Here is a 140840-nt window from a genome sequence, read left to right as displayed (position 1 = left end):
CCGACATGGCTCAACGGAGCCCGACAGGGCCCGAGCAAACCTGACAGAGGTCGACGGAGCCTGACAGGGCCTGAGCAAACCCGACAGTGCCCGAGCAAACCCGACAGGGCCCAACGGAGCCCGACAGAGCCCGAGCAAACCCGACAGGGCCCGACAAGGCCCGACAGGGCCAGAACAAACCTGACAGGACCTGACAAAGCCTGACAGGGCCCGACGGAGCCCGACAGGGCCCGAGCAAACCCAAAAAGGCCCGACGGAGCCTGACAGGGCTCCATGGAACCCGACAGGGCCCGAGGAAACCCGACATGGCCCGACGGAGCCCGACAGGGCCCGAGGAAACCCGACAGGGCTAGACGGAGCCCGACAGGGCCCGAGCAAACCCGACAGGGTCCGACGGAGCCCGACAGGGCCCCAGCAAACCCGACAGGGCCCGAGCAAACCCGACAGGGCCTGACGGAGCCTGACAGGGCCTGAGCAAACCCGACAGGGCTCGACGGAGCCTGACAGGGCCTGAGCAAACCCGACAGGGCCCGAGCAAACCTGATAGGGCCCGACGGAGCCCGACAGGGCCCGAGCAAACCTGACAGGGGTCGACGGAGCCTGACAGGGCCTGAGCAAACCCGAAAGGGCCCGAGCATACCTGATAGGGGTCGACGGAGCCTGACAGGGCCTGAGCAAACCCGACAGGGCCCGAGCATACCTGACAGGGGTCGACGGAGCCTGACAGGGCCTGAGCAAACCCGACAGGACCCGACAAAGCCTGACAGGGTTCGATGGAGCCCGACAGGGCCCGAGCAAACCCGACATGGCTCAACGGAGCCCGACAGGGCCCGAGCAAACCTGACAGAGGTCGACGGAGCCTGACAGGGCCTGAGCAAACCCGACAGTGCCCGAGCAAACCCGACAGGGCCCAACGGAGCCCGACAGAGCCCGAGCAAACCCGACAGGGCCCGACAAGGCCCGACAGGGCCAGAACAAACGTGACAGGACCTGACAAAGCCTGACAGGGCCCGACGGAGCCCGACAGGGCCCGAGCAAACCCAAAAAGGCCCGACGGAGCCTGACAGGGCTCGATGGAACCCGACAGGGCCCGAGGAAACCCGACATGGCCCGACGGAGCCCGACAGGGCCCGAGCAAACCCGAAAGGGCCCGACGGAGCCTGACAGGGCTCGATGGAGCCCGACAGGGCCCGAGGAAACCCGACAGGGCCCGATGGAGCCCGACAGGGCCCAAGCAAACCCGACAGGGCCTGAGCAAACCCGACAGTGCCTGAGCAAACCCGACAGGTCCTGACGGAGACCGACAGGGCCCGAGCAAAGCCTGATAGGGTCCGACGGAGCCTGACAGGGCTCGATGGAGCCCGACAGGGCCCGAGGAAGCCCGACAGGACCCGAGCAAACCCAACAGGGCCCAAGCAAACCCGACAGGGCCCGAGCAAACCCGACAGGGCCCGACGGAGCCTGACAGGGCTCGATGGAGACCGACAGAGCCCGAGGAAACCCGACAGGGCCCGACGGAGCTCGATAGGGCCCGAGCAAACCCGACAGGGCCTGACGGAGCCTGACAGGGCTCGATGGCGACCGACAGAGCCCGAGGAAACCCGACAGGGCCCGACGGAGCCCGATAGGGCCCGAGAAAACCCGACAGGGCCTGACGGAGCCCGACAGGGCCCGAGCAAACCCGAAAGGGCCCGACGAAGCCTGACAGGGCTCGATGGAGCCTGACAGGGCCCGAGGAAACCCGACAGGGCCCGACGGAGCCCGATAGGGCCCGAGCAAACCCGACAGGGCCCGATGGAGCCCGACAGGGCTCGAGCAAACCCGACAGGGCCTGAGCAAATCCGACAGGGCCTGACGGAGCCCGACAGGGCCCGAGCAAACCCGAAAGGGCCCGACGGAGCCTGACAGGGCTCGATGGAGCCCGACAGGGCCCGAGCAAACCCGACAGGGCCCCACGAAGCCCGATAGGGCTTGAGCAAACCCGACAGGGCCTGACGGAGCCTGACAGGGCCCGGGCAAACCCGACAGGGCATGCTAGAGCCCGACAGAGTTCGAGCAAACCCGACAGGGCCCGACAAGGCCCGACAGGGCCCGAGCAATCCCGCCAGGGCTCGACGGAGCCTGACAGGGCCCGAGCAAACCCGACATGGTCCGAGCAAACCTGACAGGGCTCGAAGGAGCCCGACAGGGCCCGAGGAAACCAGACAGGGCCCGACAGAGCCTGACAGGGCCCGAGCAAACCCGACATGGCCCGAGCAAACCTGACAGGGTTCGACAAAGCCTGACAGGGCTCGATGGAGCCTGACAGGGCCCAAGGAAACCCGACAGGGCCCGACGGAGCCTGACAGGGCCCGAGCAAACCCGACAGGGCTCGACGGAGCCTGACAGGGCCCGAGCAAACCCGACAGGGCCCGAGCAAACCTGACAGGGCACGAAGGAGCCCGACAGGGCCCGAGCAAACCCGACAGGGCCCAACGGATCCCGACAGGGCGCAAGCAAACCTGACAGGGCCCGACGGAGCCCAACAGGGCACGAGAAAACCCGACAGGGCCTGACGGAGCCTGACAGGGCCCGAGCAAACCCGACAGGGCCCGAGCGAATCTGACAGGGCCCGACGGAGCCCGACAGGACAGGGCAAACCCGACAGGGCCCGAGCAAACCCGACAGGGCCTGACAAGGCCCGACAGGGCCTGAGCAAACCCGACAGGACCTGACAAAGCCTGACAGGGCCCGACGGAGCCCGACAGGGCACGAGCAAACCCGACAGGGCCCGAGCGAATCTGACAGGGCTCGACGGAGCCCGACAAGACGCGGGCAAACCCGACAGGGCCCGAGCAAACCCGACAGGGCCTGACAAGGCCCGACAGGGCCTGAGCAAACCCGACAGGACCCGACAAAGCCTGACAGGGTCCGATGGAGCCCGACAGGGCCCGAGCAAACCCGACAGGGCTCGATGGAGCCCGACAGGGCCCGAGGAAACCCGACAGGGCGCGACGGAGCCTGACAGGGCCCGAGCAAACCCGACAGGGCTCGACAATGCCCGACAGGGCCCGAGCAAACCCGACAGGGTCCGTCGAAGCCTGACAGGGCTTCAGCAAACCCGACACGGCCTGAGCAAACCCGACAGGGCCCGACGGATCCCGACAGGGCCTGAGGAAACCAGACAGGGCCCGACGGAGCCCGACAGGGCCCTAGCAAACCCGACAGGGCCCGAGCAAACCCGACAGGGCTTGACGGAGCCTGACAGGGCCCGAGCAAACCCGACAGGGCCCGAGCAAACCCGACAGAGCCCGAGCAAACCCGACAGGGCCCAACAGAGCCCGACAGAGCCCGAGCAAACCCGACAGGGCCCGACAAGGCCCGACAGGGCCCGAACAAACCTGACAGGACCTGACAAAGCCTGACAGGGCTCGACAGAGCCCGACAGGGCCCGAGCAAACCCGAAAAGGCCTGACGGAGCCTGACAGGGCTCGATAGAGCCCGACAGGGCCCGAGGAAACCCGACAGGGCCCGACGGAGCCCGACGGGGCCCGAGCAAACCCGACAGGGCCCGACGGAACCCGACAGGGCCCGAGCAAACCCGACAGGGCCCGAGGAAATCCGACAGGGCCCGACGGAGCCTGACAGGGCCCGAGCAAACCCGAGAGGGCTCGACGGAGCCCGACAGGGTATGAGCACACTCGACAGGGTCCGACGAAGCCTGACAGGGCTTCAGCAAACCTGACAGGGCCCGAGCAAACTCGACAGGGCCAGACGGAGCCCGACAGGGTTCGACAAAGCCTGACAGGGCTCGATGGAGCCCGACAGGGCCCGAGGAAACCCGACAGGGCCCGACGGAGCCTGACAGGGCCCGAGCAAACCCGACAGGGCTCGACGGAGCCTGACAGGGTCCGAGCAAACCCGACACGGCCCGAGCAAACCTGACAGGGCTCGAAGGAGCCCGACAGGGCCCGAGGAAACCAGACAGGGCCCGACAGAACCCGACAGGGCCCGAGCAAACCCGACATGGCCCGAGCAAACCCGACAGGGTTCGACAAAGCCTGACAGGGCTCGATGGAGCCCGACAGGGCCCAAGGAAACCCGAGAGGGCCCGACGGAGCCTGACGGGGACCGAGCAAACCCGACAGGACTCGACGGAGCCTGACAGGGCTCGATGGAGCCCGACAGGGTCCGGGCAAACCCGACAGGGCACGCTGGAGCCCGACAGAGCCCGAGGAAACCCGACAGGGCCCGACAAGGCCCGACAGGGCCCGAGCAAACCTGACAGGACCTGACAAAGCCTGACAGGGCCCGACGGAGCCCGACAGGGCCTGAGCAAACCCGAAAGAGCCCGACGGAGCCTGACAGGACTCGATAGAGTCCGACAGGGCCCGAGGAAACCCGACAGGGCCCGACGGAACCCGAGAGGGCCCAAGGAAACCCGACAGGGCCCGACGGAGCCTGACGGGGACCGAGCAAACCCGACAGGACTCGACGGAGCCTGACAGGGCCCGAGCAAACCCGACAGGGCCCGAGCAAACCTGACAGGGCACGAAGGAGCCCTACAGGGCCCGAGCAAACCCAACAGGGTTCAACGGATCCCGACAGGGCCCAAGCAAACCCAAAAGGGCCCGACGGAGCCTGACAGGGCTCGATGGAGCCCGACAGGGCCCGAGCAAACCCGACAGGGCTCCACGGAGCCCGATAGGGCCCGAGCAAACCCGACAGGGCCTGACAGAGCCTGACAGGGCCCGAGCAAACCCGACAGGGCCCGAGCGAATCTGACAGGGCCTGACGGAGTTCGACAGGACGCGGGCAAACCCGACAGGGCCCGAGCAAACCCGACAGGGCCTGACAAGACCCGACAGGGCCTGAGCAAACCCGACAGGACCCGACAAAGCCTGACAGGGCACGAAGGAGCCCGACAGGGCCCGAGCAAACCCGACAGGGCTCGATGGAGCCCGACAGGGCCCGAGGAAACCCGACAGGGCGCGCCGGAGCCTGACAGGGCCCGAGCAAACCCGACAGGACTCGACGGAGCCCGAAAGGGCCCGAGCAAACCCGACAGGGTCCGTCGAAGCCTGACAGGGCTTCAGCAAACCCGACAGGGCCCGAGCAAACCCGACAGGGCCCGACGGAGCCCGACAGGGCCTGAGGAAACCAGACAGGGCCCGACAGAGCCCGACAGGGCCCTAGCAAACCCGGCAGGGCCCGAGCAAACCCGACAGGGCCTGACAAACCCTGACAGGGCCCGAGCAAACCAGACAGGGCCCGAGCAAACCCGACAGGGCCCAACGGAGCCCGACAGAGCCCGAGCAAACCCGACAGGGCCCGACAAGGCCCGACAGGGCCCGAACAAACCTGACAGGACCTGACAAAGCCTGACATGGCCCGATGGAGCCCGACAGGGCCCGAGCAAACCCGAAAAGGCCCGACGGAGCCTGACAGGGCTCGATGGAGCCCGACAGGGCCCGAGGAAACCCGACAGGGCCCCACGGAGCCGGATAGGGCCCGAGCAAACCCGAGAGGGCCTGACGGAGCCTGACAGGGCCCGGGCAAACCCGACAGGGCATGCTGGAGCCCGACAGAACCCGAGCAAACCCGACAGGGCCCGACAAGGCCCGACAGGGCCCGAGCAAACCTGACAGGACCTGACAAAGCCTGACAGGGCCCGACGGAGCCTGACAGGCCCTGAGCAAACCCGAAAGAGCCCGACGGAGTCTGACAGGGCTCGATAGATTCCGACAGGGCCCGAGGAAACCCGACAGGGCCTGACGGAACCCGACAGGGCCCGAGCAAATCCGACAGGGCCCGAGGAAATCCGACAGGGCCCGACGGAGCCTGACAGGGCCCGAGCAAACACGAAAGGGCTCGACGGAGCCCGACAGGGCCCGAGCAAACCCGACAGGGTGCGTTGAAGCCTGACAGGGCTTCAGCAAACCCGACAGGGCCTGAGCAAACCCAACAGAGCCCGACGGAGCCCGACAGAGCCTGAGGAAACTAGACAGGGCCCGACGGAGCCCGACAGGGCCCTAGCAAACCCGACAGGGCTTGACGGAGCCTGACAGGGCCCGAGCAAACCCGACAGGGCCCGAGCAAACCCGACAGAGCCCAATGGAGCTGACAGAGCCCGAGCAAACCCGACAGGCTCCGTCGCGCCCTGTCGGATTTGCTCAGGCCCTGTCGGGTTTGTTCGAGCCCTTTCGGGCTCCATCGGGCCCTGTCGGGTTTGCTCGGGCCCTATCGGGCTCAGTCGGGCCCTGTCGGGTTTCCTCGGGCCCTGTCGGGCTCCATCGAGCCCTGTCAGGCTCCGTCGGACCCTGTCGGGTTTGCTCGGGCCTTGTCGGGTTTGCTCAGGCCCTGTCGGGTTCCGTCGAGCCCTGTCGGGTTGCCTCGGGCCCTGTCGGACTCCACTGAGCCCTGTCAGGCTCCGTCGGGCTCTTTCGGGTTTGCTCGGGCCCTGGCGGGCTCCGTCGGGCCCTGTCGGGTTTGCTCGGGCCCTATCGGGCTCAATCAGGCCCTGTCGGGTTTCCTCGGGCCCTGTCGGGCTCCATCGAGCCCTGTCAGGCTCCGTCGGGCCCTTTTGGGTTTGCTCGGGCCCTGTCGGGCTCCGTCGGGCCCTGTCAGGTTTGCTCGAGCCCTGTCGGGCTCCGTCGGGCCCTGTCTGGTTTCCTCGGGCTCTGTCGGGCTCCGTCGGCCCTGTCGGGTTTGCCCGGGCCCTGTCAGGCTCCGTCAGGCCCTGTCGGGTTTGCTCGGGCCCTATCGGGCTCAATCAGGCCCTGTCGGGTTTCCTCGGGCCCTGTCGGGCTCCATCGAGCCCTGTCAGGCTCCGTCGGGCCCTTTTGGGTTTGCTCAGGCCCTGTCGGGCTCCGTCGGGCCCTGTCGGGTTTGCTCGGGCTCTGTCGGGCTCCAGCGTGCCCTGTCGGGTTTGCTGAAGCCCTGTCAGGCTCCGTCAGGGCCTGTCGGGTTTGCTCGGGCCCTATCGGGCTCAATCAGGCCCTGTCGGGTTTCCTCGGGCCCTGTCGGGCTCCATCGAGCCCTGTCAGGCTCCGTCGGGCCCTTTTGGGTTTGCTCGGGCCCTGTCGGGCTCCGTCGGGCCCTGTCAGGTTTGCTCGAGCCCTGTCGGGCTCCGTCGGGCCCTGTCTGGTTTCCTCGGGCTCTGTCGGGCTCCGTCGGCCCTGTCGGGTTTGCTCGGGCCATGTCGGGTTTGCTGAAGCCCTGTCAGGCTTCGTCGGACCCTGTCGGGTTTGCTCGAGCCCTGTCGGGCTCCATCGAGCCCTGTCAGGCTCCGTCGGGCCCTTTCGGGTTTGCTCGGGCCCTGTCGGGCTCCGTCAGGCCCTGTCGGGTTTGCTCGAGCCCTGTCGGGCTCCATCGGGCCCTGTCTGGTTTCCTCGGGCTCTGTCGGGCTCCGTCGGGCCCTGTCGGGTTTGCTCGGGCCATGTCGGGTTTGCTGAAGCCCTGTCAGGCTTCGTCAGACCCTGTCGGGTTTGCTCGAGCCCTGTCGGCCTCCATCGGGCCCTGTCAGGTTTGCTCGGGCCCTATCGGGCTCTGTCGAGCCCTGTCGGGTTTCCTCGGGCCCTGTCGGGCTCCATCGAGCCCTGTCAGGCTTCGTCGGGCACTTTCGGGTTTGCTCGGGCCCTGTCGGGCTCCGTCAGGCCCTGTCGGATTTGCTCAGGCCCTATCGGGCTGCGTCGAGCCCTGTCGGGTTTGCTCGGGCTCTGTCAGGCTCCGTCAGGCCCTGTCGGGTTTGCTCGGGCCCTGTCAGGCTCCATCAAGCCCTGTCAGGCTTTGTCGAACCCTTTCGGGTTTGCTCGGGCCCTGTCGGGTTTGCTCGGGCCCTGTCGGTCTCTGTCGGGCCCTGTCTGGTTTCCTCGGGCCCTGTCGGGCTCCGTCGGACCCTGTCGGATTTCCTCGGGTCCTGTCGGGTTTGCTCGGGTCCTGTTGGGTTTGCCCGGGCCCTGTCAGGCTTCATCGGACCCTGTCGGGTTTGCTCGGGCCCTGTCGGGCTCCGTCGAACCCTGTCGGGTTTGCTCGGGCCCTGTCAGGCTCCGTCGCGCCCTGTCGAGTTTCCTCGGGCCCTGTCGGGCTCCATCGAGCCCTGTCAGGTTTGCTCGGGCCCTCTCGGGTTTGCTCGGGCCCTGTCGGGCTCCATCGGACCCTATCAGGCTTTGGCGGGTCCTGTCGGGTTTGCTCAGGCCCTGTCGGGCCTTGTCAGCCCCTGTCGGGTTTGCTCGCGCCCTGTCGGGCTCCGTCGGGCCCTGTCAGGTTCTCTCGGGCCCTGTCCGGTTTGCTCGGGCCCTGTCAGGCTCCGTCAGGCCCTGTCAGGTTTGCTCGGGCCCTGTCGGGCCTTGTCAGGCCCTGTCGGGTTTGCTCGGGACCTGTCGGGTTTGCCCGCGTCCTGTCGGGCTCCGTCGCGCCCTGTCAGATTCGCTCGGGCCCTGTCGGGTTTGCTCGGGCCCTGTCAGGCTCCGTCAGGCCCTGTCGGGATCCGTTGGGCCTTGTCGGGTTTGCTCGGGCCCTGTCGGGCTCCTTCGTGCCCTGTCAGGTTTGCTCGAGCCCTGTCGGGTTTGCTCGGGCCCTGTCAGGCTCCGTCGGGCCCTGTCGGGTTTCCCCGGGCCCTGTCGGGCTCCATCGAGCCCGGTCAGGCTTTGTCGAACCCTGTCGGGTTTGCTCGGGCCCTGTCGGGTTTGCTCGGGTCCTGTCGGGCTCTGTCGGGCCCTGTCGGGTTTGCTCGGGCCCTGTCAGGCTCCGTCGGGCCCTGTCGGATTTCCTCGGGCCCTCTCGGGTTCCGTCCGGCCCTCTCGGGTTCCGTCGGGCCCTGTCGGGTTTCTTCGGGCCCTGTCGGACTCTATCGAGCCCTGTCAGGCTCCGTCAGGCTCTTTCGGGTTTGCTCAGGCCCTGTTGGGCTCCGTCGGGCCCTGTCAGGCTTTGTCAGGTCCTGTCAGGTTTGCTCGGGCCCTGTCACGCTCCTTCGTGCCCTGTCAGGTTTGCTCGAGCCCTGTCTGGTTTGCTCGGGCCCTGTCAGGCTCCGTCGGGCCCTGTCGGGTTTCCCCGGGCCCTGTCGGGCTCCATCGAGCCCTGTCAGGCTTTGTCGAACCCTGTCGGGTTTGCTCGGGCCCTGTCGGGTTTGCTCGGGTCCTGTCGGGCTCTGTCGGGCCCTGTCGGGTTTGCCCGGGCCCTGTCAGGCTCCATCAGGCCCTGTCGGGTTTGCTCGGGCCCTATTGGGCTCCGTGGGGCCCTGTCGGGTTTCCTCGGGCCCTGTCAGGCTTTGGCGGGTCCTGTCGGGTTTGCTCAGGCCCTGTCAGGCCTTGTCAGCCCCTGTCGGGTTTGCTCGCGCCCTGTCGGGCTCCGTCGGGCCCTGTCAGGTTCTCTTGGGCCCTGTCAGGTTTGCTCGGGCCCTGTCGGGTTTGCTCGGGCCCTGTCGGGCTCCATCGGACCCTATCAGGCTTTGGCGGGTCCTGTCGGGTTTGCTCAGGCCCTGTCAGGCCTTGTCAGCCCCTGTCGGGTTTGCTCGCGCCCTGTCGGGCTCCGTCGGGCCCTGTCAGGTTCTCTTGGGCCCTGTCAGGTTTGCTCGGGCCCTGTCAGGCTCCGTCAGGACCTATCGGGTTTGCTCGAGCCCTGTCGGGCTCCGTCAGGCCCTGTCAGGTTTGCTCGGGCCCTGTCGGGCCTTGTCAGGCCCTGTCGGGTTTGCTCGGGACCTGTCGGGTTTGCCCGCGTCCTGTCGGGCTCCGTCAGGCCCTGTCAGATTCGCTCGGGCCCTGTCGGGTTTGCTCGGGCCCTGTCAGGCTCCGTCAGGCCCTGTCGGGTTTGCTCGTGCCCTGTCGGGCTCCGTCGGGCCCTGTCAGGTTTGCTCAGGCCCTGTCGGGTTTCGTTGGGCCTTGTCGGGTTTGCTCGGGCCCTGTCGGGCTCCTTCGTGCCCTGTCAGGTTTGCTCGGGCCCTGTCGGGTTTGCTCGGGCCCTGTAAGGCTCCGTCGAGCCCTGTCGGGTTTGCTCGGGCCCTGTCAGGCTCCGTCGGGCCCTGTCGGGTTTGCTCGGGCCCTATCGGGCTCCGTCGAGCCCTGTCGGGTTTGCTCGGGCTCTGTCAGGCTCCGTCGGGCCCTGTCGGGCTTCCTCGGGCCCTGTCGGGCTCCATCAAGCCCTGTCAGGCTTTGTCGAACCCTGTCGGGTTTGCTCGGGCCCTGTCGGGGTTGCTCGGGCCGTATCGGGCTCAATCAGGCCCTGTCGGGTTTCCTCGGGCCCTGTCGGGCTCCATCGAGCCCTGTCAGGCTCCGTCGAGCCCTTTCGGGTTTGCTCGGGCCCTGTCGGGCTCCGTCGGGCCCTGTCGGATTTCCTCGGGCCCTCTCGGGTTCCGTCGGGCCCTCTCGGGTTCCGTCGGGCCCTGTCAGGTTTCTTCGGGCCCTGTCGGACTCTATCGAGCCCTGTCAGGCTCCGTCAGGCTCTTTCGGGTTTGCTCAGGCCCTGTTGGGCTCCGTCAGGCCCTGTCAGGCTTTGTCAGGTCCTGTCAGGTTTGCTCGGGCCCTGTCGGGCCTTGTCGGGCCCTGTTGGGTTTGCTCGGGCTCTGTCGGGCTCCAGCGTGCCCTGTCGGGTTTGCCCGGGCCCTGTCAGGCTCCATCAGGCCCTGTCGGGTTTGCTCGGGCCCTATCGGGCTCCGTGGGGCCCTGTCGGGTTTCCTCGGGCCCTGTCGGGCTCCATCGAGCCCTGTCAGGTTTGCTCGAGCCCTGTCGGGTTTGCTCGGGCCCTGTCGGGCTCCATCGGACCCTATCAGGCTTTGGCGGGTCCTGTCGGGTTTGCTCAAGCCCTGTCGGGCCTTGTCAGCCCCTGTCGGGTTTGCTCGCGCCCTGTCGGGCTCCGTCGGGCCCTGTCAGGTTCTCTCGGGCCCTTTCAGGTTTACTCGGGCCCTGTCAGGCTCCGTCAGGCCCTATCGGGTTTGCTGGAGCCCTGTCGGGCTCCGTCAGGCCCTGTCAGGTTTGCTCGGGCCCTGTCGGGCCTTGTCAGGCCCTGTCGGGTTTGCTCGGGACCTGTCGGGTTTGCCCGCGTCCTGTCGGGCTCCGTCGGGCCCTGTCAGATTCGCTCGGGCCCTGTCGGGTTTGCTCGGGCCCTGTCAGGCTCCGTCAGGCCCTGTCGGGTTTGCTCGTGCCCTGTCGGGCTCCGTCGGGCCCTGTCAGGTTTGCTCAGGCCCTGTCGGGTTTCGTTGGGCCTTGTCGGGTTTGCTCGGGCCCTGTCGGGCTCCTTCGGGCCCTGTCAGGTTTGCTCGGGCCCTGTCGGGTTTGCTCGGGCCCTGTAAGGCTCCGTCGAGCCCTGTCGGGTTTGCTCGGGCCCTGTCAGGCTCCGTCGGGCCCTGTCGGGTTTCCTCGGGCCCTGTCGGGCTCCATCGAGCCCTGTCAGGCTTTGTCGAACCCTGTCGGGTTTGCTCGGGCCCTGTCGGGTTTGCTCAGGCCGTGTCGGGCTCTGTCGGGCCCTGTCCGGTTTCCTCGGGCCCTGTCGGGCTCCCTCGGACGCTGTCGGGTTTGCTCGGGTCCTGTCGGGTTTCCTCGGGCCCTGTCGGGTTTGCTGAAGCCCTGTCAGGCTTCGTCGGACCCTGTCGGGTTTGCTCGGGCCCTGTCGGGCTCCGTCGAACCCTGTCGGGTTTGCTCGGGCCCTGTCAGGCTCTGTCGCGCCCTGTTGGGTTTCCTCGGGCCCTGTCGGGCTCCATCGAGCCCTGTCAGGTTTGCTCGGGCCCTGTCGGGTTTGCTCGGGCCCTGTCGGGCTCCATCGGACCCTATCAGGCTTTGGCGGGTCCTGTCGGGTTTGCTCAGGCCCTGTCAGGCCTTGTCAGCCCCTGTCGGGTTTGCTCGCGCCCTGTCGGGCTCCATCGGGCCCTGTCAGGTTCTCTTGGGCCCTGTCAGGTTTGCTCGGGCCCTGTCAGGCTCCGTCAGGCCCTATCGGGTTTGCTCGAGCCCTGTCGGGCTCCGTCAGGCCCTGTCAGGTTTGCTCGGGCCCTGTCGGGCCTTGTCAGGCCCTGTCGGGTTTGCTCGGGACCTGTCGGGTTTGCCCGCGTCCTGTCGGGCTCCGTCAGGCCCTGTCAGATTCGCTCGGGCCCTGTCGGGTTTGCTCGGGCCCTGTCAGGCTCCGTCAGGCCCTGTCGGGTTTGCTCGTGACCTGTCGGGCTCCGTCGGGCCCTGTCAGGTTTGCTCAGGCCCTGTCGGGTTTCGTTGGGCCTTGTCGGGTTTGCTCGGGCCCTGTCGGGTTTGCTGAAGCCCTGTCAGGCTTCGTCGGACCCTGTCGGGTTTGCTCGGGCCCTGTCGGGCTCCGTCGAACCCTGTCGGGTTTGCTCGGGCCCTGTCAGGCTCTGTCGCGCCCTGTTGGGTTTCCTCGGGCCCTGTCGGGCTCCATCGAGCCCTGTCAGGTTTGCTCGGGCCCTGTCGGGTTTGCTCGGGCCCTGTCGGGCTCCATCGGACCCTATCAGGCTTTGGCGGGTCCTGTCGGGTTTGCTCAGGCCCTGTCAGGCCTTGTCAGCCCCTGTCGGGTTTGCTCGCGCCCTGTCGGGCTCCATCGGGCCCTGTCAGGTTCTCTTGGGCCCTGTCAGGTTTGCTCGGGCCCTATCGGGCTCCGTCGAGCCCTGTCGGGTTTGCTCGGGCTCTGTCAGGCTCCGTCGGGCCCTGTCGGGCTTCCTCGGGCCCTGTCGGGCTCCATCAAGCCCTGTCAGGCTTTGTCGAACCCTGTCGGGTTTGCTCGGGCCCTGTCGGGGTTGCTCGGGCCGTATCGGGCTCAATCAGGCCCTGTCGGGTTTCCTCGGGCCCTGTCGGGCTCCATCGAGCCCTGTCAGGCTCCGTCGAGCCCTTTCGGGTTTGCTCGGGCCCTGTCGGGCTCCGTCGGGCCCTGTCGGATTTCCTCGGGCCCTCTCGGGTTCCGTCGGGCCCTCTCGGGTTCCGTCGGGCCCTGTCGGGTTTCTTCGGGCCCTGTCGGACTCTATCGAGCCCTGTCAGGCTCCGTCAGGCTCTTTCGGGTTTGCTCAGGCCCTGTTGGGCTCCGTCAGGCCCTGTCAGGCTTTGTCAGGTCCTGTCAGGTTTGCTCGGGCCCTGTCGGGCCTTGTCGGGCCCTGTTGGGTTTGCTCGGGCTCTGTCGGGCTCCAGCGTGCCCTGTCGGGTTTGCCCGGGCCCTGTCAGGCTCCATCAGGCCCTGTCGGGTTTGCTCGGGCCCTATCGGGCTCCGTGGGGCCCTGTCGGGTTTCCTCGGGCCCTGTCGGGCTCCATCGAGCCCTGTCAGGTTTGCTCGAGCCCTGTCGGGTTTGCTCGGGCCCTGTCGGGCTCCATCGGACCCTATCAGGCTTTGGCGGGTCCTGTCGGGTTTGCTCAAGCCCTGTCGGGCCTTGTCAGCCCCTGTCGGGTTTGCTCGCGCCCTGTCGGGCTCCGTCGGGCCCTGTCAGGTTCTCTCGGGCCCTTTCAGGTTTACTCGGGCCCTGTCAGGCTCCGTCAGGCCCTATCGGGTTTGCTGGAGCCCTGTCGGGCTCCGTCAGGCCCTGTCAGGTTTGCTCGGGCCCTGTCGGGCCTTGTCAGGCCCTGTCGGGTTTGCTCGGGACCTGTCGGGTTTGCCCGCGTCCTGTCGGGCTCCGTCGGGCCCTGTCAGATTCGCTCGGGCCCTGTCGGGTTTGCTCGGGCCCTGTCAGGCTCCGTCAGGCCCTGTCGGGTTTGCTCGTGCCCTGTCGGGCTCCGTCGGGCCCTGTCAGGTTTGCTCAGGCCCTGTCGGGTTTCGTTGGGCCTTGTCGGGTTTGCTCGGGCCCTGTCGGGCTCCTTCGGGCCCTGTCAGGTTTGCTCGGGCCCTGTCGGGTTTGCTCGGGCCCTGTAAGGCTCCGTCGAGCCCTGTCGGGTTTGCTCGGGCCCTGTCAGGCTCCGTCGGGCCCTGTCGGGTTTCCTCGGGCCCTGTCGGGCTCCATCGAGCCCTGTCAGGCTTTGTCGAACCCTGTCGGGTTTGCTCGGGCCCTGTCGGGTTTGCTCGGGCCGTGTCGGGCTCTGTCGGGCCCTGTCCGGTTTCCTCGGGCCCTGTCGGGCTCCCTCGGACCCTGTCGGGTTTGCTCGGGTCCTGTCGGGTTTCCTCGGGCCCTGTCGGGTTTGCTGAAGCCCTGTCAGGCTTCGTCGGACCCTGTCGGGTTTGCTCGGGCCCTGTCGGGCTCCGTCGAACCCTGTCGGGTTTGCTCGGGCCCTGTCAGGCTCCGTCGCGCCCTGTCGGGTTTCCTCGGGCCCTGTCGGGCTCCATCGAGCCCTGTCAGGTTTGCTCGGGCCCTGTCGGGTTTGCTCGGGCCCTGTCGGGCTCCATCGGACCCTATCAGGCTTTGGCGGGTCCTGTCGGGTTTGCTCAGGCCCTGTCAGGCCTTGTCAGCCCCTGTCGGGTTTGCTCGCGCCCTGTCGGGCTCCATCGGGCCCTGTCAGGTTCTCTTGGGCCCTGTCAGGTTTGCTCGGGCCCTGTCAGGCTCCGTCAGGCCCTATCGGGTTTGCTCGAGCCCTGTCGGGCTCCGTCAGGCCCTGTCAGGTTTGCTCGGGCCCTGTCGGGCCTTGTCAGGCCCTGTCGGGTTTGCTCGGGACCTGTCGGGTTTGCCCGCGTCCTGTCGGGCTCCGTCAGGCCCTGTCAGATTCGCTCGGGCCCTGTCGGATTTGCTCGGGCCCTGTCAGGCTCCGTCAGGCCCTGTCGGGTTTGCTCGTGACCTGTCGGGCTCCGTCGGGCCCTGTCAGGTTTGCTCAGGCCCTGTCGGGTTTCGTTGGGCCTTGTCGGGTTTGCTCGGGCCCTGTCGGGTTTGCTGAAGCCCTGTCAGGCTTCGTCGGACCCTGTCGGGTTTGCTCGGGCCCTGTCGGGCTCCGTCGAACCCTGTCGGGTTTGCTCGGGCCCTGTCAGGCTCTGTCGCGCCCTGTTGGGTTTCCTCGGGCCCTGTCGGGCTCCATCGAGCCCTGTCAGGTTTGCTCGGGCCCTGTCGGGTTTGCTCGGGCCCTGTCGGGCTCCATCGGACCCTATCAGGCTTTGGCGGGTCCTGTCGGGTTTGCTCAGGCCCTGTCAGGCCTTGTCAGCCCCTGTCGGGTTTGCTCGCGCCCTGTCGGGCTCCATCGGGCCCTGTCAGGTTCTCTTGGACCCTGTCAGGTTTGCTCGGGCCCTGTCAGGCTCCGTCAGGCCCTATCGGGTTTGCTCGAGCCCTGTCGGGCTCCGTCAGGCCCTGTCAGGTTTGCTCGGGCCCTGTCGGGCCTTGTCAGGCCCTGTCGGGTTTGCTCGGGACCTGTCGGGTTTGCCCGCGTCCTGTCGGGCTCCGTCAGGCCCTGTCAGATTCGCTCGGGCCCTGTCGGGTTTGCTCGGGCCCTGTCAGGCTCCGTCAGGCCCTGTCGGGTTTGCTCGTGCCCTGTCGGGCTCCGTCGGGCCCTGTCAGGTTTGCTCAGGCCCTGTCGGGTTTCGTTGGGCCTTGTCGGGTTTGCTCGGGCCCTGTCGGGCTCCTTCGTGCCCTGTCAGGTTTGCTCGGGCCCTGTAAGGCTCCGTCGAGCCCTGTCGGGTTTGCTCGGGCCCTGTCAGGCTCCGTCGGGCCCTGTCGGGTTTCCTCGGGCCCTGTCGGGCTCCATCGAGCCCTGTCAGGCTTTGTCGAACCCTGTCGGGTTTGCTCGGGCCCTGTCGGGTTTGCTCGGGTCCTGTCAGGCTCTGTCAAGCCCTGTCGGATTTCCTCGGGCCCTCTCGGGTTCTGTCGGGCCCTCTCGGGTTCCGTCAGGCCCTGTCGGGTTTCCTCGGGCCCTGTCGGACTCTATCGAGACCTGTCAGGCTCCGTCGGGCTCTTTCGGGTTTGCTCAGGCCCTGTTGGGCTCCGTCGGGCCCTGTCAGGCTTTGTCAGGTCCTGTCAGGTTTGCTCGGGCCCTGTCGGGCCTTGTCGGGCCCTGTTGGGTTTGCTCGGGCTCTGTCGGGCTCCAGCGTGCCCTGTCGGGTTTGCCCGGGCCCTGTCAGGCTCCATCAGGCCCTGTCGGGTTTGCTCGGGCCGTATCGGGCTCCGTGGGGCCCTGTCGGGTTTCCTCGGGCCCTGTCGGGCTCCATCGAGCCCTGTCAGGCTCCGTCGGGCTCTTTCGGGTTTGCTCAAGCCCTGTTGGGCTCCGTCGGGCCCTGTCAGGCTTTGTCAGGTCGTGTCAGGTTTGCTCGGGCCCTGTCAAGCCTTGTCGGGCCCTGTCGGGTTTGCTCGGGCTCTGTCGGGCTCCAGCGTGCCCTGTCGGGTTTGCTCGGGCCCTGTCGGGCTCCGTCAGGCCCTGTCGGGTTTGCTCGGGCCCTATCGGGCTCCGTGGGGCCCTGTCGGGTTTTCTCGGGCCCTGTCGGGCTCCATCGAGCCGTGTCAGTCTCCGTCGGGCCCTTTCGGGTTTGCTTGGGCCCTGTCGGGCTCCGTCGGGCCCTGTCGAATTTGCTCAGGCCCTGTCGGGTTTGTTCGAGCCCTGTCGGGCTCCATCGGGCCCTGTCGGGTTTGCTCGGGCCCTATCGGGCTCCGTCGAGCCCCGTCGGGTTTGCTCGGGCTCTGTCAGGCTCCGTCGGGCCCTGTCGGGCTTCCTCGGGCCCTGTCGGGCTCCATCAAGCCCTGTCAGGCTTTGTCGAACCCTGTCGGGTTTGCTCGGGCCCTGTCGGGTTTGCTCGGGCCCTGTCGGGCTCTGTCGGGCCCTGTCTGGTTTCCTCGGGCCCTGTCGGGCTCCCTCGGACCCTGTCGGGTTTGCTCGGGTCCTGTCGGTTTTGCTCGGGCCCTGTCGGGTTTGCTGAAGCCCTGTCAGGCTTCGTCGGACCCTGTCGGGTTTGCTCGGGCCCTGTCGGGCTCCGTCGAACCCTGTCGGGTTTGCTCGGGCCCTGTCAGGCTCCGTCGCGCCCTGTCGGGTTTCCTCGGGCCCTGTCGGGCTCCATCGAGCCCTGTCAGGTTTGCTCGGGCCCTGTCGGGTTTGCTCGGGCCCTGTCGGGCTCCATCGGACCCTATCAGGCTTTGGCGGGTCCTGTCGGTTTTGCTCAGGCCCTGTCGGGCCTTGTCAGCCCCTGTCGGGTTTGCTCGAGCCCTGTCGGGCTCCGTCGGGCCCTGTCAGGTTCTCTTGGGCCCTGTCAGGTTTGCTCGGGCCCTGTCAGGCTCCTTCAGGCCCTATCGGGTTTGCTCGAGCCCTGTCGGGCTCCGTCAGGCCCTGTCAGGTTTGCTTGGGCCCTGTCGGGCCTTGTCAGGCCCTGTCGGGTTTGCTCGGGACCTGTCGGGTTTGCCCGCGTCCTGTCGGTCTGAGTCGGGCCCTGTCAGATTCGCTCGGGCCCTCTCGGGTTTGCTCGGGCCCTGTTAGGCTCCGTCAGGCCCTGTCGGGTTTGCTCGTGCCCTGTCGGGCTCCGTCGGGCCCTGTCAGGTTTGCTCAGGCCCTGTCGGGTTTCGTTGGGCCTTGTCGGGTTTGCTCGGGCCCTGTCGGGCTCCTTCGTGCCCTGTCGGGTTTGCTCGGGACCTGTCGGGTTTGCCTGCGTCCTGTCGGGCTCCGTCAGGCCCTGTCAGATTCGCTCGGGCCCTGTCGGGTTTGCTCGGGCCCTGTCAGGCTCCGTCAGGCCCTGTCGGGTTTGCTCGTGACCTGTCGGGCTCCGTCGGGCCCTGTCAGGTTTGCTCAGGCCCTGTCGGGTTTCGTTGGGCCTTGTCGGGTTTGCTCGGGCCCTGTCGGGTTTGCTGAAGCCCTGTCAGGCTTCGTCGGACCCTGTCGGGTTTGCTCGGGCCCTGTCGGGCTCCGTCGAACCCTGTCGGGTTTGCTCGGGCCCTGTCAGGCTCTGTCGCGCCCTGTTGGGTTTCCTCGGGCCCTGTCGGGCTCCATCGAGCCCTGTCAGGTTTGCTCGGGCCCTGTCGGGTTTGCTCGGGCCCTGTCGGGCTCCATCGGACCCTATCAGGCTTTGGCGGGTCCTGTCGGGTTTGCTCAGGCCCTGTCAGGCCTTGTCAGCCCCTGTCGGGTTTGCTCGCGCCCTGTCGGGCTCCATCAGGCCCTGTCAGGTTCTCTTGGGCCCTGTCAGGTTTGCTCGGGCCCTGTCAGGCTCCGTCAGGCCCTATCGGGTTTGCTCGAGCCCTGTCGGGCTCCGTCAGGCCCTGTCAGGTTTGCTCGGGCCCTGTCGGGCCTTGTCAGGCCCTGTCGGGTTTGCTCGGGACCTGTCGGGTTTGCCCGCGTCCTGTCGGGCTCCGTCAGGCCCTGTCAGATTCGCTCGGGCCCTGTCGGGTTTGCTCGGGCCCTGTCAGGCTCCGTCAGGCCCTGTCGGGTTTGCTCGTGCCCTGTCGGGCTCCGTCGGGCCCTGTCAGGTTTGCTCAGGCCCTGTCGGGTTTCGTTGGGCCTTGTCGGGTTTGCTCGGGCCCTGTCGGGCTCCTTCGTGCCCTGTCAGGTTTGCTCGGGCCCTGTAAGGCTCCGTCGAGCCCTGTCGGGTTTGCTCGGGCCCTGTCAGATTCGCTCGGGCCCTGTCGGGTTTCCTCGGGCCCTGTCGGGCTCCATCGAGCCCTGTCAGGCTTTGTCGAACCCTGTCGGGTTTGCTCGGGCCCTGTCGGGTTTGCTCGGGTCCTGTCAGGCTCTGTCAAGCCCTGTCGGATTTCCTCGGGCCCTCTCGGGTTCTGTCGGGCCCTCTCGGGTTCCGTCAGGCCCTGTCGGGTTTCCTCGGGCCCTGTCGGACTCTATCGAGACCTGTCAGGCTCCGTCGGGCTCTTTCGGGTTTGCTCAGGCCCTGTTGGGCTCCGTCGGGCCCTGTCAGGCTTTGTCAGGTCCTGTCAGGTTTGCTCGGGCCCTGTCGGGCCTTGTCGGGCCCTGTTGGGTTTGCTCGGGCTCTGTCGGGCTCCAGCGTGCCCTGTCGGGTTTGCCCGGGCCCTGTCAGGCTCCATCAGGCCCTGTCGGGTTTGCTCGGGCCGTATCGGGCTCCGTGGGGCCCTGTCGGGTTTCCTCGGGCCCTGTCGGGCTCCATCGAGCCCTGTCAGGCTCCGTCGGGCTCTTTCGGGTTTGCTCAAGCCCTGTTGGGCTCCGTCGGGCCCTGTCAGGCTTTGTCAGGTCGTGTCAGGTTTGCTCGGGCCCTGTCAAGCCTTGTCGGGCCCTGTCGGGTTTGCTCGGGCTCTGTCGGGCTCCAGCGTGCCCTGTCGGGTTTGCTCGGGCCCTGTCGGGCTCCGTCAGGCCCTGTCGGGTTTGCTCGGGCCCTATCGGGCTCCGTGGGGCCCTGTCGGGTTTTCTCGGGCCCTGTCGGGCTCCATCGAGCCGTGTCAGTCTCCGTCGGGCCCTTTCGGGTTTGCTTGGGCCCTGTCGGGCTCCGTCGGGCCCTGTCGAATTTGCTCAGGCCCTGTCGGGTTTGTTCGAGCCCTGTCGGGCTCCATCGGGCCCTGTCGGGTTTGCTCGGGCCCTATCGGGCTCCGTCGAGCCCCGTCGGGTTTGCTCGGGCTCTGTCAGGCTCCGTCGGGCCCTGTCGGGCTTCCTCGGGCCCTGTCGGGCTCCATCAAGCCCTGTCAGGCTTTGTCGAACCCTGTCGGGTTTGCTCGGGCCCTGTCGGGTTTGCTCGGGCCCTGTCGGGCTCTGTCGGGCCCTGTCTGGTTTCCTCGGGCCCTGTCGGGCTCCCTCGGACCCTGTCGGGTTTGCTCGGGTCCTGTCGGTTTTGCTCGGGCCCTGTCGGGTTTGCTGAAGCCCTGTCAGGCTTCGTCGGACCCTGTCGGGTTTGCTCGGGCCCTGTCGGGCTCCGTCGAACCCTGTCGGGTTTGCTCGGGCCCTGTCAGGCTCCGTCGCGCCCTGTCGGGTTTCCTCGGGCCCTGTCGGGCTCCATCGAGCCCTGTCAGGTTTGCTCGGGCCCTGTCGGGTTTGCTCGGGCCCTGTCGGGCTCCATCGGACCCTATCAGGCTTTGGCGGGTCCTGTCGGTTTTGCTCAGGCCCTGTCGGGCCTTGTCAGCCCCTGTCGGGTTTGCTCGCGCCCTGTCGGGCTCCGTCGGGCCCTGTCAGGTTCTCTTGGGCCCTGTCAGGTTTGCTCGGGCCCTGTCAGGCTCCTTCAGGCCCTATCGGGTTTGCTCGAGCCCTGTCGGGCTCCGTCAGGCCCTGTCAGGTTTGCTTGGGCCCTGTCGGGCCTTGTCAGGCCCTGTCGGGTTTGCTCGGGACCTGTCGGGTTTGCCCGCGTCCTGTCGGTCTGAGTCGGGCCCTGTCAGATTCGCTCGGGCCCTGTCGGGTTTGCTCGGGCCCTGTTAGGCTCCGTCAGGCCCTGTCGGGTTTGCTCGTGCCCTGTCGGGCTCCGTCGGGCCCTGTCAGGTTTGCTCAGGCCCTGTCGGGTTTCGTTGGGCCTTGTCGGGTTTGCTCGGGCCCTGTCGGGCTCCTTCGTGCCCTGTCAGGTTTGCTCGGGCCCTGTCGGGTTTGCTCGGGCCCTGTAAGGCTCCGTCGAGCCCTGTCGGGTTTGCTCGGGCCCTGTCAGGCTCCGTCAGGCCCTGTCGGATTTGCTAGTGCCCTGTCGGGCTCTGTTGGGCCCTGTCAGGTTTGCTCAGGCCCTGTCGGGCTCCTTCGTGCCCTGTCAGGTTTGCTCGGGCCCTGTCGGGCTCCTTCGTGCCCTGTCAGGCTCGGTCGAGCCCTGTCGGGTTTGCTCGGGCCCTGTCAGGCTCCGTCGGGCCCTGTCGGGTTTCCTCGGGCCTTGTCGGGCTCCATCGAGCCCTGTCAGGCTTTGTCGAACCCTGTCGGGTTTGCTCGGGCCCTGTCGGGTTTGCTCGGGTCCTGTCGGGCTCTGTCGGGCCCTGTCGGGTTTGCTCGGGCCCTGTCAGGCTCCGTCAGGCCCTGTCGGATTCCCTCGGGCCCTCTCGGGTTCCGTCGAGCCCTCTCGGGTTCCGTCGAGCCCTGTCGGGTTTGCTCGGGCCCTGTCAGGCTCCGTCGGGCCCTGTCGGGTTTCCTCGGGCCCTGTCGGGCTCCATCGAGCCCTGTCAGGCTTTGTCGAACCCTGTCGGGTTTGCTCGGGCCCTGTCGGGTTTGCTCGGGTCCTGTCGGGCTCTGTCAAGCCCTGTCGGATTTCCTCGGGCCCTCTCGGGTTCTGTCGGGCCCTCTCGGGTTCCGTCAGGCCCTGTCGGATTTCCTCGTGCCCTCTCGGGTTCCGTCGAGCCCTCTCGGGTTCCGTCGAGCCCTGTCGGGTTTGCTCGGGCCCTGTCAGGCTCCGTCGGGCCCTGTCAGGTTTGCTCGGGCCCTGTAAGGCTCCGTCGAGCCCTGTCGGGTTTGCTCGGGCCCTGTCAGGCTCCGTCGGGCCCTGTCGGGTTTCCTCGGGCCCTGTCGGGCTCCATCGAGCCCTGTCAGGCTTTGTCGAACCCTGTCGGGTTTGCTCGGGCCCTGTCGGGTTTGCTCGGGTCCTGTCGGGCTCTGTCAAGCCCTGTCGGATTTCCTCGGGCCCTCTCGGGTTCTGTCGGGCCCTCTCGGGTTCCGTCAGGCCCTGTCGGGTTTCCTCGGGCCCTGTCGGACTCTATCGAGACCTGTCAGGCTCCGTCGGGCTCTTTCGGGTTTGCTCAGGCCCTGTTGGGCTCCGTCGGGCCCTGTCAGGCTTTGTCAGGTCCTGTCAGGTTTGCTCGGGCCCTGTCGGGCCTTGTCGGGCCCTGTTGGGTTTGCTCGGGCTCTGTCGGGCTCCAGCGTGCCCTGTCGGGTTTGCCCGGGCCCTGTCAGGCTCCATCAGGCCCTGTCGGGTTTGCTCGGGCCGTATCGGGCTCCGTGGGGCCCTGTCGGGTTTCCTCGGGCCCTGTCGGGCTCCATCGAGCCCTGTCAGGCTCCGTCGGGCTCTTTCGGGTTTGCTCAAGCCCTGTTGGGCTCCGTCGGGCCCTGTCAGGCTTTGTCAGGTCGTGTCAGGTTTGCTCGGGCCCTGTCAAGCCTTGTCGGGCCCTGTCAGGTTTGCTCGGGCTCTGTCGGGCTCCAGCGTGCCCTGTCGGGTTTGCTCGGGCCCTGTCGGGCTCCGTCAGGCCCTGTCGGGTTTGCTCGGGCCCTATCGGGCTCCGTGGGGCCCTGTCGGGTTTTCTCGGGCCCTGTCGGGCTCCATCGAGCCGTGTCAGTCTCCGTCGGGCCCTTTCGGGTTTGCTTGGGCCCTGTCGGGCTCCGTCGGGCCCTGTCGAATTTGCTCAGGCCCTGTCGGGTTTGTTCGAGCCCTGTCGGGCTCCATCGGGCCCTGTCGGGTTTGCTCGGGCCCTATCGGGCTCCGTCGAGCCCCGTCGGGTTTGCTCGGGCTCTGTCAGGCTCCGTCGGGCCCTGTCGGGCTTCCTCGGGCCCTGTCGGGCTCCATCAAGCCCTGTCAGGCTTTGTCGAACCCTGTCGGGTTTGCTCGGGCCCTGTCGGGTTTGCTCGGGCCCTGTCGGGCTCTGTCGGGCCCTGTCTGGTTTCCTCGGGCCCTGTCGGGCTCCCTCGGACCCTGTCGGGTTTGCTCGGGTCCTGTCGGTTTTGCTCGGGCCCTGTCGGGTTTGCTGAAGCCCTGTCAGGCTTCGTCGGACCCTGTCGGGTTTGCTCGGGCCCTGTCGGGCTCCGTCGAACCCTGTCGGGTTTGCTCGGGCCCTGTCAGGCTCCGTCGCGCCCTGTCGGGTTTCCTCGGGCCCTGTCGGGCTCCATCGAGCCCTGTCAGGTTTGCTCGGGCCCTGTCGGGTTTGCTCGGGCCCTGTCGGGCTCCATCGGACCCTATCAGGCTTTGGCGGGTCCTGTCGGTTTTGCTCAGGCCCTGTCGGGCCTTGTCAGCCCCTGTCGGGTTTGCTCGAGCCCTGTCGGGCTCCGTCGGGCCCTGTCAGGTTCTCTTGGGCCCTGTCAGGTTTGCTCGGGCCCTGTCAGGCTCCTTCAGGCCCTATCGGGTTTGCTCGAGCCCTGTCGGGCTCCGTCAGGCCCTGTCAGGTTTGCTTGGGCCCTGTCGGGCCTTGTCAGGCCCTGTCGGGTTTGCTCGGGACCTGTCGGGTTTGCCCGCGTCCTGTCGGTCTGAGTCGGGCCCTGTCGGATTCGCTCGGGCCCTGTCGGGTTTGCTCGGGCCCTGTTAGGCTCCGTCAGGCCCTGTCGGGTTTGCTCGTGCCCTGTCGGGCTCCGTCGGGCCCTGTCAGGTTTGCTCAGGCCCTGTCGGGTTTCGTTGGGCCTTGTCGGGTTTGCTCGGGCCCTGTCGGGCTCCTTCGTGCCCTGTCAGGTTTGCTCGGGCCCTGTCGGGTTTGCTCGGGCCCTGTAAGGCTCCGTCGAGCCCTGTCGGGTTTGCTCGGGCCCTGTCAGGCTCCGTCAGGCCCTGTCGGATTTGCTAGTGCCCTGTCGGGCTCTGTTGGGCCCTGTCAGGTTTGCTCAGGCCCTGTCGGGCTCCTTCGTGCCCTGTCAGGTTTGCTCGGGCCCTGTCGGGCTCCTTCGTGCCCTGTCAGGCTCGGTCGAGCCCTGTCGGGTTTGCTCGGGCCCTGTCAGGCTCCATCGGGCCCTGTCGGGTTTCCTCGGGCCTTGTCGGGCTCCATCGAGCCCTGTCAGGCTTTGTCGAACCCTGTCGGGTTTGCTCGGGCCCTGTCGGGTTTGCTCGGGTCCTGTCGGGCTCTGTCGGGCCCTGTCGGGTTTGCTCGGGCCCTGTCAGGCTCCGTCAGGCCCTGTCGGATTCCCTCGGGCCCTCTCGGGTTCCGTCGAGCCCTCTCGGGTTCCGTCGAGCCCTGTCGGGTTTGCTCGGGCCCTGTCAGGCTCCGTCGGGCCCTGTCGGGTTTCCTCGGGCCCTGTCGGGCTCCATCGAGCCCTGTCAGGCTTTGTCGAACCCTGTCGGGTTTGCTCGGGCCCTGTCGGGTTTGCTCGGGTCCTGTCGGGCTCTGTCAAGCCCTGTCGGATTTCCTCGGGCCCTCTCGGGTTCTGTCGGGCCCTCTCGGGTTCCGTCAGGCCCTGTCGGATTCCCTCGGGCCCTCTCGGGTTCCGTCGAGCCCTCTCGGGTTCCGTCGAGCCCTGTCGGGTTTGCTCGGGCCCTGTCAGGCTCCGTCGGGCCCTGTCGGGTTTCCTCGGGCCCTGTCGGGCTCCATCGAGCCCTGTCAGGCTTTGTCGAACCCTGTCGGGTTTGCTCGGGCCCTGTCGGGTTTGCTCGGGTCCTGTCGGGCTCTGTCAAGCCCTGTCGGATTTCCTCGGGCTCTCTCGGGTTCCGTCGGGCCCTCTCGGGTTCTGTCGGGCCCTGTCGGGTTTCCTCGGGCCCTCTCGGACTCTATCGAGCCCTGTCAGGCTCCGTCGGGCTCTTTCGGGTTTGCTCAGGCCCTGTCGGGCTCCGTCGGGCCCTGTCGGGGTTGCTCGGGCCCTGTCAGGCTCCGTCAGGCCCTGTCGGGGTTGCTCGGGCCCTATCTGGCTCAATCAGGCCCTGTCGGGTTTCCTCGGGCCCTGTCGGGCTCCATCGAGCCCTGTCAGGCTCCGTCGGGCCCTTTCGGGTTTGCTCGGGCCCTGTCGGGCTCCGTCGGGCCCTGTCGGGTTTGCTCGAGCCCTGTCGGGCTCCGTCGGGCCCTGTCTGGTTTCCTCGGGCTCTGTCGGGCTCCGTCGGGCCCTGTCGGTTTTGCTCGGGCCATGTCGGGTTTGCTGAAGCCCTGTCAGGCTTCGTCGGACCCTGTCGGGTTTGCTCGAGCCCTGTCGGGCTCCATCGGGCCCTGTCGGGTTTGCTCGGGCCCTATCGGGCTCCGTCGGGCCCTGTCGGGTTTCCTCGGGCCCTGTCGGGCTCCATCGAGCCCTGTCAGGCTTCGTCGGGCCCTTCCGGGTTTGCTCGTGCCCTGTCGGGCTCCATCAGGCCCTGTCGGGTTTGCTCGGGCCCTATCGGGCTCCGTCGAGCCCTGTCGGGTTTGCTCGGGCTCTGTCAGGCTCCGTCGGGCCCTGTCGGGTTTCCTTGGGCCCTGTCGGGCTCCATCAAGCCTTGTCAGGCTTTGTCGAACCCTGTCGGGTTTGCTCGGGCCCTGTCGGGTTTGCTCGGGCCCTGTCGGGCTCTGTCGGGCCCTGTCTGGTTTCCTCCGGCCCTGTCGGGCTCCGTCGGGCCCTGTCGGGTTTGCTCGGGCCCTGTCGGGTTTGCTGAAGCCCTGTCAGGCTTCGTCGGACCCTGTCGGGTTTGCTCGGGCCCTGTCGGGCTCCGTCGAACCCTGTCGGGTTTGCTCGGGCCCTGTCAGGCTCCGTCGCGCCCTGTCGGGTTTCCTCGGGCCCTGTCGGGCTCCATCGGACCCTATCAGGCTTTGGCGAGTCCTGTCGGGTTTGCTCAGGCCCTGTCGGGCCTTGTCAGCCCCTGTCGGGTTTGCTCGCGCCCTGTCGGGCTATGTCGGGCCCTGTCAGGTTCTCTCGGGCCCTGTCAGGTTTGCTCGGGCCCTGTCAGGCTCCGTCAGGCCCTATCGGGTTTGCTCGAGCCCTGTCGGGCACCGTCAGGCCCTGTCAGGTTTCCTTGGGCCCTGTCGGGCCTTGTCAGGCCCTGTCGGGTTTGCTCGGGACCTGTCGGGTTTGCCCGCGTCCTGTCGGGCTCCGTCGGGCCCTGTCAGATTCGCTCGGGCCCTGTCGGGTTTGCTCGGGCCCTGTCAGGCTTTGTCAGGCCCTGTCGGGATCCGTTGGGCCTTGTCGGGTTTGCTCGGGCCCTGTCGGGCTCCTTCGTGCCCTGTTTGGTTTGCTCGGGCCCTGTCGGGTTTGCTCGGGCCCTGTCAGGCTCCGTCGAGCCCTGTCGGGTTTGCTCGGGCCCTGTCACGCTCCGTCGGGCCCTGTCGGGTTTGCTCGGGCCCTGTCGGGTTTGCTCGGGTCCTGTCGGGCTCTGTCGGGCCCTGTCGGGTTTGCTCGGGCCCTGTCAGGCTCCGTCGGGCCCTGTCGGATTCCCTCGGGCCCTCTCGGGTTCCGTCGGGCCCTGTCGGGTTTCCTCGGGCCCTGTCGGACTCTATCGAGCCCTGTCAGGCTCCGTCGGGCTCTTTCGGGTTTGCTCAGGCCCTGTCGGGCTCCGTCGGGCCCTGTCAGGCTTTGTCAGGTCCTGTCAGGTTTGCTCGGGCCCTGTCGGGCCTTGTCGGGCCCTGTTGGGTTTGCTCGGGCTCTGTCGGGCTCCAGCGTGCCCTGTCGGGTTTGCCCGGGCCCTGTCAGGCTCCATCAGGCCCTGTCGGGTTTGCTCGAGCCCTATCGGGCTCCGTGGGGCCCTGTCGGGTTTCCTCGGGCCCTGTCGGGCTCCATCGAGCCCTGTCAGGCTCCGTCGGGCCCTTTCAGGTTTGCTCGGGCCCTGTCGGGCTTCGTGGGGCCCTGTCGGATTTGCTCAGGCCCTGTCGGGTTTGCTCGAGCCCTGTCGGCCTCCATCGGGTCCTGTCGGGTTTGCTCGGGCCCTATCGGGCTCCATCGGGCCCTGTCGGGTTTCCTCGGGCCCTGTCGGGCTCCATCGAGCCCTGTCAGGCTTCGTCGGGCCCTTTCGGGTTTGCTCGGGCCCTGTCGGGCTCCGTCAGGCCCTGTCAGGTTTGCTCGGGCCCTGTCGGGCCTTGTCGGGCCCTGTCAGGTTTTCTCGGGCTCTGTCGGGCTCCAGCGTGCCCTGTCGGGTTTGCCCGGGCCCTGTCAGGCTCCGTCAGGCCCTGTCGGGGTTGCTCGCGCCCTGTCGGGCTCCGTCAGGCCCTGTCGGGTTTGCTCGGGCCCTGTCGGGTTTGCCCGCGTCCTGTCGGGCTCCGTCGGGCCCTGTCAGGTTTGCTCAGGCCCTGTCGGGATCCTTTGGGCCCTGTCGGGTTTGCTCGGGCCCTGTCGGGCTCCTTCGTGCCCTGTCAGGTTTGCTCGGGCCCTTTCGGGTTTGCTCGGGCCCTGTCAGGCTCCGTCGAGCTTTGGCAGGTTTGCTCGGGCCCTGTCGGGTTTGCTCGGGCCCTGTAAGGCTCCGTCGAGTCCTGTCGGGTTTGCTCGGGCCCTGTCAGACTCCGTCAGGCCCTGTCTGGTTTGCTCGTGCCCTGTCGGGCTCCGTCGGGCCCTGTCAGGTTTGCTTGGGCACTGTTGGGCTCTGTCGGGCCCTGTCGGGTTTCCTTGGGCCCTGTCGGGCTCCATCGAGCCCTGTCAGGCTTTGTCGAACCCTGTCGGGTTTGCTCAGGTCCTGTCGGGTTTGCTCGGGCCCTGTCGGGCTCTGTCGGGCCCTGTCTGGTTTCCTCGGGCCCTGTCGGGCTCCCTTGGGCCCTGTCGGTTTGCTCGGGCCCTGTCGGGTTTTCTGAAGCCCTGTCAGGCTTCGTCGGACCCTGTCGAGTGTGCTCGGGCCCTGTCGGGCTCCGTCGAGCCCTGTCAGGTTTTCTCGGGCCTTGTCAGGCTTTGTCGGGCCCTGTCGGGATTGCTCGGGCCCTGTCGGGTTTGCTCAGGCCCTGTCGGGTTCCGTCGGGCCCTGTCGGGTTTCCTCGGGCCCTGTCGGACTCCACTGAGCCCTGTCAGGCTCCGTCGGGCTCTTTCGGGTTTGCTCGGGCCCTGTCGGGCTCCGTCGGGCCCTGTCGGGTTTGCTCGGGCCCTGTCGGGTTTGCTCGGGCCCTGTCAGGCTTTGTCAAGCCCTGTCGGGTTTGCTAGGGCCCTGTCGGGCTCCGTTGGGCCCTGTCTGGTTTCCTCAGGCCCTGTCGGGCTCCGTCGAGCCCTGTCGGGTTTGCTCAGGCCCTGTCGGGTTTGCTCGGGCCCTGTCGGGCTCCGTCGGGCCCTGTCTGGTTTCCTCAGGCCCTGTCGGGTTCCGTCGAGCCCTGTCGGGTTTGCTCGGGCCCTGTCAGGCTCCGTCGCGCCCTGTCGGGTTTCCTCGGGCCCTGTCGGGCTCCATCGAGCCCTGTCGGGTTTCCTCAGGCCCTGTCGGGCACCATCGGACCCCGTCAGGCTTTGTCGGGTCCTGTCGGGTTTGCTCAGGCCCTGTCGGGCCTTGTCAGGCCCTTTCGGGTTTGCTCGGGCCTTGTCGGGTTTGCCCGCGTCCTGTGGGGCTCCGTCGGGCCCTGTCAGATTCGCTCGGGCCCTGTCGGGTTTGCTCGGGCCCTGTCAGGCTCCGTCGGGCCCTGTTAGGTTTGCTCAGGCCCTGTCGGGATCCGTTGGGCCCTGTCGGGTTTGCTCGGGCCCTGTCGGGCTCCTTCGTGCCCTGTCAGGTTTGCTCGGGCCCTGTCGGGTTTGCTCGGGCCCTGTAAGGCTCCGTCGAGCCCTGTCAGGTTTGCTCGGGCCCTGTTGGGTTTGCTCAGGCCCTGTCAGGCTCCGTCGAGCCCTGTCGGGTTTGCTCGGGCCCTGTCAGGCTCCGTCAGGCCCTGTCTGGTTTGCTCGTACCCTGTCGGGCTCCGTCGGGCCCTGTAAGGTTTGCTTGGGCACTGTCGGGCTCCGTCGGGCCCTGTCAGGCTTTGTCGAACCCTGTCGGGTTTGCTCAGGCCCTGTCGGGTTTGCTCGGGCCCTGTCGGGCTCTTTCGGGCCCTGTCTGGTTTCCTCGGGCCCTGTCGGGCTCCGTTGGGCCCTGCCGGGTTTGCTCGGGCCCTGTCGGGTTTGCTGAAGCGCTGTCAGGCTTCGTCCGACCCTGTCGGGTTTGCTCGGGCCCTGTCGGGCTCCGTCGAACCCTGTCGGGTTTGCTCGGGCCCTGTCAGGCTCCGTCAGGCCCTATCGGGTTTCCTCGGGCCCTGTCGGGCTCCATCGAGCCCTGTCAGGTTTGCTCGGGCCCTGTCGGGACTTGTCAGGCCCTGTCGGGTTTGCTCGGGACCTGTCGGGTTTGCCCGCGTCCTGTCGGGCTCCGTCGGGCCCTGTCAGATTCGCTCGGGCCCTGTCGGGTTTGCTCGGGCCCTGTCAGGCTCCGTCAGGCCCTGTCGGGTTTGCTCGTGCCCTGTCGGGCTCCGTCGGGCCCTGTCAGGTTTGCTCAGGCCCTGTCGGGATCCGTTGGGCCTTGTCGGGTTTGCTCGGGCCCTGTCGGGCTCCTTCGTGCCCTGTCAGGTTTGCTCGGGCCCTGTCGGGTTTGCTCGGGCCCTGTCAGGCTCCGTCGAGCCCTGTCGGGTTTGCTCGGGCCCTGTCAGGCTCCGTCGGGCCCTGTCGGGTTTCCTCGGGCCCTGTCGGGCTCCATCGAGCTTTGTCAGGCTTTGTCGAACCCTGTCGGGTTTGCTCGGGCCCTGTCGGGTTTGCTCGGGTCCTGTCGGGCCCTGTCGGGCCCTGTCGGGTTTGCTCGGGCCCTGTCAGGCTCCGTCGGGCCCTGTGGGATTCCCTCGGGCACTCTCGGGTTCCGTCGGGCCCTCTTGGGTTCCGTCGGGCCCTGTCGGGTTTCCTCGGGCCCTGTCGGGTTTCCTCGGGCCCTGTCGGACTCTATCGAGCCCTGTCAGGCTCCGTCGGGCTCTTTCGGGTTTGCTCAGGCCCTGTCGGGCTCCGTCGGGCCCTGTCAGGCTTTGTCAGGTCCTGTCAGGTTTGCTCGGGCCCTGTCGGGCCTTGTCGGGCCCTGTCGGGTTTGCTCGGGCTCTGTCGGGCTCCAGCGTGACCTGTCGGGTTTGCCCGGGCCCTGTCAGGCTCCATCAGGCCCTGTCGGGTTTGCTCGGGCCCTATCGGGCTCCGTGGGGCCCTGTCGGGTTTCCTCGGGCCCTGTCGGGCTCCATCGAGCCCTGTCAGGCTCCGTCGGGCCCTTTCGGGTTTGCTCGGGCCATGTCGGGCTCCGTCGGGCCCTGTCGGATTTGCTCAGGCCCTGTCGGGTTTGCTCGAGCCCTGTCGGGCTCCATCGGGTCCTGTCGGGTTTGCTCGGGCCCTATCGGGCTCCGTCGGGCCCTGTCGGATTTCATCGGGCCCTATCAGGCTCCGTTGGGCCCTGTCAGCTTGCTCGGGCCCTGTCGGGTTTTCTGAAGCCCTGTCAGGCTTCGTCGGACCCTGTCAAGTGTGCTCGGGCCCTGTCGGGCTCCGTCGAGCCCTGTCAGGTTTTCTCGGGCCTTGTCAGGCTCCTTCGGGCCCTGTCGGGTTTGCTCGGGCCCTGTCGGGTTTGCTCAGGCCCTGTCGGATTCCGTCGGGCCCTGTCGGGTTTCCTCGGGCCCTGTCGGACTCCACTGAGCCCTGTCAGGCTCCGTCGGGCTCTGTCGGGTTTGCTCGGGCCCTGGCGGGCTCCGTCGGGCCCTGTCAGGCTTTGTCAGGACGTGTCAGGTTTGCTCGGGCCCTGTCGGGCCTTGTCGGGCCCTGTCGGGTTTGCTCGGGCTCTGTCGGGCTCCAGCGTGCCCTGTCGGGTTTGCCCGGGCCCTGTCAGGCTCCGTCAGGCCCTGTCGGGTTTGCTCGGGCCCTATCGGGTTCAATCAGGCCCTGTCGGGTTTCCTCGGGCCCTGTCTGGCTCCATCGAGCCCTGTCAGGCTCTGTCGGGCCCTTTCGGGTTTGCTCGGGCCCTGTCGGGCTCTGTCGGGCCCTGTCGGGTTTGCTCGGGCCCTGTCGGGCTCCATCGGGCCCTGTCTGGTTTCCTCGGGCTCTGTTGGGCTCCGTCGGGCCCTGTCGGGTTTGCTCGGGCCATGTCGGGTTTGCTGAAGCCCTGTCAGGATTCGTCGGACCCTGTCGGGTTTGCTCGAGCCCTGTCGGACTCCATCGGGCCCTGTCGGGTTTGCTCGGGCCCTATCGGGCTCCGTCGGGCCCTGTCGGGTTTCCTCGGGCCCTGTCGGGTTTCCTCGGGCCCTGTCGGGCTCCATCGAGCCCTGTCAGGCTTCGTCGGGCCCTTTCGGGTTTGCTCGGGCCCTGTCGGGCTCCGTCAGGCCCTGTCGGGTTTGCTCGGGCCCTATCGGGCTCCGTCGAGCCCTGTCGGGTTTGCTCGGGCTCTGTCAGGCTCCGTCGGGCCCTGTCGGGTTTCCTCGGGCCCTGTCGGGCTCCATCAAGCCCTGTCAGGCTTTGTCGAACCCTGTCGGGTTTGCTCGGGCCCTGTCGGGTTTGCTCGGGCCCTGTCGGGCTCTGTCGGGCCCTGTCTGGTTTCCTCGGGCCCTGTCGGGCTCCGTCTGGCCCTGTCGGGTTTGCTCGGGCCCTGTCGGGTTTGCTCGGGCCCTGTCGGGTTTGCTGAAGCCCTGTCAGGCTTCGTCGGACCCTGTCGGGTTTGCTCGGGCCCTGTCGGGCTCCGTCGAAACCTGTCGGGTTTGCTCGGGCCCTGTCAGGCTCCGTCGCGCCCTGTCGGGTTTCCTCGGGCCCTGTCGGGCTCCATCGAGCCCTGTCAGGTTTGCTCGGGCCCTGTCGGGTTTGCTCGGGCCCTGTCGGGCTCCATCGGACCCTATCAGGCTTTGGCGGGTCCTGTCGGGTTTGCTCAGGCCCTGTCAGGCCTTGTCAGCCTCTGTCGGGTTTGCTCGCGCCCTGTCGGGCTCCGTCGGGCCCTGTCAGGTTCTCTCGGGCCCTGTCAGGTTTGCTCTGGCCCTGTCGGGATCCATTGGGCCTTGTCGGGTTTCCTCGGGCCCTGTCGGGCTCCTTCGTGCCCTATCAGGTTTGCTCGGGCCCTGTCGGGTTTGCTCGGGCCCTGTCAGGCCTTGTCAGGCCCTGTCGGGTTTGCTCGGGACCTGTCGGGTTTGCCTGCGTCCTGTCGGGCTCCGTCGGGCCCTGTCAGATTTGCTCGGGCCCTGTCGGGTTTGCTCAGGCCCTGTCAGGCTCCGTCAGGCCCTGTCGGGTTTGCTCGTGCCCTGTCGGGTTCCGTCGGGCCCTGTCAGGTTTGCTCAGGCCCTGTCGGGATCCGTTGGGCCTTGTCGGGTTTGCTCGGGCCCTGTCGGGCTCCTTCGTGCCCTGTCAGGTTTGCTCGGGCCCTGTCGGGTTTGCTCGGGCCCTGTCAGGCTCCGTCGAGCCCTGTCGGGTTTGCTCGGGCCCTGTCAGGCTCCGTCGGGCCCTGTCGGGTTTCCTCGGGCCCTGTCGGGCTCCATCGAGCCCTGTCAGGCTTTGTCGAACCCTGTCGGGTTTGCTCGGGCCCTGTCGGGTTTGCTCGTGCCCTGTCGGGCTCCGTCGGGCCCTGTCAGGTTTGCTCGGGCCCTGTCAGGATCTGTCGGGCATGGAGACCCCCGCTTGTCCTCAGGGTCCATTGTGACATCTTGGGCACCTCCCATTGACCCCAGGACCCATTGTGACACCATGGGGACCCCCCCTTGTCACTGGGGGCCCATTGTGACACCATGGATACCCCCGCTTGTCCTCAGGGTCCATTGTGACATCTTGGGCACCTCCCATTGTCCCCAGGACCTATTGTGACATCCTGGGGACCCCCTTGCTCCCAGGGCCCATTATGGCACCATGAGGACATCACCTTTGTCCCCAGGAACCATTGTGACATCCCAGGACCCCGCTTTGTCCCCAGGGCCCATTTTAGCACCATGGGGACCCCCTTTTACCCCAGGGCCCATTGTGGCACCATGGCAACCCCTTTTGCCCCAGGGCCCATTGTGACATTCTAGGACCCCACTTTGTCCCCAGGGCCTATTGTGACACCATGGGGACCCCTCCTTGTCACTGGGGACCCATTATGACACCATGGGGACCCCCCCTTCTTCTCAGGACTCATTCTCACATCCTGGGCACCCCCCATTGTCCCCAGGGCCCATTGTGACATCCTGGGGACCCTCATTGTCCCCAGGGCCCATTGTGACATCCCAGAACCTCCTATTGTCCCCAGGGCCCATTGTGACATCCTGGGGACCCCCATTGTCCCCAGGGCCCATTGTGACATTCCAGGAACCCCCATTGTCCCCAGGGCCCATTGTGACATCCACTGCACCCCCTTGTCCCCAGGGCCCATTGTGACATTCAGGGGACCCCTCTTTGTCCCCAGGGCCCATTGTGACATCCTGGGGACCCCCCCTTGTCACTGGGGCCCATTGTGACGTCCCAGGACCCCCCGTTGTCCCCAGGGTTCATTGTGACGTCTTAGGACCCCCCATTGTCCCCAGGGCCCATTGTGACATCCTGGGGACCCCTGTTTGTCCCCAGGGCCCATTGTGACATCCTGGGGACCCCCCCTTGTCACTGGGGCCCATTGTGACGTCCCAGGATCCCTCCTTGTCCCCAGGGCCCATTGTGAAGTCTTAGGACCCCACTTGTCCCCAGGGCCCATTGTGACATTCAGGGCACCCCCTTGTCCCCAGGGCCCATTGTGACATTCCGGGGACGCCTCTTTGTCCCCAGGGCACATTGTGACATCCTGGGGGCCCCCCCTTGTCACTGGGGCCCATTGTGACGTCCCAGGATCCCCCATTGTCCCCAGGGCCCATTGTGACATTCAGGGCACCCCCTTGTCCCCAGGGCCCACTGTGACATTCCGGGGACGCCTCTTTGTCCCCAGGGCCCATTGTGACGTCCCAGGACCCCCCATTGTCCCCAGGACCCATTGTGACATTCAGGGGGCCCCTTTGTCACTGGGGCCCATTGTGACATCCCAGGACCCCCCTTTGTCCCCAGGGCCCATTGTGACATCCAGGGGACCCCCTTTGTCCCCAGGGCCCATTGTGATATTGAAGGACCCCTCTGGTCCCCAGGGCCCATTATGACATCCTGGGGATGCCCCCTTATCACTGGGGCCCATTGTGACGTTCCCAGGACCCCCCATTGTCCCCAGGGCCCACTGTGACATCCTGGGGATCCCTGTTTGGCCCCAGGGCCCATTGTGACATCCCAGGACCCCCCATTGTCCCCAGGGCCCATTGCGACATTCAGGGGACGCCTCTTTATACCCAGGGCACATTGTGACATCCTGGGGACCCCCCCTTGTCCCCAGGGCCCATTGTGACATCCCAGGACCCCACATTGTCCCCAGGGTCCATTGTGACATCCTGGGGACCCCACTTGTCCCCAGGACCCATTGTGACACTATGGGCACCCCGCCTTGTTCCCAGGGCCCATTGTGACACCGTGGGTACCACCCTTGTCCCCAGAGCCCATTGTGACATCCAGGGGACCCCCTTTGTCCCCAGGGCCCATTGTGACATCGCAGGACCCCCCCTGGTCCCCAGGGCCCATTGTGACATCCAGGGGACCCCTTTTGTCCCCACGGCCCATTGTGGCACCATGGGGACCCCCTTTGTCACTGGGGCCCATTGTGACATCCCAGGACCCCACTTTGTCCCCAGGGCCCATTGTGACATCCCGTGACCCCCCTTTGTCCCCAGTGCTATTGTGAAATCCTGGGGACCCCCTTTGTGCCCAGGGCCCATTGTGGCACCATGGGGAACCCCTTTGTCACTGGGGGCCATTGTGACATTCCAGGATTCCACTTTGTCCCCAGGGCTCGTTCTGACACCTTGGGCACTCCCATTGTCCCCAGGGCCCATTGTGACATCCTGGGGATCCCCCTTTGTCCCCAGGGTCCATTGTGACATCCTGGGCAACCCCATTGTCCCCACGGCCCATTGTGACATCTAGGGGACCCCCTTGTCCCCAGGACCCATCGTGGCACCGTGGGGCCCTCCTTGTCACTTGGGCCCATTGTGACACCATGGGGACGCCCCCTTTGTCCCCAGTGCCCATTGTGACATCCTGCGACCCCCCTTTGTCCCCAGGGCCCATTTTGACATTCAGGGGACCCACCATTGTCCCCAGGGCCCATTGTGACATCCTGGGCAACCCCAATGTCCCCAGGGCCCATTGTGACATCTGGGGGACCCCCTTGTCCCCAGGACCCATCGTGGCACCGTGGGTGCCCTCATTGTCACTTGGGCCCATTGTGACACCATGGGGACGCCCCCTTTGTCCCCAGTGCCCACTGTGACATCCTGCGGACCCCCCCTTTGTCCCCAGGGCCCATTTTGACATTCAGGGGACCCACCATTGTCCCCAGGGCCCATTGTGACCTTCAAGGGACCCCCATTGTTCCCAGGGCCCATTGTGACGTCCTGGGGACCCCCTCTGTTCCCAGGGCTCATTGTGACTTTCAGGGGATCCCCCCTTGTACCCAGGGCTGATTGTGACGTTGTAGGGCCCCTCTTTGTCCCCAGGGCCCATTGTGACATCCTGGGGAACCCCCTTGTTCCCCGGGCCCATTGTGATGTCCTGGGACCCCCCATTGTCCCCATGGCCCATTGTGACATCCTGGGGATCCCTCCTTGTCCCCAGGGCCCATTGTGACGTCCCAGGACCCCCCATTGTCCCCAGGGCCTATTGTGACATCCTCTGCACCCCCTTGTCCCCAGGGCCCATTGTGACATTCAGGGGACCCCCTTTGTCCCCAGGGCCCATTGTGACGTCCCAGGACCCCCCATTGTCGCCAGGGCCCATTGTGACATCCTGGGGATCTCCCATTGTCCTCAGTGCCCATTGAGACATATTGGGGACCCCCTTTGTCACTGGGGACCCATTGCGACATCCCAGGAACCCCATTGTCCCAAGGGCCCATTGTGACATCCAGGGGACCCCCCTTTGTCTCCAGGACGCATTGTGACACCGTGGGGACCTCATTAGTCCCCGGGGACCATTGTGACATCCTAGGGACCTCCCTTTGTCCCCAGGGCTCATTGTGGCACCATGGGGACCCCCTTTGTCACTGTGGCACATTGTGATATCCCAGAACCCCACTTTGTCCCCATGGCCCATTTGGACATCCTGGGGACCCCCTTTATCCCCAGGGGCCATTGTGACATTCAGGGGACCCCCCCTTCTCCCCAGGGCCTATTGTTACGTCCCAGGACCCCCATTGTCCCCAGGGCCCATTGTGACACCATGGGGACCACCCCTTGTCCTCAGGGCCTATTGTGAACATCCTGGGGAACCTCCATTGTCCCCAGAGCCCATTGTGAGATCCTGTGGAGCCCCTTGTCCCCAGGTCCCATTGTGACATCCTGGGGACCCCCTTTATCCCCAGGGCCCATTGTGGCATCCTGGGGACCTCCTTGTCCCCAGGACCCTTCGTGGCACCGTGGGGACCTCCCTTGTCACTGGGGACCCTTTGTGACACCATGGGGACCTCCCATTGTCCTCAGGGCCCATTGAGACATCCTGGGGACCCCCTTTGTCACTGGGGACCCATTGTGACATCCCAGGAACCCCATTGTGCCAAGAGCCCATTGTAACATCCTGGGGACCCCCCTTTTTCTCCAGGACGCATTGTGACACCGTGGGGACCTCATTAGTCCCCAGGGCCCATTGTGACATCGTAGGGACCTCCCTTTGTCCCCAGGGCTCATTGTGGCACCATGGGGACCCCCCCTTGTCACTGGGGACCCATTGTGACACCATGGAGACCCCCCCTTGTCCTCAGGGTCCATTGTGACATCCTGGGCACCCCCCATTGTCCCCGGGACCCATTGTGACATCCTGGCCATCCCCTTGCTCCCAGGGCCCATTTTAGCACCATGGGGACCGCCTTTGACCCCAGGGCCCCTTGTGGCAGCATGGCAACCACTTTTGTTCCCAGGGCCCATTGTGACATTCAGGGGACCCCATTGTCCCCAGGGCCTATTGTGACACCATGGGGACCCCTCCTTGTCACTGGGGACCCATTGTGACAACATGGGGACCCCCCCATGTCCTCAGGACTCATTTTCACATCCTGGGCACCCCCCATTGTCCCCAGGGCCCATTGTGACATCCCAGAACCTCCTATTGTCCCCAAGGCCCATAGTGACATCCTGGGGACCCCCATAGTCCCCAGTGCCTATTGTGACATTCCAGGACCCCCCATTGTCCCCAGGGCCCATTGTGACATCCTCGGCACGCCCTTGTCCCCAGGGCCCATTGTGACATTCAGGGGACCCCTCTTTGTCCTCAGGGCCCATTGTGACATCCTGGGGACCCCCCCTTGTCACTGGGGCCCATTGTGACGTCCCAGGACCCCCCATTGTCCCCAGGGCCCATTGTGACATTTTGGGGATCCCTCCTTGTCCCCAGGGCCCATTGTGACGTCCCAGGACCCCACATTGTACCCAGGACCCATTGTGACATTCAGGGGACCCCCTTTGTCACTGGGGCCCATTGTGACATCCCAGGACCCCACATTGTCCCCAGGACCTATTGTGACATCCTGGGGACCCCACTTGTCCCCAGGACCCATTGTGACACTATGGGGACCACCCCTTGTGCCCAGGGCCCATTATGACACTGTGGGTACCACCCTTGTCCGCAGGGCTCATTGTGACATCCCAGGACCCCCATTGTCCCCAGGGCCCATTGTGACATTCAGGGGACCCCCCTTTGTCCCCAGGGCCCATTCTGATACCGTGGGGACCCCCTTTGTCCCCAGGGCATATTGTGACATCCTGGGGACGCCCTTTGTCCCCAGGACCCATTTTGACACCGTCGACACCCCCGTTTGTCCCCAGGGCCCATTGTGACATCCTGGGGACACTCCTTGTCCCCAGAGCCCATTGTGACATCCAGGGGACCCCCTTTATCCCCAGGGCCCATTGTGACATCGCAGTACCCCCCCTGGTCCCCACGGCCCATTGTGGCACCATGGGGACCCCCTTTTGTCACTGGGGCCCATTGTGACATCCCAGCACCCCACTTTGTCCCCAGGGCTTATTGTGACACCATGGGGACCTCCCTTGTCCCCAGGGCCCACTGTGACATCCCATGACCCCCATTTGTCCCCAGTGCTATTGTCAAATCCTGGGGACCCCCTTTGTCCCCAGGGGCCATTGTGGCACCATGGGGAACCCCTTTGTCACTAGGGCCCATTGTGACATCCCAGGACTCCACATTGTCCCCAGGACCCATTGTGACATCCTGGGGACCCCACTTCTCCCCAGGACCCATTGTGACACTATGGGGACCCCCCCTTGTTCCCAGGGCCCATTGTGACACCATCGACACCCCCCTTGTCCGCAGGGGTCATTGTGACATCCTGGGGACCCTCCTTGTCCCCAGAGCCCATTGTGACATCCAGGGGACCCCCTTTCTCCCCAGGGCCCATTGTGACATCGCAGGACCCCCCTGGTCCCCAGGGCCCATTGTGACATCCTGGGGATCCCTCTTTGTCCCCAGGGTCCATTGTGACATCCTGGGCAACTCCATTGTCCCCAGGGCCCATTGTGACATCGCAGGACCCCCCTGGTCCCCAGGGCCCATTGTGACATCCTGGGGATCCCCCTTTGTCCCCAGGGTCCATTGTGACATCCTGGGCAACCCCATTGTCCCCACGGCCCATTGTGACATCTGGGGGACCCCCTTGTCCCCAGGACCCATCGTGGCACCGTGGGAACCCTCCTTGTCACTTGGGCCCATTGTGACACCATGGGGACCTCCCCTTTGTCCCCAGTGCCCATTGTGACATCCTGCGGACCCCCCTTTGTCTCCAGGGCCCATTTTGACATTCAGGGGACCCACCATTGTCCCCAGGGCCCATTGTGACCTTCAAGGGACCCCCATTGTTCCCAGGGCCCATTGTGACGTCCTGGGGAGACCCCTCTGATCCCAAGGCTCATTGTGACTTTCAGGGGATCCCCCCTTGTACCCAGGGCTGATTGTGACGTTGTAGGGCCCCTCTTTGTCCCCAGGGCCCATTGTGACATCCTGGGGAACCCCCTTGTTCCCCGGGCCCATTGTGATGTCCTGGGACCCCCCATTGTCCCCATGGCCCATTGTGACATCCTGGGGATCCCTCCTTGTCCCCAGGGCCCATTGTGACGTCCCAGGACCCCCCATTGTCCCCAGGGCCTATTGTGACATCCTCTGCACCCCCTTGTCCCCAGGGCCCATTGTGACATTCAGGGGACACCTCTTTGTCCCCAGGGCCCATTGTGACATCCTGGGGACCCCCCCTTGTCCCCAGGGCCCATTGTGACGTCCCAGGACCCCCCATTGTCCCCAGGGCCCATTGTGACATCCTGGGGATCCCTCCTTGTCCCCAGGGCCCATTGTGACGTCCCAGGACCCCCCCATTGTCCCCAGGGCCCATTGTGACATTCAGGGGACCCCCTTTGTCACTGGGGCCCATTGTGACATCCCAGGACCCCACATTGTCCCCAGGGCCCATTGTGACATCCTGGGGACCCCTCTTTGTCCTAAGGACCCATTGTGACGTCCCAGGACCCTGCATTGTCCCCAGAGCCCATTGTGACATCCTGGAGACACCCTTTGTCCCCAGGACCCATTGTGACGTCCCAGGACCCCCCATTGTCCCCAGGGTTCATTCTTACATCCTGGGGACCCCCTTGTCCCCAGGACCCATCGTGACACCATGGGGACCCTCCTTGTCACTGGGGACCCATTGTGACACCATGGAGACCCCTCCTTGTCCTCAGGGCCCATTGTGACATTCTGGGCATCCCCCTTTGTCACCCGGGACCATAGTAACACCGTGGGGACCCCCTTTGTCCCTAGGGCCTATTGTTACGTCCCAGGACCCCCCATTGTTCCCAGGGCCCATTGTGACACCTTGGGGACCCCCTTGTCACTGGGGACCCATTGTGACACCATGGGGACCACCCCTTGTCCTCAGGGCCTATTGTGAACATCCTGGGGAACCTCCATTGTCCCCAGAGCCCATTGTGAGTTCCTGGGGACCCCCTTGTCCCCAGGTCCCATTGTGACATCCTGGGGAGTCTCTTTGTCCCCAGGGCCCATTGTGACATTCAGGGGACCCCCCCCCTTGTCCCCAGGGCCCATTGTGACTTCCCAGGACCCCCCATTGTCCCTAGAGCCCATTGTGACATCCTGGGGATCCCTCCTTGTCCCCAGGGCCCATTGTGACATCCTGGGGATCCCTCCGTGTCCCCAGGGCCCATTCTGACGTCCCAGGATCCCCCATTGTCCCCAGGGCCCATTGTGACATTCAGGGGACCCCCTTTGTCACTGGGGCCCATTGTGACATCCCAGGACCCCACATTGTCCCCAGGGCCCATTGTGACATTCAGGGGTCCCCCCCTTGTCCCCAGGACCCATTGTGATGTCCCAGGACCCCTCATTGTCCCCACGGCCCATTGTGACATCCTGGGTACCCCCCTTTGTCACTGGGGCTCATTGAGACATCGTGGGGACCAACTTTGTCCCCAGGGCCCATTGTGACGTCCCAGGACCTCCCGTTGTCCCCAGTGTCCATTGTGACATCCGAGGAGCCCACTTTGTCCCCAGGACACATTTTGATATTGAGGGGAACCACGTTTGTCCCCAGAGCCCATTGTGACACCATGGGGACCCCCCCTTGTCACTGGGGACCCATTGTGACACCATGGAGACCCCTGCTTGTCCTCAGGGTCCATTGTGACATCTTGGGCACCCCCTTGCTCCCAGGGCCCATTGTGGCACCATGGGGACATCCCCTTTGTCCCCAGGGCCCATTGTGACATTCCAGGACCCCCCATTGTCCCCAGGGCCCATTGTGACATCCACTGCACCCCCTTGTCCCCAGGGCCCATTGTGACATTCAGGGGACCCCTCTTTGTCCCCAGGGCCCATTCTGACATCCTGGGGACCCCCCCTTGTCCCCAGGGCCCATTGTGACGTCCCAGGACCCCCCATTGTCCCCAGGACCCATTGTGACATCCTGGGGATCCCTCCTTGTCCTCAGGGTCCATTGTGACGTCTTAGGACCCCCCATTGTCCCCAGGGCCCATTGTGACATTCAGGGGACGCCTCTTTGAAACCCAGGGCACATTGTGACATCCTGGGGACCCCCCCTTGTCCCCAGAGCCCATTGTGATGTCCCAGGACCCCCCATTGTCCCCAGGGCCCATTGTGACATCCTGGGGATCCCTCCTTGTCCCCAGGGCCCATTCTGACGTCCCAGGACACCCCATTGTCCCCAGGGCCCATTGTGACAGTCAGGGGGCCCCTTTGTCACTGGGGCCCATTGTGACATCCCAGGACCCCACATTGTCCCCAGGACCTATTGTGACATCCTGGGGACCCCACTTGTCCCCAGGACCCATTGTGACACTATGGGGACCCCCCCTTGTTCCCAGGGCCCATTGTGACATCCTGGGTACCACCCTTGTCCGCAGGGCTCATTGTGACGTCCCAGGACCACCCATTGTCCCCAGGGCCCATTGTGACATCCTGGGGATCCCTCCTTGTCCGCAGGGCCCATTGTGACGTCCCAGGAACCCCCATTGTCCCCAGGGCCCATTGTGACATCCTCGGCACCCCCTTGTCCCCAGGGCCCATTGTGACATTCAGGGGACCCCCTTTGTTCCCAGGACCCATTGTGACATCCTGGGGACCCCCTCTTGTCACTGGGGCCCATTGTGACGTCCCAGGACCCCCCATTGTCCCCAGGGCCCATTGTGACATTCAGGGGACCCCTCTTTGTCCCCAGGACCCATTGTGAAGTCAAAGGACCCCCCATTGTCCCCAGGGCCCATTGTGACATCCTGGGGATCCCTCCTTGTCCCCAGGGCCCATTGTGACATCCTGGGGACCCTCCTTGTCCCCAGAGCCCATTGTGACATCCAAGGGACCCCCTTTGTCTCCAGGGCCCATTGTGGCACCATGGGGACCCCCTTTGACACTGGGGCCCATTGTGACACCGTCGACACCCCCCTTTGTCCCCAGGGCCCATTGTGACATCCTGAGGACCCCCCTTGTCCCCAGAGCCCATTGTGACATTCAGGGGACCCCCTCTTGTCCCCAGGGCCCATTGTGACGTCCCAGGACCCTCCATTGTCCCCAGGGCCCATTGTGACATCCTGGGGATCCCTCCTTGTCCTCAGGGCCCATTGTGATGTCCCAGGACCGCCCATTGTCCCCAGGGCCCATTGTGACATCCTGGGGATCCCTCCTTGTCCCCAGGGCCCATTGTGACGTCCCAGGACCCCCCATTGTCCACAGGACCCATTGTGACATTCAGGGGACCCCCTTTGTCACTGGAGCCCATTGTGACATCCCAGGACCGCCCATTGTCCCCAGGGCCCATTGTGACATCCTGGGGACCCCACTTGTCCCCAGGACCCATTGTGACACTATGGGGAACCCCCTTGTCCCCAGGGCCCATTGTGACGTCCTGGGTACCACCCTTGTCCGCAGGGCCCATTCTGATACCGTGGGGACCCCCTTTGTCCCCAGGGCCCATTGTGACATTCAGGGGACGCTCTTTGTCCACAGGGCCCATTGTGACATCCTGGGGACCCTCCTTGTCCCCAGTGCCCATTGTGACATTCAGGGGACCCCCTTTGTCCCCAGGGCCCATTCTGATACCGTGGGGACCCCCTTTGTCCCCAGGGCCCATTGTGACATTCAGGGGACGCTCTTTGTCCACAGGGCCCATTGTGACATCCTGGGGACCCTCCTTGTCCCCAGGGCCCATTGTGACATTCAGGGGACCCCCCTTTGTCCCCAGGGCCCATTCTGATACCGTGGGGACCCCCTTTGTCCCCAGGGCCCATTGTGACATTCAGGGGACGCTCTTTGTCCACAGGGCCCATTGTGACATCCTGGGGACCCTCCTTGTCCCCAGGGCCCATTGTGACATTCAGGGGACCCCCTTTGTCCCCAGGGCCCATTCTGATACCGTGGGGACCCCCTTTGTCCCCAGGGCCCATTGTGACATTCAGGGGACGCTCTTTGTCCACAGGGCCCATTGTGACATCCTGGGGACCCTCCTTGTCCCCAGAGCCCATTGTGACATCCAGGGGACCCCCTTTGTCCCCAGGGCCCATTGTGGCACCATGAGGACCCTCTTTGTCACTGGGGCCCACTGTGACATCAGAGGACCCCCCTTTGTCCCCAGGGCCCATTGTGACATCCTGGGGACCCTCCTTGTCCCCAGAGCCCATTGTGACATCCCAGGACCCCACTTTGTCCCCAGGGCTTATTGTGACACCATGGGGATCTCCCTTGTCCCCAGGGCCCATTGTGACATCCCATGACCCCCCTTTGTCCCCAGTGCTATTGTGAAATCCTGGGGACCCCTTTTGTCCCCAGGGCCCATTGTGACACCGTGGGGAACCCCTTTGTCACTGGGGGCCATTGTGACATTCCAGGATTTCACTTTGTCCCCAGGGCTCGTTCTGACACCTTGGGGACTCCCATTGTCCCCAGGGCCCATTGTGACATCCTGGGCAACCCCATTGTCCCCAGGGCCCATTGTGACATCCTGGGGACCCCCATTGTCCCCAAGGCCCATTGTGACATTCCAGGACCCCCCATTGTCCCCAGGGCCCATTGTGACATCCACTGCACCCCCTTGTCCCCAGGGCCCATTGTGACATTCAGGGGACCCCTCTTTGTCCCCAGGGCCCATTGTGACATCCTGGGGACCCCCGTTGTCACTGGGGCCCATTGTGACGTCCCAGGACCCCCCATTGTCCCCAGGGCCCATTGTGACATCCTGGGGATCCCTCCTTGTCCCCAGGGCCCATTGTGACGTCTTAGGACCCCCCATTGTCCCCAGGGCCCATTGCGACATTCAGGGGACGCCACTTTGTACCCAAGGCACATTGTGACATCCTGGGGACCCCCCCTTGTCCCCAGGGCCCATTGTGACATCCTGGGGATCCCTCCTTGTCCCCAGGGCCTATTTTGATGTCCCAGGACCCCCCATTGTCCTCCGGACCCATTGTAACATTCAGGGAACCCCTTTGTCACTGGGGCCCATTGTGACATCACAGGACCGCCCATTGTCCCCAGGGCCCATTGTGACATCCTGGGGACCCCATTTTCCCCAGGACCCATTGTGACCCTATGGGGACCCCCCCTTGTTCCCAGGGCCCATTGTGACACCGTGGGTACCACCCTTGACCGCAGGGCTCATTGTGACATCGCAGGACCCCCCTTTGTCCCCAGAGCCCATTGTGACATACAGGGGACCCCCTTTGTCCCCAGGGCCCATTGTGACATCGCAGGACCCACCCTGGTCCCCAGGGCCCATTGTGACATCCTGGGCACCCCTTTTGTCCCCACGGCCCATTGTGGCACCATGGGGACCCCCTTTGTCACTGGGGCCCATTGTGACATCCCAGGACCCCACTTTGTCCCCAGGGCTGATTGTGACGTCCCAGGGCCCCTCTGTGTCCCCAGGGCCCATTGTGACACTTTAGGGACCCCTCTTTGTCCCCAGGGCCCATTGTGACATCCTGGAGACCCCCCCTTGTCCCCAGGGCCCATTGTGACGTCCCAGGACCCCCATTGTCCCCAGGGCCCATTGTGACATCCTGGGGATCCCTCCTTGTCCGCAGGGCTGATTGTGACGTCCTAGGGCCCCTCTGTGTCCCCAAGGCCCATTGTGACGTCCCAGGACCCCCATTGTCCCCAGGGCCCATTGTGACATCCTCGGCACCCCCTTGTCCCCAGGGCCCATTGTGACATTCAGGGGACCCCTCTTTGTCCCCAGGGCCCATTGTGACATCCTGGGGACCCCCTCTTGTCCCCAGGGCCCATTGTGACGTCCCAGGACCCCCCATTGTCCCCAGGGCCCATTGTGACATCCTGGGGATCCCCCCTTGTCACCAGGGCCCATTGTGACATTCAGGGGACCCCCCTTTGTCTCCAGGACATATTGTGAGACCGTGGGGACCTCATTAGTCCCCAGGGCCCATTGTGACATCCTAGGGATCCCCTCTTCTCCCCAGGGCCCATTGTGACGTCCCAGGACCCCCCATTGTCCCCAGGGCCCATTGTGACCTCCTCGGCACCCCCTTGTCCCTAGGGCCCATTGTGACATTCACGGGACCCCCCATTGTCCCCAGGGCCCATTGTGACATCCTGGGGACCCTCCTTGTCCCCAGAGCCCATTGTGACATCCAGGGGAACCCCCTTGTCCCCAGGGCCCATTGTGGCACCATGGGGACCCCCTTTGTCACTGGGGCCCATTGTGACATCCCAGGACCCCCCTTTGTCCCCAGGGCCCATTGTGACATCCTGGGGACCCCCATTGTCCCTAGGGCCCATTGTGACATTCCAGGACCCCCCATTGTCCCCAGGGCCCATTGTGACATCCACTGCACCCCCTTGTCCCCAGGGCCCATTGTGACATTCAGGGGACCCGCCATTGTCCCCAGGGCCCATTGTGACATCCTGGGGACCCCCCCTTGTCACTGGGGCCCATTGTGACGTCCCAGGACCCCCCTTTGTCCCCAGGGCCCATTGTGACATTCAGGGCACCCCCTTGTCCCCAGGGCCCATTGTGACATTCAGGGGACCCCTCTTTGTCCCCAGGGCCCATTGTGACATCCTGGGGACCCCCCCTTGTCACTCGGGCCCATTGTGATGTCCCAGGACCCCCCATTGTCCCCAGGGCCCATTGTGACATTCAGGGCACCCCCTTGTCCCCAGGGCCCATTGTGACATTCCAGGGACGCCTCTTTGTACCCAGGGCACACTGTGACATCCTGGGGACCCCCCCTTATCCCCAGGGCCCATTGTGACATCCCAGGACCCCCCATAGTCCGCAGGGCCCATTGTGACATCCTGGGGATCGCTCCTTGTCCCCAGGGCCCATTTTGACGTCCTAGGACCCCCCATTGTCCCCAGGACCCATTGTGACATTCAGGGGGACCCCCTTTGTCTCTGGGGCCCATTGTGACATCCCAGGACCCCACATTGTCCCCAGGGCCCATTGTGACATCCTGGGGACCCCACTTGTCCCCAGGACCCATTGTGACACTATGGGGACATCCACTTGTGCCCAGGGCCCATTGTGGCACTGTGGGTACCACCCTTGTCCGCAGGGCTCATTGTGACATCCCAGGACCCCCCATTGTCCCCAGGGCCCATTGTGACATTCAGGGGACCCCCCTTTGTCGCCAGGGCCCGTTCTGATACCGTGGGGACCTTGTTTGTCCCCAGGGCCCATTGTGACATCCTGGGGATCCTCCGTGTCTCCAGAGCCCATTGTGACATCCAGGGGACCCCCTTTGTCCCCAGGGCCCATTGTGGCACCATAGGGACCCACTTTGTCACTGGGGCCCATTGTGACATCCCAGGACCCCCCCTGGTCCCCAGGGCCCATTGTGACATCCGGCGGACCCCCCTTTGTCCCTAGGGCCCATTGTGACATCCTGGGGACCCGTTTCTCCCCACAGCGTATTGTGGCACCATGGGGACTCCCCCTTGTCACTGGGGGCCCATTGTGACACCATGGAGACCCCTGCTTGTCCTCAGGGTCCATTGTGACATCCTGGGCACCCCCTTGCTCCCAGGGCCCATTGTGGCACCATGGGGATACCCCCTTGTCCCCAGGGCCCATTGTGACATTCTAGGACCCCACTTTGTCCCCAGGGCCTATTGTGACACCATGGGGACCACTCCTTGTCCTCAGGACTCATTCTCACATCCTGGGTACCCCCCATTGTCCCCAGGGCCCATTGTGACATCGTGGGGACCCCACTTGTCCCCAGTGTCCATTGTGACACTATGGGGACCCCCCCTTGTGCCCAGGGCCCATAGTGACACCGTGGGTACCACCCTTGTCTGCAGGGCTCATTGTGACATCCCAGGACCCCCCATTGTCCCCAGGGCCCATTGTGACATTCAGGGGACCCCCTTTGTCCCCAGAGCCCATTGTGACATGCTGGGGACGCTCTTTGTCCCCAGGGCCCATTGTGACATCCAGGGGACCCCCTTTGTCCCCAGGGCCCATTGTGGCACCATAGGGACCCCCTTTGTCACTGGGGCCCATTGTGACATCCCAGGACCCTCCCTGGTCCCCAGGCCCCATTGTGACATCCTGGGGACCCCCTTTGTCCCAGGACTTCATTGTGACATCCTGGGGACCCCCCTTGTCCTCAGGGTCCATTGTGACAGCCCAGGACCTTACAATGTCCCCAGGGCCCATTGTGTTATCTGGGGGAACCCCTTGTTCCCAAGGCCCATTGTGACATCCTGGGGACCCCCTTTGTCCCAGGACTTCATTGTGACATCCTGGGGACCCACCCTTGTCCCCAGGGCCCATTGTGACATCCCAGGACCCCCATTGTCCCCAGGGCCCATTGTGACATCCTCGGCACCCCCTTGTCCCCAGGGCCCATTGTGACATTCAGGGGACCCCTCTTTGTCCCCAGGGCCCATTGTGACATCCTGGGGATCCCTCCTTGACCCCAAGGCCCATTGTGACATCCCAGGACCCCCCATTGTCCCCAGGACCTATTGTGACATCCTGGCCACCCCCTTGCTCCCAGGGCCCATTGTGGCATTATGGGGACACCCCCTTGTCCCCGGTGCCCATTGTGACATCCCAGGACCCCCCTTTGTCCCCAGGAGCCATTGTAGCACCATGGGGACCACTTTTGTCCCCAGGGCCCATTGTGACATTCTAGGACCCCACTTTGTCCCCAGGGCCTATTGTGACACCATGGGGACCCCTCCTTGTCCTCAGGACTCATTCTCACATCCTGGGCACACGCCATTGTCCCCAGGGCCCATTGTGACATCCTGGGGACCCTCATTGTCCTCAGGGTCCATTGTGACATCCTGGGCACCCCCCATTTTCCCCAGGACCCATTGTGACATCCTGGCCACCCCCTTGCTCCCAGGGCCCGTTGTGGCACCATGGGGACACCCCCTTTGACCCCAGGGCCCATTGTGGCACCATGGCAAGCCCTTTTGTCCCCAGGGCCCATTGTGACATTCTTGGACCCCACTTTGTCCCCAGGGCCTATTGTGACACCATGGGGACACCTCCTTGTCACTGGGGACCCATTGCGACACCATGGGGACCCCCCCTTGTCCTCAGGACTCATTCTCACATCCTGGACACCCCCCATTGTCCCCAGGGCCCATCGTGACATCCACTGCACCCCCTTGTCCCCAGGGCCCATTGTGACATTCAGGGGACCCCTCTTTGTCCCCAGGGCCCATTGTGACATGCTGGGGACGCTCTTTGTCCCCAGGGCCCATTGTGACATCCTGGGGACCCCCTTGTCCCCAGTGCCTATTGTGAAATCCTGGGCACCCCCTTTATCCCCAGGGCCCATTGTGACATTCCAGGACACCCCTTGTCCCCATGGCCCATTGTGAAATCCTGGGGACCTCCTTTGTCCCCAGGGCCCATTGTGACGTCCCAGGACCCCCCTTTGTCCCCAGGGTCCATTGTGACATCCTGGGGACCCTCTTTGTCCCCAGGGCCCATTGTGACAGGGTGGGGACTCCCTTTGTCCCCAGGGCCCATTGTGACATCTCAGGATCCCCCTTTGTCCCCAGGGCCCATTGTGACATCTCAGGACACCCCAATTGTTTCCAGGGCCCATTGTGACATCCTGGGGACCGCCCAGTTGTCTCCAGGGCCCATTGTGGCATCCTGGGTACCCCTTTTATCCCCGGGGCCCATTGTGACATCCTGGGGACTCCCCTTGTCACTGGGGACCCATTGTGACACCATGGGGACCACCCCTTTCTCCCCAGGGCCCATTGTGACGTCCCAGGACCCCTCTTTGTCCCCAGGGCCCATTGTGACATCCCCGGACCCCCCATTGTCCCCAGAGCCCATTGTGACATCCTTGGGACCCCCATTGTCCCCAGGGCCCATTGTGACATTCAGGGGACAGCCTTTTTCCCAAGGGCCCATTGTGACACCATCGGGACCCCCGTTGTCCCCAGGGCCAATTGTGACACCATGGGGACCCTCCTCGTCACTGCGGACCCATTATGACACCATGGGGACCTGCCCTCGTCCTCAGGGCCCATTGTGACATCCTGGGGACCCTCTTGTCCCCAGGGCCCATAGTTGCACCCTGGGGACCCCCTCTTTATTCCCAGTGCCCATTGTGACATCCCAGGACCCCCCTATGTCCCCAGGGCCCATTGTGACACCATGGGGACACCCCTTTGACTCCAGGGCCCATTGTCACATCCCAGGACCTCCCAATTGTCCCCAGGGCCCATTGTGACATCCTGGGGACCCGCCCTTGTCCGCAGGGCCCATTGTGAAGTCCCAGGACCCCCTTTGTCCCCAGGGCCCATTGTGACATCCTGGGGACCCCCCTTGTCACTGGGGACCCATTGTATACACCATGGGGACCCCCATTGTCCCCAGGGCCCATTGTGACATCCTGGGGACCCCCCTTGTCACTGGTGACCCATTGTGACACCATGGGGACCCCCGTTTGTCCCCAGGGCTCATTGTGACATCCCAGGACCTCCCATTGTCCCCAGGGCCCATTGTGACATCATGGGGACCGCCTTGTCCCTCTGGCCCGTTGTGGCACCGTGGGGACCTCCTTTGTCCCCAGGGCCCATTGTGACACCATGGGGACCCCTTTTGTCACTGTGGTCCAATGTGACATCCCAGGACCCCACTTTGTACCCAAGGCCCATTGTGACACCGTGGGGACCCCCCTTGTCTCCAGGACCCACCGTGGCACCGTGGGGACCACCCTTGTCACTGGGACCCATTGTAAAACTATGGGGATCCCCCCTTGTCCCCAGAGCCCATTGTGACATCCTGGGGACCCCCTTGTTCCCCATGGCCCACTGTGATGTCCCAGGACCCCCCCCTTGTCCCCAGAGCCCATTGTGACATCCTGGGGACGCCCTTTTTCCCCAGGACCCATTGTGGCACCATTGGGACCCCCTTTGTCACTGGGGCCCATTGTGACTTCCCAGGACCTCACTTTGTCCCCAGGGCCCATTGTGACTTCCGGGGGACCCCCTTTGTCACCAGGGCCCATTGTGACGTCCCCGGACCCCCCATTGTCCCCAGACCCATTGTGACATCTTGGGGACCCGCTTTGTCCCCAGGGCCCATTGTGACATTCAGGGGACAGCCTTTGTCCCAAGGGCCCATTGTGACACCGTTGGAATCCCCGTTGTCCTCAGAGCCCATTGTGACATCCTGGGAACCCCCTTTGTGCCCAGGGCCCATTGTGACATTTCAGGACCCCACTTTGTCCCCAGGGCCCATTGTGACATCCTGGAGACGCCCTTTGTCCCCAGAGCCCGTTGTGACATCTAAGGACCCCCCAATTGTGCCCAGGGCTCATTGTGACATCCCAGGACCCCCCATTGTCCCCAGGGCCCATTGTGATGTCCTAGGCCCCCCCTTTGTCCCCAGGGCCTATTTTGACATCCTGGGGACCCCCCTTTGTCCCTAGGGCCCGTTGTGACATCCTGGGGACCTCGTTTGTCACTAGGGTCCATTGTGGCACCATGGGGATGCCCTTTGTGCCCAGGACCCATTGTGACATCCTGGGCACCCCCTTTGTCCCCAGGGCCTATTGTGACAGGGTGGGGACTCCCTTTGTCCCTAGGGCCCATTGTGACATCCTGGGGACCTCGTTTGTCCCCAGGGTCCATTGTGGCACCATGGGGACCCCCTTTGTCCCCAGGGCCCATTGTGAAATCCTGGGGACCCCCTTTGTCCCCAGGACCCATTGTGACATCCTGGGCACACCCTTTGTCCCCAGGGCCTATTGTCACAGTGTGGGGACTCCCTTTGTCCCCAGGGTCCATTGTGAAATTCTGGGGACCCCCTTTGTCCCCAGGGCCCATTGTGACATCCTGGGGACCCCACTTTGTTCCCAGGACCCATTGTGATGTCCACAATGGCCCCGTTGTCCCAAGGGGTCATTGTGACATACTGGGGACCTCCTTTGTCCCCAGGGCCCATTGTGACGTCCCTGGACCCTCCATTTTTCCAAGAGCCCATTGTGACATCCTGGCGACCCCGCTTTTTCCTCAGGGCCCATTGTGGCACCATGGGGAGCCCCTCTGTCTCCAGGGCCCATTGTGACATTTAGGGGACTCATCTTTGTCCCCAGGGCCCATTGTGACATCCCAGGACCCCCCTTTGTCCCCAGGGCCCGTTGTGACATCCTGGGGACCTCGTTTGTCACTAGGGTCCATTGTGGCACCATGGGGATGCCCTTTGTCCCCAGGACCCATTGTGACATCCTGGGGACCCCCTTTGTCCCCAGGGCCCATTTTGGCACCACAGGGACGCCCTTTGTCACTGGGGCCCATTGTGACATCCCAGGACACCCCTTGTCTCCAGGGCCCTTTGTGACATTCAGGGGACCCCTCTTTGTCCCCAGGGCCCGTTGTTGCATCCTGGGGTCCCCCCTTGTCCCCAGGGCCCATTTTGACATTCAGGAGAGCCCTCTTTGTCCCCAGGGCCTGTTGTGACATCCTGGGGACCCCCTTTGTCACTGGGGCCCATTGTGACATCCCAGGACCCCCCTTTGTCTGCAGGCCCCAATGTGACATTCAGGGGACCCCACTTTGTCCCCAGGGCCCACTGTGACGTCCTAGGACCTCCCTTTGTCCCCAGGGCCCATTGTGACACCGTGGGGACCCCCTGTTTTCCCCAGGGCCCATTGTGACATCTGGTGGACCCCCTTGTCCCCAGGGCCCATCGTGGAACCGTGGGGACCCTCCTTGTCACTAGGGCCCATTGTGACACCATGGGGACCACCCCTTTCTCCCCAGTGCCCATTGTGACATCCTGGGGACCCCACTTGTCCCCAGAGCCCATTATCACATCCTTGGGACCCCTGTGTCCCCAGGGCCCATTGTGACGTCCCAGGACCCCCCATTGTCCCCAGGGTGCATTGTGACACCGTGGGGACCCCCTTTGTCCCCAGAGCCCATTGTGACATCCTGGGGAGCCCCCTTTGTCCTCAGGGCCCATTGTGACATTTCTGGACCCCCCACTGTCTCCAGGGCCCATTGTGAACATCCTGGGGACCCCTCTTTGTCCCCAGGGCCCATTGTGACATCCTGGGCTGCCCCGTATGTCACCAGGGCCCATTTTGACACCGTGGGGACCCCCTGTTGTCCTCACGGCCCATTGTGACATCCCAGGACCCCCAATTGTCCCCAGGGCCCATTGTGACACCATGGGGAACCCTCTTGTCACTGGGGACGCATTGTGACACAATGGGGACCCCACCTTTGTCTCAAGTGCCCATTGTGACATCCTGGGGACCCCCTTTATCCCCAGGACCCATTGTGACGTCCCAGGACCCCATTTGTCCCCAGGGCCCATTGTGACATCCCAGGGCCCCACTTTGTCCCCAGGGCCCATTGTTACAGGGTGGGACCCCCCTTGTCCCCAGGGCCCATTGTGACATCCTGGTGACTCCCTTTGTCCCCAGGGCCCATTGTGGCACCATGGGGACCCTCTTTGTCACTGGGGCCCATTGTGACATCCCAGGACCCCACTTTGTCTTAGAAGGTCACTGATCGGACTACTGGTACATCCTGACTCTGCTTTCTCAATAAACATTGAAGAACACCTGGGGTTTGTTTGCTCCAAGGGAAAACTTCCCTGCCACGGTTCCTGGTTCCCGGTCCTGTTTCCCGGTCCGGTTTGGCTTCGCTATCAGAACAGCTGCTGCCTCCACAGCCGCGCTCAAAGTCCCCGTTGTGACACCGGGATGGCGGGAGAAGGGGGGTGGCGGGGGCGGCAGCGGCGGCGATTGGGGGGGGGCAGTCGGGGCTGGGCGGACAAGCGGCGGCTGCTGCGGCTCCTCAGGCAGCGACAGCAGCAGCGATCGGGGGGACGTGGGGGGCGGACAAGCGGCGGCTGCTGCGGCTCCTCAGGCAGCGACAGCAGCAGCGATCGGGGGGACGTGGGGGGGCGGACAAGCGGCGGCTGCTGCGGCTCCTCAGGCAGCGACAGCAGCAGCGATCGGGGGGACGTGGGGGGCGGACAAGCGGCGGCTGCTGCGGCTCCTCAGGCAGCGACAGCAGCAGCGATCGGGGGGACGTGGGGGGCGGACAAGCGGCGGCTCCTGCGGCTCCTCAGGCAGCGACAGCAGCAGCGATCGGGGGGACGTGGGGGGCGGACAAGCGGCGGCTGCTGCGGCTCCTCAGGCAGCGACAGCAGCAGCGATCGGGGGGACGTGGGGGGGCGGACAAGCGGCGGCTCCTGCGGCTCCTCAGGCAGCGACAGCAGCAGCGATCGGGGGGACGTGGGGGGCGGACAAGCGGCGGCTCCTCCGGCCGCGGCCAGGACGTGGCTTCGCCGGCACCGGGGCCCGAGACCGCGCGCTGTGGGGCTGCGGGGCGGCTGTGGGGCCGGGGGGCTCCGGGGGTCCCGCAGAGGCCGCTGTGGGGCGGGATGGGGCGGCTGTGGGGCCGGGGGGCTCCGGGGGTCCCGCAGCGGCTGCTGTGGGGCGGGATGGGGCGGCTGTGGAATTACCTGTGGGGCACTCATGGGGCTGCTGTAGGGGTCTTAAGAGGCATGTCTGGAGCACTTATGGGGCGACTATGGGGCAGGTGCTGGGCTGCTACAGCGGGACCTGTGGGGCACCCAGGTATGTGCACCCATCACCGCGTGCACGCGCACGCAGCTACACACTGATGTGTAAGCAAACACGTGGCCACACACACGCACACTTCCACAAGCGTGCCCAGTCCCATCTATTGACAGAAAGACGTACGTGAAATGTACTGACATGCTTGAGGGTAAACACGTGTGTGGATGTTTGGCACACTGCACACACGCACACGTCTGAACGATGATGCTCCAGCTTTAGCATAAATGGAGCTGACATCAAGGCACTCACATGTGGACAGACCAACGTTTATAGGCACTAAGGCTTTCGCGCACAGGTTCGTCCAAGAACAGGCACATACCTGCAGGCACCTCCGAATGTGTGTTCTGTGCGTTCTCTTAAGGGACGCTAGATGGCAGCAAAGACCATGAAATTATTAACCTCAGTCTAACCCTAGGTTTATGACATTTTTTCTTACTATAGATGCGTTTGATGCTAAAAATTCCCCCAAATTGTAATGAATATGCGATAATTGTGTGAATACAAGCATCGCAAGAGCATCCAGTTTTTGGAGCACTTATGGAACATGATAAAGCCAGGCAGAGCCTGACAAAGCGCGACAGAGCCCAACAGGGCTTGACAGAGCCTGATAGAACTCAACAGGGGCCGACAAATCCCGACAGCGCCTGACAGCGAACAGTGGAGTCTGGCCGGGCCTGACAGAGGCTGTCACAGCACGACAGAGCCAGAGGAGCCTGACAGAGCCCAGCAAACCCGACAGGAATAGACAAGGCCTGGGTGCACAGACCTGGGTGCGTGTGGAAAGGTTTCTGCCTGTTTTCCAGCGAGGAATGGTGTGTGTGCACGTGGACAAACAGAAGGCGAAGCAGCTCGGTTCCAACACTGAAGAAGGCTGTACAGTCACGTAGACACGGGGGCTGCTCCACTCCTGCTCTCCTGCTCTCTTGCAGGACACAGAGGCCTCAGAGCCCTGTTCAGTTCAGTTCAGTTCCATACAATGTTCACTGACTGCAAGAAAATCCCTCAAATCCCCCACAATGTGGGGCTCAAAAGGGAGTCCCCCTGAAAAGAGGGGGTCACAGTCCAAAAATGCCTGAAAATTCCTGGGGGAGGATAAAACTTATTAAACCCTGTAAATATGAGCGTGAGAATTTCAAACAGAGAGAAGTCTGTCGTTTGTATTTATATATTGCAGAATGGTATTCATGTAGATATAAAATGATTTTAAAATAAAACCCCTTTTCTACTCTGTTATATAAAGGATTTTAGAATGTAAAAAATTTCTGTTGATGGTTTTAAGAATACAAACATCTTATCTATTTGTAGATTAAAAAGTGAAGGACTTGAAAAAGAAAAAAATATCTAGATAGGAACTTAAAATAGAAAAAAGTGTGAGTAGGTGCGCGCACCGTTGGAGCCCGGAGCGGACTCGCTGCGCCGCTGTTTCTGCGAGGCCCCGGGGAGTGCCCGGCCCGGCCCCGCCCGGCCCGCTCCGCTCCGTCTCAGAGCCGCCTGGAGAGCCGGGTCGGGCAGCCCCTTCTCGGCTCCACCTCTTCCCGAGCTAAGCCACGCCCCCTTGGGGCCGTGCCATGTTGACCGCACCCTCTCCCTACCCCAAGAGGCTCCTCCCATGGGGGCGTGCCCCAGAGAATGCCCGCCCCCAGACCACCTCCCATGGGGCGTGACACAGAGGCTCCGCCCCCCCGAGGGGCTCCCCGTGGGCGTGCCCTCTCAGTACCCGCCCCTCGGCACTGACCCCACCCCATGTAGGCGGGGCCACACCCAGCTGCCCCCTCCCATCTGTGACCCATAACCAACCCCATAGCAGCCCTATGGCTGCCCCACAGGTCCCGCTGTAGCAGCCCAGCACCTGCCCCATAGTCGCCCCATAAGTGCTCCAGACATGCCTCTTAAGAGCCCCTACAGCAGCCCCATGAGTGCCCCACAGGTAATTCCACAGCCGCCCCATCCCGCCCCACAGCGGCCGCTGCGGGACCCCCGGAGACCCCCGGCCCCACACCCGCCCCGCAGCCCCACAGCGCGCGGTCTCGGGCCCCGGTGCCGGCGAAGCCACGTCCTGGCCGCGGCCGGAGGAGCCGCCGCTTGTCCGCCCCCCACGTCCCCCCGATCGCTGCTGCTGTCGCTGCCTGAGGAGCCGCAGCAGCCGCCGCTTGTCCGCCCCCCACGTCCCCCCGATCGCTGCTGCTGTCGCTGCCTGAGGAGCCGCAGCAGCCGCCGCTTGTCCGCCCCCCACGTCCCCCCGATCGCTGCTGCTGTCGCTGCCTGAGGAGCCGCAGCAGCCGCCGCTTGTCCGCCCCCCACGTCCCCCCGATCGCTGCTGCTGTCGCTGCCTGAGGAGCCGCAGCAGCCGCCGCTTGTCCGCCCCCCCACGTCCCCCCGATCGCTGCTGCTGTCGCTGCCTGAGGAGCCGCAGCAGCCGCCGCTTGTCCGCCCAGCCCCGACTGCCCCCCCCCAATCGCCGCCGCTGCCGCCCCCGCCACCCCCCTTCTCCCGCCATCCCGGTGTCACAACGGGGACTTTGAGCGCGGCTGTGGAGGCAGCAGCTGTTCTGATAGCGAAGCCAAACCGGACCGGGAAACAGGACCGGGAACCAGGAACCGTGGCAGGGAAGTTTTCCCTTGGAGCAAACAAACCCCAGGTGTTCTTCAATGTTTATTGAGAAAGCAGAGTCAGGATGTACCAGTAGTCCGATCAGTGACCTTCTAAGACAAAGTGGGGTCCTGGGATGTCACAATGGGCCCCAGTGACAAAGAGGGTCCCCATGGTGCCACAATGGGCCCTGGGGACAAAGGGAGTCACCAGGATGTCACAATGGGCCCTGGGGACAAGGGGGGTCCCACCCTGTAACAATGGGCCCTGGGGACAAAGTGGGGCCCTGGGACGTCACAATGGGTCCTGGGGACAAACGGGGTGCCCAGGATGTCATAATGGGCCCAGGGGACACAGAGGAGTCCCCAGGATGTCACAATGGGCCCTGGGGGAAAGGGGGGACCCCAGGATGTCACAATGGGCTCTGGGGACTATGGAGGGTCCTGGGACGTCACAATGGGTCCTGGGGATAAAGGGGGTCCCCAGGATGTCACAATGGGCACCTGAGACAAAGGGGGGGTCCCCATTGTGTCACAATGCGTCCCCAGTGACAAGGGGGTTCCCCATGGTGTCACAATGGGCCCTGGGGAAAAAGGGGGGTCCTGGGATGTCACAATGGACCCTGGGGACAAAGGGGACTCTCCAGGATGTCACAATGGGCCCTGAGGACAAGGGGGGGTCCTGGGATGTCACAATGGGCCCTGGGGACATAGGGGTACCCAGGATGTCACAATGGGCACTGGGGACAAAGGGGGTTCCCCATGGTGTCACAATGGGCCCTGGGGACAAAGGGGACTCCCCAGGATGTCACAATAGGCCCTGGGGACAAATGTGGGTCCCCTGAATGTCACAATGCACCCTGAGGACAATGGGGGTTCCTGGGACGTCACAATGGGCCCTGGGGACACAGGGGTCCCCAGGATGTGATAATGGGTTCTGGGGACAAAGGGGGCTCCCCAGGATGTCACAATGGGCTCTGGGGACACAGGGGTCCCAAGGATGTGATAATGGGCTCTGGGGATAAGTGGGGTCCCCAGGATGTCACAATGGGCACTGGGGAGAAAGGGGTGGTCCCCATGGTGTCACAATGGGCCCTAGTGACAAGGAGGGTCCCCACGGTTCCACAATGGGCCCTGGGGACAAGGGGGTCCACCAGATGTCACAATGGGTCCTGGGGAAAACAGGGGGTCCCCACGGTGTCACAATGGGCCCTGGGGACAAAGGGAGGTCCTAGGACGTCACAGTGGGCCCTGGGGACAAAGTGGGGTCCCCTGAATGTCACAATGGGACCTGCAGACAAAGGGGGGTCCTGGGATGTAACAATGGGCCCCAGTGACAAAGGGGGTCCCCAGGATGTCACAACAGGCCCTGGGGACAAAGAGGGCTCTCCTGAATGTCAAAATGGGCCCTGGGGACAAGGGGGGACCTGAGGATGCAACAACGGGCCCTGGGGACAAAGAGGGGTCCCCTGAATGTCACAAAGGGCCCTGGGGACAAGGGGGTGTCCTGGGATGTCACAATGGACCCTGGGGACAAATAGCAGTTCCCTGAATATCACAATGGGCCCTGGAGACAAGGGGTGTCCTGGGATGTCACAATGGGCCCCAGTGACAAAGGGCGTCCCTATGGTGCCAAAATGGGCCCTGGGGACAAAGGGGGTCCCCAGGAAGTCACAATCGGCCCTGGGGAAAAAGGGGGGTCCTGGGATGTCACAATGGGACCTGGGACAACGGGGGGTCCCCAGGATGTCACAATGAGCCCTGGGGACAAGCAGGGTACCCACGGTGTCACAATGGGCCCTGGGGACAAAGGGGGGTCCCGAGGATGTCACAATGGGCCCTGGGGACAATTGGGGGATCCTGGGATGTCACAATGGGCCCTGGGGACAAAGAGGAGTCCCCTAAATGTCACAATGGGCCCTGGAGACAGAGGGGCTCCCCATGGTGCCACAATGGGCCCTGAGGAAAAAGCAGGGTCGCCAGGATGTCACAATGGGCTCTTGGAAAAATGGAGGGTCCTGGGACGTCACAATGGGTCCTGGGGACAAAGGAGGTCCCCAGGATGTCACAATGACCCCTTGGGACAACGGGGCCATTGTGGACATCACAATGGGTCCTGGGAACAAAGTGGGGTTCCCAGGATGGCACAATGGGCCCTGGAGACAAAGGGGTTCCCCACCCTATCACAATGGGCCTTGGGGACAAAGGGGGGTCCCCAGGATGTCACAATAAGCCCTGGAAACAATTGGGGGGTCCTGAGATGTCACAATGGGCCCTGGGGACAAAGGGGGTCCCCAGAATTTCACAATGGACCCTGGGGACAAAGGGAGTCCCCACACTGTCACAATAGGCCCTGGGGACAAAGGGGGTGCCCAGGATGTCACAATGGGTCCTGGGGACAAAGGGGGTCCTGTGATGTCACAATGGGCCCTTGGGACAAAGGCTGTCCCCTGAATGTCACAATGGGCCCTGGGGACAAAGGGGGTCCCCAGGATGTCACAATGGGTCTGGGAACAATGGGGGGTCCGGGGACGTCACAATGGGCCCTGGGGACAAGGAGGGGTCCTGGGACGTCACAATGGGCCCTGGTGACAAAGGGGGTCCCCCGGAAGTCACAATGGGCCCTGGGGACAAAGTGAGGTCCTGGGAAGTCACAATGGGCCCCAGTGACAAAGGGGGTCCCAATGGTGCCACAATGGGTCCTGGGGAAAAAGGGCGTCCCCAGGATGTCACAATGGGCTCTGGGGACAAGGGGGGGTCCTGGGACATCACAGTGGGCCCTGGGGAACAAGGGGGTCCCCAGGATGTCACAATGGGCTCTGGGGACAAGGGGGGGTCCTGGGACATCACAGTGGGCCCTGGGGAACAAGGGGGTCCCCAGGATGTCACAATGGGCTCTGGTGACAAGGGGGGTCCCCACGGTGTCACAATGGGCCTTGGGTACAAAGTGGGGTCCTGGGATGTCACATAGGACCACAGGGACAAAAGGGGTCCCCATGGTGTCACAATGGGCCCTGGGGACAAAGGAGGTCCCCACGGTGCCACAACGGGCCAGAGGGACAAGGCGGTCCCCATGATGTCACAATGGGCCCTGGGGACAATGGGAGGTCCTGGGATGTCACAATGAGCCCTGGGGACAAACGGGGGTCCCTATGGTGTCACAATGGGTCCCCAGTGACAAGTGGGGTCCTGATATGTCACAATGGGTCCTTGGGACAATGGGGGGTCCTGGGATGTCACAATGAGCCCTGGGGACAAACGGGGGTCCCCATGGTGTCACAATGGGTCACCAGTGACAAGGGGGGGTCCCCAGGATGTCACAATGGGCCCTGGGGACAATGGGGGTCCCCATGGTGTATACAATGGGTCCCCAGTGACAAGGGGGGTCCCCAGGATGTCACAATGGGTTCTGGGGACAATGAGGGGTCCGGGGATGTCACAATGGGCCCTGGGGACAAAGAGGGGTCCTGGGACGTCACAATGGGCCCTGGTGACAAAGGGGGGTCCTGGGATGTCACAATGGGCCCTGGGGACAAAGGGGTCCCCAGGATGTCACAATGGGCACTGGGGAGAAAGGGGTGGTCCCCATGGTGTCACAATGGGTCCCCAGTGACAAGGGGAGTCCCCAGGATGTCACAATGGGCCCTGGGGATAAAAGGGGTACCCAGGATGCCACAATGGGCCCTGGGGACAACTGGGCGGTCCCCAGGATGTCACAATGGGCCCTGGAAACAATTGGGGTGTCCTGAGATGTCACAATGGACCCTGGGGACAAACGGGGATCCTGGGACATCACAATGGCCCCTGAGGACAAAGGGAGTCCCCACCCTGTCACAATGGGCCCTGGGGATGACGGGGGGTCCTGGGACGTCACAATGGGCCCTGGGGACAATGGGGGGTCTTGGGATGTCACAATGAGCCCTGGGCACAACTGGGAGGTCCCTAAATGTCACAATGGGCCCTGGGGACAAAGGGGGTCCCCACGGTGTCACAATGGGCCCAGGGGACAGAGGGGAGTCCCCAGGATGTCACAACGGGCTCTGGGGACCAGGGGCGTCCCGAGGATGTCACAATGGGCCCTGGGGACAAAGTGGGGTCCTGGGAGGTCACAATGTGCCCTGGGCACAAAGCGGGTTTCCAGGATGTCACAATGGGCTCTGGGGACAACAGGGGTCCCAACGGTGTCACAATGGGCCCTTGGGACAAAGGCTGTCCCCTGAATGTCACAATGGGCCCTGGGGACAATGGGGGTCCCCAGGATGTCACAATGGACCCTGGGGACAATGGGGGGTCCGGGGACGTCACAATGGGCCCTGGGGCAAAGGGGGTCCCCAGGATGTCACAATGGGCCTTCAGTATAAAGTGGGGTCCTGGGATGTCACAATGGGCCCTGGGGACAAAGGGGGTTCCTGGGACGTCACAATGGGCCCTGGGGATGACGGGGGGTCCTGGGACGTCACAATGGGCCCTGGGGACAATGGGACGTCCTGATATGTTACAATGAACCCTGGGCACAATTGGGGGGTCCTTAGATGCCACAATGGGCCCTGTGGACAAAGGGGGTCCCCACGGTGTCACAATGGGCTCTGGGGACAAAGGGGAGTCCCCAGTATGTCACAATGGGCCCTGGAGACAATGGGGGGTCCTGGGATGTCACAATGGGCCCTGGGGACAACGGGGGTCCCGACGGTGTCACAATGGGCCCTAGGGACCAAGGCTGTCCCCTGAATGTCACAATGGGCCCTGTGGACAATGGGGGTCCCCAGGATGTCACAATGGGCTCTGGGGACAATGGGGGATCCGGGGACGTCACAATGGGCCCTTGGGACAAAGGGGGTCCTGGGACTTCACTATGGGCCCTGGGGACAAGGGGGTCCCCAGGATGTCACAATGGGCCCTTAGGACAAGGGGGGTCCCCAAGGTGTCACAATGGGCCCTGGGGACAATGGGGAGTCCTGGGACATCACAACAGGCCTGGGGACAAGGGGGATCTCCACCCTGTCACAATGGGCCCTGGGGACAAAGGGGGGTCCTGGGATGTCACAATGGGCCCTGGGGACAAAGGGGGTCCCCATGGTGCCACAATGGGCCCTGGGGACAAAAGGGGTGCCCAGGATGTCACAATGGGCCCTGAGGACAAGGGTGGGTCCTGCGATGTCACAATGGGTCCTCAGTGAGAAGGGGGTCCCCCATGGTGTCACAATGGGCCCTGGGGAGAAGGGGTTAGGTGTTTGTGTTAGGGGGTTGGAGGATTAGGTGGTGCAGGATTTGGGGGTGCAAGGATTTTGCGGGGCCTGATTTGTGGCTGCAGAGTCTGGGGTTGCAGGTTCCAGGGGTGCAGGATTTGGGGGTTCAGGGTTTAGGGCAGTAGGATATTTGGGTGCAGGAGTTTGGGTTGCCGGGTTTGGGGGCCAGGATTTGGGGTTGCAGGATTTAGGGGTGCAGTGGTTTGGAGTGAAGTGTTTTGGGGTGCAGGGTTTGGGGAAGGAGGATATGGGGGTGCAGGGTATAGGAGAGCAGGATCTTGGGGTGCAGGGGTTTGGGGTGGAGGGCTTGGTAGGGCAGGATTTGGGGGTGGAAATTTTATTGGGTAGGGCTGGGGGTGCAGGATTTGGGGGTGAAGGGGTTGTGGGGTGCAGGGTTGTGGGGTGCAGGGTTTGGGAGATCGGGACGTGGGGCTGGAGGATTTGGGGGTGCAGGGTTTGGAGCAGCAGGATCTGAGGGTGCAGAGTTGGGGGGTGCAAGATTGGGGGTAGCAGGGTTTTGGGGAGCAGGGTTTAGGGGTCAGGCTTTAGGGGGACAGGGTTTGGGGGGCAGGGCTGGGAGGGATGATTTTGGGGTGCAGGGTTTAGGTCAGCAGGATCTTGGGGTGAAGGGGTTTGGTGTGAAGGGTTGGGTAGGACAAGATTTGGGGTGCAGGTTTTTAGGGTGCAACTTGTGGGGGTCAGGATTTGGGGTACAGGGTTTGGGGGTGCAGGGTTTAGTGGTGCAGGGTTTGGGGGTGCAGGTCTTGGGGAGGCAGAATTAGGGTGCAAGACTTGAGGGTGCAGGGTTTGGGGGTTTGGGACATGGGGCTGGAGGATTTGGGGGTGCAGGATTTGGGGTGCAATGTGTTGGGGTGCAAGATCTGGGGGTGTACGAGCTTTGTGTGTGGGATTTGAAGGACAATGATTTGGGGGTGCAGGGATTGGGGGTGTAGGGTTTTGGGGTTGCTGCGTTTGGAGATTCGGGATGTGGAGGTCAAGGATTTAGGGGTACAAGGGCTGGTTGCAGGATTTGGGGTACAGGGTTTGGTTGCAGGATTTGGGGTGCAGGGTTTTAAGTGCAGGGCTAAAGGGGGCAGGATTTGGAGGTGCAAGATTTGGTGGTCTGGGGTACTGGGGGGCAGGGTTTTGGGGTGCGGGATTTGGGGGTGCAGGTTCCATGTCTTTAGGAACTGGGCGGGGAGGGTTTCTTGGTGTGGACCTTTGAGTGCAAGTTTGAGGGGTCTTGATTTTGGGGTGCATGGTTTGGGGGGGCAGGATTCCGGGTGTAAGGTTTTGAGGTGCAGGACTTGGGGGCGCAGGTTTCACGCGTTAAGGAACTGGGGCTGCAGAGGTTGGGGGTGCAGCGTTGTGGGCTGCAGGGTTGAAGGGTGCAGGATTTAGGGGTACAGGTTTTGGGGGTGCAGGAGCTGGGGGTGCAGGCTGTAGGGATCAGAATATGGGGGTGCAGGGTTCTGGGGTGCAGGATCTGGGTGAGCAGGCTGTTGGGGTACAGAACCTTGTAGTTCAGCATTTAGAGGCAGGATTTGGGGTGCAGGGATTTGGGGGTGCAGGGCTTTGGGGTGCAAATTATGGGGTAGAAGGTTTTGGGGTGCAGGGTTTTGGGGGTGCAGGGTTTAGCGCCAGAATTGGGGGTGCAGGGTTTGGGATTGCAGGGTGTTGGGGGAAGGATCTGGGGGTACAAGATTGGGGGTAGCAGGGTTTTGGGGAGCAGGGTTTCGGAGTCAGGCTTTAGGGGGACAGGGTTTGGGGGGCAGGGCTGGGAGGGATGATTTGGGGGTGCAGGGTTTAGGGCAGCAGGATCTTGGGGTGAAGGGGTTTGGGGTGAAGGGTGGGTAGGACAGGATTTGGGGTGCACGATTTTAGGGTGCAACTTGTGGGGGCAGGGTTTGGGGTCCAGGAGGTTGGGGGTGCAGGGTTTGGGGGTGTAGGATTTAGTGAAGCAGGGACTGGGGGTGAAGGTCTTGTGGAGGCAGAATTGGGGGTGCAGGTCTTGGGGAGGCAGAATTGGGGGTGCAGATTTTGGCTGTTCAGGACCTGGGGGTGCAGGATTTGGGGATGTAGGTTTTGGGGGGTAGATTTTGGGGTGCTGGGTTCGGGACATGGGTCTGGAGGATTTGGGGGTGCATGGTTAAGGGGTTTAGGATTTTGGGGTGCACAGTTTAGGGTGCACGTTCTGGGCATGTATGATTTGAGAGTGCAGGGCTTTGGGGTACAGGATTTGGGGTGCAGGCTTTTGAGGTCAGGATCTGGGGGTGCAGGGTGTTGGGGAGAAGGATTTGGGGGTGCAGCATTTTGAAGTGCAGGGTTTGGAGGAGGGAGGTTTTGGGGGTGAAAGATTTGGTGGTTCAGGTTTTGGGGGTGTAGTGTTAAGAGGGTGGAGGATTAGGGGTGCAGGATTTGGGGGTTCAGGATTTGGGGCTGCAGAGTATGGGAGGGAAGGATCTGGGACTTCACGATTTGGGGGTGCAGGGTTTAGAAGTCAGGTCTAAGAGTGCAGCGTTTGGGGTGCAGAGTGTGGGGTGCACAGGACTGGGGCACAGGATTTGGGGGTGTGGGGTGTCAGGGTTCAGGATTTGGAGGTGTGGAGTTTTGGGGTGCAGGGGATGGGGGTGAAGGATCTGAGGCTGCAGGGCGGTGGGGGAAGGATTTGGGGGTGAGAGATTTGGGGTGCAGGATTTGGGGCTGCAGAGTTTTGGGAGGCAAGGATCTGGGGCTGCAGGATTTGGGGGTTCAGTGTTTGGGGCAGCACAATCTTGGGGTGCAGGGGTTTGCAGTGAAAGGTTTGGCAGGCAGGATTTGGGGTGCAGGATTCTGGGGTGCTGGGTTTGGGGTACAGGATTTGGTGTTGCAGGGATGGGGTTGAAGGGCTTGGGTTTCCAGGCCTTTGAGGTGCAGGATTTGGAGGTGCAAGGTTTGGGAGGGAATTCTTTGGGGTGCAGGGTTTGCGGTTCCAGGAGGTGGGGGAAGGACCTTGGGGTGTAGGGTTTGGGGGGGCAGGGTTTTGGGGGAAGGATTTGGGGGTGCAGGGTTTTGAAGTGCAGCGTTTCCGGGGGGCATGATTTTGGGGGTGCACATGTGGGGGTCCAGGTTCGGGGCGTTCAGAGTTTGTGAACAGAGGATTTTGGGGTGCTGGGTTTGGGGCTGCCTAATTTGGGGGTGCAGTGTTTGGGTGTTCAGGACCGGGGGTGCTGCGTTTGGGAATGCAGGCTTTGGGGGTGCAGGGCTCAGGATTTGGGAGGGCAGCATTAGGGGGTGTAAGATTTCAGGATTTAGGGGTGCAAAGTTTGGTAGGGATGAATTTAGGGGTGCAGGATTTGGGGGGCAGGGTTTGGTGCTGCAGGATTTAGGGGTGCAGGGTTTGAGGGTGCAAGGTTTGGGTGTTCAAGATTTAGGGGAGCAGGGTTTGGGGCTGCAGGGGTTTTGGGTGAGGGATTTAGGGTTCAGGCTTAGGGGTGCAGGGTTTGGGGGTGCAGGGTGTTGGGGAAGGATTTGGGGGTACAGGGTTTGGAGGTGCAGTGTTTCAGGGATCGGGGTTTGGGGGGAGAATTTGGGGTGCAGGGTTTGGGATGGCAGGATTAGGGGGAGCAAGACTGTGGGGTGCAGGGGTTTGGGGTGAAGGGTTTGGTAGGGCACGATTTGGGGTGCAGGCTTTAGGAAGGAAGGAAGGAAAGAAGGATCTGGAGGTGCAGGATTTGGGGGTGCAGGGTTTAGGGGTGCAGGATTTAAGGGTGCGGGGGTTTGGGTGAAGGGCTTGGTAGGGCAGGAATTTGGGGTGCAGGGTTTGGGGGTGCAGGGTGTTTGGGGAACGATCTGGGGGTACAGGGTTTGGGGTGCTGGGTTTGGGGGTTAAAGGATTTGCGGGGGCAGGGTTCAGGTGTTCAGGACCTGGGCGTGCAGGCTTTGCGGGTTCAAGGTTCCAGGTGCATTGTTTGGGGGGAGAGGATTTGGGGGTGCAGAGTTTTGGGGTGCAGGGCTTGTGAGAGAGGAATCGGGGGTGCAGGATTTGGGGGTTCAGGGTTTAGGGTAGCAGGATCTTGGGGTGCAGGATATGGGGGTGCAGTGTTTGTGGGAAAAGGGTTTGGGGTTCAGGATCTGGAGGTGCATGATTTGGGGGCTCAGGGTTTGGGGATGAAGGGTCTTGGGGTGCTGGGCTTTGGGGTGCAGTGTTGGGGGCCAGGTTTTGGGGTGCAGGGTTTAGGAGGGCAGGATTTGCGTGTTCAGGAACTGGGGGTGCAGGATTTTGCGTTGAAGGGCTCTGGGGTGCCGGGGTTGGCCTGCAGGGATTGGGGTGCAGTATTTTGGGGTGCAGGGGTTTGGGGTTCAGGACCTGTGGCTGCAGGGTCTTAGGGAACAGGATTTCAGGGGTGCAGGGGCTTTGGGAGAGGGATTTGGGCTTCAGGGTCTGAGGGGTGCAGGGTTTGGTGGGGAAGGGTTTGGGGGTGCCTGGTTTAGGGTTGCAGGATTTGGGGGTCAAGGGTTTGGAGGTGCCAGGGTTTTGGGGGGCAGGATATAGGGGTGCAGGATTTGAGGGTGCAGGGTTGTGGAGTGCAGAGATTTGCAGGTGCAAGATCTGGGATTGTAGGGTTTTGGGGTGCAGGTTTTGGGGAGGAAGGATTTGGGGTGCAGGGTTTAAAGGTTCACGATCTGGAGGTGCAGCGCTTTGGGGTGCAGGGTTATGGGCCTACGGGTTTTGGGAGGGAAGGATCTGGGGGTCAGGGTGCAGGGATCACAGCATGGGGGTGCAGGATTCTGGGGTGCAGGATCTGGGGAGCAGGATCTGGGGGAGCAGGGTTTGGGGTGCAGAACCTTGTTGTTTAGGGTTTAGAGGCAGAATTTGGGGGTGCAGGGCTTTGGGGTGAGGAGTTGGGGGTGCAGGGTTCAGGTGTTCAGGACTTGGGGGTTGGAAGATTTGGGGGTGCAGGGTTGGGTAAGGAAGGATCTGAGGGCGCAGGGTTTGAAGTTTCAGGACCTGGGGTGCAGGATTTGGGGGTACAGGATTAATGGGTGCAGGGTGTTTGGGGAAAGGATTTGGGGGTGCAGGGTTTTGAAGTGCAGGGTTTAAAGGGGCAGGATATGGGGTGAACGATTTGGGGGTGCACATTTTTGGGGTGTGCAAGATTTGAGAGTGCAGGGATTTGGGGTGAGCGATATCAGGGTGCCAGGTCTGGGGGGGAAGGATCTGCGGGTGCAGGGTTTGTCAGTGCATTGATTGGGGGTCAGAATTTGAGGGCGCAGGGTTTGTGGGGCAGGATTTTGGGTGCAGGGTTTGGGGAGCAGGATCTGGGGGTGATGGAATTGGTTGAAAAGGTTTCGCAGGCCGGCTTTGGGGGAGCAGAGTTCAGGGGTGCAAGGTTTGGGGGACAGGTTTGGACATAAAAGATTCGGGGGCGAATGGTTTGGGGGAACGATTTTGGGGTGAAGGATTTGGGGGTGAAGGATTTGGGGGTGCAGGATTTGGGGGTGCAGGATTTGGGGATTCATGGCTTGGGAAGAAGGATTTAGGGGTGCAGGGTTTCAAGATGCAGGATTTGTGGTGCAGTATTTGGGGTTGCAGGTTTGGGGGTGCAAGTTGTGGGGCGGCAGGATATCGGGTACAGGGTTCTGGGCTGCAGGGTTTGGGGGTGCAGGATTTCAACGTTCAGGGTTCTGGGGTGCAGTATCTGGGGGTCCAGGGTTTGGCAGTGCATTGGCTTTGGGGGTTGAAGGATTTGGGGGTGCAGGGTTTAGGGATGCAGGATTTGGGGGTGCAGGATTCGGGGGTGCAGAGTTAGGGGGCAGGATTTTAAGTGCAGGGCTTCAGGGCACAGAACTTGGTGGTGCAGGATCTGGGGTGCAGGTTTTCGGTGGGGAATTTGGGGGTGCAGGGTGTTGAGGAAGGATCTGGGGGTGCAATATTTGGGCTTTAAGGGTTACGGGGGGCAGGATCTGGCAGTGCAGAGTTTGGGGACAGGACCTGGGGGTGCAGCGATTGGGGTTACAGGGTTTGGGGGTGCAGGGTTGAGGGAATTGTTTGAGGTGCAGGGTTATGAGAGTGCAGGATTTCTGGGTGCAGAGTTTGGGGTGCTGGGTATGGGGCAGCAGCATCTGGGGGTGCAGGTTTTGGGGGTGCATTCCTTTGGGGGGAGGATCTGGGGGTGCAGGGTTTAAGGGTTCAGGATTTGGAGGTGTAGGGTTTTGGGGTACAGGGTTCTGGGTTGAGGTTTTGGGGTGAAAGATTTGGGGGTGCAGTGTTAAGGGGTGGAGGCTTAGAGGTGCAAGATTTGGGGGTGCAGGGTGTTCGTGTGTCTGATTTGGGGGTGCAGGGTCTGGGGGTGCAAGATCCTGGAATTCAGGATCTGAGGGTTCAGGATTTGGGGGTGCAGGGTATGGGAGGGAAGGATCTGGGGCTTCAGGATTTGGGGGTGCACTGTTTGGGGGTGCAGGGTTTAGAAGTCAGGTCTCAGAGTGCAGCGTTTGGGGTGCAGGGGCTTGGGGGGAAATTTAAGGTTGCAGAGTGTGGGGTGCACAGGACTGGGGCTCAGGATTTGGGGGTGCGGGGTTTCAGGGTTCAGGATTTGGAGGTGTGGAGTTTTGGGGTGTAGGGGTTGGGAGTGCAGGGTGGTGAGGGTGAGAGATTTGGGGTGCAGGATTTGGGGGTGCAGAGTTTTGGGAGGCAAGGATCCGGGTCTGCAGGATTTGGGGGTTCAGTGTTTAGGGCAGCACAATCTTGGGGTGCAGGGGTTTGCAGTGAAAGGTTTGGTAGGCAGGATTTGGGGTGCAGGATTCTGGGGTGCTGGGTTTTGGGGTACAGGATTTGGTGTTGCAGGGATGGGGTTGAAGGGCTTGGGTTGCCAGGCCTTTGAGGTGCAGGATTTGGAGGTGCAGGGTTTGGGAGGGAATTCTTTGGGGTGCAGGGTTTGGGGGCAGGGTTTAGGGGTGTAGGGTATAGGACGGAAAGATTTGGGAATGCAGGGTTTGGGGTGCAGGTTTCGGGGTTCAGGAAGGTAGGGAGGGCAGGATTAGGAGGTGCAAGGTTTCAGTTGTAGGGTTTAGGGGTGCAGAGTTTGGTAGGGCCGAATTTGGGGGTGCAGGATTTGGGGTGCAGGGTTTGGGAAGTCAGGATCGGGGGTGGAGGATTTGGGGGTGCAGGACTGAGGGGCAGGGTTTTGGTGCAGGGCTTGGGGTCAGGATCTGGGGTGCAGGTTTGGGAAGAGTATTTTGGGGTGCAGGATTTTGGGTGCCGTGTCTGCGGGGCAGGTTTGGGGTGATCACTGCTGATCCGCACACACTCGCTCTCTCTGGTATTCACCTCCACTCCTGCTCCTCCACCTCCCCACTGTTCTCTCCATCTCCTCTCTTCTCGTTGCCTACAGCCCCAAACCCTGCCCCCAAACCCTGCACCCCAAAGAATTCCCTCCCAAACCTTGCACCTCCAAATCCTGCACCTCAAAGGCCTGGAAACCCAAGCCCTTCAACCCCATCCCTGCAACACCAAATCCTGTACCCCAAACCCAGCACCCCAGAATCCTGCACCCCAAATCCTGCCTGCCAAACCTTTCACTGCAAACCCCTGCACCCCAAGATTGTGCTGCCCCAAACACTGAACCCCCAAATCCTGCAGCCCCAGATCCTTGCCTCCCAAAACTCTGCACCCCCAAATCCTGCACCCCAAATCTCTCACCCCCAAATCCTTCCCCCACCACCCTACACCCTCAGATCCTTCACCCCCATCCCCTGCACCCCAAAACTCCACACCTCCAAATCCTGAACCCTGAAACCCTGCACCCCCAAATCCTGTGCCCCAGTCCTGTGCACCCCACACTCTGCACCCCAAACGCTGCACTCTTAGACCTGACTTCTAAACCCTGCACCCCCAAACAGTGCACCCCCAAATCCTGAAGCCCCAGGTCCTGAACACCCAAAATCTGCACCCCCAATTCTGCCTCCACAAGACCTTCACCCCCAGTCCCTGCTCCACAAATCTTACACCCCCAAACCCTGCACCCCCAACCTCCTGTACCCCAAATCCTGCCCCCACAAGTTGCACCCTAAAATCCTGCACCCCAAATCCTGTCCTACCCAACCCTTCAGCCCAAACCCCTTCACCCCAAGATCCTGCTGCCCTAAACCCTGCACCCCCAAATCATCCCTCCCAGCCCTGCCCCCCAAACCCTGTCCCCTAAAGCCTGACCCCGAAACCCTGCTCCCCAAAACCCTGCTACCCCAAACCTTGTACCCCTAGATCCTTCCCCCACACCCTGCAATCCCAAACCCTGCACCCCCAATTCTGTCTCCCCAAACCCTTCACCCTCAAACCCCACACCACGGAACCTTGCACCCTGAAACCCCGTGCTCCACAAGTTGCACCCTAAAAGCCCGAAGCCCCAAAACCTGTACCCCCAGATCCTTCCCTCCCAAACCCGGCACCCTGAAATCCCTCACCCCAAAGCCCTGCACCCCCAAATCCTGCCCTACCGAACCTTGCACTACAAACCCCTACACCCCAAAATCCTGCACGCTTAAACCCTGCAGCCCCACATCCCACCTAACCCTGCCCCCCAAATCCTTCCCCCTGACCCTGCACCCTGAAACCCTTCACCCCCAGATCATACACCCCCAAACCCTGCCCCTCGAAAGCATTCACCCCCTAACACTGCACCCCCAAATCCTGGAACCCCAAACCTTGATTTCCCAAACCCTGCACCCCAAAACCCTGCACTTCCAAACCTTGCACCCCCTGATCCTGCACCCCAAAACCCAGCACCCCAGACCCCTGCACACCTAAATTCTGCACCCCCAGGTCCTAAACATGTGAACCCTGCACCCACAAACCCTGCGCCCCGAATTCCTCCATCCCCACGTCATGAACCCCCAAACTCTGCTCCCCAAAATCCTGCACCCCCAAACCCTGCCCTTCTAGATCCTGCTCCCCAATACCCTGCACCCTCAGGTTCTGAACCCGCAAATCCTGCTCCCCCAACCCCTGCCCTACCAAACCCTTCAGCCCAAACCCTGCCCCCCCAGATCCTTCTCTCCCAAATCCTGCACCCCCCATTGTGCTGTCCAAACTGTGCCCCCCGAGGTCCTGACCCTTCCAAACCTGCACCCCCAAATTCTGCCTCCCCAAGCCTGCACCCCCAAACCCTGTACTCCAAAATCCTGCACTCCCAAGCCCGGATCCCCCGAAATCCTGCCCACCCAGACCCTGCACCCCGAAATTCTGCCCCACACAAACTTACCCCCCCAGCCCTGATTGCCCTAATCCTGCACCCCAGATCCCTGCCCCCAAACCCTTCACCCCAAACCTGGCATCCCAAACCCTGCACCCCAAATATCTCACCCCCAGATCCTTCCCCACTGCCTTTCACCCCCAGACCCTGACCCCCAAACCCCGCACCCCCAAATCCTTCACCCCAAAACCAATGCAACCCACACTGCGCAACGTTAAATTTCCCCCCAAACCCCTGCACCCCAAACCCCTGATCTCCCAAACTCTGCACCCCAGAACCCCGCAGCCCCACATTCTGCCAACAAACCCCTGCCCCCCAGGCTCTGCAGCCCTAAATCGTGCACCTCCTCATCCAGCCCCCCAAACAATGCACCCCCAGATCCTTCCTCAACACCCTGCACCCCCAAGTCCTGTACCCCAAAACCCTGCACCAAAAATTCTGCCCCCCAACTCTGCACTCCCAAATCCTGCACCCCCACATCCTGCACCCTGAAACCCTGTGTCCCCCAGTCCTCCACCCCCAAAACCAATGCACCACCAAACCCTGCACCCCAAATCCCTGCAACCCCAAATCCCAACTAACCCTGCACCCCAAAATCCTCCACTCCAAAGCCCTGCACCTCCAGATCCTTTCCTCAAACCCTGAACACCTGAACCCTGCACCTCAAAACCCTGCACCCCAAATCCTGACCCCCAGATAATGTCCCCAAAACCCCTACATCTCCGATTCTTCCCCCTAAGCTCTGCACCCTTAAAACGTGCACCCCTAAATTCTGCACCCCCAAATCCTTCCTCCCAAGCCATGAACCCCCCAAACCTGTGATACCAAACCCTGCAAACCTGAACCCTGCTCCCCCAAACCCTGCACATCCCATAATCCTGTACCCCCAGATACTGCTCCCCAAAACCCTGCACCCCCAAACTGTATACCCGAAATGCTGCCATCCCCAAACTCGCACCCCAAACCCTGCACCCTAAAATCAAGTCCTCCCCCAACTTGCACTCAAAACGCTGCCCCCTAAGCTTTGCACCCCCAAATGCTGACCCCCAAACCCCGTGCCCCCAAATCCCACCACCCTAAATCCTTCCCCCTAATCAATGCACTTCCAAACCTTGCACCCCCAAATCCTCAACCCCATGTCCTGAACCCCAAAACCCTGCACCCCCAATTCTGCCTCCCCAAACCCGGTACCCACGGGTTCTGCACCCCAAACTCTGCACCCACAGGTTCTGAACCCCAAACTCCTGCTCCCCCAAGCCCTGCCCCCCAAACTCTGCACCCTCAATTCCCGCACTACCAAACCCTGCACCCCCAGATCCCTCACCCAGACCTGCACCCCAAATCTGGCCTCACCCAGCCCTGTGCCCCAAAACCCAAGATCCTGCTCGCCTACATCTTGAACACCCAAACCTTGCACCATCAGATTTTGCATCCTCAAATCCTGCACCCCAAAAGTATTCATGCCCAAATCCTGCACCCCCAGATCCTGCACCCCAAAACCTTCACCACAAACCCTGCACCCTCCACCACCTCAGCACTGCACGCCCAAACCCTGCACCCCCAAATCCTGACCCCAAATCCTGCTCCTTCAAACCCTTTGCCCCCAAATTTAACCCCCCTAGACCTGCACCCCCAAGCCTTTCTCCCTAAAACCCTACACCCCCAAATTCTGCACCCTAAACCCTGCACCCCCAGATCCTTCCTGCAAGACTCTGCACCCCAAAATCGAGCACCCCAGATCCCGCACTTCACTGCATCCCTGAACCCCGAACCCTAAATCCTGCACCCAGATCCTGCAGCCCAAAGCGAGCACCCTAAAATCAAGTCCCCCCAAAACCTGCACTGAAAATGCTGAACCCCAAATCCTGCCCCCCAGATCCTGCACCCTCAGATCCTCCTGCCAAAACCCCTGCACCCCAAACCCTGAACTCCCAAACTCTGCACCCAGAGCCCTGCACCCTCAAATCCTGCACCCCCAGTTCCTGAACACATGAACCCTGCACCCCCAAACCTCACCCGAAAGTCCTGCACCCCCAAATCCTGCTCTACCAAACCCTTCAGTGCAGACCCCTGCACCCCAAGATTGTGCTGCCCTAAACACTGAACCCCCAAATCCTGCAGCCCCAGATCCTTGCCTCCCAAAACTCTGCACCCCCAAATCCTGCACCCCAAATCTCTCACCCCCAAATCCTTCCCCCACCACCCTGCAGCCTCAAATCCTTCACCCCATCCCCTGCACCCCAAAACTCCACACCTCCAAATCCTGAACCCTGAAACCCCGCACCCCCAAATCCTGTGCCCCAGTCCTGTGCACCCCACACTCTGCAACCTTAAATTTCCCCCCAAATCCCTGCACCCCAAACTCTGCACTCTTAGACCTGACTTCTAAACCCTGCACCCCCAAACAGTGCACCCCCAAATCCTGAAGCCCCAGATCCTTCCCTCCCATACCCTGCACCCCCAAATCCTGAACCCCACAAATCCTGCACCCCTAATCCTCCACGCCCTTAACACTGCACTCCCAAAACCAGCACCACCAAATCCTTCACCCCCAAAACCTCCCTCCTCCAAACCCTGCACTTCAAAATGCTGCACCCCCAAATCCTTCTCCCCAACGTCCTCTTGTGACTGGCCCAGATGCTCCGTGCATCCTTGGCATAGAGCACCATCATCATCCAACCACCATCATCATCCAACCACCACCATCATCATCCAACCACCACCATCATCATCCAACCACCATCATCATCATCCAACCAACCAATCCTGAACCCAACCAATGACCCCATCACCCAATCAGTGACTCCACAACCCAACCAATGACCCCATCATTCAACCAATGACCCCATCACCCAATCAGTGACCCCATGACCCAACCAATGACCCCATCATTCAACCAATGACCCCATTATTCAACTAATGACCCCATCACCCAACCAGTGACTCCATGACCCAACCAATGACCCCAGGGACCACAGTGCTACCATCTGCCATGGGCTGATCCAGACCACGCTGGAGCAAGGTGAAGCTCCAGAACACTTGCAATACATTGATGACATCATCGTATGGGGCGACACAGCGAAAGAAGTCTTCAAAAAAGGTGAGAGAATAATTCAGATTCTTTTGGATGCTGGTTTTGCCATAAAACGAAGCAAGGTCAAGGGACCTGCACGGGAGATCCAGTTTTTAGGAATAAAATGGCAAGATGGCCGTCGTCAGATCCCAATGGATGTGATCAACAAAATTGCAGCAATGTCTCCACCTACTAATAAAAAGGAGACACAGACTTTCTTGGGCGTTGTAGGTTTTTGGAGAATGCACATTCCTGACTACAGCCACATTGTGAGCCTCTCTATCGAGTGACTCGTAAAAAGAACCAATTTGACTGGGGCCCTGAACGCCAAGCCTTTGAACAAATGAAGCGTGAGATAACTCATGCGGTGGCCCTTGGACCAGTCCGAACTGGACTAGATGTTAAAAATGTGCTCTACACCGCAGCCGGAGATAATGGACTTACCTGGAGCCTCTGGCACAAAGCACCAGGAGAAACCCGAGGTCGACCCTTAGGTTTTTGGAGTCGAGGATACAAAGGATCTGAGGCCAACTGTACTCCAACTGAAAAGGAGATACTGGCAGCATATGAAGGAGTTGGAGCTGCTTCAGAAGTGATGGGCACTGAAGCACAGCTCCTCCTGCACCTCGACTGCCGGTGCTGAGCTGGGTGTTCAAAGGGACGGTTCCCTCTCCACATCATGGCACCGAAGTTACATGGAGTAAATGGATTGCACTGATCAAGCAATGAGCTCGGATTGGAAGTCCCAACCGTCCAGGGATCTTAGAAGTGATTACAGACTGGCCAGAAAGCAAAGACTTTGGGATGTCTGCAGATGAGGAGGAAGTAAAACGTGCTGAAGAAGCACCACCATATAATCCGCTTTCAGAGACTGATAAGCAGTGTGCACTGTTCACAGGTGGATCCTGTCGTCTGTAGGAAAACATCGAAGGTGAAAGCTGCTGTGTGGAGTCCCACACGACAAGTTACAGAAGCCACTGAAGGACAAGGTGAATCCAGTCAGTTTGCAGCAGTGAAAGCCATCCAGCTGGCTTTGGACATTGCTGAACGAGAGAAGTGGCCAATGCTTTGTCTCTATACTGACTCATGGATGGGAGCAAATGCCTTGTGGGGGTGGCTACGGCAATGGAAGAAAAGCAACTGGCAGCGCAGAGGTGAAACCATTGGGAACCACGCTGTGGGAAGACATTGCTGCTCGGCTGGAGAGCCTGCCTGGGGAAGTTGGTCATGTAGATGCTCATGTGCCTAAAAGTCAAGCCACCGAGGAACATCGAAACAACCAACAAGCAGATCAAGCTGCTAAGATTAAAGTAGCTGAGGTGGACTTGGGCTGGCAACATAAAGGTGAACTTTTCCTAGCTCGGTGGGCCCATGGTGCTTCAGGGCATCAAGGTAGAGATGCAACATACAAATGGGCTCGTGATCGAGGGGTGGATTTAACTATGGACACTGTTTCACACGTTATTCATGAATGTGAAACTTGCGCCGAAATCAAACAAGCAAAACAGTTAAAACCTGTATGGTATGGGGGGCGATGGTTAAAGTATAAGTATGGAGAAGCTTGGCAGATTGATTATATTACACTTCCACAAACACGCCAAGGTAAGCGTTATGTACTTACAATGGTGGAAGCAACCACTGGATGGTTGGAAACATCTGCCGCACCTCCTGCTACAGCCCGAAATACCATCTTGGGCCTTGAGAAGCAAGTCCTTTGGCGGCACAGTACGCCAGAAAGAATTGAATCAGACAATGGTACTCATTTCAAAAACAGTATTATAGACAATTGGGCCAAAGAACATGGTATTGAGTGGGTGTATCATATTCCATATCATGCACCAGCCTCTGGGAAAACTGAAAGGTGCAATGGTTTGTTAAAAACTACACTAAAGGCACTTGGTGGTGGAACCTTTAAAAACTGGGATTCACATTTAGCAAAAGCCACTTGGTTGGGCAACACCAGGGGATCAACCAATCGAGCCGGGCCTGCCCAATCAGAAATTCTATGGACTGTAGAAGGAGATAAAGTCCCTGTAGTACACATGAAAAATATGTTAGGAAAGGCAGTCTGGGTTCCTCCTGCCTCAGGCACAGGCAAACCTATTCGTGGGATTGTTTTCGCCCAGGGACCTGGCAGCACCTGGTGGGTGATGCTTAAGGATGGAGAAGTTCGGTGTGCACCTCACGGGGATTTGATTTCAGGTGAAAATGTGCAATGCTGAACTGTACGATGTGAATTGCCGCACTAACAATGTTTAATAAGTGTCTTTCAGATCAAGACAATGGTGATGAAACCAGCGCTGGCTTCTTCGAGTGGCGCCCGACACCTTCTTGGAAGTTGGTGTCCTTAACCCACCAACAGGGGTCATGAGATGCACTTGGACCATTTTCCCTGCCCTGGGAGACTGTGGTGACAAAATGAACTTAATGAACTTTTCAAAGGATGGTCCACTGATTAATTACTCCTGTGTATATATGTACATATGTATATATATATATATATATATATAGTAGTAGTGATTAATTAGATTGTATTGATAGATTGTATTGATAAGGTTTAAGTATTCAGTGAATGTCATATTATAAGGGGTGGAATGTCCTGGTTTTGGTAAAAACAAGTTTCTCTTTTAGTGAATTTGCCTGTCAGCTCAAGCTTCATATCAGCTGCATTTTCCTGGAGAACCGGACACATGTTTTGGTTAAACCCAGCAAGGGAATGAAAACTTATTGATAAGCACGGATGCACATCTCGCGAGAGGGGCAACGAGAAACCGGTGACCAACTGTGTATAACATTCCGTTCACGTGAATACTTCATATAAAAGCGGGAGATCACGAGGATCTCGGCCCTTTTCTCCTCATGGCCGACATTAGGAGAGGACCTTGCTGGTCGTCCCTGTGAACTGAGGCCAGTGAGAGACTGAATCCAGCTCCGGTTGGCTACAGAGTCCAATCCAGGACTTTGGGTGCTGGCTCTGCAGTTGCTCAGACTTACAAGATGGGTTTTGTATATTTGTATTATTTTCTCTGTTCTTATCAGTAGCATCAGCAAAACATCTTGAACTTTTCCAGCTCTCTCCCCTCTGTGCTTCTTCCCCTCCTGATCGCCTGTGCTGAGTGGAAAGGGGGAGAGGGAGGGGAAAAAGGGGGAATTGGGGGGGGAGAGGACGTTGACAACACATCTGCCAGGGTTTGATTGTCACCCCGCAATCTTAACCCTCGACAGGGACAAAGAGGGCCCTGGAATGTCACAATGGGCCCTGGGGACAAAGGGTGGTCGCCAGGATATCACAATGGGCTCTGGTGACAATGGGGTCCCCAGGATGTCACAATGGGCCCTGGGGACAAAGAGGGGTCCCCTGAATGTCACAATGGGCCCTGGGGACAATGGGGGGTCCTGGGATGTCTCAATGGGCCCTGCGGACAAGGGTGGTACCCACGGTGTCACAATGGGCCCTGGGCACAAGGGGGGGTCCCCATAGTGTCACAATGGGCCCTGTGGACAATGGGGGGTCCTGGGACGTCACAATGGGCCCTGGGGACAAGGGGGGGTCCCCAGGATGTCACAATGGGCCCTGGGGACAAAGAGGGGTCCCCTGAATGTCACAATGGGCCCCGGGGACAAGGGGGTGCAGTGGATGTCACAATGGGCCCTGGGGACAATGCGGGGTGTCCAGGATGTCAGAATGAGTCCTGAGGACAAGGGGGGGTCCCCAGGGTGTCACAATGGGTCCCCAGTGACAAGGAGGGCTCCCCATGGTGTCACAATAGGCCCTGGGGACAAAGTGGGGTCCAAGAATGTCACAATGGGCCCTGGGGACAAAAGGGGTTGCCATGGTGCCACAATGGGCCCTGGGGACAAAGGGGGGTCCTGGGATGTCACAATGGGCCCTGGGGACAAAGGGGGTGTCCCCATGGTGCCACAACAGGCCCTGGGAGCAAGGGGGTGGCCAGGATGTCACAATGGGTCCTGGGGAAAATGGGGGGTGCCCAGGATGTCACAATGGACCCTGAGGACAAGCGGGGGTCTCCATGGTGTCACAATGGGCCCCAGTGACAAAGGGGGTCCCCTGAATGTCACAATAGGTCCTGGGGACAATGGGGGGTCCTGGGACGTCACAATGGGCCCTGGGGACAAGGAGGGATCCCCAGGATGTCACAATGGGCCCTGGGGACAATGGGGGTTCCTGGGACGTCACAGTGGGCCCTGGGGACAAGGGGGGGTCCCCAGGATGTCACAATGGGCCCTGGGGACAAAGAGGGGTTCCCTGAATGTCACAATGAGCTCTGGGGACAAGGGGGTGCACAGGATGTCACAATGGGCCCTGGGGACAATGGGGGGTCCTGGGATGTAACAATGGGCCCTGGGGACAAGGAGGGATCCCCAGGATGTCACAATGGGCCCTGGGGACAATGGGGGGTCCTGGGACGTCACAATGGGCCCGGGGGACAAGGAGGGATTCCCAAAATGTCACAATGGGCCCTGGGGACAAAGTAAGGTCCTGGGATGTCACAATGGGCCCTGGGGACAAGGGGGGGTCCCCAGGATGTCACAATGGGCCTTGGGAACAAGGGGGTCCCCCAGATATCACAATGGGCCCTGGGGACAATGTAAGGTCCTGGGCTGTCACAATGGACCCTGAGGACAAGGGGGGTCCCCAGGATGTCACAATGAAGTCTTGGGACAAAGGGGTCCCCAGGATGTCACAATGGGCCCTGGGGACCAGGGGGGGTCCTGGGATGTCACAATGGGCCCCAGTGACAAAGGGGGTCCCTATGGTGCCAAAATGGGCCCTGGGGACAAAGGGGGTGCCCAGGATGTCACAATGGGCCCTGGGAACAATGGGGGGTCCTGGGACGTCACAATGGGCCCTGGGGACAAGGAGGGCACCCCAGGATGTCACACAGGGCCCTGGGGACAATGGCGGGTCCTGGGACGTCACAGTGGGCCCTGGGAACAAGGGGGGGTCCCCACGATGTCACAATGGGCCCTGGGGACAAAGAGGGGTCCCCTGAATGTCACAATGGGCCCTGGGGACAAGGGGGTGCCGAGGATGTCACAATGGGCCCTGGGGAAAATGGGGGTCCTGGGACGTCACAATGGGCCCTGGGGACAAGGAGGGATTCCCAGGATGTCACAATGGGCCCTGGGGACAAGGGGCTGTTCCCAGGATGTCACAATGGGCCCTGCGGACAAGGGTGGTACCCACGGTGTCACAATGGTCACTGGGCACAAGGGGGGGTCCCTATAGTGTCAAAATGGGTCCTGGGGACAAGTGGGGTCCCCTGAAAGTCACAATGGGCCCTGGGGACAATGTGGGGTCCTGGGATGTCACAATGGGCCCCAGTGACAAACGGGGGCCCCTGAATTTCACAATGGGCCCTGGGGACAATGGGGGGTCCTGGGACGTCACAATGGGCCCTGGGGACAAGGAGGGATCCCCAGGATGTCACAATGGGCCCTGGGGACAATGGCGGGTCCTGGGACGTCACAATGGGACCTGGGGACAAGGGGGGGTCCCCAGGATGTCACAATGGGCCCTGAGGACAAAGAGGGGTCCCCTGAATGTCACAATGGGCCCTGGGGACAAAGGGGGGTCCGCAGGATGTCACAATGGGCACTGGGGACAAAGGGGGGCGTCCCCATGGTATCACAATGGGCCCAAGTGACAAGGAGGGTCCCCACGGTGCCACGATGGGTCCTGGGGACAAGGGCGTCCCCCAGATGTCACAATGGGCCCTGGGGACAATGGGGTTGCCCAGGATGTCACAATGGGCCCTGGGGACAAGGGGGGGTCCTGGGACGTCACAATGGGCCCTGGGGACAATGCGGGGTGTCCAGGGTGTGAGAATGAGTCCTGAAGGCCAAGGGGGGGTCCCCATGGTGTCACAATGGGTCCCCAGTGACAAGGAGGGGTCCCCATGGTGTCACAATAGGCCCTGGGGACAAAGTGGGTTCCAAGAATGTCACAATGGGCCCTGGGGACAAAAGGGGTTGCCATGGTGCCACAATGGGCCCTGGGGTCAAAGGGGGTCCCCATGGTGCTACAATGGGCCCTGGGGACAAAGGGGGGTCCTGGGATGTCACAATGGGCCCTGGGGACAAAGGGGGTGTCCCCATGGTGCCACAACGGGCCCTGGGAGCAAGGGGGTGGCCAGGATGTCACAATGGGTCCTGGGGAAAATGGGGGGTGCCCAGGATGTCACAATGGACCCTGAGGACAAGCGGGGGTCTCCATGGTGTCACAATGGGCCCCAGTGACAAAGGGGATCCCCTGAATGTCACAATAGGTCCTGGGGATAATGGGGGGTCCTGGGACGTCACAATGGGCCCTGGGGACAAGGAGGGATCCCCAGCATGTCACAATGGGCCCTGGGGACAAAGAGGGGTCCCCTGAATGTCACAATGGGCCCTGGGGACAAGGGGGTGCCGAGGATGTCACAATGGGCCCTGGGGACAATGGTGGGTCCCCTGAATGTCACAATGGGCCCTGGGGACAAAGGGGGGTCCGCAGAATGTCACAATGGGCACTGGGGACAAAGGGGGGGTCCCCATGGTGTCACAATGGGCCCAAGTGACAAGGAGGGTCCCCACGGTGCCAGGATGGGTCCTGGGGACAAGTGCGTCCCCCAGATGTCACAATGGGCCCTGGGGACAATGGGGTTGCCCAGGATGTCACAATGGGCCCTGGGGACAATGGGGGGTCCTGGGACATCACAATGGGCCCTGGGGACAAGGAGGGATCCCCAGGATGTTACAATGGGCCCTGGGGACAATGGGGGGTCCTGGGACGTCACAATGGGCCCTGGGGACAAGGGGGGGTCCCCAGGATGTCACAATGGGCCCTGGGGACAAGGGGGTGCCGAGGATGTCACAATGGGCCCTGGAGACAATGGGGGGTTTTGGGATGTCACAATGGGCCCTGGGGACAAGGGTGGGTCCCCAGGATGTCACAATGGGCCTTGGGAACAAGGGGGTCCCCCAGATATCACAATGGGCCCTGGGGACAATGTAAGGTCCTGGGCTGTCACAATGGACCCTGAGGACAAGGGGGGTCCCCAGGATGTCACAATGAAGTCTTGGGACAAAGGGGGTCCCCAGGATGTCACAATGGGCCCTGGGGACCAGGGGGGGTCCTGGGATGTCACAATGGGCCCCAGTGACAAAGGGGGTCCCTATGGTGCCACAATGGGCCCTGGGGACAAAGGGGGTCCCCTGGATGTCACAATGGACTCTGGGGACAAGGAGGGTCCCCAGGATGTCACAATGGGCCCTGGGGACAAAGAGCGTCCCCAGCATGTCACAATGGGCCCTGGGGACAAAGGGGGTCCCCACGGTATCAGAATGGGCCCTGGGGACAAAGGGGGGTCCCCTGAATGTCACAATGGGCCCTGGGGACAAGGGGGGGTCCTGGGACGTCACAATGGGCCCTGGGGTCAAGGGGGTGCAGAGGATGTCACAATGGGCCCTGGGGACAATGTCAGGTCCTGGGACGTCACAATGGGCCCTGGGGACAAGGGGAGGTCCCCAGGATGTCACAATGGGCCCTGGGGACAAAGAGGGGTCCCCGGAATGTCACAATGGGCCCTGGGGACAAGGGGGTACAGAGGATGTCACAATGGGCCCTGGGGACAATGGGGTTGCCCAGGATGTCACAATGGGCCCTGGGGACAATGGGAGTCCCCAAGGTGTCAGAACGAGCCCTGGGGACAAAGTGGAATCCTGGAATGTCACAATGGCCCCCAGTGACAAAGGGGTTCCCCATGGTGTCATAATGGGCCGTGGGGACGAAAGGGGTCCCCAGGATTTCACAATAGCACTGGGGACAAAGGGGGGTCATGGGATGTCACAATGGCCCCCAGTGACAAAGAGGGGCCTCATGGTGCCACAATGGGCCCTGGGGACAAAGGGGGTCCCCTGGATGTCACAATGGGCTCTGGGGACAAGGAGGGTCCCCAGGATGTCACAATGGGCCCTGGGGACAAAGAGCGTCCCCAGCATGTCACAATGGGCCCTGGGGACAAAGGGGGTACCCACGGTATCAGAATGGGCCCTGGGGACAAAGGGGGGTCCTCTGAATGTCACAATGGGCCCTGGGGACAATGGGGGGTCCTGGGACGTCACAATGGGCCCTGGGGACAAGGGGTGCAGAGGATGTCACAATGGGCCCTGGGGACAATGGGGGGTCCTGGGACGTCACAATGGGCCCTGGGGACAAGGGGGGGTCCCCAGGATCTCACAATGGGCCCTGGGGACAAAGAGGGGTCCCCTGAATGTCACAATGGGCCCTGGGGACAAGGGGGGGTCCTGGGACGTCACAATGGGCCCTGGGGACAATGCGGGGTGTCCAGGATGTGAGAATGAGTCCTGAAGGCCAAGGGGGGGTCCCCATGGTGTCACAATGGGTCCCCAGTGACAAGGAGGGGTCCCCATGGTGTCACAATAGGCCCTGGGGACAAAGTGGGTTCCAAGAATGTCACAATGGGCCCTGGGGACAAAAGGGGTTGCCATGGTGCCACAATGGGCCCTGGGGTCAAAGGGGGTCGCCATGGTGCTACAATGGGCCCTGGGGACAAAGGGGGGTCATGGGATGTCACAATGGGCCCTGGGGACAAAGGGGGTGTCCCCATGGTGCCACAACGGGCCCTGGGAGCAAGGGGGTGGCCAGGATGTCACAATGGGTCCTGGGGAAAATGGGGGGTGCCCAGGATGTCACAATGGACCCTGAGGACAAGCGGGGGTCTCCATGGTGTCACAATGGGCCCCAGTGACAAAGGGGATCCCCTGAATGTCACAATAGGTCCTGGGGATAATGGGCGGTCCTGGGACGTCACAATGGGCCCTGGGGACAAGGAGGGATCCCCAGCATGTCACAATGGGCCCTGGGGACAAAGAGGGGTCCCCTGAATGTCACAATGGGCCCTGGGGACAAGGGGGTGCCGAGGATGTCACAATGGGCCCTGGGGACAATGGTGGGTCCCCTGAATGTCACAATGGGCCCTGGGGACAAAGGGGGGTCCGCAGAATGTCACAATGGGCACTGGGGACAAAGGGGGGTTCCCCATGGTGTCACAATGGGCCCAAATGACAAGGAGGGTCCCCACGGTGCCAGGATGGGTCCTGGGGACAAGGGCGTCCCCCAGATGTCACAATGGGCCCTGGGGACAATGGGGTTGCCCAGGATGTCACAATGGGCCCTGGGGACAATGGGGGGTCCTGGGACATCACAATGGGCCCTGGGGACAAGGAGGGATCCCCAGGATGTTACAATGGGCCCTGGGGACAATGGGGGGTCCTGGGACGTCACAATGGGCCCTGGGGACAAGGGGGGGTCCCCAGGATGTCACAATGGGCCCTGGGGACAAGGGGGTGCCGAGGATGTCACAATGGGCCCTGGAGACAATGGGGGGTTTTGGGATGTCACAATGGGCCCTGGGGACAAGGGTGGGTCCCCAGGATGTCACAATGGGCCTTGGGAACAAGGGGGTCCCCCAGATATCACAATGGGCCCTGGGGACAATGTAAGGTCCTGGGCTGTCACAATGGACCCTGAGGACAAGAGGGGTCCCCAGGATGTCACAATGAAGTCTTGGGACAAAGGGGGTCCCCAGGATGTCACAATGGGCCCTGGGGACCAGGGGGGGTCCTGGGATGTCACAATGGGCCCCAGTGACAAAGGGGGTCCCTATGGTGCCACAATGGGCCCTGGGGACAAAGGGGGTCCCCTGGATGTCACAATGGACTCTGGGGACAAGGAGGGTCCCCAGGATGTCACAATGGGCCCTGGGGACAAAGAGCGTCCCCAGCATGTCACAATGGGCCCTGGGGACAAAGGGGGTCCCCACGGTATCAGAATGGGCCCTGGGGACAAAGGGGGGTCCCCTGAATGTCACAATGGGCCCTGGGGACAAGGGGGGGTCCTGGGACGTCACAATGGGCCCTGGGGACAAGGGGGTGCAGAGGATGTCACAATGGGCCCTGGGGACAATGTCAGGTCCTGGGACGTCACAATGGGCCCTGGGGACAAGGGGAGGTCCCCAGGATGTCACAATGGGCCCTGGGGACAAAGAGGGGTCCCCGGAATGCCACAATGGGCCCTGGGGACAAGGGGGTACAGAGGATGTCACAATGGGCCCTGGGGACAATGGGGGGTCCTGGGACATCACAATGGGCCCTGCGGACAAGGAGGGATCCCCAGGATGTCACAATGGGCCCTGGGGACAAGGGGGTGCCGAGGATGTCACAATGGGCCCTGGGGACAATGGGCGGTCCTGGGACATCACAATGGGCCCTGGGGACAAGGAGGGATCCCCAGGATGTCACAATGGGCCCTGGGGACAAGGGGGGTCCCCAGGATCTCACAATGGGCCCTGGGGACAAAGAGGGGTCCCCTGAATGTCACAATGGGCCCTGGGGACAAGGGGGTACCGAGGATGTCACAATGGGCCCTGGGGACAATGCGGGGTGTCCAGGATGTGAGAATGAGTCCTGAGGACAAGGGGGGGTCCCCATGGTGTCACAATGGTTCCCCAGTGACAAGGTGGGGTCCCCATGGTGTCACAATAGGCCCTGGGGACAAAGTGGGGTCCAAGAATGTCACAATGGGCCCTGGGGACAAAGGGGGGTCCTGGGATGTCACAATGGGCCCTGGGGACAAAGGGGGTGTCCCCATGGTGCCACAACGGGCCCTGGGAGCAAGGGGGTGGCCAGGATGTCACAATGGGTCCTGGGAAAAATGGGGGGTGCCCAGGATGTCACAATGGACCCTGAGGACAAGCGGGGGTCTCCATGGTGTCACAATGGGCCCCAGTGACAAAGGGGCTCCCCTGAATGTCACAATAGGTCCTGGGGACAATGGGGGGTCCTGGGACGTCACAATGGGCCCTGGGGACAAGGAGGGATCCCCAGGATGTCACAATGGCCCCTGGGGACAAAGAGGGGTCCCCTGAATGTCACAATGGGCCCTGGGGACAAGGGGGTGCAGAGGATGTCACAATGGGCCCTGGGGACAATGGGGGGTCCTGGGACATCACAATGGGCCCTGGGGACAAGGAGGAATCCCCAAAATGTCACAATGGGGCCTGGGGACAATGGGGGGTCCTGGGACGTCACAATGGGCCCTGGGGACAACGGGGGGTCCCCAGGATGTCACAATGGGCCCTGGGGACAAGGGGGTGCCGAGGATGTCAAAATGGGCCCTGGTGAGAATGGGGGGTCCTGGGACATCACAATGGGCCCTGGGGACAAGGAGGGATCCCCAGGATGTTACAGTGGGCCCTGGGGACAATGGGGGGTCCTGGGACGTCACAATGGGCCCTGGGGACAAGGGGGGGTCCCCAGGATGTCACAATGGGCCCTGGGGACAAGGGGGTGCCGAGGATGTCACAATGGGCCCTGGGGACAATGGGGGGTTTTGGGATGTCACAATGGGCCCTGGGGACAAGGGTGGGTCCCCAGGATGTCACAATGGGCCTTGGGAACAAGGGGGTCCCCCAGATATCACAATGGGCCCTGGGGACAATGTAAGGTCCTGGGCTGTCACAATGGACCCTGAGGACAAGGGGGGTCCCCAGGATGTCACAATGAAGTCTTGGGACAAAGGGGGTCCCCAGGATGTCACAATGGGCCCTGGGGACCAGAGGGGGTCCTGGGATGTCACAATGGGCCCCAGTGACAAAGGGGGTCCCCAGGATGTCACAATGGGCCCTGGGGACTAGGGGGGATCCTGGGATGTCACAATGGGCCCCAGTGACAAAGGGGGTCCCTATGGTGCCACAATGGGCCGTGGGGACAATGGGAGTCGCCTGGATGTCACAATGGGCTCTGGGGACAAAGGGGGTCCCCACGGTATCAGAATGGGCCCTGGGGACAAAGGGGGGTCCCCTGAATGTCACAATGGGCCCTGGGGACAAGGGGGTGCACAGGATGTCACAATGGGCCCTGGGGACAATGTCAGGTCCTGGGACGTCACAATGGGCCCTGGGGACAAGGGGGGTTCCCCAGGATGTCACAATGGGCCCTGGGGACAAAGAGGGGTCCCCTGAATGTCACAATGGGCTCTGGGGACAAGGGGGTGCAGTGGATGTCACAATGGGCCCTGGGGACAATGGGGGGTGTCCAGGATGTGAGAATGAGTCCTGAGGACAAGGGGGGGTCCCCTGGATGTCACAATGGGCTCTGGGGACAAGGAGGGTCCCCAGGATGTCACAATGGGCCCTGGGGACAAAGAGCGTCCCCAGGATGTCACAATGGGACCTGGGGACTAGGGGGGATCCTGGGATGTCACAATGGGCCCCAGTGACAAAGGGGGTCCCTATGGTGCCACAATGGGCCGTGGGGACAATGGGAGTCGCCTGGATGTCACAATGGGCTCTGGGGACAAAGGGGGTCCCCACGGTATCAGAATGGGCCCTGGGGACAAAGGGGGGTCCCCTGAATGTCACAATGGGCCCTGGGGACAAGGGGGTGCAGAGAATGTCACAATGGGCCCTGGGGACAATGTCAGGTCCTGGGACGTCACAATGGGCCCTGGGGACAAGGGGGGGTCCCCAGGATGTCACAATGGGCCCTGGGGACAAAGAGGGGTCCCCTGAATGTCACAATGGGCCCTGGGGACAAGGGGGTGCAGAGGATGTCACAATGGGCCCTGGGGACAATGGGGGGTCCTGGGACATCACAATGGGCCCTGAGGACAAGGAGGGATCCCCAGTATGTCACAATGGGCCCTGGGGACAATGGGGGGTCCTGGGACGTCACAATGGGCCCTGGGGACAAGGGGGGGTCCCCAGGATGTCACAATGGGCCCTGGGGACAAGGGGGTGCCGAGGATGTCACAATGGGCCCTGGGGACAATGGGGGATCCTGGGACGTCACAATGGGCCCTGGGGACAAGGGGGGGTCCCCAGGATCTCACAATGGGCCCTGGGGACAAAGAGGGGTCCCCTGAATGTCACAATGGGCCCTGGGGACAAGGGGGTGCAGTGGATGTCACAATGGGCCCTGGGGACAATGGGGGGTGTCCAGGATGTGAGAATGAGTCCTGAGGACAAGGGGGGGTCCCCATGGTGTCACAATGGGCCCTGGGGACACGGGTGGGTCCCCAGGATGTCACAATGGGCCTTGGGAACAAGGGGGTCCCCCAGATATCACAATGGGCCCTGGGGACAAGGAGGGATCCCCAGGATGTCACAATGGGCCCTGGGGACAAGGGGGTGTCCCCAGGATGTCACAATGGGCCCTGCGGACAAGGGGGGGTCCCCATAGTGTCACAATGGGCCCTGGGGACAAGTTGGGGTCCCCTGAATTTCACAATGGGCCCTGGGGACAAAGAGGGCTCCCCAGCATATCACAATGGGCCCTGGGGACAATGGGGAGTCCTGGGACGTCACAATGGGCCCTGGGGACAAGGGGGGGTCCCCAGGATCTCACAATGGGCCCTGGGGACAAAGAGGGGTCCCCTGAATGTCACAATGGGCCCTGGGTACAAGGGGGGGTCCTGGGACGTCACAATGGGCCCTGGGGACAATGCGGGGTGTCCAGGATGTGAGAATGAGTCCTGAAGGCCAAGGGGGGGTCCCCATGGTGTCACAATGGGTCCCCAGTGACAAGGAGGGGTCCCCATGGTGTCACAATAGGCCCTGGGGACAAAGTGGGTTCCAAGAATGTCACAATGGGCCCTGGGGACAAAAGGGGTTGCCATGGTGCCACAATGGGCCCTGGGGTCAATGCGGGGTGTCCAGGATGTGAGAATGAGTCCTGAGGACAAGGGGGGGTCCCCATGGTGTCACAATGGTTCCCCAGTGACAAGGTGGGGTCCCCATGGTGTCACAATAGGCCCTGGGGACAAAGTGGGGTCCAAGAATGTCACAATGGGCCCTGGGGACAAAGGGGGGTCCTGGGATGTCACAATGGGCCCTGGGGACAAAGGGGGTGTCCCCATGGTGCCACAACGGGCCCTGGGAGCAAGGGGGTGGCCAGGATGTCACAATGGGTCCTGGGGAAAATGGGGGGTGCCCAGGATGTCACAATGGACCCTGAGGACAAGCGGGGGTCTCCATGGTGTCACAATGGGCCCCAGTGACAAAGGGGCTCCCCTGAATGTCACAATAGGTCCTGGGGACAATGGGGGGTCCTGGGACGTCACAATGGGCCCTGGGGACAAGGAGGGATCCCCAGGATGTCACAATGGCCCCTGGGGACAAGAGAGGGGTCCCCTGAATGTCACAATGGGCCCTGGGGACAAGGGGGTGCAGAGGATGTCACAATGGGCCCTGGGGACAATGGGGGGTCCTGGGACATCACAATGGGCCCTGGGGACAAGGAGGGATCCCCAAAATGTCACAATGGGGCCTGGGGACAATGGGGGGTCCTGGGACGTCACAATGGGCCCTGGGGACAACGGGGGGTCCCCAGGATGTCACAATGGGCCCTGGGGACAAGGGGGTGCCGAGGATGTCACAATGGGCCCTGGGGACAATGGGGGGTTTTGGGATGTCACAATGGGCCCTGGGGACAAGGGTGGGTCCCCAGGATGTCACAATGGGCCTTGGGAACAAGGGGGTCCCCCAGATATCACAATGGGCCCTGGGGACAATGTAAGGTCCTGGGCTGTCACAATGGACCCTGAGGACAAGGGGGGTCCCCAGGATGTCACAATGAAGTCTTGGGACAAAGGGGGTCCCCAGGATGTCACAATGGGCCCTGGGGACCAGAGGGGGTCCTGGGATGTCACAATGGGCCCCAGTGACAAAGGGGGTCCCCAGGATGTCACAATGGGCCCTGGGGACTAGGGGGGATCCTGGGATGTCACAATGGGCCCCAGTGACAAAGGGGGTCCCTATGGTGCCACAATGGGCCGTGGGGACAATGGGAGTCGCCTGGATGTCACAATGGGCTCTGGGGACAAAGGGGGTCCCCACGGTATCAGAATGGGCCCTGGGGACAAAGGGGGGTCCCCTGAATGTCACAATGGGCCCTGGGGACAAGGGGGTGCACAGGATGTCACAATGGGCCCTGGGGACAATGTCAGGTCCTGGGACGTCACAATGGGCCCTGGGGACAAGGGGGGGTCCCCAGGATGTCACAATGGGCCCTGGGGACAAAGAGGGGTCCCCTGAATGTCACAATGGGCCCTGGGGACAAGGGGGTGCAGTGGATGTCACAATGGGCCCTGGGGACAATGGGGGGTGTCCAGGATGTGAGAATGAGTCCTGAGGACAAGGGGGGGTCCCCAGGATGTCACAATGGGCCCTGGGGACAAAGAGCGTCCCCAGGATGTCACAATGGGACCTGGGGACTAGGGGGGATCCTGGGATGTCACAATGGGCCCCAGTGACAAAGGGGGTCCCTATGGTGCCACAATGGGCCGTGGGGACAATGGGAGTCGCCTGGATGTCACAATGGGCTCTGGGGACAAAGGGGGTCCCCACGGTATCAGAATGGGCCCTGGGGACAAAGGGGGGTCCCCTGAATGTCACAATGGGCCCTGGGGACAAGGGGGTGCAGAGAATGTCACAATGGGCCCTGGGGACAATGTCAGGTCCTGGGACGTCACAATGGGCCCTGGGGACAAGGGGGGGTCCCCAGGATGTCACAATGGGCCCTGGGGACAAAGAGGGGTCCCCTGAATGTCACAATGGGCCCTGGGGACAAGGGGGTGCAGAGGATGTCACAATGGGCCCTGGGGACAATGGGGGGTCCTGGGACATCACAATGGGCCCTGAGGACAAGGAGGGATCCCCAGTATGTCACAATGGGCCCTGGGGACAATGGGGGGTCCTGGGACGTCACAATGGGCCCTGGGGACAAGGGGGGGTCCCCAGGATGTCACAATGGGCCCTGGGGACAAGGGGGTGCCGAGGATGTCACAATGGGCCCTGGGGACAATGGGGGATCCTGGGACGTCACAATGGGCCCTGGGGACAAGGGGGGGTCCCCAGGATCTCACAATGGGCCCTGGGGACAAAGAGGGGTCCCCTGAATGTCACAATGGGCCCTGGGGACAAGGGGGTGCAGTGGATGTCACAATGGGCCCTGGGGACAATGGGGGGTGTCCAGGATGTGAGAATGAGTCCTGAGGACAAGGGGGGGTCCCCATGGTGTCACAATGGGCCCTGGGGACACGAGTGGGTCCCCAGGATGTCACAATGGGCCTTGGGAACAAGGGGGTCCCCCAGATATCACAATGGGCCCTGGGGACAAGGAGGGATCCCCAGGATGTCACAATGGACCCTGGGGACAAGGGGGTGTCCCCAGGATGTCACAATGGGCCCTGCGGACAAGGGGGGGTCCCCATAGTGTCACAATGGGCCCTGGGGACAAGTTGGGGTCCCCTGAATTTCACAATGGGCCCTGGGGACAAAGAGGGCTCCCCAGCATATCACAATGGGCCCTGGGGACAATGGGGGGTCCTGGGACATCACAATGGGCCCTGGGGACAAGGGGGGGTCCCCAGGATGTCACAATGGGCTCTGGGGATAAGGAGGGTCCCCAGGATGTCACAATGGGCCCTGGGGACAAAGAGAGTCCCCAGCATGTCACAATGGGTCCTGGGGACAAAGGGGGGTCCCCTGAATGTCACAATGGGCCCTGGGGACAATGGGGGGTCCTGGGATGTCTCAACGAGCCCTGCAGACAAAGGTGCTACCCACGGTGTCACAATGGGCCCTGGGCACAACAGGGGGTCCCCATAGTGTCACAATGGGCCCTGGGGACAATGGGGGGTTCTGGGACGTCACAATGGGCCCTGGGGACAATGGGGGGTCCTGGGACGTCACAATGGGCCCTGGGGACAATGGGGGGTGTCCAGGATGTCAGAATGAGTCCTGAGCATAAGGGGGGGTCCCCATGGTGTCACAATGGGTCCCCAGTGACAAGGAGGGCTCCCCATGGTGTCACAATAGCCCCTGGGGACAAAGTGGGTTCCAAGAATGTCACAATGGGCCCTGGGGACAAAAGGGGTTGCCATGGTGCCACAATGGGCCCTGGGGTCAAAGGGGGTCCCCATGGTGCTACAATGGGCCCTGGGGACAAAGGGGGGTCCTGGGATGTCACAATGGGCCCTGGGGACAAAGGGGGTGTCCCCATGGTGCCACAACGGGCCCTGGGAGCAAGGGGGTGGCCAGGATGTCACAATGGGTCCTGGGGAAAATGGGGGGTGCCCAGGATGTCACAATGGACCCTGAGGACAAGCGGGGGTCTCCATGGTGTCACAATGGGCCCCAGTGACAAAGGGGGTCCCCTGAATGTCACAATAGGTCCTGGGGACAATGGGGGGTCCTGGGACGTCACAATGGGCCCTGGGGACAAGGAGGGATCCCCAGGATGTCGCAATGGGCCCTGGGGACAAGGGGGTACCGAGGATGTCACAATGGGCCCTGGGGACAATGGGGGGTCCTGGGATGTCACAATGGGCCCTGGGGACAAGGGTGGGTCCCCCAGATATCACAATGTGCCCTGGGGACAATGTAAGGTCCTGGGCTGTCACAATGGACCCTGAGGACAAGGGGGGTCCCCAGGATGTCACAATGAAGTCTTGGGATAAAGGGGGTCCCCAGGATGTCACAATGGGCCCTGGGGACAATGGGGGGTCCTGGGACATCACAATGGGCCCTGGGGACAAGGAGGGATCCCCAGGATGTCACAATGGGCCCTGGGGACAAGGGCGTGCCGAGGATGTCACAATGGGTCCTGCGGACAATGGGGGGTCCTGGGATGTCACAATGGGCCCTGGGGACAAGGGGGGGTCCCCAGGATGTCACAATGGGCCTTGGGAACAAGGGGGTCCCCAAGATATCACAATGGGCCCTGGGGACAATGTAAGGTCCTGGGCTGTCACAACGGACCCTGAGGACAAGGGGGGACCCCAGGATGTCACAATGAAGTCTTGGGACCAAGGGGGTCCCCAGGATGTCACAAAGGGCCCTGGGGACAAAGGGGGTCCCCACGGTGTCAGAATGGGCCCTGGGGACAAGGGGGGTCCCCTGAATGTCACAATGGGCCCTGGGGACAATGGGGGGTCCTGGGATGTCACAATGAGCCCTGGGGACAAGGGTGGTACCCACCGTGTCACAATGGGCCCTGGGCACAATGGGGGGTCCCCATAGTGTCACAATGGACCCTGGGGACAAGGGAGTGCCGAGGATGTCACAATGGGCCCTGGGGACAATGGGGGGTCCTGGGACCTCACAATGGGCCCTGAGGACAATGGTGGGTCCCCTGAATGTCAAAATGGGCCCTGGGGACAAAGGGGGGTCCGCAGGATGTCACAATGGGCACTGGGGTTAAAAGGGGGGTCCCGATGGTGTCACAATGGGCCCAAGTGACAAGGAGGGTCCCCACGGTGCCACGATGGGTCCTGGGGACAAGGGCGTCCCCCAGATGTCACAATGGGCCCTGGGGACAATGGGGTTGCCCAGGATGTCACAATGGGCCCTGGGGACAATGGGAGGCCCCAAGGTGCTCAGAACGAGCCCTGGGGACAAAGTGGAATCCTGGAATGTCACAATGGCCCCCAGTGACAAAGGGGTTCCCCATGGTGCCACAATGGGCCCTGGGGACAAAAGGGGTCCCCAGGATTTCACAATAGCACTGGGGACAAAGGGGGGTCCTGGGATGTCACAATGGGCCCTGGGGACAAGGGAGATCCCCATGGTGTCACAATAAGCCCTGGGGACAAAGTGGGGTCCTGGGATGTCACAATGGGCCCCAGTGACAAAGGGGTTCCCCATGGTGCCACAATGGGCCCTGGTGACAAATGGGGTCTCCAGGATGTCACAATGAACCCTGGGGACAAAGGGTGGTCCTGGGACATTACAATGGGCCCTGGGGACAAAGGGGGGACCCCAGGATGTCACAATGGGCCCTGGGGACAAAGGGGGGTCCCCATGGTGTCACAATGGGCCCTGGGGACAAGGGGGTCCCCCAGATATCGCAATGGGCCCTGGGGACAAAGTAAGGTCCTGGGCTGTCACAATGGACCCTGAGGACAAGGGGGGTCCTCCGGATGTCACAATGGGCCCTGGCGACCAGGGGGGGTCCTGGGATGTCACAATGGGCCCCAGTGACAAAGAGGGTCCTCATGGTGCCACAATGGGCCCTGAGGACAAAGGGGGTCCCCTGGATGTCACAATGGGCTCTGGGGACAAAGGGGGGTGTCGACGGTGTCAAAATGGGCCCTGGGGACAAAGGGCGTCCCCAGGATGTCACCATGGGCCCTGGGGACAATAGGGGGTCCTGGGATGTCACAATGAGCCCTGCGGACAAGGGGGTGTCCCCAGGATGTCACAATGGGCCCTGCGGACAAGGGTGGTACCCACGGTGTCACAATGGGCACTGGGCACAAGGGGGGGTCCCTATAGTGTCACAATGGGTCCTGGGGACAAGTGGGGTCCCCTGAAAGTCACAATGGGCCCTGGGGACAATGTGGGGTCCTGGGATGTCACAATGGGCCCCAGTGACAAACGGGGGCCCCTGAATGTCACAATGGGCCCTGGGGACTAGGGAGATCCCCATGGTGTCACAATAAGCCCTGGGGACAAAGTGGGGTCCTGGGATGTCACAATGGGCCCTGGGGACAATGGGGGTCCTGGGACGTCACAACGGGCCCTGGGGACAATGGGGGTCCCCACGGTGCCACGATGGGTCCTGGGGACAAGGGCGTCCCCCTAGATGTCACAATGGGCCCTGGGGACAATGGGGTTGCCCAGGATGTCACAATGGACCCTAGGGACAAAGGGGGGTGCGCAGGATGTCACAATGGGCACTGGGAACAAAGGGGGCGTCCCCATGGTGTCACAATGGGTCCCCAGTGACAAGGAGGGTTCCCCATGGTGTCACAATAGGCCCTGGGGACAAAGTGGGGTCCTAGAATGTCACAATGAGCCCTGGGGACAAAGGGGGGTCCTGGGATGTCACAATGAGCCCTGCGGACAAGGGTGGTACCCACAGTGTCACAATGGGCTCTGGGCACAAGGGGGGGTCCCCATAGTGTCACAATGGGTCCTGGGGACAAGTGGGGTCCCCATGATGTCACAATGGGCCCTGGGGTCAATGTGGGGTCCTGGGATGTCACAATGGGCCCCAGTGACAAAGGGGGTCCCCGAATGTCACAATGGGTCCTGGGGACAATGGGGGGTCCTGGGACGTCACAATGGGCCCTGGGGACAAGGAGGGATCCCCAGGATGTCACAATGGGTACTGGAGACAAAGGGGGGGTCCCCTGAATGTCACAATGGGCCCAAGTGACAAGGAGGGTCCCCACGGTGCCATGATGGGTCCTGGGGACAAGGGCGTCCCCCAGATTTCACAATGGGCCCTGGGGACAATGGGGTTGCCCAGGATGTCACAATGGACCCTGGGGGCAAAGGGGGGGTCCCCATGGTGTCACAATGGGCCCAAGTGACAAGGAGGGTCCCCACAGTGCCACGATGGCTCCTGGGGACAAGGGCGTTCCCCAGATGTCACAATGGGCCCTGGGGACAATGGGGTTGCCCAGGATGTCACAATGGGCCCTGGGGACAATGGGAGTCCCCAAGGTGTCAGAACGAGCCCTGGGGACAAAGTGGAATCCTGGGACGTCACAATGGCCCCCACTGACAAAGGGGTTCCCCATGGTGCCACAATGGGCCCTGGGGACAAAAGGGGTCCCCAGGATTTCACAATAGCACTGGGGATAAAGGGGGGTCATGGGATGTCACAATAAGCCCTGGGGACAAAGTGGGGTCCTGGGATGTCACAATGGGCCCCAGTGACAAATGGGTTCCCCATGGTACCACAATGGGCCGCGGGGACAAATGGGGTCCCCAGGATGTCACAATGAACCCTGGGGACAAACGGTGATCCTGGGACATTTCAATGGGCCCTGGGGACAAAGGGGGTACCCCAGGATGTCACAATGGGCCCTGGGGACAAAGGGGGTCCCCTGGATGTCACAATGGGCTCTGGGGACAAGGAGGGTCCCCAGGATGTCACAATGGGCACTGGGGACAAAGGGGGGTGTCGACGGTGTCAAAATGGGCCCTGGGGACAAAGGGCGTCCCCAGGATGTCACAATGGGCCCTGGGGACAATGGGGGGTCCTGGGACGTCACAATGGGCCCTGGGGACAAGAGGGGATCCCTAGGATGTCACAATGGACCCTGGGGACAAGGGGTTTCCCCACAGTGTCACAATGGGCCCTAGGGACAAAGGGGGTCCGCACGGTGTTACAATGGTCCCGGGGGACAGGGGGGATGCCCAGGATGTCACAATGGGCCCTGGGGACAAAGGGGGGTCCTGGGATGTCACAATGGGCCCCAGAGACAAAGGGGGTCCCCTGAATGTCACAATGGGCCCTGGGGACAATGGGGGGTCCTGGGACGTCACAATGGGCCCTGGGGACAAGGAGGGATCCCCAGGATATCACAATGGGCCCCGGGGACAAAGGGGGGACCCCAGGATGTCACAATGGGCCCTGGGGACAAGGAGGGTCCCCAGGATGTCACAATGGGCCCTGGGGACAAAGGGGGGTGTCGACGGTGTCAAAATGGGCCCTGGGGACAAAGGGCGTCCCCAGGATGTCACAATGGGCCCTGGGGACAATGGGGGGTCCTGGGACGTCACAATGGGCCCTGGGGACAAGAGGGGATCCCTAGGATGTCACAATGGGCCCTGGGGACTAATGTGGTCCCCACGGTGTCACAATATGTCCTGGAGACAAAGGGGGGTCCCCAGGATGTCACAATGGGCCCTTGGGACAATGGGGTTCCTGGGATGTCACAATGGGTCTCCAGTGACAAAGGGGGTCCCCAGGATGTCTCAATGGGCCCTGAGGACAATGGGAGGTCCCCATGGTGTCACAATGGGTCCCCAGTGACAAGAGAGGTCTCCACGGTGCCAGGATGGGTCCTGGGGACAAGGAGGTCCCCAGGATGTCACAATGGGCCGTGGGGACAAAGAGGCTCCCCAGGATGTCACAATGGGACCTGGGGACAAGGGGGTCTCCAGGAACTCACAATGGGCTCTGGGGACAATGGAGGTTCCCCAGGATGTTCACAATAGGCCCTGAGGACAAGGGGTGGTCCCCATGCTGTCACAATGGGTCTCCAGTGACAAGGGGGTCCCCAAGGTGTCACAATGGGCCCTGGGGACAATGGGGGTTCCTGGGACGTAACAATAGGCCCTCGGGACAAGGGGGTTCCCCACAGTGTCACAATGGGCCCTGGGGACAAAGGGGGTCCGCACGGTGTTACAATGGTCCCGGGGGACAGGGGGGATGCCCAGGATGTCACAATGGGCCCTGAGGACAAGGGGGGGTCCCCATGGTGTCACAATGGGTCCCCAGTGACAAGGAGGGTCCCCATGGTGTCATGATGGGTCCCAGTGACAAGGGGGTCCCCAGGATTTAACAATGGACCCTGGGGAAAATGGGGGGTCCTGGGACGTCACAATGGGCCCTGGAGTCAAAGGGGGGTCCTGGGATGTCACAATGGGCCCCAGTGACAAAGGGGGTCCCCTGAATGTCACAATGGGCCCTGGGGACAATGGGGGGTCCTGGGACGTGACAATGGGCCCTGGGGACAAGGAGGGATCCCCAGGATGTCACAATGGGCCCTGGGGACAATGGGGGGTCCTGGGACGTCACAATGGGCCCTGGGGACAAGAGGGGGTCCCCAGGATGTCACAATGGGCCCTGGGGACAAAGAGGGGTCCCCTGAATGTCACAATGGGCCCTGGGGACAAGGGGGTGCCGAGGATGTCACAATGGGCCCTGGGGACAATGGGGGTCCTGGGACGTCACAATGGGCCCTGGGGACACAGAGGGGCCCTAGGACGTCACAATCAGTCCTGGGGACAAGGTGGGGTCCCCTGAGAGTCACAATGAGCCCTGGGAAGAGAGGGGGCTCCCAAGGACATCACAATGGGCCCTGGGAACAATGGGGGGTCCTGGGACGTCACAATTGGCCCTGGGGACAAGGGCGGGTCTCCAGGATGTCACAATGGGCCCTGGGAACAAGGGGGGGTACCCATAGTGTCACAATGGGTCCTGGGGAAAATGGGGTCCCCAGGATGTCACAATGGGCCCTGGGGACAATGTGGGGTCCTGGGATGTCACAATGGGCCCCAGTGACAAAGGGGGTACCCTGAATGTTACAATGGGTCCCGAGGACAGTGGGGGGTCCTGGGATGTCACAATGGGCCCTGGGGACAAGGAGGGATCCCCAGGATGTCACAATGGGCCCTGGGGACCAGGGGGGGTCCCCAGGATGTCACAATGGGCCCTGGGGACAACGGGGGGTCCTAAGACGTCACAATGGGCCCTGGGGCCAAGCAGGGATCCCCTGGATGTCACAATGGGCCCTGGACACAATGGGGGGTCCTGGGACGTCACAATGGGCCCTGGGGACAAGGGGGGGTCCCCAGGATGTCACAATGGGCCCTGGGGACAAAGAGGGGTCCCCTGAATGTCACAATGGGCCCTGGGGACAAGGGGGTGCAGTGGATGTCACAATGGGCCCTGGGGACAATGGGGGGTGTCCAGGATGTGAGAATGAGTCCTGAGGACAAGGGGGGGTCCCCATGGTGTCACAATGGGCCCTGGGGACAAAGGGGACCCCATGGTGCTACAATGGCCCTGGGGACAAAGGGGGGTCCTGGGATGTCACAGTGGGCCCTGGGGACAAACGGGGTGTCCCCACGGTGCCACAACGGGCCCTGGGAGCAAGGGGGTGGCCCCAGGATGTCACAATGGGTCCTGGGGAAAATGTAAGGTCCTGGGCTGTCACAATGGACCCTGAGGACAAGGGGGGTCCCCAGGATGTCACAATGAAGTCTTGGGACAAAGGGGTCCCCAGGATGTCACAATGGGGCCTGGGGACCAGGGGGGGTCCTGGGATGTCACAATGGGCCCCAGTGACAAAGGGGGTCCCTATGGTGCCACAATGGGCCCTGGGGACAAAGGGGGTCCCCTGGATGTCACAATGGGCTCTGGGGACAAGGAGGGTCCGCAGGATGTCACAATGGGCCCTGGGGACTAGGGGGGGTCCTGGGATGTCACAATGGGCCCTAGTGACAAAGGGGGTCCCTATTGTGCCACAATGGGCCCTGGGGACAAAGGGGGTCCCCTGGATGTCACAATGGGCCCTGGGGACAAAGAGCGTCCCCAGCATGTCACAATGGGCCCTGGGGACAAAGAGCGTCCCCAGCATGTCACAATGGGCCCTGGGGACAAAGGGGGTCCCCACGGTATCAGAATGGGCCCTGGGGACAAAGGGGGGTCCCCTGAATGTCACAATGGGCCCTGGGGACAATGGGGGGTCCCCATAGGGTCACAATGGGTCCTGGGGACAAGTGGGGTCCCCAGGATGTCACAATGGGCCCTGGGGACAATGTGGGGTCCCCTGAATGTCACAATGGGCCCTGGGGACAAGGGGGTGCCGAGGATGTCACAATGGGCCCTGGGGACAATGGGGGGTCCCCTGAATGTCAAAATGGGCCCTGGGGACAAGGAGGGATTCCCAGGATGTCACAATGGGCCCTGGAGATAAGGGGGTGTCCCCAGGATGTCACAAGGGCCCTGGGGACAATGTGGGGTCCTGGGATGTCACAATGGGCCCCAGTGACAAACGGGGGCCCCTGAATGTCACAATGGGCCCTGGGGACAATGGGGGTCCTGGGACGTCCCAATTGGCCCTGGTGACAAGGAGGGATCCCCAGAATGTCACAATGGGCTCTGGGGACAAGGAGGGTCCGCAGGATGTCACAATGGGCCCTGGGGACTAGGGGGGGTCCTGGGATGTCACAATGGGCCCTAGTGACAAAGGGGGTCCCTATTGTGCCACAATGGGCCCTGGGGACAAAGGGGGTCCCCTGGATGTCACAATGGGCTCTGGGGACAAGGAGGGTCCCCAGGATGTCACAATGGGCCCTGGGGACAAAGAGCGTCCCCAGCATGTCACAATGGGCCCTGGGGACAAAGGGGGTCCCCACGGTATCAGAATGGGCCCTGGGGACAAAGGGGGGTCCCCTGAATGTCACAATGGGCCCTGGGGACAATGGGGGGTCCCCATAGGGTCACAATGGGTCCTGGGGACAAGTGGGGTCCCCAGGATGTCACAATGGGCCCTGGGGACAATGTGGGGTCCCCTGAATGTCACAATGGGCCCTGGGGACAAGGGGGTGCCGAGGATGTCACAATGGGCCCTGGGGACAATGGGGGGTCCCCTGAATGTCAAAATGGGCCCTGGGGACAAGGAGGGATTCCCAGGATGTCACAATGGGCCCTGGAGATAAGGGGGTGTCCCCAGGATGTCACAAGGGCCCTGGGGACAATGTGGGGTCCTGGGATGTCACAATGGGCCCCAGTGACAAACGGGGGCCCCTGAATGTCACAATGGGCCCTGGGGACAATGGGGGTCCTGGGACGTCCCAATTGGCCCTGGTGACAAGGAGGGATCCCCAGAATGTCACAATGGGCTCTGGGGACAATGGGGGTCCTGGGACGTCCCAATTGGCCCTGGGGACAAGGAGGGATCCCCAGAATGTCACAATGGGCCCTGGGGACAATGGCGGGTCCTGGGACGTCACAATGGGCCCTGGGGACAAGGGGGGGTCCCCAGGATATCACAATGGGCCCTGGGGAAAAAGAGGGGTCCCCTGAATGTCACAATGGGCCCTGGGGACAAGGGGGTGCTGAGGATGTCACAATGGGCCCTGGGGACAATGGGGGGTCCTGGGACGTCACAATGGGCCCTGGGGACAATGGGGGGTCCTGGGATGTCACAATGGGCCCTGGGGACAAAGGGGCCCCCTGAATGTCACAATGGGCCCTGGGGACAATGGGGGGTCCTGGGACGTCTACAATGGGCCCCAGTGACAAGGGGGGGTCCCCAGGATGTCACAGTGTGCCCTGGGTACAAAGAGGCGTCCCCGGAATGTCACAATGGGCCCTGGGGACAAGGGGGTGCCCTGATTGTCACAATGGGGCCTGGGGAAAATGGGGGGTCCTAAGACGTCACAATGGGCCCTGGGGACAAGGAGGGATCCCCACGATGTCACAATGGGCCCTGGGGACAAGGGGGTGCAGTGGATGTCACAATGGGCCCTGGGGACAATGGGGGGTCCTGGAATGTCACAATGGGCCTTGGGGACAATGGGGGTCCCCAGGATGTCACAATGGGCCCTGGGGACAATGGGGTTGCCCAGGATGTCACAATGGGCCCTGGGGACAATGGGAGTCCCCAAGGTGTCAGAACGAGCCCTGGGGACAAAGTGGAATCCTGGAATGTCACAATGGCCCCCAGTGACAACGGGGTTCCCCATGGTGTCACAATGGGCCCTGGGGACAAAAGGGGTCCCCAGGATTTCACAATAGCACTGGGGACAAAGGGGGTCATGGGATGTCACAATGGGCCTTGGGGACACAGAGGGGCCCTAGGACGTCACAATCAGCCCTGGGGACAACGGGGGGTCCCCTGAAAGTCACAATGAGCCCTGGGAACAGAGGGGGCTCCCCAGGACATCACAATGGGCCCTGGGAACAATGGGAGGTCCTGGGACGTCACAATGGGCCCTGGGGACAAGCGGGGGTCTCCAGGATGTCACAACGGGCCCTGGGGACAAAGAGGGGTCCCTAAAGTGTCACAATGGGCCCTGGGGACACAGAGGGGCCCTGGGACGTCACAATCAGCCCTGGGGACAAAGTGGGGTCCTGGGATGTCACAATGGGCCCCAGTGACAAAGGGGGTCCCCATGGTGCCACAATGGGCCGTGGGGACAAAAGGGGTGCCCAGGATGTCACAATGGGCCCTGGGGACCAGGGTGGTCCTGCGATGTCACAATGGGCCCTGGGGACAAAGGGTGTCCCCTGGTTTTCACAATGGGCTCTGGGGACAAAGGGGGGTCCTGCGATGTCACAATGAGCCCTGCGGTCAAGGGTGGTACCCACAGTGTCACAATGGGCCCTGGGAACAAGTGGGGTTCCCCATAGTGACACAATGGGTCCTGGGGACAAGGGGGTGCAGTGGATGTCACAATGGGCCCTGGGGACAATGGGGGGTGTCCAGGATGTGAGAATGAGTCCTGAGGACAAGGGGGGGTCCCCATGGTGTCACAATGGGCCCTGGGGACAAAGGGGACCCCATGGTGCTACAATGGCCCTGGGGACAAAGGGGGGTCCTGGGATGTCACAGTGGGCCCTGGGGACAAACGGGGTGTCCCCACGGTGCCACAACGGGCCCTGGGAGCAAGGGGGTGGCCCCAGGATGTCACAATGGGTCCTGGGGAAAATGTAAGGTCCTGGGCTGTCACAATGGACCCTGAGGACAAGGGGGGTCCCCAGGATGTCACAATGAAGTCTTGGGACAAAGGGGTCCCCAGGATGTCACAATGGGGCCTGGGGACCAGGGGGGGTCCTGGGATGTCACAATGGGCCCCAGTGACAAAGGGGGTCCCTATGGTGCCACAATGGGCCCTGGGGACAAAGGGGGTCCCCTGGATGTCACAATGGGCTCTGGGGACAAGGAGGGTCCGCAGGATGTCACAATGGGCCCTGGGGACTAGGGGGGGTCCTGGGATGTCACAATGGGCCCTAGTGACAAAGGGGGTCCCTATTGTGCCACAATGGGCCCTGGGGACAAAGGGGGTCCCCTGGATGTCACAATGGGCCCTGGGGACAAAGAGCGTCCCCAGCATGTCACAATGGGCCCTGGGGACAAAGAGCGTCCCCAGCATGTCACAATGGGCCCTGGGGACAAAGGGGGTCCCCACGGTATCAGAATGGGCCCTGGGGACAAAGGGGGGTCCCCTGAATGTCACAATGGGCCCTGGGGACAATGGGGGGTCCCCATAGGGTCACAATGGGTCCTGGGGACAAGTGGGGTCCCCAGGATGTCACAATGGGCCCTGGGGACAATGTGGGGTCCCCTGAATGTCACAATGGGCCCTGGGGACAAGGGGGTGCCGAGGATGTCACAATGGGCCCTGGGGACAATGGGGGGTCTCCTGAATGTCAAAATGGGCCCTGGGGACAAGGAGGGATTCCCAGGATGTCACAATGGGCCCTGGAGATAAGGGGGTGTCCCCAGGATGTCACAAGGGCCCTGGGGACAATGTGGGGTCCTGGGATGTCACAATGGGCCCCAGTGACAAACAGGGGCCCCTGAATGTCACAATGGGCCCTGGGGACAATGGGGGTCCTGGGACGTCCCAATTGGCCCTGGTGACAAGGAGGGATCCCCAGAATGTCACAATGGGCTCTGGGGACAATGGGGGTCCTGGGACGTCCCAATTGGCCCTGGGGACAAGGAGGGATCCCCAGAATGTCACAATGGGCCCTGGGGACAATGGCGGGTCCTGGGACGTCACAATGGGCCCTGGGGACAAGGGGGGGTCCCCAGGATATCACAATGGGCCCTGGGGAAAAAGAGGGGTCCCCTGAATGTCACAATGGGCCCTGGGGACAAGGGGGTGCTGAGGATGTCACAATGGGCCCTGGGGACAATGGGGGGTCCTGGGACGTCACAATGGGCCCTGGGGACAATGGGGGGTCCTGGGATGTCAGAATGGGCCCTGGGGACAAAGGGGCCCCCTGAATGTCACAATGGGCCCTGGGGACAATGGGGGGTCCTGGGACGTCACAATGGGCCCCAGTGACAAGGGGGGGTCCCCAGGATGTCACAGTGTGCCCTGGGTACAAAGAGGCGTCCCCGGAATGTCACAATGGGCCCTGGGGACAAGGGGGTGCCCTGATTGTCACAATGGGGCCTGGGGAAAATGGGGGGTCCTAAGACGTCACAATGGGCCCTGGGGACAAGGAGGGATCCCCACGATGTCACAATGGGCCCTGGGGACAAGGGGGTGCAGTGGATGTCACAATGGGCCCTGGGGACAATGGGGGGTCCTGGAATGTCACAATGGGCCTTGGGGACAATGGGGGTCCCCAGGATGTCACAATGGGCCCTGGGGACAATGGGGTTGCCCAGGATGTCACAATGGGCCCTGGGGACAATGGGAGTCCCCAAGGTGTCAGAACGAGCCCTGGGGACAAAGTGGAATCCTGGAATGTCACAATGGCCCCCAGTGACAACGGGGTTCCCCATGGTGTCACAATGGGCCCTGGGGACAAAAGGGGTCCCCAGGATTTCACAATAGCACTGGGGACAAAGGGGGTCATGGGATGTCACAATGGGCCTTGGGGACACAGAGGGGCCCTAGGACGTCACAATCAGCCCTGGGGACAACGGGGGGTCCCCTGAAAGTCACAATGAGCCCTGGGAACAGAGGGGGCTCCCCAGGACATCACAATGGGCCCTGGGAACAATGGGAGGTCCTGGGACGTCACAATGGGCCCTGGGGACAAGCGGGGGTCTCCAGGATGTCACAACGGGCCCTGGGGACAAAGAGGGGTCCCTAAAGTGTCACAATGGGCCCTGGGGACACAGAGGGGCCCTGGGATGTCACAATCAGCCCTGGGGACAAAGTGGGGTCCTGGGATGTCACAATGGGCCCCAGTGACAAAGGGGGTCCCCATGGTGCCACAATGGGCCGTGGGGACAAAAGGGGTGCCCAGGATGTCACAATGGGCCCTGGGGACCAGGGTGGTCCTGCGATGTCACAATGGGCCCTGGGGACAAAGGGTGTCCCCTGGTTTTCACAATGGGCTCTGGGGACAAAGGGGGGTCCTGCGATGTCACAATGAGCCCTGCAGTCAAGGGTGGTACCCACAGTGTCACAATGGGCCCTGGGAACAAGTGGGGTTCCCCATAGTGACACAATGGGTCCTGGGGACAATGTGGGGTCCTGGGATGTCACAATGGGCCCCAGTGACAAAGGGGTTCCCTGAATGTTACAATGGGTCCTGAGGACAATGGGGGTCCTGGGACGTCACAATGGACCCTGGGGACAAGGAGGGATCCCCAGGATGTCACAATGGGCCCTGGGGACAAGGGGGGGGCCCAGGATGTCACAATGGGCTCTGGGGCCAAGCAGGGATCCCCAGGATGTCACAATGGGCCCTGGAGACAATGGGGGGTCCTGGGACGTCACAATGGGTCCCGGTGACAAGGGGGCATCCCCAGGATGTCAAAATGCGCCCTGGAGCCCAGGGGGGTCCTGCGATGTCACAATGGGCCCTGGGGACAAAGGGGGTCCCCTGGATGTCACAATGGGCTCTGGGGACAAAGGGGATCCCCACGGTATCAGAATGGGCCCTGGGGACAAATGTGGGTCCTGGGATGTCACAATGAACCCTGCGGACAAGGGTGGTACCCACGGTGTCACAATGGGCCCTGGGAACAAGGGGGGGTCCCCATAGTGACACAATGGGTCCTGGGGACAAGGGGGTGCAGTGGATGTCACAATGGGCCCTGGGGACAATGGGGGGTGTCCAGGATGTGAGAATGAGTCCTGAGGACAAGGGGGGGTCCCCATGGTGTCACAATGGGCCCTGGGGACAAAGGGGACCCCATGGTGCTACAATGGCCCTGGGGACAAAGGGGGGTCCTGGGATGTCACAGTGGGCCCTGGGGACAAACGGGGTGTCCCCACGGTGCCACAACGGGCCCTGGGAGCAAGGGGGTGGCCCCAGGATGTCACAATGGGTCCTGGGGAAAATGTAAGGTCCTGGGCTGTCACAATGGACCCTGAGGACAAGGGGGGTCCCCAGGATGTCACAATGAAGTCTTGGGACAAAGGGGTCCCCAGGATGTCACAATGGGGCCTGGGGACCAGGGGGGGTCCTGGGATGTCACAATGGGCCCCAGTGACAAAGGGGGTCCCTATGGTGCCACAATGGGCCCTGGGGACAAAGGGGGTCCCCTGGATGTCACAATGGGCTCTGGGGACAAGGAGGGTCCGCAGGATGTCACAATGGGCCCTGGGGACTAGGGGGGGTCCTGGGATGTCACAATGGGCCCTAGTGACAAAGGGGGTCCCTATTGTGCCACAATGGGCCCTGGGGACAAAGGGGGTCCCCTGGATGTCACAATGGGCCCTGGGGACAAAGAGCGTCCCCAGCATGTCACAATGGGCCCTGGGGACAAAGAGCGTCCCCAGCATGTCACAATGGGCCCTGGGGACAAAGGGGGTCCCCACGGTATCAGAATGGGCCCTGGGGACAAAGGGGGGTCCCCTGAATGTCACAATGGGCCCTGGGGACAATGGGGGGTCCCCATAGGGTCACAATGGGTCCTGGGGACAAGTGGGGTCCCCAGGATGTCACAATGGGCCCTGGGGACAATGTGGGGTCCCCTGAATGTCACAATGGGCCCTGGGGACAAAGAGCGTCCCCAGCATGTCACAATAGGCCCTGGGGACAAAGTGGGGTCCTGGGATGTCACAATGGGCCCTGGGGACAATGGGGGTCCTGGGACGTCACAACGGGCCCTGGGGACAATGGGGGTCCCCACGGTGCCACGATGGGTCCTGGGGACAAGGGCGTCCCCCTAGATGTCACAATGGGCCCTGGGGACAATGGGGTTGCCCAGGATGTCACAATGGACCCTAGGGACAAAGGGGGGTGCGCAGGATGTCACAATGGGCACTGGGAACAAAGGGGGCGTCCCCATGGTGTCACAATGGGTCCCCAGTGACAAGGAGGGTTCCCCATGGTGTCACAATAGGCCCTGGGGACAAAGTGGGGTCCTAGAATGTCACAATGAGCCCTGGGGACAAAGGGGGGTCCTGGGATGTCACAATGAGCCCTGCGGACAAGGGTGGTACCCACAGTGTCACAATGGGCTCTGGGCACAAGGGGGGGTCCCCATAGTGTCACAATGGGTCCTGGGGACAAGTGGGGTCCCCATGATGTCACAATGGGCCCTGGGGTCAATGTGGGGTCCTGGGATGTCACAATGGGCCCCAGTGACAAAGGGGGTCCCCGAATGTCACAATGGGTCCTGGGGACAATGGGGGGTCCTGGGACGTCACAATGGGCCCTGGGGACAAGGAGGGATCCCCAGGATGTCACAATGGGTACTGGAGACAAAGGGGGGGTCCCCTGAATGTCACAATGGGCCCAAGTGACAAGGAGGGTCCCCACGGTGCCATGATGGGTCCTGGGGACAAGGGCGTCCCCCAGATTTCACAATGGGCCCTGGGGACAATGGGGTTGCCCAGGATGTCACAATGGACCCTGGGGGCAAAGGGGGGGTCCCCATGGTGTCACAATGGGCCCAAGTGACAAGGAGGGTCCCCACAGTGCCACGATGGCTCCTGGGGACAAGGGCGTTCCCCAGATGTCACAATGGGCCCTGGGGACAATGGGGTTGCCCAGGATGTCACAATGGGCCCTGGGGACAATGGGAGTCCCCAAGGTGTCAGAACGAGCCCTGGGGACAAAGTGGAATCCTGGGACGTCACAATGGCCCCCACTGACAAAGGGGTTCCCCATGGTGCCACAATGGGCCCTGGGGACAAAAGGGGTCCCCAGGATTTCACAATAGCACTGGGGATAAAGGGGGGTCATGGGATGTCACAATAAGCCCTGGGGACAAAGTGGGGTCCTGGGATGTCACAATGGGCCCCAGTGACAAATGGGTTCCCCATGGTACCACAATGGGCCGCGGGGACAAATGGGGTCCCCAGGATGTCACAATGAACCCTGGGGACAAACGGTGATCCTGGGACATTTCAATGGGCCCTGGGGACAAAGGGGGTACCCCAGGATGTCACAATGGGCCCTGGGGACAAAGGGGGTCCCCTGGATGTCACAATGGGCTCTGGGGACAAGGAGGGTCCCCAGGATGTCACAATGGGCACTGGGGACAAAGGGGGGTGTCGACGGTGTCAAAATGGGCCCTGGGGACAAAGGGCGTCCCCAGGATGTCACAATGGGCCCTGGGGACAATGGGGGGTCCTGGGACGTCACAATGGGCCCTGGGGACAAGAGGGGATCCCTAGGATGTCACAATGGACCCTGGGGACAAGGGGTTTCCCCACAGTGTCACAATGGGCCCTAGGGACAAAGGGGGTCCGCACGGTGTTACAATGGTCCCGGGGGACAGGGGGGATGCCCAGGATGTCACAATGGGCCCTGGGGACAAAGGGGGGTCCTGGGATGTCACAATGGGCCCCAGAGACAAAGGGGGTCCCCTGAATGTCACAATGGGCCCTGGGGACAATGGGGGGTCCTGGGACGTCACAATGGGCCCTGGGGACAAGGAGGGATCCCCAGGATATCACAATGGGCCCCGGGGACAAAGGGGGGACCCCAGGATGTCACAATGGGCCCTGGGGACAAGGAGGGTCCCCAGGATGTCACAATGGGCCCTGGGGACAAAGGGGGGTGTCGACGGTGTCAAAATGGGCCCTGGGGACAAAGGGCGTCCCCAGGATGTCACAATGGGCCCTGGGGACAATGGGGGGTCCTGGGACGTCACAATGGGCCCTGGGGACAAGAGGGGATCCCTAGGATGTCACAATGGGCCCTGGGGACTAATGTGGTCCCCACGGTGTCACAATATGTCCTGGAGACAAAGGGGGGTCCCCAGGATGTCACAATGGGCCCTTGGGACAATGGGGTTCCTGGGATGTCACAATGGGTCTCCAGTGACAAAGGGGGTCCCCAGGATGTCTCAATGGGCCCTGAGGACAATGGGAGGTCCCCATGGTGTCACAATGGGTCCCCAGTGACAAGAGAGGTCTCCACGGTGCCAGGATGGGTCCTGGGGACAAGGAGGTCCCCAGGATGTCACAATGGGCCGTGGGGACAAAGAGGCTCCCCAGGATGTCACAATGGGACCTGGGGACAAGGGGGTCTCCAGGAACTCACAATGGGCTCTGGGGACAATGGAGGTTCCCCAGGATGTTCACAATAGGCCCTGAGGACAAGGGGTGGTCCCCATGCTGTCACAATGGGTCTCCAGTGACAAGGGGGTCCCCAAGGTGTCACAATGGGCCCTGGGGACAATGGGGGTTCCTGGGACGTAACAATAGGCCCTCGGGACAAGGGGGTTCCCCACAGTGTCACAATGGGCCCTGGGGACAAAGGGGGTCCGCACGGTGTTACAATGGTCCCGGGGGACAGGGGGGATGCCCAGGATGTCACAATGGGCCCTGAGGACAAGGGGGGGTCCCCATGGTGTCACAATGGGTCCCCAGTGACAAGGAGGGTCCCCATGGTGTCATGATGGGTCCCAGTGACAAGGGGGTCCCCAGGATTTAACAATGGACCCTGGGGAAAATGGGGGGTCCTGGGACGTCACAATGGGCCCTGGAGACAAAGGGGGGTCCTGGGATGTCACAATGGGCCCCAGTGACAAAGGGGGTCCCCTGAATGTCACAATGGGCCCTGGGGACAATGGGGGGTCCTGGGACGTGACAATGGGCCCTGGGGACAAGGAGGGATCCCCAGGATGTCACAATGGGCCCTGGGGACAATGGGGGGTCCTGGGACGTCACAATGGGCCCTGGGGACAAGAGGGGGTCCCCAGGATGTCACAATGGGCCCTGGGGACAAAGAGGGGTCCCCTGAATGTCACAATGGGCCCTGGGGACAAGGGGGTGCCGAGGATGTCACAATGGGCCCTGGGGACAATGGGGGTCCTGGGACGTCACAATGGGCCCTGGGGACACAGAGGGGCCCTAGGACGTCACAATCAGTCCTGGGGACAAGGTGGGGTCCCCTGAGAGTCACAATGAGCCCTGGGAAGAGAGGGGGCTCCCAAGGACATCACAATGGGCCCTGGGAACAATGGGGGGTCCTGGGACGTCACAATTGGCCCTGGGGACAAGGGCGGGTCTCCAGGATGTCACAATGGGCCCTGGGAACAAGGGGGGGTACCCATAGTGTCACAATGGGTCCTGGGGAAAATGGGGTCCCCAGGATGTCACAATGGGCCCTGGGGACAATGTGGGGTCCTGGGATGTCACAATGGGCCCCAGTGACAAAGGGGGTACCCTGAATGTTACAATGGGTCCCGAGGACAGTGGGGGGTCCTGGGATGTCACAATGGGCCCTGGGGACAAGGAGGGATCCCCAGGATGTCACAATGGGCCCTGGGGACCAGGGGGGGTCCCCAGGATGTCACAATGGGCCCTGGGGACAACGGGGGGTCCTAAGACGTCACAATGGGCCCTGGGGCCAAGCAGGGATCCCCTGGATGTCACAATGGGCCCTGGACACAATGGGGGGTCCTGGGACGTCACAATGGGCCCTGGGGACAAGGGGGGGTCCCCAGGATGTCACAATGGGCCCTGGGGACAAAGAGGGGTCCCCTGAATGTCACAATGGGCCCTGGGGACAAGGGGGTGCAGTGGATGTCACAATGGGCCCTGGGGACAATGGGGGGTGTCCAGGATGTGAGAATGAGTCCTGAGGACAAGGGGGGGTCCCCATGGTGTCACAATGGGCCCTGGGGACAAAGGGGACCCCATGGTGCTACAATGGCCCTGGGGACAAAGGGGGGTCCTGGGATGTCACAGTGGGCCCTGGGGACAAACGGGGTGTCCCCACGGTGCCACAACGGGCCCTGGGAGCAAGGGGGTGGCCCCAGGATGTCACAATGGGTCCTGGGGAAAATGTAAGGTCCTGGGCTGTCACAATGGACCCTGAGGACAAGGGGGGTCCCCAGGATGTCACAATGAAGTCTTGGGACAAAGGGGTCCCCAGGATGTCACAATGGGGCCTGGGGACCAGGGGGGGTCCTGGGATGTCACAATGGGCCCCAGTGACAAAGGGGGTCCCTATGGTGCCACAATGGGCCCTGGGGACAAAGGGGGTCCCCTGGATGTCACAATGGGCTCTGGGGACAAGGAGGGTCCGCAGGATGTCACAATGGGCCCTGGGGACTAGGGGGGGTCCTGGGATGTCACAATGGGCCCTAGTGACAAAGGGGGTCCCTATTGTGCCACAATGGGCCCTGGGGACAAAGGGGGTCCCCTGGATGTCACAATGGGCCCTGGGGACAAAGAGCGTCCCCAGCATGTCACAATGGGCCCTGGGGACAAAGAGCGTCCCCAGCATGTCACAATGGGCCCTGGGGACAAAGGGGGTCCCCACGGTATCAGAATGGGCCCTGGGGACAAAGGGGGGTCCCCTGAATGTCACAATGGGCCCTGGGGACAATGGGGGGTCCCCATAGGGTCACAATGGGTCCTGGGGACAAGTGGGGTCCCCAGGATGTCACAATGGGCCCTGGGGACAATGTGGGGTCCCCTGAATGTCACAATGGGCCCTGGGGACAAGGGGGTGCCGAGGATGTCACAATGGGCCCTGGGGACAATGGGGGGTCCCCTGAATGTCAAAATGGGCCCTGGGGACAAGGAGGGATTCCCAGGATGTCACAATGGGCCCTGGAGATAAGGGGGTGTCCCCAGGATGTCACAAGGGCCCTGGGGACAATGTGGGGTCCTGGGATGTCACAATGGGCCCCAGTGACAAACGGGGGCCCCTGAATGTCACAATGGGCCCTGGGGACAATGGGGGTCCTGGGACGTCCCAATTGGCCCTGGTGACAAGGAGGGATCCCCAGAATGTCACAATGGGCTCTGGGGACAATGGGGGTCCTGGGACGTCCCAATTGGCCCTGGGGACAAGGAGGGATCCCCAGAATGTCACAATGGGCCCTGGGGACAATGGCGGGTCCTGGGACGTCACAATGGGCCCTGGGGACAAGGGGGGGTCCCCAGGATATCACAATGGGCCCTGGGGAAAAAGAGGGGTCCCCTGAATGTCACAATGGGCCCTGGGGACAAGGGGGTGCTGAGGATGTCACAATGGGCCCTGGGGACAATGGGGGGTCCTGGGACGTCACAATGGGCCCTGGGGACAATGGGGGGTCCTGGGGACAAAGGGGCCCCCTGAATGTCACAATGGGCCCTGGGGACAATGGGGGGTCCTGGGACGTCACAATGGGCCCCAGTGACAAGGGGGGGTCCCCAGGATGTCACAGTGTGCCCTGGGTACAAAGAGGCGTCCCCGGAATGTCACAATGGGCCCTGGGGACAAGGGGGTGCCCTGATTGTCACAATGGGGCCTGGGGAAAATGGGGGGTCCTAAGACGTCACAATGGGCCCTGGGGACAAGGAGGGATCCCCACGATGTCACAATGGGCCCTGGGGACAAGGGGGTGCAGTGGATGTCACAATGGGCCCTGGGGACAATGGGGGGTCCTGGAATGTCACAATGGGCCTTGGGGACAATGGGGGTCCCCAGGATGTCACAATGGGCCCTGGGGACAATGGGGTTGCCCAGGATGTCACAATGGGCCCTGGGGACAATGGGAGTCCCCAAGGTGTCAGAACGAGCCCTGGGGACAAAGTGGAATCCTGGAATGTCACAATGGCCCCCAGTGACAACGGGGTTCCCCATGGTGTCACAATGGGCCCTGGGGACAAAAGGGGTCCCCAGGATTTCACAATAGCACTGGGGACAAAGGGGGTCATGGGATGTCACAATGGGCCTTGGGGACACAGAGGGGCCCTAGGACGTCACAATCAGCCCTGGGGACAACGGGGGGTCCCCTGAAAGTCACAATGAGCCCTGGGAACAGAGGGGGCTCCCCAGGACATCACAATGGGCCCTGGGAACAATGGGAGGTCCTGGGACGTCACAATGGGCCCTGGGGACAAGCGGGGGTCTCCAGGATGTCACAACGGGCCCTGGGGACAAAGAGGGGTCCCTAAAGTGTCACAATGGGCCCTGGGGACACAGAGGGGCCCTGGGACGTCACAATCAGCCCTGGGGACAAAGTGGGGTCCTGGGATGTCACAATGGGCCCCAGTGACAAAGGGGGTCCCCATGGTGCCACAATGGGCCGTGGGGACAAAAGGGGTGCCCAGGATGTCACAATGGGCCCTGGGGACCAGGGTGGTCCTGCGATGTCACAATGGGCCCTGGGGACAAAGGGTGTCCCCTGGTTTTCACAATGGGCTCTGGGGACAAAGGGGGGTCCTGCGATGTCACAATGAGCCCTGCGGTCAAGGGTGGTACCCACAGTGTCACAATGGGCCCTGGGAACAAGTGGGGTTCCCCATAGTGACACAATGGGTCCTGGGGACAATGTGGGGTCCTGGGATGTCACAATGGGCCCCAGTGACAAAGGGGTTCCCTGAATGTTACAATGGGTCCTGAGGACAATGGGGGTCCTGGGACGTCACAATGGACCCTGGGGACAAGGAGGGATCCCCAGGATGTCACAATGGGCCCTGGGGACAAGGGGGGGGCCCAGGATGTCACAATGTGCCCTGGGTACAAAGAGGCGTCCCCTGAATGTCGCAATGGGCCCTGGGGACAAGGGGGGGTCCTAAGACGTCACAATGGGCTCTGGGGCCAAGCAGGGATCCCCAGGATGTCACAATGGGCCCTGGAGACAATGGGGGGTCCTGGGACGTCACAATGGGTCCCGGTGACAAGGGGGCATCCCCAGGATGTCAAAATGCGCCCTGGAGCCCAGGGGGGTCCTGCGATGTCACAATGGGCCCTGGGGACAAAGGGGGTCCCCTGGATGTCACAATGGGCTCTGGGGACAAAGGGGATCCCCACGGTATCAGAATGGGCCCTGGGGACAAATGTGGGTCCTGGGATGTCACAATGAGCCCTGCGGACAAGGGTGGTACCCACGGTGTCACAATGGGCCCTGGGAACAAGGGGGGGTCCCCATAGTGTCACAATGGGTCCTGGGGACAAGTGGGGTCCCCAGGATGTCACAATGTGTCCTGGGGACAATGTGGGGTCCTGGGATGTCACAATGGGTCCCAGTGACAAAGGGGCCCCCTGAATGTCACAATGGGTCCTGGGGACAACGGGGGGTCCTGCGACGTCACAATGGGCCCCAGTGACAACGGGGGTCCCCAGGATGTGACAATGGGCCCTGGGGACAAAGAGGGGTCCACTGAATGTCACAATGGGCCCTGGGGACAAGGTGGTGCAGTGGATGTCACAATGGGCCCTGGGGACAATGGGGGGTCCTGGAATGTCACAATGGGCCTTGGGGACAATGGGGGTCCCCAGGATGTCACAATGGGCCCTGGGGACAATGGGGTTGCCCAGGATGTCACAATGGGCATTGGGGACAATGGGAGTCCCCAAGGTGTCAGAACGAGCCCTGGGGACAAAGTGGAATCCTGGAATGTCACAATGGCCCCCAGTGACAAAGGGGTTCCCCATGGTGTCACAATGGGCCCTGGGGACAAAAGGGGTCCCCAGGATTTCACAATAGCACTGGGGACAAAGGGGGGTCATGGGATGTCACAATGGGCCCTGGGGACAAGGGAGATTCCCATGGTGTCACAATAAGCCCTGGGGACAAAGTAGGGTCCTGGGATGTCACAATGGGCTCTGGGGACAAGGAGGGTCCCCCAGGATGTCACAATGGGCCCTGGGGACAAAGGGGGTCCTGGGATGTCACAATGTGCCCCAGTCACAAAGAGGGTCCTCACGGTGCCACAATGGGCCCTGGGGACAAAGGGGGTCCCCTGGATGTCACAATGGGCTCTGGGAACAAGGAGGGTCCCCAGGATGTCACAATGGGCCCTGGGGACAAAGGGGGTCCCCACGGTATCAGAACGGGCCCTGGGGACAAAGGGGGGTCCCCTGAATGTCACAATGGGCCCTGGGGACAGTGGGGGGTCCTGGGACGTCACAATGGGCCCTGGGGACAAGGGGGGGTCCCCAGGATGTCACAATGGGCCCTGGGGACAAAGGGGGGTCCCCAGGATGTCACAATGGGCCCTGGGGACAATGTGGGGTCCCCTGAATGTCACAATGGGCCCTGGGGACAAGGAGGTGCCGAGGATGTCACAATGGGCCCTGGGGACAAAGGGGGGTCCCCAGGATGTCACAATGGGCCCTGAAGACAATGTGGGGTCCCATGAATGTCAAAATGGGCCCTGGGGACAAGGAGGGATTCCCAGGATGTCACAATGGGCCCTGCGGACAAGGGTGGTACCCACGGTGTCACAATGGGCACTGGGCACAAGGGGGGGTCCCTATAGTGTCACAATGGGTCCTGGGGACAAGTGGGGTCCCCAGGATGTCACAATGGGCCCTGGGGACAATGTGGGGTCCTGGGATGTCACAATGGGCCCCAGTGACAAACGGGGGCCCCTGAATGTCACAATGGGCCCTGGGGACAATGGGGGGTCCTGGGACGTCACAATGGGCCCTGAGGACAATGGTGGGTCCCCTGAATATCACAATGGGCCCTGGGGACAACGGGGGGTCCGCAGGATGTCACAATGGGCACTGGGGACAAAGGGTGGGTCCCCATGGTGTCACAATGGGCCCAAGTGACAAGGAGGTTCCCACGGTGCCACGATGGGTCCTGGGGACAAGGGCGTCCCCCAGATGTCACAATGGGCCCTGGGGACAATGGGGTTGCCCAGGATGTCACAATGGGCCCTGGGGACAATGGGAGTCCCCAAGGTGTCAGAACGAGCCCTGGGGACAAAGTGGAATCCTGGAATGTCACAATGGCCCCCAGTGACAAAGGGGTTCCCCATGGTGCCACAATGGGCCCTGGGGACAAAAGGGGTCCCCAGGATTTCACAATAGCACTGGGGACAAAGGGGGGTCATGGGATGTCACAATGGGCCCTGGGGACAAGGGAGATCCCCATGGTGTCACAATAAGCCCTGGGGACAAAGTGGGGTCCTGGGATGTCACAATGGGCCCCAGTGACAAAGGGGGTCCCCATGGTGCCACAATGGGCCCTGGGGACAAATGGGGTCCGCAGGATGTCACAATGAACCCTGGGGACAAAGGGTTTTCCTGGGACATTTCAATGGGCCCTGGGGACAAAGGGGGGACCCCAGGATGTCACAATGGACCCTGGAAACAAAGGGGGGTCCTGGGATGTCACAATGGGCCCTGGGGACAATGGGGGGTCCTGGGATGTCACAATGGGCCCTGGGGACAAAGGGGGTCCCCAGGATGTCACGATGGGCACTGGGGAAAAGGGGGGTCCCCATGGTGTCACAATGGGCCCTGGGGACAAAGGGGTCCCCCAGATATCGCAATGGGCCCTGGGGACAAGAAGGGATCCCCAGGATGTCACAATGGGCCCTGGGGACAAGGGGGTGCAGTGGATGTCACAATGGGCCTTGGGGACAATGGGGGGTCCTGGAATGTCACAATGGGCCTTGGGGACAATGGGGTTGCCCAGGATGTCACAATGGGCCCTGGGGACAATGGGGTTGCCCAGGATGTCACAATGGGCCCTGGGGACAATGGGAGTCCCCAAGGTGTCAGAACGAGCCCTGGGGACAAAGTGGAATCCTGGAATGTCACAATGGCCCCCAGTGACAAAGGGGTTCCCCATGGTGTCACAATGGGCCCTGGGGACAAAAGGGGTCCCCAGGATTTCACAATAGCACTGGGGACAAAGGGGGGTCATGGGATGTCACAATGGGCCCTGGGGACAAGGGAGATCCCCATGGTGTCAGAATAAGCCCTGGGGACAAAGTGGGGTCCTGGGATGTCACAATGGGCTCTGGGGACAAGGAGGGTCCCCAGGATGTCACAATGGGCCCTGGGGACAAAGGGGGGTCCTGGGATGTCACAATGGGGCCCAGTGACAAAGAGGGTCCTCATGGTGCCACAATGGGCCCTCGGGACAAAGGGGGTCCCCTGGATGTCACAATGGGCTCTGGGGACAAGGAGGGTCCCCAGGATGTCACAATGGGCCCTGTGGACAAAGAGCGTCCCCAGCATGTCACAATGGGCCCTGGGGACAAAGGGGGTCCCCACGGTATCAGAATGGGCCCTGGGGACAAAGGGGGGTCCCCTGAATGTTACAATGGGCCCTGGGGACAGTGGGGGGTCCTGGGACATCACAATGGGCCCTGGAGACAAAGAGCGTCCCCAGCATGTCACAATGGGCCCTGGGGACAAAGAGGGGTCCCCTGAATGTCACAATGGGCCCTGGGGACAAGGGGGTGCAGTGGATGTCACAATGGGCCCTGGGGACAATGGGGGGTGTCCAGGATGTGAGAATGAGTCCTGAGGACAAGGGGAGGTCCCCATGGTGTCACAATGGGTCCCCAGTGACAAGGAGGGGTCCCCATGGTGTCACAATAGGCCCTGGGGACAAAGTGGGGTCCAAGAATGCCACAATGGGCCCTGGGGACAAAAGGGGTTGCCATGGTGCCACAATGGGCCCTGGGGTCAAAGGGGGTCCCCATGGTGCTACAATGGCCCTGGGGACAAAGGGGGGTCCTGGGATGTCACAATGGGCCCTGGGGACAAAGGGGGTGTCCCCATGGTGCCACAACGGGCCCTGGGAGCAAGGGGGTGGCCAGGATGTCACAATGGGTCCTGGGGAAAATGGGGGGTGCCCAGGATGTCACAATGGACCCTGAGGACAAGCGGGGGTCTCCATGGTGTCACAATGGGCCCCAGTGACAAAGGGGCCCCCTGAATGTCACAATAGGTCCTGGGGACAATGGGGGGTCCTGGGACGTCACAATGGGCCCTGGGGACAATGAGGGATCCCCAGGATGTCACAATGGGCCCTGGGGACAAAGAGGGGTCCCCTGAATGTCAGAATGGGCCCTGGGGACAAGGGGGTGCAGAGGATGTCACAATGGGCCCTGGGGACAATGGCCCTGGGGAACGGCTCCTCCTCTGCATTCATTAACAATTAACACCCTCAGCAGCGCTAATTAACACCCCCCCCACCCCCCCATATCCCCGCTGCCCCCTAATTACCCCCTAATTCGCGCTAATCACCCCTAATTCCCCCTCATTACTCACCCAGCAGCCCCTCGATGTCCGCAGCCGCCATCTTGCCCCGCCGGGAGGGCCACAAACCACCTCAAAATTGACCCAAAATAGCGCTTTTTCAACCCAAAACCCTCCCGCTGAGGCTCCCCGAGCTGTGTCCCCAAAGCCCCCGCTGTTGTCACCTCGGCAAAAGCGCGAAAAAAGCGGCCCCGGGGGTCCCCGCGCTTCGTTTCGCGCTCTGAGGGAAACCGCGGGAAAACGAGCGGAGACGGAAAGAGCCGAGCGGAGCCGAATGGGCCCGAGCGGAGCCGAGCGGCGCCCGAGCGGAGCCGAGCGGCGCCCGAGCGGAGCCGAACGGCGCCCGAGTCCCGGCCGGGGCCGAACGCACCCGAAGGGACCCGAAGTCTTCCCGAAGGGGTCCGAGTGGAGCCGAACGCACCCGAAGGGACCCGAACCCACCCGAGTGGACCCGAACCCACCCGAAGGGGCCCGAACCCACCCGAAGGAGCCCGAACCCACCCGAGTGGACCCGCACCCACCCGAAGGGGCCCGAAGTCTCCCCGAAGGGACCCGAACCCACCCGAAAGTGCCCCAAAAGGCGCCAAACTCCCAAATCCCCCCCTTTTTACCCCAAAACCCGTGTTCCGCTCCCCCCCCGGCCCCTCCTCTTCCTCCCCCCCCCCCACTTTCTCCCCCTTTTTCCGCCTCCCGATCTTTTCCCGCCGCGGCGGCGGCTGCGAGCGAGGCCACGCCCCCTTCCTCAGGCGGCGGCCAATGGGAAGGGGGGGGGGTGCGTGGCCACGCCCACTGTGCGTGGCGTGCGCAGAGGCGGCTCCGAGAGGAGCCGAAGATACACGAAGGGAGCCGAAGGGACCCGAGGGGACCCGAACGCACCCGAAGGGACCCAAACGCACCCGAAGGGACCCGAGTGGGGCCCGAACGCACCCGAGGGGACCCGAAGGCACCCGAAGGGACCCGAACGCACCCGAAGGGACCCGAGTGGGACCCGAACGCACCCGAAGGGACCCGAGGGGACCCGAACACACCCGAAGGGACCCGAAGGGACCCGAGTGGGGCCCGAACTCACCCGAAGGGACCCGAGGGGACCCGAACGCACTTAGGGGGCTCCATGAGTCACTTATGGGTCACTATGCGGCACTCCTGGGTCCCTAAGGGGGAAATTATGGGGGTCTATGGGGAGTTCAGGAGGGACCCAGGAGTACCCCAAGGGACCCAGGAGTACCCCAAAGGACCCAGGAGTTCAGGAGGGACCCAGGAGTGCCCCAAAGGACCCAGGAGTGCCCCAAAGGACCCAGGAGTACCCAAATGTGTTGTGTTTTGTTTTTTCTCTCTTGTTTATATCCTCTTTTACCTGAAATGGGACAATGGGGGCAATGGGGGGCAATGGGAGTCAATGGGGGCAATGGGGATCAATGGGGGGCAATGGGGGCAATGGGGATCAATGGGGGGCAATGGGGATCAATGAGGATCAATGGGGGGCAATGGGGGGCAATGGGGATCAATGAGTCAACGGGGTCAATGGGGGTCAATGGGAGTCAATGGGTCAATGGGGTCAATGGGGTCAATGGGTCAATGGGGTCAATGGGGGTCAATGGGGTCAATGGGAGTCAATGGGGTCAATGGGTCAATGGGATCAATGGGGGTCAATGGGGTCAATGGGGATCAATGGGGTCAATGGGGGTCAATGGGAGTCAGCGGGGTCAATGGGGTCAATGGGATCAATGGGGGTCAATGGGGCAATGGGGTCAATGGGGTCAATGGGTCAATGGGGATCAATGGGTCAATGGGAGTCAATGGGGTCAATGGGGGTCAATGGGGTCAATGGGGATCAATGGGTCAATGGGGTCAATGGGTCAATGGGAGTCAATGGGGTCAATGGGTCAATGGGATCAATGGGGGTCAATGGGGTCAATGGGGATCAATGGGTCAATGGGGGTCAATGGGGCAATGGGGTCAATGGGGTCAATGGGGCAATGGGAGTCAATGGGGTCAATGGGGATCAATGGGTCAATGGGAGTCAATGGGGTCAATGGGGGTCAATGGGGTCAATGGGGATCAATGGGTCAATGGGGTCAATGGGTCAATGGGAGTCAATGGGGTCAATGGGTCAATGGGATCAATGGGATCAATGGGGGTCAATGGGGTCAATGGGTGTCAATGGGGGTCAATGGGGTCAATGGGGATCAATGGGGATCAATGGGGGGCAATGGGGGGCAATGGGGATCAATGAGTCAACGGGGTCAATGGGGGTCAATGGGAGTCAATGGGTCAATGGGATCAATGGGGGTCAATGGGGTCAATGGGAGTCAATGGGAGTCAATGGGAGTCAAAGGGGTCAATGGGTCAATGGGATCAATGGGGATCAATGGGTCAATGGGGGTCAATGGGAGTCAGCGGGGTCACAGTATCACAGTATCACAGTATGTTTGGGATTGGAAGGGACCTCAAAAGATCATCTAGTCCAATCCCCCTGCTGGAGCAGGAACGCCTAGGTGAGGTCGCACAGGAATGTGTCCACGCGGGCTTTGAATGTCTCCAGGGAAGGAGACTCCACAACCTCCCTGGGCAGCCTGTTCCAGTGCTCTGTTACCCTCACTGAGAAGAAGTTCTTTCTCAAATTTAAGTGGAACCTCTTGTGTTCCAGCTTGATCCCATTGCCCCTTGTCCTATCATTGTTTGCCACTGAGAAGAGCCTGACTCCATCCTCCTGGCACTCACCCTTTATATATTTACAAACATTAATAAGGTCACCCCTCAGTCTCCTCTTCTCCAAACTAAAGAGCCCCAGCTCCCTCAGCCTTTCTTCATAAGGGAGATGCTCCACTCCCTTCATCATCTTTGTTGCCCTACGCTGGACCCTCTCCAGCAGTTCCCTGTCCTTCTTGAACTGAGGGGCCCAGAACTGGACACAATATTCCAGATGGGGTCTCACCAGGGCGGAGTAGAGGGGAAGGAGGACCTCTCTCGATCTACTGACCACCCCCCTTGTAATACACCCAAGGATGCCATTGGCCTTCCTGGCCACAAGGGCACAGTGCTGGCTCATGGTCATCCTGTTGTCCACCAGGACCCCCAGGTCCCTTTCCCCTACACTGCTCTCTAATAGGTCATGCCCCAACCTATACTGGAACTTGGGGTTGTTCCTGCCCAGATGCAGGACTCTACACTTTCCCTTGTTAAATTCCATCAGGTTATCCCCCGCCCAACTCTCCAGCCTGTCCAGGTCCCGCTGGATGGCAGCACAGCTTCCAGTGTCAGCCACTCCTCCCAGCTTAGTGTCATCAGCAAACTTGCCGATAGTACACTCAATTCCCTCGACTAAATCATTAATGAATATATTGAATAATATTGGCCCCAGTACTGACCCCTGAGGCACTCCACTAGATACTGGCCTCCAACTGGACTCCGCACCATTGACCACCACTCTCTGGCTTCTCTCTTTAAGCCAGTTTGCAACCCACCTCACTACTCTATTGTCCAGACCACACCTCCTCAATTTAGCTGTGAGGATGCTGTGCAGACTGTGTCAAAGGCTTTACTGAAGTCAAGGTAGACCACATCCACCGCTCTGCCATCATCCATCCACCTTGTCACATTCTCATAAAAGGCTATGAGGTTGGTCAAGCATGACTTACCCTTGGTAAAGCCGTGCTGACTGCCCCTAATGACCCTCTTATCCCTGATGTGCCTTGAGATGACACCAAGGATAAGCTGTTCCATTACTTTCCCAGGGACAGAGGTGAGGCTGACCGCTCTATAATTACCCGGGTCCTCCTTCTTGCCCTTTTTGAAGCCTGCAGTGACATTTGCTTTCCTCCAATCCTCGGGCACCTCTCCCGTTTCCCGAGACTTGGCAAAAATGATGGAGAGCGGTCCAGCAATGACTTCAGCCAGCTCCCTCAGCACCCGCGGATGCATCCCATCTGGACCCATGGATTTATGGACGTCCAGACTACTTAATTGTTCCCTAACCCAGTCCTCATCGACTAAAGCAAACTCCTCCATTAACCTGGCTTCATCCGGGGTCTCAGGGGTACAGGGTTCCCCAGGACAGCCTCCAGCGGAGTAGACAGAGACAAAGAAGGCATTCAGCAATTCTGCCTTCTCTGTGTCTTCTGCCACCAGGGCACCCACCTCATTCATCAGTGGGCCTACATTGCCTCTGGTATTAGTTTTATCTGCTATGTATTTGAAAAAGTTCTTCTTGCTGTCCTTGACCCCTCTCGCCAGCTGTAATTCTAAGGAGGCCTTGGCTACCCTAGCTGCCTTCCTGCATCCTCTAACAGCAGCCTTATATTCCTCCCAAGTGGCCAGCCCCTGCTTCCATGACCTGTAAACTCTCCTCTTCTGCTTGAGCATACCCAACAGATCCCTACTGAACCACGCAGGCCTTCTGGCTCCCTTCCTCGACTTCCTGCGTGTGGGGATGCTCTGATCCTGAGCATGGAAGAAGCAATCTCTGAATGCAATCCAGCTCTCTTGGGCCCCTTTTCCTTCAAGCAGTCTTGCCCATGGGATTTCCCCCAGCAATTGCTTGAAAAGGCCGAAATTAGCCCTGCCAAAGTCCAGGGTTGCAATTCTACTTGCTGTTCTGTTCCTGCCACACGAGATGCTGAACTCCACCCTCTCGTGGTCACTGCAACCCAGGCAGCCCTCGACCTTTACTGCTTCGACCAGACCCTCTTTGTTAGTGAGGATGAGATCCAGCAGTGCACCTCTCCTGGTCGGCTCCTCCACCATCTGCATGAGGAAGTGATCATCAATGCGCTGGAGGAACCTCCTGGACTGTGGCTGGCTGGCTGAATGGTCCTTCCAGCAAACATCAGGGGAGTTAAAATCACCACAACAACCAGGGCCTGTGACTGCGAGGCCACTCTCAGCTGCGCATAGAAGGCCTCATCAACCTCCTCAGCCTGATCTGGTGGCCTGTAATAGACACCTACAACAGTATCACCCCTGCCAGCCTGTCCCTTGATCCTGACCCATACACTCTCAACTCGTTCCTCGTCCGCTCCTGGGCAGAATTTACTACATTGCAGTTGCTCTCTCACATAGAGAGCAGCTCCACCACCACTCCTGGCTGACCTGTGTTTCCTGCTGGCAGAATGTCTCACAGCCCCACTGAGGAGGGCAGGGGGTGGGAGATGGGAGCGCGTTTCAGTTTCCAGATCCCAGCACAGAGCCCAAACCATCCTGCCCTTGAACTCTGGCATCCAATTCTTTGAGCTGCACAGCTGGTGGGCTTCTGTGGACAATCATGTTAAAAGGCATCCTTCAAGTGTTTGTGTATTTGTCTAGGAATGTCAGTTTTTAAAGAAAAATGAAAGTTTACCAGGCTAATATTTAAATATCTGTAAAATAGCACTCTGCATCAGTGGTAGTCCCTCTGGCAATGATACCTAAATAGGTATTTGCACTATAAGGCTTCGTACCTCATCCACAAGCACACATCTAAGGGGTTCAGATGCAGGGTGGTCTGGCAAACGTCACCTTTGTGTCCCCAGGTGCACGGACACTGCTCATGTGCCTCTGCAGAGAGTGGCAGGAGCTGGATCCCCTTCTCGGGACAGACTCCTTCCAGGAGAGACACAGACACAGGGGGAACTCATCAGGTCGTTACTGCATTTCCCTCGGCATCAGTTTTGACACATTGGGTGCTGTCCTGTGACTGCCCTTTCTGCACAAATGATCATAAAGAGACAACCATTTAGTAAGACATGGCCATAAAGGGGCTGTTATGGACTAGACAGCTCACCATGATCTCTGGAGAGAGAGAGGAAATTTATAAGAAGCACCAGGAAGAACCAAGAAGCTCGAGGCCTCTTCTGAAGAGCGGGAGGCCTGAGCAGCCGTGCTTGGCCATGTGTAGGTGTGGGAGAGGGTCAGGGCCTGTCAGGGAGAAGCAGTGAGATGGCCGATGGCTTCAGTGAGCCCTTCCAGCCATGTCTGAGCCCAGAAATGGAAAGCAGTTGATGTCTGCAGGTGGAGGAGGAACAGGAGGAAGATTTTCCTGGGAATGTGGAAGGAAGAAAGGCCTCTCTTGGGCTGATCATGTATGGCAGTGACATTTCCATCCTGTGGGCATGGCTGTGTCTGGGAGGTGGGGAATGGCTGCTGCTGGGGTGTTTGTGCTCAGTCATGGCCCATGAGCTGGCCCTGCTCTGCTCCTCTCTTACACTGCCCACACTTGGATGGACCTCAGGAATCATCCATGAGCCTGGTGGATCCATGAACCTCCTGGAGTGATGGATATGGATCCAAATAGAGGATTCAAGCAAGTTTGGGACTGGGACATTGAGGTGATTGGTGACCATTGCCAGGTGTATGAAAGAAGCTGGGTGAGTTGTGAAGAACTCACAGGCATTTGCAGCTCCACAGAAAACCAGAGCCTTGCACTTAAAACAACAGCACAGAAAACCCACCCCAAAACACAAAACACTCACAGTGACCACAGGAAAAGCCTTGGAAAACATTGGAGAAAAATCTACCAGGTCCCAGGGGTCAGGGCTCAGCCATTCTGGAGATGAACAAGCATCAAGGGCTCACATGGCATCAAAGCCACCTCCACACGGCCCTCACCACCTGTAACCAGTGTCTCCAAGTCTTTCCTTCACCGGTCTCCAGGGACAGGGACCTGCACTGGTTGTTTCCTTCACAGCTGTGTCAGTGATGGCCCTTCGTGGGGTCCCAAACACCCTCAGAAACCTGGGGTTTGCTTTTGCCTTTCACTTCATTAGAGGTTTGTTCATTGTTTCAGTAGCTGCAGTTCAGGATCATGGCAGCAGAGGGCTCATTAACATCTGAAATGCTCTTACAAGGCAAGGCTCTGTGCATCTTTTTCCTAAAGGCTTCAAGTCTGTTGTTGATGATTAGGGAGATTTCAGAAATAGTAAAACAGAGAGCATTTCCATAATAAATAGCAATAAAGCTAAATTTCTTCTATTTCCTTCCATGCTCAGTTTTCATTTTCTGTAATGGTGTCTGAGTATCTGAGTTGCCTCAGGTCACCCTGACTTGAGCCCCATCCATTGCTGGGTTTTCTCCAGACTCCTGAGTTTAGGAATGAACTCCCAGGAGACCTTGCTGGTGAAGATGGGGGCAAAGAAGCCATGAAGAACCTCAGTCCTGTCTGATTGTACTCTTACAAAGTTCAGCAGGAGGCCCACGTCTCTTATTTTAAGGAAACTGTGTAAGCTCGTCTTGCTGCCTTCATTCTCCCCTGCAGCTATGAAGTTCAGATCAGCTTTGGCATCATCTTTACATCGATGGACAAGGTTTCTGAATTCCTCCTCTGCAGCTTCCCCTGCTTCCACCTCCTGTGTGCTGCCTTTTTGCCCTGGAGCTCCATCAGTTCAGATGAGCAGCCTCACGAGATAAATGCTTCTTTTCATGGGTTCTCAAAGAAATCATTCTTGTGCTTGGAGCAGCCTGTCCTGTAAGGCTGCTCTGGTTTCCTGAGCTTCTTCACCTTTCAGGCCTGCTTCCACGTAACCACCTCATCTGCCATCCCCCAGTACGTCAAAGTCTTCTCTGGAGCCCACCAGCCTGTGCTCTGCTGCTGGCCTTCACCCTCCCCTCTGGTGCCTGGGACCCCACTGTGTCCTGGTCACAACAGCCAAGGTGGACACTGACGTTCACATCCCTCACCAGCTCTTCCTTCTTGATCAGGAATAGATCCAGGTGAACATCACCCCTACTGGCCCACCAGGCAGACATGTTAAGAAGTCGGCCCAAGATCACCTCCTGGCCAGTGAGTGTCAGGGTCATTACAGTTCTCCATAGGAACCTGCTCATTGACTGGAGACATCCTAAGGTTGCTGACAGAAGATGTTTTCCATTTCTTCTCCACGGTCAAGTAATTTGTAACATCCAACTGGATGTACATGGCTAAGTCTTGGAACTGGGAGTGAGAGTGGCTGGGCACCTCACCTCACTGACTCCTGAGTCACCCATGTCAGGAAGACGTTGTCAATGAGCTCCAAAACCCTCCTTGTCCCCAGCCAGGAACCTGGGAGGTGTGGGACCATAGTCCTGCCCTTGGCCTTGCACAGCCCCACATCACACTGTCCAGGAAGGGCCCTGGGCAACGTGGGAGGGACAGGATCTGCCTTCCCAGGGCTGGGGGTCAGGGCTTGACCTTTGGTTAATGAAACACATCCAGGTTTACTCAGCATCAGAGCCACCTTTCACTTCATTACCCTTTGTTCTGCTTCAAGTTTTCTGTCCCAGCTGCCCTGGGGATGGTTTCTCAGCTGTGTCCCTCAGTGGGATTCTTTAACATTACAGGAAACTTTGAAGTTTAGATCTGAGTTTGACTTCTTCAACTTGCCCTCAGGGTCTGAGGTCCATGGACTCAGCACCAAAGCCACCAGAGGGGTCATTAAAGTGCCTTGGGCTGCTCCTGTGCTGCTGAGCTGGGCTGGGCTCCTGGGACAGAGGGAGCTCCTGGCAAGCGGCAGCGCTGCAGAGAGACAGCTCTGCCCAGGAGCAGCTCCTCTGCACACGCAGCAGGGCTGAGGGCTCTGCCTGGGGATCTCAGGGAGACGAGCAAGGCAGAGAGAGATTAAAGGTGGTCAGGACTGGGAGGATGACTGAGAGCTCACTGGAGGAGAAACCTTTGCAGCCCTTGCCATGGTAAGTCTCTGGGTGCAGGGCAATGCAGCTGTAGCTCCTGGAGGCATCTCCTAAAACTGGTACAGGCACAGCTGGTGGGATCTGTAAGGTGGGGGATCTTGCACCTCAATTTTGAACAGCTGTGAAGCCGGGTGAGCCCCCAGGGGTGCCCAGGGCTGTCCTGCAGAGCAGGGTCCCTGCACCCCAGGGCTGTGCCGGGACAGGGACTCTGCCGCCTGCCAGGGTCAGCGCTCAGCCTGCCCGGGGAGATCCCATGGCAGCAGCTGTGGGGGGAAGGAGCGACCCCCGGCAGGGCAGGCAGGGACCTTGTGGGGTTGGAGGGTGCTGTGTGGGTCAAGGCTGCTCAGAGCTCCAGATCAACCCCACAGACATGGCAGAGGGTCCTTCTGAACAAGGACATCAAGACAGCAACAGCTGCAAGGGAAGGAGTCTGTGCTTTCAGTTTTCCACTCTTGGTTGTCTGGGTGTGCAGTGGGAGATGGGGATTTATTTCTCTCTTTGGAGAAGACACTGAGACCCCAGTTCTCGTTAGGACTTGTCTGAGCTGCTCCTGAGCCCCTGCACACACAGAGCTGCCCCTGGGCAGTGCCAGGAGGTGTGAGCAGGGCAGAGCTGAGCACACAGCGGGTGGGACGGGGTCTGTGACACGGACAGGGAGCAGACCCAGGGACAGAGACACAGCTGCAGGAGCACAGACATGGGCAGGAAGAGTTAACTGCTACCAGAAATGCTGGAGATGGGATTTAGGAACCTCTCTCACATCCCCTGCAGTGCAGACACATTTCCCAGTGCAACCCCTGGTCTCCTCTCCTCTCCATCAGAGCCTCTGCCCCGAAGCCATGGGGTCCAGGTCCTGAGTCTCCACCTCAGCAGCTGGACCTCCAGGGGAAGGGTTCCTGGAACGTGAAACACAAAAAAGGTGCTAAAAGTACTTGCTCTACAGTGTCATTTCATGTGTGGCAGCAGCACAGTCGGGTAAGGAGAAGGTTCCACAGCCTGCCCGTCTGCCTTTCTGTCCTTGCTTTATTTCTCAGAAGCACTGCAGTGTCCTTCCCTGTTTCTCCACCTGTTCCTGGAGCTCTTGCTCTCTGGGGTTGGGGTGGGACATGCAGCTGAAATATTCCCATGGTATGCATGGTCTTAGGAGCAAAGCACCGTGACTCAGCCTAAGCAGATCTGCCGCTTATTCTTTTGTACTGCCAGCAGATTGTGGAAGTAGAGTATAAAACCCATCCTTATGGAGAGATCTGTGCATTTTAGGCTTAGTCTAAGTAAGCGGGACCGGCGGGCAAGGACTGAACCGGACCGGACCGCACCGGACCAGCGGGAAAGGACTGAACTGAACCGGACTGCACCGGACTGGCGGGAAAGGCCTGAACTGAACCGAACCGAACCGAACCGGACCGGACCGCTGCGGGACAGTGTACGCGACTCTACGAGTCGAGCTTTTCGACCCTCGCGATCCGTGCACACGCTCGGCGAGTCCGTGTCTGGAGTTTCGGGGCTCGCGCGTGGCGTGGGGATGCGGGTTTCGTGGCGGTGGTTTTTTTTTTTTTTGGTGGGGGTTTATTTCGGCGGGGGCGGCGGGGTCGTGGTGGTGTCGTCGTGCCCCCCACCCGCACCTGCCGCCGCCGCCGCCGTATAATTTCACTTCGTGTTCCGGCTCAGACTGCACGGCGAGCACAAACACCCCCCCCCCCGCCCGCACCCCAAAGCGCGGTCTCTCCCGCCCTCGCCTTGCCCCCCGCCCCCTCCGGCCCACCCGCGGGAAGGGCCGGAGGGGGTCGGCAACTGCGCGCGCCGCGCATGCGCGCTCTCCCCGCCGCCCGGCAACCGGCCCCCTGCCCCCCGCCAGGTGCCCAACGGTCAGTCGCTCGGAGTCAAGCCCGTCGGGCGGGCGGTCGCGGGGAGGCCAGCGCGGGAGCGTCTTGCCGATCGGCCGAGGAACCCCGCGCGCGGGTAGGCAGGGAGGCAGGCGGGCCGGGACGGGGGGACGGGGACGGGGACGCGGTGTCTCTGTGCCTCCCCGGGGGGAGGCAAAGCCGCTGGCGGGGTCGGTTTCTTCTTCAGCCCGCGGCCGGGGCGGGCAGCGGGCCGAGGGACCGAGCGAGCGAGCCACCGAGGAAGAAGCGCGGGAGGCGGCAGCACGGGCAGGTGAGGGGGTTAGGCCTCCGACAGCGGGGCTGAGAAACCGCGGGACGCCCGCGTGCCACCCCCGCCCCCGTCCACCCCCCCCCGCCGTCCACCCCCGTCCACCCCGGGCACGGAGCCGGCAGGGACGCCCCGGCTTCCCGGGGGGGAGGCGAACTCGCTGGCGGGGGGTGGGGAGGACTTGGACTACTGAATGTATTAACTGAACAAAGCACGGGGTCGTACGTGGCACAAACAGTAAACCCAGAAATGCACATACTATCATGAAGCCTATTTTCTTCCACCAGGCTCCCCCAAATAAGTTACCCCACCAATGGCTAGTAAGTATAGAATTCCACTTCTGTACTGGTACATGTGCAACGCGTTTTATCTCCTCTGCTATTTTCATTATGGCTTCCCCATCGTTATCTCTTTCCAAACAACACTCCGAAGTATTCAGTTTCCCACAGACGCCCCCCTCTCTTCAGCTAAAAGACAATCTCACGCTCCCTGATTTTGGTACACTGCAGCTCTGGTCTGAGACAATTGTCTCGCTATGAGATTCGGTGCCTCAGCCGTCTGGTTGCTTATTATTTCAACCACTGCTTGCAACCGAATAATTTGGTTTAGCATATATATAGGGGTACGGGATCCCCAGTTTCCACCCCCCGCAGTGAATCACTCCCTGACAGCCGGGCAGGATGGGGGTCTCGGGCCCGGTCCCACTGCCCTGGGCGCTGAGCAGGCAGCAGCTGCAATAAATGGTGATGGGCAACCAAGCACTGGTGTGGTCTGAGTGGGGTTCCATGGGGCAGGATGGGAGAAAGCCCCACTGTGTTTGCTTTTTCAGGAGAAAAATAAGTGCTAAAAAGCCACTTTGGGGGTGCCCAGGTGGATCCAGTGGTATCCAGACCCCCCCCAGAGGGAGCATCCCCCAGCACCCCCAAGTCCTTCGCAGGGCTGCTCTCAGGCCCTCCATCCCCAGCTTGTGTTGATACCCGTGGTTGCCCGGGGCAGCTGCGTCTCTCAGGCGAGCTGGGTCCCGCCCCGGCCCGCCCCCGGCTCCTCGCAGTGTCCCGCCCCGGCCCGCCCCCGGCTCCTCGCAGTGTCCCTTCCCCCGGGCAACGCGGCTCTTCCCCGCAAACACCCGCCGGTGCCGGCCGGATGGAGCAGGCGGTGGAGCCGGTGCCCGGCGCCGAGCGGCTGTGCCGGTGCGCGGCGCGGGGGCTGGGGGTGCCGGCGGAGCGCTGGGAGCGCTGGGCAGGCGGGGAGGCGGCGGGGCCGCTGCTGCGGAGCTTCCTGGCGGGGCCGGCGGGGCCGGCGCTGCTGCTCTGGCGGGGCCCGGCCGGGGAGCTGGAGCTGGGGCCGCCCCCGCCGCCCCCCGCCGCCCGCCGCAAGGGGCTGTTCTTCCTGCGGGCCCCCGGCGCCGGCCCCGGGGAGCTGCTCTGCGGGGACCTGCCCGCCGATGCCCTGCGGCACTTTGCCGCCCTCGTGGAGGAGGTGAGGATGAGGGGCCACGGGGGCAGGCTCAACATGAGGAGAAATTTGTTTGCTGGGAGGTGGCAGAGCCTGGCCCAGGCTGCCCAGGGCGGGTGTGGAGTCTCCTTCTCTGAGACATTGAAACTCGCCTGGACCCACCTGTGTGATCTGCTCTGTGACCCTGCGTGAGCAGGGCTTGGACTGGGGGATCTGCAGAGATCCCTTCAACCTAACCAGGCTGGGATCCTGTGAGGCCTGGGCAGCCCCGGAGGTGCAGAGGGAGCCCTGGCACCCATGAGTACCGGGTGCCCCTCGCACATGGCAGCGGGGAAGGTGTCCCCTCCTACAGACAGGCTCCTTGGCCTCCCTCCCTTCTCTGCTGATGCACTTGTACCCTTAACTCTGCCCTTTGCAGTACCATGGACGGCTTTAGAACTCATATAAACCACCTGAATGCTGATCCACATCAGCTCTGTCTATCAGTGGGGTCCTTGTGGGACTGATGTACCCACAGGTGCTGGAGGGGACATCTGCAGGTCACCTACTCCAAACCCCTGCTCAAGCAGGGCCATCCAGAGCCAGTTGCCCAGGGCCATGTCCAGGTAGCTCTTCATTATCTCTAAGGATGGAGACTTCACAACCTCTTTGAGCAACCTGGGCCAGTGCTCGATTACTCTCATAGTGAAAAAGTGTTTTGTGATGTTCAGGAGCCTCCTGTAGCTCAGTGTCGGGTTATCTCAGGTGGGCTGATGTTTTCTTAAAGAGATCGTCAAGAGGTTCGAGTGCTTTTGCTTTGCTGTGTTATTAGCCTGAACTAGACAATGTTGTTTCGGTTTATTCCTGATGGCTCCTCACCTGGAGAAGTCTCAGGAATGAGGCTGTAATGGGAAAGCAGAGGAGCTGCTGGATTTGAGAAGCTCTGATCATGATGTTTGGTATATTAAGATGGTGACTGATAGATTGGATTCCCAAGAGCAGGCTGCCAGACTGGTTATCCTGGTTTTGTGAGAAAACACATTATTTATACGGGGAGCTTTTGTTTTGATGAGCCCCGTGGTCTTGCGAAGTCTGCCCAAACAGTGGTTTTGCATCACGGCTGGCCAATAGCATTGCAAGCACCGTCTGCTATGGGTAGATGGTGGGGTAGGAACACTTTGGCAGATCCTGTTAAATCCTGTTTTCTGGATGCCTTTGGGAGCCGGGATTGTGCGTCCCAGCTGCGTGTTTGCAGGCTTTGCTCTCCCCTGTGCAGACATGCAGTATTTCTGCAGGGAGCAGATTGTGCCTGGTTCTCATCCTATTTTCCTCTCAAGCTTCACTTGAAGGCAAAAGCAGCGGTGGTGCTGGGTCAGGCAGATGGGGTGGGTCTGCGTGAAGGTGAAAAAGGTCTTGAATTTCCTGGGGTTGGGGTCGTGTGTTCCTCTGCCCACACTTTGTCTTTATTCAGTGAGGGGTCACAGCTGGTGACCTTGTCCACTTGTTGCTTCACTCCTGCGGTGCCGAAGGGAACACACCTGCTCTGTGGGCTGGGGCTTCATCCTGAGTCCAGTTATCATTTTAACAGTCAGAAAGAAAATGAACGGCTATCATTTGCCTGGTTACAACATCACTGGCATTAGCAGTCCACATGCTTTAAGTAATAGAGACACATCTTGCTAATAATGCAGCTAAAACTGCTGAAGGTGAACTCGTCAGCACCTGCCCGTGTGTTCCCTGGGGTTGTGCTCCCCCTTCCCACGGCTCCCTGGGCACGAAGGTGGCTGGTCGGGTCTTCTTCGGGTCTACAGAGCCAGCCACAGTTCCAAAGAGTCTTCAGCATCCTGGGACAGCACCATGGAGGTGCTGAGCTGCTTTATTGCGTTTCAATTTTATGTCCATTTGCAGCTATTTTTATGCCTTTAGTCACCTCCCCCCCCTCCCCTACCCCCACCCTGAGTCCAGTAACACAAAGGGCTGTTGTTTGTCACTAGGGACAACCTGGCTTTGTTAGGCTGTTGCCACAGGCTGGTCCCAGTGCAGAGCCAGCCAGGATAGGTGACAGACACGGTGTTGCTGTCACAGCTCAAACAAGCCAAAAGCAGCTCAAATGTGGGCAAACCCCGACCAGCCCCACAACCCCATGCTGCCGGGTCAGTAAAAGTGCTGATAAAGGCAAAGCTCCTGTTTGGTGGGCTGCAGCTGGGACCTGGGGGACCCTCACCACCAGTGTATCCCAGGGGGTACCAGCAGACCTTCCCTTGCAGCACACTGAGCTCAGCCCAGCCCTGGCAGGCTCAAAGGGCAGCCTGACGGCTGTGCCCATGGGCAGGGACATGGGGACCAAGCACCGGGGACAGTTGTGAGGGCAAGGGACAGCAGCCCATGGGGCCATCTCCAGTTGCGGGCTTGAAAGGCTGGGAGAGCCTGGGGATGGGGCTGCTCACTTTGCCTACTGGCTTCCACCCTCCTTGGCTGCTTGGATTTGGGGAAGAGGGTGTTCTGCTGTATAAAGTGGGCCTGTAGAGATGCCCATTCATCATCAGCTGCCTCTATTTCACATGGGAACTGCTTGAGACAGCAATGAATATGGGTCTCCAGGCTTGGCCAAGCACAGACCTCAGAGCCTGGTGGCCCGTCCGTCTCCTGCTGCACTTTTTTCTCCATTGGTCTTCCGTGACTCCCGCTGTAGGCGATCGTGCCCATCCTAACGAACAAGAAGAACCATCAGGGCTGGCCACAAGTGGTGTCACAAGACATCGTGCGTCATGTCCACAACCTCAAAAGTACCATTTTCACAGTTGTTGGCCAAGTAGACGGCAAGACCTTGCTGCCTCTCCCAGCTGGCTCAGAGGGAATTGAGGACATTGATCTGGAAAATGAGAAATCGTGAGTACCACCCCAAAATAACAGGTTCTGGAAGGTCCAGAGAAGCAGATGCGTTTGTACATCAAGTTGTCATCGTGTCTGGGCTGCGTGCGTGCCCCTGTGGAACCCCAGGAGATGTGTGGGTGCAGTGGAATGAATCACTCCTCAGACAGGACGTGGTGCGGGTGGGATTTTGTGAGAAGTTACTGCTTCCAAGGCAGTGGGGTGACCTGTCCTCAGCTTCCCAGCCCACTTGGTGGTGTTTCTTGCTGAATTAAGTGAGTTAATGACTGCAGGGATGTAGAATATTTTGAGGGAGAATGGTATGGGGAGAGAGAATCTTGCTGGATGTGTGAGTCTCCAGGTCAGATCCTGAACCTGAATGGATCTGATGTGACAATGACTGGCTGTGCAGAGAGGTGGCGACTGGCTCTTCATTTCCACCATTCACTTTATGAACAGTGTTGTTGCCCACACTGCTGCAGACATTCAGCCGTTTTCTCCAGAGTGTAATTCCTATATTAAACCAGTGACAAAATCTTATGGGGTTTGATTGTTTTGTGGTTTTGAAATGTGAAACCCTGTAAAATCCAGCTGCCCACACGGCCATTGGAAGTAGATCCAACTGAGCAATGCACATCAACAAAGTTAATCACGTACTCTGTTTACTACAGCATGGAACGGATAGATAAATCTCTGGTGTATGCCATGGAGTCGGCCATCATAGACTGGAGCCACCAGATCCAGGAGGCACTGAAGAAAGAGTCTTCAGAGCCTCTCCTGCAAGGCAGCAATCCGAACCCGAAGGTGGAGCTGGAGTTCTGGAAGAACAGGTACCCAGAGCAGCCTGGCCAGTGCATGGTGCCCTGTGGTGCTGGTTTTGTGTAGAGGGAGAGTGCTGGTGGTGGAGCTGCTGATTCCATGAGTTGAGAAGAACAGGCCACTTGGGGTTCATGTAGGCTTCAACTAAGGAAAATTGCTCCCGCACAGAAAATCATCATGATCTGCAAAGTGCCTGGGAGGTCACTGGGCAGCTGGCTGTGTTTTAACTTAGCCCCACCACAGGGGCTACACCTCAAGGGACTTTTTTCAGAAATGCCCTTTACAGGATCCCAGGCTGGTTGGGCTGAAGGGACCTCTGCAGATCCCCCAGTCCAAGCCCTGCTCACGCAGGGTCACAGAGCAGATCACACAGGTGGGTCCACGCGGGTTCGAATGTCTCAGAGAAGGAGACTCCACACCCGCTCTGGGCACTCTTTGGTCACTGTTCACTAGGAGCCATCCACAGGAGTAATTGCTGATGGACACCTGCTGGGGGCTGTCTGGAAATGGTGCATCTCAGCTGGCTGCTGTTCATCTGTCAGGGCCAGAGGGGCTTTAGATGCTCAGGAGCCTGGGAGTGGTATTTCCTCCTGCCCTTTGAAAACCTTTGTGCTGTACTGGTTCAGGCTGACTCGGGGCAAAGCCCTGCTGGCTGGAGAGCTGTTGCTAATGCCTGCAGAAACACGATGGCTTTTTTTCAGCGATGTTCTGTCAGTAGCAGAGCTGCTGTCATGCTGAACTCAGCACTTTCTGTCCTGTAGGGTTTGTCTGTGCCTCATGCAGCTTTCTCCCATTTCCACAGTCCATGTGTAGCTGGAGGAAGCCCTGAATCAGGCCCAGGGGAAACAGATGATGTTGGGGGACAGCTGATGGCCCAGTGTAGGTGGGTAACATGGCCACCAGCATCCTGGTGTGCATCAAGAACAGTGTGGCCAGCAGGCCCAGGGCAATGACTGTCCCACTGTACTCAGCGCTGGGGAAGCCAAACCTCAAATCAGTTTTGGGCCCCTCAGGCCAAGAAAGACCTTGAGGTAGAGGAGTGAGTTGAGAGAAGGGAATAGAGCTGGTGAGGGGCTGGAGCACAAGTGTGATGGGAGTGGCTGAGGGACCTGGGGGGTTCAGCTGGAGAACAGGAGCTGAGGGGAGACCTTCTGATCTCTGCACTGCCTGAAAGGAGCTTGGAGCCAGGGGGGGTCGGGCTCTGCTCCCCAGGAACAAGCGCCAGGATGAGAGGAAACGGCCTCAAGTTGCGCCAGGGGAGGCTGAGGTTGGATATTAGGAAACATTTCTTCCCAGAAGGGGTTGTGAAGCATTGGAACAGGCTGCCCAGGGCAGTGGTGGAGTCACCATCCCTGGAGGGGTTGAACAGTCACAGAGATGACATTCTCAGGGACACGGGGCAGTGCCAGGGGTTAGGTTATGGTTGGACTCGATGATCTTGAGGGTCTCTTCCAACCAACTGATTCTGTGATTCTGTGTCTCGGTTGCTGTAGGTGTGATGACCTGGAATGCATTTACAACCAGCTGACAACGAGGAAGGTCAGGAACATGATGGAGCTGCTGGAGAGAGTTGAGAGCAGCTACATCCCAGCCTTCAAAACCATGCTAATGGATGTTGAGGCAGGTGAGATGCTGGGGCAACTTTACCACAGTGCTGGCTTCTGGCCTTTCTTCATGGCCTGGTGTGACTGATTTCAAGCCAAATCTTTCTAGTTTGTGAATTGAGACTGGGCTGCTTGTGCTTGAGTCTAGGCTTTTGTTTCCAGGCTGGGACAAGCTCCATCGCTGGTCTGTTGAGCCAGACTCTTGCCAAAGTTCAGGGTGAATGGGTTTGGGAATTTATTCTGCTGTAATAAAGTGTTTGCATTACTCTAACAGGACTCACCTCAACTTCCACCAGCTCCTCTGGTGTTATTATGCAGGAATGGGAGTTCAGACTAAGAGGACAGATCTTGTACCTAAGACTGCTTTGTTAGAGCGCTGCTTCTCAGGCTTTGGCCACTGCAGCCCGAATTTCCTTGCTTTGCTTTGCTTAGGGGAGTTGAGCGCAGCCCAAGGAAATATTGCAAATCCCTGTCTGTAGTGAGAAACAGTGTAGTCCTGCTGGTCTGTCCCTGCAGACCAACACAGCTGGACATCCATGTCCAACCCAGCTGCTCTCTGGCACAATGAAACCATCTAGACTGTGTTAGCTGTGCACGTGCTGGCAGAAAACACTGTTCTTCACCACTTCACGTGCAAACATTGAATCTCTTAAGGATCTGTGTCACACTCTGCATTGTGCAGTTTAAATGGGCTGGAGAAACACCCCTTATATAAGGAGCCAAGGGTTCATTGTTAAACTAATTAATACTTTAAGGGTTTAATCAAAATACAACAAATATTTGGTTTTAATCCGGCTACAGCGATACTAACCCTAATTGGATAATTTGGACTATAATTGTTAATTTCCATTACAGCGCAGTTCAGATTTGTGTGCACCTGCTTTTAAGTCTCTGCCCCTTTCCCTGGCATTGTACTGGTGTGGCTGCTGTTGGTGGATTTGCTGGGAGGGTGATGCTGATAGTGGGAGTCTCTTCTTCCTTGGTCTTGGGCCTTAGGGGTTATTTTTGCATGCATTCAAGCACTTCTGTCACTTCTTGTTGGTCCACAGGTTTAATTGCACAACGATCTGGTTTTATTAATGCTTGCGCTCTGGGGTAATTCTTCAGGGTAAAACCACACAGCTGTACAGAGCTAAGCTGAAGCTTTCGACGAGTCAGACATCAGTTGCTTTACTGTTGACAGGTTTTCTATTACAGTCAGGACTGGTGGGGCCGTCGTCATCTGCCCACTGGACAAGGAGTTGCTTGAGCCAAAACTGAGCTAAAAAGGGCTCAGGCCAAGGCTGTACAGCCTGTCGTGCTGTACAGCAAGGCCATGGCTCACAGCCATGGCAGCACTGTATTTTTGGTGCTGTTGGGCAAATTCCGTGTGACTTTTTAGCAGTTGTGGACTCAGGCTCTCCACGAAGCCCTGTCCCAGCTCCCTGTCCCCTGCCATCACATCAGCTTATTTCTGTTCTGGTTACTGCCGCAGGTGAGTGATGTTCACGAGTGAGTGACCTGCAGCACACAGGTGGCTGAGGGTGCTCAGTGCTTGTCAGGACAGTTTCTTTTCCCAGGCACTTTTCCATGTGGTGAGGCCAGCACCTAGCTGGGAACCCAGCACACCGCAGCTGGGTGGTTCTTACCGCTTCTCACGTCTCTCAACACAGCTTTGACTGAAGCTCAGGACGTTCACCTGCACCTGACACCCCTCAAGCGCCGCTTGGAAGACGTAGAGAGGGTTGAGTTCAGCGAGGTGAAGCCTTTCCTGCTCCCCCTGCTCCACGTGGTGTGTTTGATCTGGGTCACCTCCAAGCACTACAACATGCCCGTGCGGATAGTGGTGCTGCTCCAGGAGATCTGCAACCTTCTCATTGAGCAGGTCTGTGGCTGTGATGCCTGTGTTTGCAGTCCCCTGTGTCCCCTCTCCCCTTCTTCCTATTGTCCTTCCCTGGAAAAGTGATTCTTTAGGCAACATTTAACTTAATAAACAGGTTCAAATGTGTTCAACACAAGAAGTCCTTGTTTTCCATGATGGCAGAAGTGACCTCTCAGGTGTGATTTTGCTCTTCCAGGCCCTGGTGTACCTGTCTCCAGAAGACCTTCTGAAAGGGGACATGGAGGAGAGCCTGGGCAAGGTGCGAATGGTGCTCGGTATCCTGAACATGTTCAAAGAGGCATTTGAGGAGAGAAGGGAAAAACTGCACATGTATTATGAACCAGGCCAAGAAGTGAGGGAGTGGGACTTCAGCTCCACGATGGTGTTTGCGAGGCTGGACACCTTCCTGAAGAGACTGGAGATGGTGGAGGTGAGACTCTGGTCTTGAAAAGCATTGCAAACCGTCAGGAGAACTCTGTAGCCAGGAGATCACTTGCTGGCATCTTTCCTTTCTATAGCTTCACCTGATACCAGGGAATGGGGCCACTCTTTTGCTGTTAGGTCTCCTGTTACAGCGAGTCTAAGACTGTGTTTTACTATGTCCTGCTCAGTGCATATGTAAGCTGGTCAGGTTGATAGGTGTGTTTTTTGCTCTCAGGAGTCCCGTTGGACTCCTTGCTCCTGTTGGGGCAAGAAAAGGAGGATTACTGGAGGTGTGGTTTGCACAGCTGTAAATAAAGCAATGTAATCTCCCAGGTCTCCTGGTGCCATCAGAGACAGATTTAGGTTATGGTTGGACTCAATGATCTTAAGGGTCTCTTGCAACTGAAATGGTTCTATGATTCTATGACACCCTAGAGCTGGGTCCTGCCTGTCTTGGAGAGGCCAGATGGCAGGATCCCCTTGGCTGTGCCACGTGGGCCTGGGGAGGAGCAGGGACACGTTCCTCACCAGGTTGTCCCTTCGCATCCTCATAGTCCATCAAACTGGGGTGCTGTGGCTCAGGGGTGTCCCTGTTTGCCAGATCTGTCACCTGAGGCAGGGACATTGGGGTGTCATCCCTGAGCTCCCAGTGTGGCCAAGGGCTCCTTGAGCCACAGGAGATGTTCTGCAGAGAGCAGGTCTGAGTGTGAATGTGGGAGCTCCCTATGCTCTCCTTACCACATGGCTGTGTCTGGAGACCACAGACATACAGACACCATATGTACCTGTTATACAGACACTGTATATACCTCTTATACAGATACTGTATGTACCTCTTGTACAGACCTTGCATGTACCTGTTATCTCTCACGTGGCTAACCACACACATTCATCTGCTCTCCACACACATCCCAAATGAATTTCTTTGTTGATTGTTGCTGCGTTCTCAGTGTGTAGGGTTGGATGGCCAGTGTACAGGTTGCTGGTGTTTGCAGTTTTACTGCTTTAAATGTGCCATATACTTTTATGTGTTCCTTAATTAACTATGTTGAAAACTGTCATGGCTGGTGCCTATTTTAAAAGTATTCATAATGATGGTTTCCAGTAGGGTTTGATGTGAAATAAACCAAATTATGCTGGTCAGTGTAGAGAGGAATATAAATAGACACAGGAATAACTGCAGGTTATCATGAGGACAGTGTTGGTGACAGGTTTACTGGGACCCTGTAAAGGCTCTGGGGCACTGACTGCTGGGATTCCATGGATGCCGTGGGCACACTGTGGATATGGGCTGCAGACAAAAGCCAGTGGGGAGGTTTTGAGCTGGGGCACTGTGCGTTTTGACCAGTGTCTGTTTCCTCCTTCCGTGGCTGTCCCACACTCCAGGGACAGTAGAAGCTGCAGTATCTGGAGTCAGAGGGAGAGCCTGCGGAGTGAGCTGTAAAACAATAATTAAAAGCATAGTGCACACCAGCCTGTTAATGAGGAAAACTGCTGCATCTCTCTCCGTCTCAATTTCCCCTCATCACTTCATTTCAAGCAACCTTGCAAGACAAAGCAAGGGACAACTGGTATTTCCACATTATTTTTTTGCCTTACTAGGTATTTGTTCAAGCGGATGTGCTGGTGTGTCGAAGTGAATATGAATGCATATGTGCATTTGTTTTCGAATTTTCATAAAAGCTGCAGTTACACTGGTGCATGGGTAGCCCATGAGCACGTGAAGAGGGAAGGATCCCTTTCCTTTGGTTCGTTGCACTGTTTCATATTACGTGTCTGTGGTAAAACCTGCTGCCCTGCTCGGGTGGCCCCAGGACAAGTGCAAGCAGAGAGTGGCCACCAGTACATTCCTGTGCACATTTCTCCTGGTCCTCTGAGACAATGGATGTTCAACCAGCCCTTACTTGGCCCTACCTAGGGAGACAGATGAGGTGGGATGGCAGCAGAGCTGCCCAGTGCTGCCACCACCACTGGGGGAGCGGGACATTTTCCCAAGAGGTGACACTGCCAGGCTGCAGAGGATGGGAAGGGAAGGGAAGGACCCGTGTGCCACCTCAGCAGAGAGGGCCAGCGGGGCAGGTGCTGCAACACCCACTTGGACACGTGGAGGTTTGACTGCGCAGGAGCTTTGGACAGTTTGGGTACCTGTAAACATTAGAAATCTGTCCTTGGTTAATACCTATAAAATTGGGATTCTTAGCTATGCTGGATGACATATAAGAGTCTCATATCCTGCTTTGGATCTGTCCTTTAAATACACTTAAAAGCGATTTTACAGTTGTCATGGTATTTCTAGTGGCTGCAGCAGGTCTCACTGGGCAGGGACGTGTTATGAGCAGCCACTGATGCTCAGGACAGGCAGATCAGGCTCCCCCCTTCCCATCCCTGCCACCCAGCCTGAGCACCAGCGCTGTGCTTGGGAAGGTCCCTCAGCAAGTGCAACTCTGTCGTGACAGCTGTTGTCATCTTCTTTTGTCAACATCATGACCTGTGTCTCCCTCCGTTGACTTTGAAGGATCTCCTGGCAACTTCCTTGGACTTGATGAAGCTGGAGAAAATTGAATTCAGTGGGATTAAAGGGAAGACCCTGGGCCAGCAGGTCCTGGACATGTATGAGGAATTCCAGGAGGCATACAAGGTGTTTTCAGAGCGAACCTATGACTGTCTTGACCTGACCAACACGGTAGGTGGGACCAGTTTGCGGGAACATCAGGAACATGTGCATGTTTCCAAAGCAGCAGTTTCCTGCTATCTTCTTCCCAGCTCTTTCCTCCTTTCGTTATGATCTGATCTGGTACTGGAGGGAACAGGGAGCCGCTGGCCTTTCCTGCAGAGATTTGGGACTTCTTGCACGTCTATATCTAACATATCTTGCTAGATCAGCACCTTAGATCAGTGCAGCTGGGAAACTGGGATTTCCATGAGTTATGCACAAGCTTTTGCTGTGCATGGTGCTTGCTGAGGTATAAGAGCTATACCAACACCCACATCTCTTTGCTTTCCTGCTCTTGGTATTTACCATGTTTCCCCAAAAATAAGACCTACCCCAAAAACAAGCTATAGCATGATTTTTCAGGATGCTTGAAATATGAACCCTATTCAAAAAATTAGCCCTAGTTACAGTTCATAAAAAAGTCAATTTAAATAGGGTCCAGGCAGCTATAGATGTAAAAAAGTAAGCATCTTTTGCAGCAAAAATTAATATAAGACTCTGTCTTAGTTTTGGAAAAACAAGGTAGTTTGCCTGATGAGGGCCAACTCAGATCATCTCTGGGATGTGTTCGCTCCTGCCTAGATGAACACATGGCATCTGGGGCTCTCAGAATTCAAGGATGCTCTATTTTATTATCAGTAGTGCTTTAATTAAAGGAATATTCCCAGCCCTCTGGGACCTGCCTGGTGTGGGGATGGGTGGCTCGTGCTTTGCTTCCTGCAGCTCCCAGTACATCTCTGCAGGGGGTGGCACGTCCCCAGTGTTTCTTGCTGGAAAGCTGCTTGCTCCATAGCACCCCTCCTTCAGCAGGGCAGGCACAGAGGAGAGGTGACAGTGGCTCTGCAGGAGGTGGCTTGGGTTTGGTGACCCCATGGCCATTTGTGTGACTCTGAGTCATGTTTGTTCTTTCAGTGCTCTAGTTTTGCACCCTCTGCCACTGCTGGAGCCGTTTTTTTTAGCTAAAACATGGCATCTGGATCTGCTGGAGCTCAGCAGTAGCAATAGTAAAAGCTATTTCCTTGCACTTTGTCCTTTGGAAAAGAGACACATGACCTCATTTTTAGTGGTTTTGTCCAAGCTAGAACAGAAGGACTGTCACGGACTGTCAAGTTCAGTCTTTGATTTGGACTCTTTTACGTGTAGGAAAACAAATATAGATGTTACTCTTGAAGTTCAAAGGATTTATTACAATTGAAGCAAGAAAAGCAGTGCAAGAAGATGATGGAAATTACAGAAACCCAGTACTGTTGAGTTTGAAAAGGACCTCTGGAGATCACCCAGTCCACCTTCCCTGCTCAAAGCAGGCTCAGCTAGAGCAGGACTGTGACTGGTCAGGTGAAATATCTCCAAGATTACCTATGTCCAAGTGTGGAGACTCCACAGCCTCTCTGGGCAACCTGTGCGAGTGTTTTGAAACTGCCTCACTCACAACCAGCTCACCATGGAACCACAGGCTTGTTTTGACTTGAAAGTAGGTTGGATTTGGGACTCAGCGGGTGCATCCGTGGGTTTTCTGGATGATGGTGTGGTCTTCAGGCCAAGTGGTGGGGGAGAGGGTGTGGAAATAGTCCATCTTGCCTGTAGGCTGAAGATAGTGCCATGTGGGCTGTGGAAAGCCCTCAGGACCAAAGGGTCCCTCCCAGAGAAAGGGCCAACATCTCAGCCATGGGACAGCACAGAAATGTTCTCAAGCTTCGTGAGGACTTTGCCACGTTGCGATGGCTGAAGATTGGCCAGAGGCGTGGCTTAGTTCACGGTGAATAAGAGAGGGCATCTCTGGATCGAGGAGTTACAGGTACCTTCCTAGTGCCATCTTGCAGCCTCACAGCTTGTGTTTTGCCTTTGTGCAGGACTTTGAGCAGGGTGCCTTTGGTTTCCAGCAGAAAGTAGAAGACATGGACCGTCGGCTGGGCACCATTTTCATCCAGGCTTTTGATGACGCCTCCAACTTGGACCACGCCTTCAAGGTTTGTTTATCGCTCCCTTGCTCTTCCCTAAAAGGGAAATCAGGGCACCCGGCTCGGTGAGAATCACGCTGAGGAGACCAGGCAGTGCTGGAGCCACAGGCACATGGGGCTGGTGTTTGCTGGTGGGACAGTGGGACTTGTAGCTTTTGGGCTGCTCTTGGTTTGGGATGCTCAGGCTGGTGGGTCCCTCACAAAGCTTTTGGATGCCAGGAGATATATTTGTGTCTCTCTCTGCAAGTTGGGGGAAATCATGCTTTTTCTAGGATTTCCTGGTGAGAATTGATATTGTTAGTATCAATTTGTTAATATTATTAATACATGGATCTGTTTCAGTTTTGGAAACAGGTTTTCTAGAAACAAAGCTGGTTTATTTATCAATTAATCTATCTTGCAGAAATAATAAATGGTATTTTTTTAAAAAAATCAATATAAGCATTTGTAGAAAAGCCTTTAGCAAGTGACAGTGTTTATCTTTGTAAGTTTTTTGAAAAAAATAGAAAATCTTGAAGCATTTGAAGAACAACAGTTGGAATGTGGTCCAACCCCAGAGAAAGTCTGAGAGGCCCCGTAACAAAGGGAGCAAATTTCCTTTTTCCAAAGTGCCCATCGGTGCGGACAGTATTGAAGCATCTGGGCTGGGGAGGAAGGTCCCAGCTGATCTCTCTGCAGGAGTCGGGGTTGTAAATTTTTCCCCTCTTCTTTTCCTGCGTGTTC

At 60.9% G+C, this 140840-nt stretch overlaps 1 protein-coding gene and 1 long non-coding RNA gene across 3 annotated transcripts; one reads left to right on the top strand and one right to left on the bottom strand.

Annotated features, from left to right (window-relative positions):
- Positions 1–55494: 55494 nt before the first annotated feature.
- On the bottom strand, positions 55495–115804 carry LOC139826133 (uncharacterized). 2 transcript variants are annotated; one of them, XR_011736169.1, is made up of 3 exons: positions 115659–115804; positions 72904–76104; positions 55495–60652 (listed from the first exon to the last, which is right to left on the bottom strand). It is a non-coding gene; the product is annotated as an uncharacterized lncRNA (long non-coding RNA). The 2 variants fall into 2 exon arrangements; XR_011736168.1 differs by lacking the exon at positions 55495–60652 and having other exon boundaries at positions 72534–73085; positions 73437–76104.
- Positions 115805–121559: 5755 nt separating this feature from the next.
- On the top strand, positions 121560–131624 carry LOC139826099 (dynein beta chain, ciliary-like). The gene is made up of 4 exons (XM_071801045.1): positions 121560–121575; positions 126247–126437; positions 130561–130757; positions 131411–131624. The coding sequence occupies exons 1-4, from the start codon at positions 121560–121562 to the stop codon at positions 131622–131624; spliced, it is 618 nt and encodes a 205-aa protein (XP_071657146.1).
- Positions 131625–140840: the final 9216 nt, after the last annotated feature.

This window comes from Patagioenas fasciata, chromosome 35, assembly GCF_037038585.1.
Source record: "Patagioenas fasciata isolate bPatFas1 chromosome 35, bPatFas1.hap1, whole genome shotgun sequence".
Taxonomy (NCBI): Eukaryota; Metazoa; Chordata; class Aves; order Columbiformes; family Columbidae; genus Patagioenas; species Patagioenas fasciata.
Note: the sequence above shows the minus strand (reverse complement) of the source record. Positions and strands in the feature narration are given on the sequence as shown.

Bases quoted from the DNA above. Each gene is read 5' to 3' on its own strand.
- LOC139826099 (XM_071801045.1), top strand. The intron at 126,438-130,560 runs GTGAGGGGGTTA...CTCCCGCTGTAG, and splicing joins GGAGGCGGCAGCACGGGCAG to GCGATCGTGCCCATCCTAAC. The intron at 130,758-131,410 runs GTGAGTACCACC...TGTTTACTACAG, and splicing joins GATCTGGAAAATGAGAAATC to CATGGAACGGATAGATAAAT.